General features: G+C 35.6%; 5 protein-coding genes across 7 annotated transcripts in view; 1 reads left to right on the top strand and 4 right to left on the bottom strand.

Annotated features, from left to right (window-relative positions):
- LOC125659626 (2'-deoxynucleoside 5'-phosphate N-hydrolase 1-like) overlaps nt 1-2,480 on the bottom strand; it is a 370,196-nt gene extending 367,716 nt beyond the window's left edge. The window contains exon 1 of the mRNA XM_056149645.1: nt 2,427-2,480. The gene's annotated coding sequence lies outside the window, so the exon portion shown is untranslated. The remainder of the gene's footprint in view (nt 1-2,426) is intronic.
- Nucleotides 2,481-19,432: 16,952 nt separating this feature from the next.
- Nucleotides 19,433-78,607, top strand: LOC125659073 (pleckstrin homology domain-containing family A member 1-like). 2 transcript variants are annotated; one of them, XM_048890614.2, is made up of 13 exons: nt 19,433-19,685; nt 25,823-25,972; nt 29,855-29,914; nt 30,002-30,050; nt 31,369-31,466; nt 35,744-35,836; nt 37,259-37,381; nt 42,964-43,032; nt 46,653-46,714; nt 51,106-51,169; nt 51,535-51,600; nt 58,308-58,388; nt 76,437-78,607. In XM_048890614.2, the coding sequence occupies exons 1-13, from the start codon at nt 19,641-19,643 to the stop codon at nt 76,746-76,748; spliced, it is 1,272 nt and encodes a 423-aa protein (XP_048746571.1). In that variant the 5' UTR covers nt 19,433-19,640; the 3' UTR covers nt 76,749-78,607. The 2 variants fall into 2 exon arrangements, with proteins under 2 accessions (XP_048746571.1, XP_048746574.1); XM_048890617.2 differs by lacking the exon at nt 76,437-78,607 and adding an exon at nt 61,337-66,217.
- Nucleotides 78,608-80,284: 1,677 nt separating this feature from the next.
- LOC125660057 (uncharacterized) lies at nt 80,285-91,169 on the bottom strand. Its single transcript, XM_048891901.2, has 9 exons — nt 89,678-91,169; nt 88,211-88,854; nt 85,758-85,979; nt 85,272-85,467; nt 81,921-82,043; nt 81,621-81,823; nt 81,346-81,514; nt 81,074-81,202; nt 80,285-80,973 (listed from the first exon to the last, which is right to left on the bottom strand). Exons 1-9 carry the CDS (start codon nt 91,167-91,169, stop codon nt 80,501-80,503), a joined length of 3,651 nt encoding a protein of 1,216 aa, XP_048747858.1. The 3' UTR covers nt 80,285-80,500.
- A 4,663-nt stretch (nt 91,170-95,832) lies between these two features.
- LOC125659071 (uncharacterized) lies at nt 95,833-111,571 on the bottom strand. 2 transcript variants are annotated; one of them, XM_048890612.2, is made up of 7 exons: nt 111,476-111,571; nt 109,851-111,033; nt 100,618-100,656; nt 99,885-100,155; nt 99,286-99,496; nt 98,878-99,063; nt 95,833-98,232 (listed from the first exon to the last, which is right to left on the bottom strand). In XM_048890612.2, exons 1-7 carry the CDS (start codon nt 111,503-111,505, stop codon nt 97,948-97,950), a joined length of 2,205 nt encoding a protein of 734 aa, XP_048746569.1. In that variant the 5' UTR covers nt 111,506-111,571; the 3' UTR covers nt 95,833-97,947. The 2 variants fall into 2 exon arrangements, with proteins under 2 accessions (XP_048746569.1, XP_048746568.1); XM_048890611.2 differs by lacking the exon at nt 100,618-100,656 and having other exon boundaries at nt 111,476-111,570.
- Nucleotides 111,572-140,148: 28,577 nt separating this feature from the next.
- LOC125659078 (homeobox protein Nkx-2.2a-like) lies at nt 140,149-142,888 on the bottom strand. Its single transcript, XM_048890625.2, has 2 exons — nt 142,459-142,888; nt 140,149-141,527 (listed from the first exon to the last, which is right to left on the bottom strand). Exons 1-2 carry the CDS (start codon nt 142,760-142,762, stop codon nt 141,124-141,126), a joined length of 708 nt encoding a protein of 235 aa, XP_048746582.2. The 5' UTR covers nt 142,763-142,888; the 3' UTR covers nt 140,149-141,123.
- Between the last annotated feature and the right edge of the window lie 1,291 nt (nt 142,889-144,179).

Here is a 144,179-nt window from a genome sequence, read left to right on the forward strand (position 1 = left end):
TTCTTTCAACCTTCTTCATCAACATACTCATCGAGTTATTCATCTTCTGTTGAAGCTGGGTTTCCTTATTTCTTGGGAAAAATCAGAGATAGTTCCCAGTCAGAGTTTCATTTTCCTAGGGGAACAATTTCGAACAGATCTTGGGATAGTTCTTCCTCCAGAGGAGAAATTTCTCAAGCTTCAGTATCTGTTGGATCAACTACTTTCAGCCAAACAGGCTTCAGCTCGCCAGTTTCTACAACTGATAGGTTTTCTGATTTCTCTGATGGACATAGTACCTTTAGGTCGTCTTCATATTCGCCCCATTCAGTGGTATCTTCTGGAATTTTGGGTACCAGCCTCACAACAGTGGGAAGCTGTTATTCCCATTCTTCCCAGATTGTATCCTCATCTTCTGTGGTGGTCAGTGAGAGAGAATGTTATGATAGGTTGCTCGCTAGACCCCCCAGTTCCTTCTATGACCCTGTTTACAGATGCTTCTCTGACAGGCTGGGGAGCTACCCTGGAAGGCAGAGAGGCATCAGGTATATGGTCCGGTCTCCAGTTGACAGAACACATCAATTTACTGGAGATGCGGGCTGTTCTTCTGGCATTGAAACACTTTTCCCAATTTGTTCAGGGTCAATCTCTGATGATAGCCACAGACAATACAACAGTAGTGGCTTATCTGCAGAATCAGGGCGGCACACATTCTCAGTCTCTTTACCTTCTGTGCAAAGAAATTCTGTTGTTTTGCCGTTCCCTGGGAATTCGCTTGTCAGTCAGGCATGTTCCTGGCAATCTGAATCTAGTAGCGGATGCTCTCTCAAGGTCACTGCACCCAGTGAATACAGAATGGGAGTTACATCCAGCAGTCTTTCAGGAGATCTGTCTCAAGTGGGATCGTCCTCATATAGACCTCTTTGCTACGCATCTGAATTGCAAACTGCCAACGTTTGTGTCTCCGATTCCAGACAACAAAGCTTTAGCAGTGGATGCAATGTCTTTCGATTGGAAGGGGATGTTTTCTTACATGTTTCCTCCTTTTCGCCTCCTTCCCAAGATTTTACACAAAATCAGGGTAGAAATTTGCAAGACCATTCTTATTGCTCCAGCATGGCCAAAACAATCTTGGTTTCCAGATCTTCTTCAACTGTGTTGTGCGAGACCAATTCTGCTTCCTCTCAGGAAAGATCTTTTGTCTCAATTCAAAGGCAGGAAAGTTCATCAGAATCTTTCCAACCTCCATCTACACGCATGGTTACTGTCAGGGAATCTCTCAGACAGGATGGCTTTTCTGACAGAGCAGCCAAACGTATCTCTAGTTCAGTCAGAAAATCTACAGGAGCAATTTATGACTCTAAGTGGAACATCTTCTGTTCTTGGTGTCGTTCAAAGGAAATTGATCCTCTCGCAGTTACTGTCCAACAGTTAGCTGAGTTTTTAGTCTATCTGTTTGAAGACAAAGGTTTCTCTCCCTCTACTATTAAGGGCTATCGTTCAGCTTTATCCAGAACTATAGCTTTGTCAGGAGGTCCTGATTTTGGGAAGAATGAGTTCTTGTCCCTCATGGTCAAGAATTTTTGTTTGGAACGACCTAGACAACGTAGGTTGGTTCCATCCTGGAATTTAGCTTTGGTTCTTAGGACTTTACAATTTCCTCCTTTCGAACCTTTATTTTTAGCTCCCTTTAAGTTTTTGACCTTGAAGTGCTGTTTTTTATTAGCTTTAGCTTCTGGTCGTAGAAGGAGTGAGATTCATGCTTTCTCCATTGCAGATTCTTGTCTCAGATTTTCTGCAGATAATTCTTCAGTTACTCTGTTGACAGATCCATCTTTCTTAGCCAAGAATCAGTTATCAGACAAAGGTTCTGGACCTATTGTTATTCCTGCTCTACCTAAATCATTAGGTAATCAGGATTTATGTCCAGTGCGTACACTTCAGAAATATATTTCTGTTTCGTCAACGCTCAGACCTTCTGGTTCTACTAGACTTTTCATTCCTATTAAGAAAGGTCTAAGTGATATTTCGGCTAAGACTATTTCTACTTGGCTTTGTCATACTGTTAAGATGGCTTACCAATCTTCATCTCCAGAAGCCTTGTCTCGTGTTCAAGTTCAGGCACATGAAATTAGAGCCTTGTCTTGCTCCTGGGCTATTTTCAATTCCTCCTCTATGTCGGAAATCATGTCAGCTGGTTATTGGAGGTCTGATAGTACCTTTTATAACCATTACCTTAGATCTATGCCCCTTCATAGTGACAGTTTGTTCTCGCTTGGACCTCTAGTTTCAGCTCAAAAAGTGGTTTTTCCTCCTAGTTGCCAATCTCAGGGGGATTCAGCTCTACTTTGAATTCTGCTTATCTAAATTTATAAAGGTAACGTATTTATTGTGATAAATTCTAAATTTTTAGTATTAAAATTTGTATTTGTTAAATAAATACTTACCTTTATAAATCAGAGGTCCCAACCCACCTCCCCTTCATCCCCCTTCTAATTTTTTGTTTTATGTCAAAGAATAGATGATACCGGATGTTGGTTTCTGAGCATGTCAGAGGTGGCGGGTGACGAAGGGTGCTTTTTTGTTTACATGGTTTTTTTTCCGATACAAGACTGCAAGCAGGTGAATATCCAAATTTATAAAGGTAAGTATTTATTTAACAAATACAAATTTTAATACTAAAAATTTAGATTTCAAAGATTCATGTTTGGTATTCCGAACCCGATCTCTTTATATGGGTATATAACCAATAACCAGTTGTATATAACCAATAAATAATAACTATAAAATATTTTTTCCTTTCTTATTTCATACTTAGTTTTCTTTTTTTTTTTTTTTTCAGTTGTGGTTCTTTTAGATACAATGCTTTTAAAAAGGTCCACCTAATATATTTATAGTATCTATAAAAGTGTGTCATACATAGAGCACATGCTCACCAAAAATTCTCAGATTCTGTATACTTATACAGAAGATACCCTCTGACTTTAGATGATCTTCAAATACTCAATGGTGTGTTTTACTGTAATATTATGTGGTAACTATATTTATTGTGAATAGTTATATACGTATATGTGCAAACATATATGTATTAATTATGCTGCACAAAAACTGTTGGTTTCCTATTTTCAAAATATCTTATATTTCAAAGTGCATAAATTTGACATAAACTGATAAATTTACAAACAATGAAATCTACATTTATAAATATGCAAGACATACACGTAAATTTATTTAAGAAATAAATTTCAGTTTTGAAAATACAAATAGGCCTACTGTTAGCGCTTCATGAAAAGTATGCCTGCGTGAAGCATTTTATACCCTCGTGTATTTTTACTAACCATTCAAGAGTTATGGCTAAAGCTAAAGATTTTCAAAAGTAGGTCAAATTTGAAAAGTGAAGAATTGCATGTAAAGAAAGGTCTTGTCACAAGGAGTACACATGTGAAATATGAAAACCCTATCAACATGCATTCAAAAGTTATGCCGAAGGTTCAAGTTTTTGCTGACAAACAGACGGATGGACCAAAAACTATATAAATGCGCCCCGAATATCCGATTACGGGGGTATAACATTTGCTTTTCAAAAGCATCATTCTTCTATTCAGAATCTTTCTGGAAAGGGGCGGGGGAGGGGTTGTTGACTAGAGTGCACATTAATTTTGTTTCGCTATCAACAACAATTATTCATCATGTTTCAATAATCATAATAAAATTTAAGAATATATTTTTTTTTTCCATTTCACTTATGAACATAATTTTTTAAAGTACTTCATACATCGTGCATTCTGGACTCATATCTTGCACGTATTATTCTAATATTTACATAGAGGCTTTTCTTCCCTGATTAAAACAATTAATATAACATCATAATTTAACAAATTAATGCGATTCTCACGATACACTCGTAAATGAGAGAGAGAGAGAGAGAGAGAGAGAGAGAGAGAGAGAGAGAGAATACATGTACATATACAGAGACCCGGTTCGGAATACACCAACATTGAATTTGAAAACTTTATCAGTCGTGTGGTCAGGTGTTTGACCTAAATGAAATATAAAAAAGACTTTGTAAATACTACATCCAACAGTAAATTACAAACAAATACACCAAGATAAGTACATATTATATCATTTCTCTTCCACACCCTTATCTTTTTATGAAAATGTATTGTAACGCGTTCATTTGGGAGAGAAAAATCACGTAGTTGAGTTCGATTTTGACATTAAAAAGGAAAATTGGAATAAAACACAAACATACAATAAATCAGAAACATACATGTGCATACAAAGGAATGTCATTGAATATAACACTCTTATCTTTTTCTCATAAAAAAGTAGATTTAAAGCGGCTATTTAGAAAAATAAAAAACATCGAGACCGGGACCGGCTTTTAGCACTGTTTTTACTTCTCGGTCCCACAGGTCCCGGAGTTTTCACATATTATTTTACGAAAGACGACAATAATATTATCAATCAACTATCAGAATGCAGGCATGATATGTCATATCTAAATTAACGAGAAATTGGGGCTAAAATATTCTGATGTATTCTGTTTTTATCGAATAAAAAAATCTGGGACCGAAGACCGGGTTTTAGTCACGGGACCGAGACCGAAGACCGGGACCGAGACCGGGTTAGTCAGTACCCAAAGCATTGCATCTTTCCTCGCCCATTATCGTGCGCAGATAGCTATTTAGGAATCGGAGTGAAGAACTGGCCAGCACGTTCCACAGAACTAGATGTGACGGAAGTCAAAAGCATCAAATGAAATAACTCCGTTTACCTGAACAGGATATAGGGCTCACGGCGGGTGTGACCGGTCGACAGGAGATGCTTACTCCTCCTAGGCACCTGATCCCACCTCTGGTGTGTTCAGGGGTCCGTGTTTGCCCAACTATCTATTTTGTATTGCTTGTAGGAGTTATGAGATTGATCACTGTTCGTTATCTTCACCTTTCATGAATAACTTTCGTTATGTAGTGTTGCAGACAAGGAGTTAGGGGTTCAATCTGGTGGCTCCACATTTGTTTCCAAAGGTAAATGAACATATGTCTGGCATGTCTGCTCCATACTTACATGTAGCTTTAATTTCACTTACTACCGCTTGATTTAGTTGGGACAGGTTAGAAGGTATGAGACACATTGCCTGCACACTCTGTCGAGCCAAACCTGAAAAACGCATATCCAACTGTTGAATTAAAGAATTCAAATATAGATGCTGCGTTTAAAGTACTCCTTTGGAGATGCTGCATGGACGTTAATCCTCCGGGTTTGTCTAGAACACAGTCTCGGAATGGTAATTGTACCACCAGACAATACAGCCATTTGAAATAGCAACAACCACGCTCGCTAGGTGGTGCGTCATGTTCTATTTTTATTTCTACAGGAAAAGTGGGACGAGGTTCCATCCTATTTTTTACGGGCTAGTATGGATAAACCTAGAGCCTACGAATGATGCGAAGTTGATCGTTCGGATCTAAAATAGCTATATTTAGCATATCTCACGTGATTAGGCACATTCCAGAAAATCCCTTCGAGGCAGAGCGAGTATATGTAAACATTTACTTAGTGAAATACGCAACAAAGAGTGAAATATTAATACATTTTATCACACTCACAGACCAGGTCCCCATACCCCTACCAGTGTCAATCTGTGACTGATAGCAGTGCGGTATTTAATTTGATATAGTCTAGAGGAAATTCGAAATATGGTAGTGACATTTCTTCCTCACTGAATTAGCTGGATTTTTAACGTTTAAAGAAAAGTGGGGTATGGACTGGGGGGGGGGGGGGGTTTAAAAATGCTATTTGCCAAATTTTCAACAATATTAATTACAAGGCAAGGCAAAAGGGGTCATAAGCTACAGATGATGCAATTTTCACAGTTTGCAAGTTGCACTGCCACTAGTTACACTTAATTAGTGACTTACTTACAGATAAATAAAGTAACTTACAAATATTTTATTTATTTATTTATCTATCATTTCATTTCATCTTTTTTTAAATATCATGGTTTGTACTTGAAGAGTCATCGCAATAAAGGGACATTAATTATTAGTGTTACAAAAAAATCTGATCATGCAGTTGTTTTAAATTTCTGAATCTTGAAAAAATAAAAATAAATAAATAATAGATTCTGATACCACTCAGCCCCCCGATTGGCCAGAGAGTTCTGCTTCTGTCAGTTCTGATGCAACTAGCTCAGCCCCCAGACTGGCCAGAGAGTCCACTGTTTCGGTAAATTCTGATAATGATGCAACTCAGCCCCCACAGCTCTACCAGAATTTCTCGGAAAAGACGTGCTGATGTTTAATAAATCAGTTTTCCTATTAATTTTACTTTTGCTCCTGTTCATTAGGCTATGGCCCAATCTGATTAAATTTAAGATCGTTGATCCGCTCCGTATTCCTCTTCCTTTCCTGTATCTGTGAAGTCCAGAGTTGAGATATATTCTTTCCAAAACAACTAAGAATGTTCATGGAACAATTTAGTATTAATTGTTTTCCTTTTATGTTGTATGCATTATTTCAAGAAATAACTTTCAGGTCACTTTTTAATGTGAAAAGGAACATTTTCAATTTTTGACAACCTGACGGTAGAGGTGTTTAAGACACTATACCTCATTTTCTGTAAGGAAGTGGAGTAAAAGGAATTCAGAATTGGATTCAGCATACTCAAAATTGGTCATTACACCTGCTTTTTATTGTTTTGGGTAACGGTGTTTCAAGAAATAAAGTTGGGTCACTTTTTGATGCGAAATGAAACATTTTCCGTTTTTGGCAACCTGAGAGTAGGGGTATACCTCATTTTCTATAAGAAATTGGAGTAAAAGGAATCCAGATTTGAAATCAGCATACTCAAAATTGGTAATTGCACCCGATTTTTATTGTTTTGGGTAATTTTTTAAAAAATGGGTGGTGGTTGCTATCATTTGCTCCATTTCCTCAAAAACTTTGTCGAATTCTGATTCATCTGATCTTTTCTACTAATGGTTTCACGGATATCGGAAATCATTCGATGTCCTTGCAAAATGTCCATAGAAGTATCCCCAAAAATTACGGATTGTTTAAAAAGAGGCTATAAATTGTGCATCTGTAATTTTCTGCATTAATCCATAGCCTCTACTACTGCCTTTGCATCTCAACCCCTCTCTCACCCTGATATTGCTTCTAGGCATTTCATTAAAGGTTCATACAGGTCGTGGAAAGTTTGCAGTGTATTGTGTTTTTCTACCCACCTAGTCTCTGAAAAAAACCTTAAACTTTTTTCTGGATTTTCTCTTCAGGCCTGTTTTCATTAACTTCATCGATAGCTCTTTCTAACCTTCTTGTCCGCTTTGGTGAATATTTGAAAAATATCCCCAGCTTTTACAATGTGTCGAGGCATATTTGTACTTCTTTAATGGAACAGCTTTTGCAGAGAGCAAGGTTTAGGTCGTGGCTGCTGCAGTAATGATAGACAGTCAGAGGATACTGTTCCATGAACCGTGCAGCAACTCCTGAATAGTTGCCCGCCATGTTCCCTGCGCCATCCAATGTTTGAGACCTACAGTAATTAGGATCAAGACCAGCTTCATTTAAATGAATGATAATTGAGTCGCATATGGCTTCGCCAGTAACCTCTTCACGATCTATGAATTCAAAAAGTCGTTCAGTAGGTTTACCATTTGTTACATAACGAATAACTAAGCCAAGTTGCCCCCATGCAGTTGCTAGCATCAGTAACTTCATCCCATTGAAATCCAAAATATGACTCTACTTGTTGATTTCATACTTCCTCTACAATTTTCTCCCGAATAAACAAAAGAGTAATTCATTCTGAGAGGTCTCTGATATATAAGATGCATTTTTCTTGCATGACACAAGGTGTTCTTTCAATAATTCATCTCCCGCAGAAGCTCGAAAATCAAGCAGTTCTTTAAAATTCCCCATGTTTGATGAACTGTATCTACCAGTGTCATCATCCCTGTGTCTTCTCCAGGAAATGCCTTGTCTACCACAAAAGATCAGTGTTTTTATTATGGATGGTAATTTTGTTCTATTTCCTTCCTTTCTTTCTTTTCCGGTTGTCCTGATCCTAACATCGATTCTACTATTTGGATCAGTGTACGTTTTCAAAAATGTATGAAGTTGTGTCATTGAAGACAAATGATAATCACAAACAGAATGTTGCTTCAGGTCTTCACGAGCATCCTTCCAATTAAAGTAAGGTTCAGATATTAATTTTGTTGGTCTTCTGTGAGAGGTGTTAGGAAATAGCGCACATCCAAGACCAAACAAAGCATCCTTTGACTCAGAGTATGTGATAAAGTCAAAGGTATTGAACAGCTCTATAGTACAACGGCGATCGTTTGTCCTTATACATGCGAGATGGGAAGTTGTAATTTACGTGCGGCATGCGATTCGTGATGAGTAAAAATTTGATTTCATGTGTGAGTTGTTGTTCGGGTTGATTATTGATATATCTGGCAATATCATTAGAGGGAACATTGCTCATGGAAGAGTTGGATATTTTGAATTGACTAGTACTGGCACTGATAGCAGTGGATATAGGATGTTAGTGATATTTTGAATTGACTAGTACTGACACTGATAGCAGTGGATATAGGATGTTAGTGATATTTGGAATTGACTAGTACTGGCACTGATAGCAGTTGATATAGGATGTTAGTGATGGAAGTAATGGGAGAAGGAAGATTTTCGCTAAAAGTGGAGATACTGGACGCAGAAGGAGATTTACATGTGGTAGATGTGCTAGATTCAAGAAGAGGTTCACCTGTGGTAGATTGCTAGATTCAAGAAGAGGTTCCCTTGTGGCAGATATGCTAGACTCAAAAGGAGGTTAGGTAGTGGCGGAAGCGCTGGACGCAGGAGCATGTTCACTTGAAGAAAGTGTTTCTTTGAAGGAAACACCAGTTATTTCAAATTGCAAGTCATTAGTAGATAATGACTGTCATTTCACGGACATAGATAATGAAATTTTCAGAGTTAGCTAACTATAGTACCACAGCTTTTCCGTCAAGAAAGCACATACCCTTATTTTCCTGCGGTGTGAATCCATAACTGAATTGCTTGTTTTCATACTTTACCCCTATTGTTGACCCCGGTAAATTTCCAACTTTTAAGAAAAAATTGGTCTCTTTTAAAACCTTGCTTACAACTGATTCTAATGTTAAGGTGAGTGCATCTTTATTGTCCTGTCTGTAAAACAGTCCAACTTTTAGGGTTCCCATTGTTGTTATGATCGTTCTGTGATGATTAACGGTCGGGCTCGGAAAAGTCGGGCTCGGGATGTATCTAGCTATTACGTAAACCGGGCTTTATTGCTGTGCATTACGAAAGCGTCCGAGGGTAGTTCGAGTGCACATCAGTACATAAGGCGGTGATGAGCGATATTTCGCCAGTTCATTGTCGGAGCTCAAAGGAGTAAGATCGCAGCAGAAGCGGTAAGGCGAGAATAAATTCAACCCTGGTTATTTTTAGTATACGGTGGCTAGTATACTGATTTTAGGGTGTTATACAGTGAATTAAAACTGTTTGTTATATTTAGATATAATTGTAGTTAAGTTCTGTCTGGGTATAAGACAGATCTGGAGATACATCCGAGACCCGTACTTGTATAGGATACATACCTGTCCCGAGGATACATACCTGCCCTGACACAGACCATATGCCTAATTAGATTTGTTTGCTCTTATATTAGGGTTAGATAATCCTAAGATTTATCTGTATATATTGACTCGTTCTTATTCACATCATCATTTTTCGTAATTATTGCTGATTGCCATTTTTCTATATATACAATCATTTATCGATCATTGTCTTGATCTATCCAAATTTACGGACCCAAACACGTTACATAAATTGGTGGCAGCTGCGAGATTTGGGTTAGGTCGTTTTGATAGGGTTATAATAAATTTGTTTCTATCACAATGTCTGGTCTACGGGCTGACATATCATACATAGATCGAGAAATAGAAAATCTCAGTAGGGAGATAGATGAATCTTTGCGACTTTTAGGTATGCAGGAAAGTATCTCTGGCAGCTCAAGGCCAAGACAAATAACAAGGACGAGTACACCGTTTATAGGTAGACCGGATAGGGCTCTTGGTGATGTTAGCCTGAATCACGGGGATGTAAACGGAGGACAGAACCCTGCACACAGCACAAGGATAGATGCAAACCAAAATCAGGCGAGATCAAAGCCAAGGAACTTTATTAAACCTGCTACTTATGACGGTTCAGGCATGTGGAACGACTATCTATCTCATTTTGAGTCTGTGTGTCTGCTAAACGAATGGACCGAGACAGAGAAGGGGTTATATTTAGCTTCATCTCTTAGAGGGCTAACTCAAGGTGTGTTGGGTAATCAGCCTAGGGATGAGAGACAAAACTACGCAAAACTGGTCAAGGCTTTGCAGGATAGGTTTGCTCCCTTAAACCAGACAGAGCTATATAGGACTCAGCTTAGAGAAAGGAGACAGAGACCTTCAGAGAGTTTACCGGAGATGGGCCAAGATATAAGGAGGCTTGTGAATCTAGCCTATCCTACGGCTCCAGACGATGTTCGTGAGATCCTTGCCACAGAACAGTTTCTAGATGGACTGCATAACGCGGAGATGCGTCTGAAAGTAAAACAGGCCAGACCTAACAGTCTAAACGACGCTATACAGAGAACCGTTGAACTTGAAGCATTTTACAGAGCCGAGAGCCGTCGCACTGAAAGTGTGAGAAGCGTAGATCAAGAGTCTGATCACGGTTCAAAGATTGATAAATTCATAGAGACGATGGAGAAAAATATGGGATATCTCCAAAGGGAAATGAAGGACATGAAACAATGGAAGTTTCAAATGCAAACAAAGGGACGCGATGCAAGGCAGGCCAAAGATAAAAGTAGGAATAATTATGGAAGCAGTGTACGAAAGTGTTACAGGTGCGGATCTGACAAACACTTAAAAAGAGATTGTCCCGAATTTAACCCGACCCATCAGTCAGGTTATAAACAGAAGAAAATGAATACAACTGGACATAAGCCAAGTGATCGGGCTCAAGGTAACGAACCCAAATCTGGAGAGGAACACTCGAGGACCATCCATTCTATCAAGGAGTCAGGAGTTTATGTGACTGCCAAAATAAATGAGATGGATGCGTACTTACTCATTGATACAGGTGCTACTGTTTCCTTGCTATCAAAGGTATGCTATGGGAACATACACGGGAAAGACATGTGCTCATTGAAAAAGGTTGACAGAAATGTACTGTCCGCCAATGGGTCCTCTGTAGGGATATATGGTAAAACATCGATCAGTCTTGTGCTGGATGGGAAAACTCTTCAACAAGAAATGATCGTGGCTGATATATCTGTGGACGGAATTCTTGGTTTAGATTTCCTCGTCAAGCATGAGGCCATTATAAACATGCGTACACACAAAGTTGCCATATCTGGGATAGAACACCCTATTCAGTTGGAAGGCACCGCACATGAGTACAAGATTGCACTAGTCAACAGGGTTGTAATACCCCCCCCCCCAGGTCTGAAGTAATGACTGAGGGCAAGATCTGTGCAGGGCCAGATGGGGGATTCCCTGTGAAAATTGGACTGGTGGAGCCATCTGAAAAGTTCTTAAAATCAGATTCTGCTATGTTGGCTAGGTCTTTGATACGACGCCAAGAAAGAGTACCACTCCACCTGATGAATCTGTCATCTTCTAACAAGACTTTTCAGCCAGGAACTGTGGTTGGTAAGTTGTCCCCAATCAGTGAGATGGTAGCAGTGTCATGTACGAAGAAAGCTGCAAATAGTACGCAGGAAATGCCAAAGCATATACAGGAGCTGTTTGATAGCAGCACTAAGAATCTTGGATGTCATGAAAAAGACATGGCCAGAGATTTACTTATCAGGTATTCAGATCTGTTTTCTGTGACTGATGAGGATGTTGGTCGAACCTCAATAGTTCAACACAAGATCGATACCGGGACTCAACCAGCTATCAAACAGGCACCAAGGCGCCTTCCATTTCATATGCAAAAAGAGGTCGAAGAACATGTGTCTGACATGTTGAAAAGAGGTATTATTGAACCTTCTCAGAGTGCCTGGTCATCAGCAATCGTCTTAGTAAAAAAGGACGGATCCAAAAGGTTCTGTGTAGACTATAGGCGGTTAAATAGTGTCACTACCAAAGACGCCTATCCCCTATCTCGTATCGATGAATCACTCAATCAGTTGAATGGTGCAAAGTGGTTCAGTACCCTCGACCTTAACGCTGGATACTGGCAGGTTGAGCTAGACCAAAACGACAAGCCTAAGACAGCATTTGTGACCCGGAAAGGTTTGTATGAGTTCAATGTAATGCCATTCTGGCTCTGCAATGCCCCGGCAACATTCGAACGTCTTATGGAGACGGTGTTGTCAGGTTTACAGTGGCAAGTATGCCTCATCTATTTAGATGATGTTATTGTGTATGGGAAAACCTATGAAGAAATGTTACAAAGCCTAGAATTGGTCTTTGAAAAGTTAAGAGAAGCTGGTTTGAAGATGAAGGCCAGGAAATGCACGCTGTTTGCAAAACACGTCAAATACCTGGGGCATGTTATATCTGAAAAGGGGGTCGAGACGGATGCGGAGAAGGTTGAAGCCGTTAAAAAATGGCCAGAGCCAGTGAACAAAACGCAAGTAAGGTCCTTCATTGGCCTCTGCAGCTATTATAGGAAATTCATAGCAAACTTTGCCGATATAGCTCGTCCATTACATCGATTGACTGAAGCATCGGTTGTTTTCAAATGGACAAATGAATGCCAGATAGCTTTTGATGCGTTGAAAGCAAAACTAACATCAGCACCTATCCTCACGCATCCCGATTTCAGCAAACCATTTATCCTTGATACGGATGCGAGCCAAAATGCGATCGGCTCAACCCTTTCACAGGTTCAAAATGGACAGGAGAGGGTAGTAGCGTATGCCAGTAAGGTTCTCAGCAAGTCTGAGAGAAGATACTGCGTGACGAGGAAGGAACTCTTTGCAGTAGTTACGTTTATAAAACGTTTCAGGCATTTCTTGTACGGACGCAAGTTTCTTGTGAGGACGGATCACAGTTCCCTTCGGTGGTTGCTTAGATTTAAGGACCCTGAAGGGCAGTTAGCTCGATGGCTTGAGGTGATTTCGGCATATGATATGGAAATCGAGCATCGAGCTGGGCGACTGCATGGAATTGCAAATGGGCTAAGTAGAATTCCCTGCACACAATGTGGATATTTTGACGACTGGGAGAAACCAGATGTGCATGAGGACTATACAAGAACATTGAACCAGGAGGCTAAAGACGTGGGTACTGCTGAATCAAGCAGTCTAGTAGAAATGCAGGATGAAAGTCGGGATATAAGACTTGTAAAGGATTGGATGGAGGAAGGGAAGCGTCCAGAGTACATTGAAGTTACTGCTGAAAGTTACATGGTCAAGTCACTGTGGACGCAGTGGAGTAGATTGGCGCTGAAGGATGAATTGCTGTGTCGCATGTGGGAAGTTGAAGGGAGCAACAATACGGCATATCAAATTGTTATGCCGCTCTCACAGCGAAGATTTATCTTGCAGCAGATGCACGATTCAAAGACATCTGGTCATCTAGAAGTGACCAAGACATTGAACAAGATTCGGCAGAATTATTACTGGCCGGGTCTGCAAAGTGATGTTAGAAGTTATGTTGCTGGATGCGACCAATGTGCACGAAGGAAAGCTCCACTTAAGACAAAGAGAGGTCCAATGCAACCTTTACAAGTTGGTTACCCAATGGAGAGAATAGCAACATATATCCTTGGGGAATTCCCAGTCACAGATAAAGGGAATCGCTACATACTGGTAGTGTCGGATTACTTCACCAAATGGACAGAGGCCTTTCCAATGCCTAACATGGAGGCTCAAACTGTAGCAAGACTAATTGTAGAGGAAGTAATATGTAGGTTTGGAGTCCCTGTCTCCATACATTCCGACCAAGGCCGCCAGTATGAGAGTCTTTTATTCCAGGAGGTATGCAAACATTTGCAAATCCGAAAAACAAGAACCACACCATACCATCCTCAGTCTGATGGTATGGTAGAACGGTTCAACAAGACCTTAACTACAATGCTAAGTAATTATGTCGATGATAATCATCGGGATTGGGATGAAAGCATACCCTTTGTAATGATGGCATACAGTGCATCGCAGCATGAATCAACGGGATTCACCCCAAACATGCTTATGTTGGGTAGGGAATCTACCACCCCGTTGGATATTATATATGATATGCCTTCATCCTGGAAACAGGTCCCAAAGCATATCTGGGTCTGGATTCTGCTCGATCGGATGGAACGGGTCCACCACTTGGTTAGACGACATTCAGAGGGAGCAATTCTTCGGCAAAAGCATTATCACGACATGAAGATGTCCTATGAGCAATTCATTGCTGGGGACTCGGTGTATGTATATTTCCCCCAAAGGAAAACCGGTTGCTCTCCCAAGTTGACATCGTATTGGCGAGGACCATTCCAGGTCCTGGCAAAAGTCTCCGAAGTCCTATACAAGGTCAACTGTGGACGCAACGGAAAGGAACAAGTAGTTCATTGCGAAAGGATGAAAGCTTGTAAGGCTCAAGTTCTCAGAGGCGAGGGTACCGAGCAAGGGTTCAGTGACCCTCCAAATATTGATATAGATATCGAAGAACAGGATCATGACTTTAGATCATCCAACAAAAATGTTGAAGTAACAGACGAGTTGGTTGCTGAGAACCGACCAAAACGCGAAAGGCGTACTCCTACTTGGCTACATGATTATGTTCAGGACTAGAACCTGAGTTTCATTTGTATATATGTATAAATTCTATATCCCAGAGTATGTCTATCCTATGATAGGACCAGTAGTCCTGCTATTGTTTGTTTGCATCAAGAAGGCTGAAATCATTTGTATAAGGTTGTTGTGTTTTACATATTTTTCAGAATGACAATGGTGAACACAAAGGTGACCCCCAAGAAACTGAAGGAGATTTGTCCAGTGTGCTTTAAGGAAGTGGAAGGGAAGGATGCCTGGACAGCCCATGTAGTAAAGTGTGCCAGCAGCATGTTAGTGTGCGAAAGATGTCATGTTCCTTTAAGAAGAAAGAATATCTAGCAAAACACATGAGGTTGAAGCATGCGGAGATCGATACGTCCAAAGAGACAGAGAAAGAGATTCCAGGACCCAGTTGTTCACCGCAGGATGATAGTGACAGTGGGAGTGACTGGGATGAAGATCCAGAGGTTCAATTGGAGTAGACGTCCAAAGAAAAAGAACCCCCAGCAGATAAGGCTGATACAATTGACCTGTTGACTGGACGTACGTACAGAAAACGAACTTCCCCTAGTCCTGTTCAAGCTCCTAGAAAAGTGGTCTGTAGAACCGCAGTGTATCCTGCCCAGGGTGGCGTGGCAGTTGCGACACAGACTGATGCTGGTGTCGGAAGTACAGTGGATAAAAGTACCCAGACAGCTGGCTACCGAAAGCGAGTTAAAGAGGTTACCATCACCAAGTACCATGAGAATGACAGAAGTGTCGAGAACATTGTAGAGAGAGAGGAGTTTTGTAATATGTAGTAAGATTGACTGTTGGAAGCTTAATGCGGTAATGTTCAGACAGATAGTCTTTGATTATAATGTTGACCTTAACTTCTTTATCATTAAGATATGTATGTATATCAAAAGTGTTCATAACTTGAATTGACAATTTCATTTGTTAAAGATATGTTCATCATTTCTTCATTGTTTCCATATCTCATGATTTCTTCTCATTAAATCATTTATCATTAGCCCTTTATAGTTTTATCATGCGAGGACGCATGAGGAATAGAGGCGTGGGTAATGTGATGATTAACGGTCGGGCTCGGAAAAGTCGGGCTCGGGATGTATCTAGCTATTACGTAAACCGGGCTTTATTGCTGTGCATTACGAAAGCGTCCGAGGGTAGTTCGAGTGCACATCAGTATATAAGGCGGTGATGAGCGATATTTCGCCAGTTCATTGTCGGAGCTCAAAGGAGTAAGATCGCAGAAGAAGCGGTAAGGCGAGAATAAATTCAACCCTGGTTATTTTTAGTATACAGTGGCTAGTATACTGATTTTAGGGTGTTATACAGTGAATTAAAACTGTTTGTTATATTTAGATATAATTGTAGTTAAGTTCTGTCTGGGTATAAGACAGATCTGGAGATACATCCGAGACCCGTACTTGTATAGGATACATACCTGTCCCGAGGATACATACCTGCCCTGACACAGACCATATGCCTAATTAGATTTGTTTGCTCTTATATTAGGGATAGATAATCCTAAGATTTATCTGTATATATTGACTCGTTCTTATTCACATCATTTTTCGTAATTATTGCTGATTGTCATTTTTCTATATATACAATCATTTATCGATCATTGTCTTGATCTATCCAAATTTACGGACCCAAACACGTTACAGTTCTACTCCTCCCTACAGTTCTGGGATAAGCATATAACCACCATGACGAGAGCGATGTCGATACCGAGAAGTTCCTAACTCTAAGAGACGATCGACATCGGCTGTATTTTGAGGTGTAATAGTACAAAAAGTTCACTTATTGGGCTTATATAACACCACTAAATACATCACATTCGCAGTGGCGGATTTAAGGGGGGGGGGGCGCCCCGCAAGCCCCGTCCACCCCAACCCACCACCCCTAAAATTTTCAAATTTAAGGTAAATCGTGGTATCTTGTTTAGAAAAATTTAAGAAACGATAAAAGAAGCAATAATTTCTAACACTCCCGGAAAAATAGATGACAAAATCTTTGATTTCTTGAATTACTTTATTGGGAGAACTTACGTTTTTCCAAAAAGCCTTAAAATTTACGTCAGTTTACTAATTTCACCTTATTAAAAATGATAGAAAATAGTACAAATAGGAGACATATTTCAAGCCCTATAAAATCTGTAAAATCCATGGGCTTACAGGGGCTTCGTCCTGGACCCACTGGGGCCCCCCAGACCCCCTGCCTCATAAAATGGCGCCCACCGTAACCGAAATTCCTGGACCCGCCCCTGATTCGTGTGTAATTACGTCCAACTAATCCAACTCCATCACCAGAGCCCTCTACAATATGGCAATATTTTTTTGTCCCCGTTTCTCAAACTTGTAAACAGAGAAAACAAATTTTAAGATTTGAAATTGTATTCTAAGAAAAGTGTCAACAACAGAAATAAATAACGATTTTTATTTACATGTGATAATGTCGCGCTAACACTATCTCCGACGTGTAGTGCATTAGGGCAATTCTAGACGAAAATTTGAATATTTTAGCCACCTTATCAAATATGGTATATCATCTTTAACCCTTGACATAGACCTTAAAAGTGGCTGTCAGGTGAAAATAAGCATGTTTGCGCTACAACGCATCCGAATCGAAGTGATAGCGCATGAAAGAGAAAGTGCTTACTGATTTCACATAAAATATGAGAGATATAATAAATAGATTACATATTAATTTATTGTTATTTGTTTTTGACATATTCTTGATGTTGAGCATGGAGAAAAAATAACGTCACAATCACATTCGTTTTTCCCGAAAGTGAGGGAGTTAGGGACTTTATGTATTTTGACATTCACGTTTTAGAATCAATTATTATAAATATGATTTGATTTTCCATCTTTTTATAGTACGCACTGATTTGTAACCTAAACCTGAACTTTGAAAATTTATGGGGGGGGGGGGGGGATGTGCCCTCTAAATCCGCCAGTATGCGCACACTCGCGAACAACCCCGTTACTGTATCCCTCTCACACTGAATTAAGAGGGATGTACATATATGTACCTGTAGCTCAATATATTTCAGTGCATCAATTACAGGGGGCTCTTATCCGCTCTGGCCTGGAGGTTATAAAACTTTTATGAGCACATTTTCATACTCAAACTCAAACTCCATGCTCTAAATCGTACTCATACTTAAAAAGTGAAAGTTGTAAATCTTTTATAAAATCATTCTCATACTCAAATGGAGTACATGCTCAATATTTTTGGAGTATGTTTCGAAGTTTGCTCAGAGTTCTGCTCAAAACAAAGATGGCTGAGTTTGATTGTGAGTATGGTAAAAGTGTTAAACCTCCAGGCCTGTCCTCTGTCACACATACATGTATTTATTGTGTGATAGAGAACAGAACGGATATTAGGCCTCTGTGCATTAGTACAGCAACTTAGTGGTAAGTAATATTGGTATGACTTCGAAAATTATTAGTCTAATCATGTATTTCCCCGTAATTTTGTGTCATACATGATTGTATACTTATATGGAGCGCCAAATTAACATAAACTCAAATAATTGAAGATATCTTCAATTATTTAAAGATATCATCAATTCATTTGATGCGCGCAACAATTGAATTAAAGATCTCTTCAAATAATTAATGATATCTTCAATTCCGAATTATTGCGCTCATTAATTGAATTGATGATAACATTAATTCTTCAGCTGAATTGATGCGCGCTTTAATTGAATTAATGATCTCTTCAAATGAATTAATGATATCAACAATTGAATTGATGCGCGCTACAATTCAATTGAAGAGAGCAATAATTGATATAATGCGCGCATTAAATCAATTGTTGAGAGCAATAATTGAATTGTTGCTCTCTTCAATTGAATTAATGGTATCTTTAATTGAATTGGTGCTCTCTTTAAAAGAATTGATGCGCGCATTAATTCCTTATACAAAAGCACTGTAAATGAATTAAAGATATATTCAATTGAATTAAAGAGATCATCAAATTATTTATACCGAGCTATCAATTAATTATTGCGAGCAATATTTCTACTAAATTGATGCTCTCATCAAATGAATTGAAGAGAGCAATAATTGAATTAATTCGCGCATCAAATCTATTATTGCTTTCATTAATTGAATTAATGCGCGCATCAATTGAATTGAAGAGAGCAATAATTGAGTTAATGCGCGCATTAATTCAATTGATGAGAGCAATAATTGAATTGAAGCGCGCATTATTTCATTTGATGAGAACAATAATTGATTTAATGCGCGCATTAATTCAATTAAAGAGAGCAATAATAGAATTGATGATATCTTCAAATAATTAAAGATATCTTATTTGAGTTTATGTTAATTTGGCGCTCCATATACATGTACTAACATATTTGGTGAAATCGAATAAATAGATTTTTCGAACTTTTTGTCTCGTTACCATGGTAACCACGTTATATTGCATTCAAAGGGTAATTTTATTCATAGTACGGAGTTGTATCACTGTGTAAATTGTTGATGAAATTGTTTTGTCATGAAGTTAATGATCCCTAAGTATTCATACTGATCAACGCACACATTTATAAACGTGTTGAGCAAACACAACTGAAGTTCCGTTCTGTAACACACTGAACCCTATCCAGTAACGATACCGTATAAGTACAATTTGTTTGTGAAATCTAGTCGATGAGGAAAATGTTTATTTCCGTGTTGAACTACAAGGTAAACACAAGGAAAATAAATTTATGTTGTGTCGAGAAAAAATTGTGCGTCCGTAAATTACACATCAAAACTGTATTCTGATTTTCAAGTAAGTTAAATTTGCTGTCAGCGAAACCACTCTCAAGATATCTGTTTTGTCAATCGTCCCCAAGGATCTATATGCAACAACAGGAAACCGACCAGCATGCTGCAAGGAAGATCATGGTAATTTTCAGATTTACAGTCACAGTTTACAAACGGAACTTGTAAAATATGTATGTCTTTGCTGAGTTTATCTTGATTTGGAACAAAAGTCTGTTCACATCTCTCTCTCTCTCTCTCTCTCTCTCTCTCTCTCTCTCTCTCTCTCTTGTAGTAATGAATGGGAATAATGTGAGCTTGAATTTATGAATATTGACCCCATGATGGGGCGGATCCAGAATTTTACTAGGAGGGGGGGGGGGTCTACCATTAATTTTGGTTTTCAAAAGGGGGGGGGGGGTCCACCCTCAAATGCGTTATTTCATACCTTTTTAAAGCAAAATTTTCTGGCGATGGGGTGGGGGGTTCTGACCCCCGGACCCCCCCTCCCCATCTGGATTTGCCACTGCCTTGTATTAAAGGTCAAGCGCCCACTCCTCCTCTCTCCTCCCTGCACGATATAAGATCGATCTTGAAGCCTGGGCAAGAAATATATTTTAGGTGAATAGGTAGGATGTTCCAACACTGGCCCTTCTCCTTCGTTTAGGAATTTGAAGTTTTGTGTAAAAAAATAAAAATAAAAAAATAATAATAATAAAATCATTTTTTTGGTTTTGTTTTATATTGCTTGTTAAAGAACTTTAAAAAAGTCATCTGCTCCTCCGACTGTCCCCAACCACAGGAATGTAAATTTGAATATCTTTGCCCTTTGAAAAACGATAGAGTATTTTTTTTCTTCTTCTGTTCGTTGATACTATGTACCTGTGACATAACATGTTATATTTAATTTGTTTAAAAAGTAATTAATTCTTTTACAATCTTATCTAAAGTGTATCCCCCCCCCCCTCTCTTGAACTCTTAAAATTAAAAGAGATTGGAAGTCGGTTAGCGAAACGGTTTCATACTTTACAGTGAACTTCCGGTTTTCATTAAAATGGCGACGAAGTTTGACTTCCTCGTTTCACGCTTCAGAGCAATTTCATCAGGCAAATAATTGGGATGGCATGTGGCTATAGTATGTGTTTTAAAGGTTGTGGTATATTTTTCGATTTGAGATTTTAAAGTATTTACCTAGATTTGACTGGTGTAAAATGTGGAGGAAATTCCAATTGTTTATTTGTTTACACTTCTTGTTTTAGGTGTCAAACCAAAAAACATTTCGGTATAAGTTTAGAGGGAAAAAAATTGAATCATAGAATAAATATTGTAAATCTTGATAAATATAGGCCTATGAGTTGGTGATTAAAACGCAATGCCTCTTATTGTTAAAGCAGGATATAAAGTGATAAACAGCTGATAAATGCATCATATGCAATGCAGTGTTGATAAATGGTAGCGAAAAGCTGTGCCAAGTTAAGACATTTGTTGAAATGATATTTTAGTGTGATTTATCATGTATTTATCACTGAAATAATACTGTTTACTTGGATATATTAGAATATCATAATAATATGTTTTACGGCGTGACCATGTTTGAGGGCGAAGCAAAAAAGTTTTCACATTAGTATCTATATCCAAAACAGGACAAAAACAACCCGAAGTTAGCACGCGGACGGAGCTGTATCAAAGCATCCTAATTTTTGGACATTTGATCCACCTATATATTGAACGCGGGAACTATAACGCAATTGATGTAAACAGTACATTGTGACGTCATATTCAGCGTCATTATTTAGCAAATTTACAAACAAAGCGTTTGAGCCACAACAAAAAACATGGCGTTAATCGTGGAGTGATTATATATGATTAAGAAAATAAGATTTACATGCTTTTACGGATTTTATGTGTAACATCTCAGAACGACGTGAACTAGGGTAGACGAGATTCAAAATGGAGGAATACATGTCCACGCGCTAATATTCGAATCGACGCCATTGGTACCAAACTTTTCAAGTTCCATAGGTATGGTTTAATTTTTCATTATTTTCCTTTTAAACATGTATATACGTGTTACCTATAGGGAGAGCTCCGCTCTCACGGCCCTTCGGGTCGTGAGAGGGCTTCGCCCTCTATTACTGAAATTAGTTTTGAAACACGCGTTGCAGACATGCTATTAAATAATTTTATCAACTTCGATTCTAATTATACGGTCCATGGAATTAGCTGAATACAATTAAATCACCCACAAGCAAGGTGTTCATTCATACTTATATATATGTATATTCCCAAAGTTTTGTTCGTATTGATAGAAAATTGAATGAAATATGGCTAATTTTCATCACCATGTGGAAATATGCTCCAAATGCTATTGTAGCTGTCAGAGGGGTTTGATCGCTGGTGGCCAGTTAGTTCAGGTGGTAGAGCACCTGATAGGAGATTCAGGGGACGTGGGTTCGAATCCTGGTCTGGTCTGCTCAATTTTCTCCCTTTCTGTTACATTTGATGGGGAACATAGATTTACCCCAAAACACCCAAGAATACCCAAAAACACCCCTAAACACCCAAAAATATCATAGAACAGCACAGTAAATAACCAATATCGTTCATATATTAAAGAAAAATTGATTTTTTTAGTAAAAATTTTAACCAATAAATAATTTAACCAATAGCATTTGGTGTAAAACAAACAATTTCAATATGAATATTTCGTTAAATGATCAAAACAGTAAATTATTTGATGCCGCCGATTGCACAATCATGAGTCTTCTTTACTTTCGAATTATGTTTATTTTACAATCTACTCATATCTGCTTTGCAATGGTCTCCAGTAATTAAAGTTTAATTGCTTTCCTTTGATGTAATAATTTAGCCTATAATATCAATCATTGATTAAATATGAATTTTCATTTATTTATTTTTTAAATATCAGTTAATATCTAATTTTTTTTTTATTTTTTTTTTTTAGATTTCATTTAAATATAAAATATACATTTATATGTCATGTGACTCTGATGAGCAGGGAAAATTAACCGAGTTATCGATCTTAAAATATTGATACCATTTCAAATAATATACAGCGAAATTGTTCAGTTTTCTGCGTAAATAACGTAGTTTTAACCAATATTTTATTTTAAATTGTGTTTTGGGTCTTTTCATTGTGTTTTGGGGTGTTCTTGGGTATTTTTGGGTGTTTTGGGGTAAATCTACGAGCCGCATTTGATGCCATAATATTAGACTTGCCCCTGGAATTGACAGGTGAAAATGCGAGCCAGAGGTTAAAGAGCCTCGGTTAATGTCTTCAAGTGTGAAGTGAAGACAGTTAAGGAGGGAGGAATGAAGCGATAAGCCTGGTTTGATTGCGGGTGGCCAATTATCTCAGTTGGTAGAGCACCTGACTGGAAATTCAGGGGGCCCGGGTTCGAATCCCTGTCTGGTCCGTTACATTTTCTCCCTTCCTGTTGCACTATTTATAGCAACTTTATTGGACATATCATATTTTGTTCTATAACTTCTATTTCAATCATAATTTTAGTGTAATGGTGAAATACACTTTTTTCTCATCTTCAATTTCTGGTTACAATGTGAATAAATTTTCTGAAATGATGTATAACATAACCGTCTAAAACAGCATTCTGCAAGGCCAACATGGCTGCCAATGACTTCGAGAAATGCAATCTGGGATATAAGATGTAAGACTTAGTCATAAATCATTCAATTTTCTATCAATATTAATAAAATTTTGGAAATGTATGTATTTTAGTATCATTTAACATCCTGTAGATGTTTTTTTCTTCTTTGTTGTTACATTGGTGTTTTCGGTACTTACCATGGTGTTTTCAGTAATTACCCAGTATTTTTGGTGCTTCTGCGAATTCCATGGACCCCAAATTATACAAACCATATACATTATGCAATGCATATTACTCCAGTCCATAACTTTTGCAGGCAAAGGACCTAGAAATCTTCCATAGGTTTCATGTTGTTTATCTAATATGACATCAGAATTTGCATTATTATTCCCAAATTCTTGAAGATGTAAAGAATATCCTTTGGTATCATAAGCACCTCAACCTCTAGTCTAATTTGTCTTGTTATAGGTTTAAAGAGCATTGATGGATCTTAATAGATTACCTATATAAACTTTTTAAATCATGGAATTGAGCAGTTTAGATATTACCTGTTGAATATCCATAACAATATCACAGTCTTTTACTCAATGGATAAAAATATGGTATGTATGGATAAAGTTAAGCTTTGCTTGCACAATTTAAATAGAAAATTCAACACCACTCCATATGTCATCACACTGCAAATTATCAGGGCCAAATTATGCCATTCATGAACCTACCTATTTAGTCTTTGCATGAAATTAAATCAGAATCAGTTTTTGTTATTTCATCTTACTTGTTAGGAATATGGGATCGAGCCCCAGGTACAAAATCTTGTTTGTGTGACTCTATAGTCTTGTCTAGGTACCCTGGCTGTGTGTGACTGCATAGTCTTGTCTAGGTACCCTGGCTGTGTGTGACTGCATATTCTCTCATATATACGTATGTAAGATACAGATATTCTATGAAAGAAAGGTATGTAAGATATTTCTATCTTTCATATCACGTGATGTTTATCTTACATATCCCGTGACGTCATAATCAATACACAACTAGCTTGTAACTTGCCTCGCCTCGATTGACAAACACTAGCGTCTGCAAAGCTCTTGTACAAAAAATGACAGATTGTAATGTCCGTGATCATCTCCTGGTGTATGTGACCGGACACAAATATACACATTCCTTGAACAATTACTGCACACTCAACAACAGTCACAAATTCCTCGTACACCTATGTCATCCGGTGCATTATGCCAGTTCACAGAAACCCAGCCCACACGGTCTATTAGTTCTAGGCCTACCTCCACATTCACTCTGTCAACGTCTACTGTCCGTGTCTCAGGTGAAATAAGTGCCTTCAATGTCCATGAGACTCGAGTCCTTGCACGCGTGGAAAACGAAAGTCTAGCCATGCCCATATCCACCAACAAAAACCACTTGGAATCTCTCTTCACACACTCGTCATTAAATAACTGCTCAATTAATATCAATATCAATGCTCCTCTAAGAAAAAAAAACCGTGCAGTTGTGGCTTCATATTCTGATTAGGTCTGTCAAAATGTTTCGCGCCGATGGACTGTCGAGTTACGTCACGCATCACCCTGATTATTGATTTATTCAAAGAGGAATAACTCTAATACAATTCACTTATACGCTCGTGGGCCGATTTTTTGTCGGCAACGTAGTTGCCAAAATGAGGGTCGTAGAATTCGATTCTGGTGTTATTTTTAATGTACAGCAAAAAATTAATTAATTGGAAAATTCTCAGAATGGCGTCGCTGGGCACAAAGAAAACGGAAAACTCTAGAAATATGAGAGAGAAATACTCTCTTATGAGTTGCCATGAAATATTAAGGTGATTCCACCCTCGGGGTTGCCAAAAAGCCGTAAAACCCTCGGCAAAGCCTCGGGTTTCACAGCTTTTTTGCAACCCTCGGGTGGAATCACTTTATATTTCATGGCTACTCATAAGAGAGTCTTATATTCTTGTCCAGGTACCCTGGCTGTGTGTGACTGCATAGTCTTGTATAGGTACCCTGGCTGTGTGTGACTGCATAGTCTTGTCCAGGTAACCTGACTGTGTGTCTTTGACTGCATAGTCTTGTCTAGGTAGTCTGGCTGTGTGATGGGTGAAAACGAGTTTAACAAGTGAAAACCTGGAAAAAATAGACGATAACTACGATTTTGTCAAAAGTTCAACTTGTCATCATAATGTAATAAGAAACCTAATTCACCAATATTTTCCAATCTATTCGGAATTATGCTTTGTTTCTGATGATTTACAATTATAAGTATGATATAGGCATATCAATTTTGACCCAAGTTTTCAAATATAATTGAAACAAATTTATGGCAAATCATAAAAGTTGCTTGAGAGCCATTTACTCTGATTTCATAGCATATCATATCATCTACGTTCAGTAGAATTTGTCTTAGCATAGTACATGTATATAAATCTTGTTACACACTCTACAAATTACATTCACCATGTTTATATGTCAAAAGATACATGTAAGCATGGGAATACTGGGGAATACTGGAACCCCACTCCTCTTGACACCTTGTGGAGTACTTATACACTCATCATGCAGAGCCATTCAGGTTGATAGTGTGAACTGGGAATTGTATTTATTTGAAAATCGTATGTTAAACCATTTTCCTTATTTTTTCAAGGATATTAACATGCCATACCAAGACAAACAGGGGAGAACGTGTGGATTTCTGAATATCCTAGAGAAGGAGTCCTCCACAAGCTCCAAACGGAGATACTTCATACTGGAGCCACATGAGGAGTCGCTCAAGTTCTACATCGACAATCCTAATGTAATAATCATTACTACCTCACAATCCTAATGTAATAATCATTACTACCTCACAATCCTAATGTAATAATCATTACTACCTCACAATCCTAATGTAATAATCATTACTACCTCACAATCCTAATGTAATAATTATTACTACCTCACAATCCTAATGTAATAATCATTACTACCTCACAATCCTAATGTAATAATCATAACTACATCACAATACTAATATAATAATCATTACTACCTCACAATCCTAATGTAATAATCATTACTACATCACAATCCTAATATAATAATCATTACTACATCACAATCCTAATATAATAATCATTACTACATCACAATCCTAATGTAATAATCATTACTACCTCACAATCCTAATGTATTAATTATTACTACCTCACAATCCTAATGTAATAATAATTACTACCTCACAATCCTAATGTAATAATCATTACTACCTCACAATCCTAATGTAATAATCATTACTACATCACAATGCTAATGTAATAATAATTACTACCTCACAATCCTAATGTAATAATAATTACTACCTCACAATCCTAATGTAATAATCATTACTACATCACAATCCTAATGTAATAATCATTACTACACAATCCAAATGTAATAATAATTACTACATCACAATCCTAATATAATAATCATTATTCATCACAATCCTAATGTAATAATCATTACTACATCACAATCCTAATGTAATAATCATTACTACATCACAATACTAATGTAATAATTATTACTACCTCACAATCCTAATGTAATAATCATTACTACCTCACAATCCTAATGTAATAATCATAACTACATCACAATACTAATATAATAATCATTACTACCTCACAATCCTAATGTAATAATCATTACAACATCACAATCCTAATATAATAATCATTACTACATCACAATCCTAATGTAATAATAATTACTACATCACAATCCTAATATAATAATAATTACTACCTCACAATCCTAATGTAATAATAATTACTACATCACAATCCTAATATAATAATAATTACTACATCACAATTCTTATGTAATAATAATTACTACATCACAATACTAATATAATAATCATTACTACATCACAATCCTAATGTAATAATAATTACTACCTCACAATCCTAATGTAATAATAATTACTACCTCACAATCCTAATGTAATAATCATTACTACATCACAATCCTAATGTAATAATCATTACTACACAATCCTAATGTAATAATAATTACTACATCACAATCCTAATATAATAATCATTATTCATCACAATCCTAATGTAATAATCATTACTACATCACAATCCTAATGTAATAATAATTACTACATCACAATCCTAATATAATAATAATTACTACCTCACAATCCTAATATAATAATAATTACTACCTCACAATCCTAATGTAATAATCAGTACTACATCACAATCCTAATGTAATAATCATTACTACATCACAATCCTAATATAATAATCATTACTACATCACAATCCTAACAGGGTTGGGCGGTCCCCCGGTTTTAACCAGTGGTTTTAACCGTCCCAGTCAATATTCCCCAAGTGGTCAATAATGGTCAATTGTGATTTAAACTGTCCATTTTTCTATTTTTGTACTTTTCTTGCAAATATAAAGATAAAGTAAGTCTTTTCATTATATGGATCAATTGTTGATTAATATTTTTCATTAGATAATCAAATGTAATTTCATAAGTTTAATATATTTGGTTTGCTGAAACTGACCAAAATATCTTCAGTACCTACCAGAGGGTCACAGTTCTAAAGCATAGCTTGACGATTGGAGACAGACCTCTTAATACAGGTTAAGAATAAAAGGTAGCTGGACATTACCTGAGCACAGGAAGCAGAGTTGACAGGTGTTAATAAGCATAGATGACCAGTGTGCCTGTTATTGTTATGAAAACATCACTAACCCACCCCCTCAAATGTTTATTCAACAGTTAAAATGAAGATTGATGAAACAATACTTATAGGTTGTTCTTGTTAAACTAAGTAATTTGAACAGAAACTTATACATCTTCCCCAATTCAACAGAGTCATCTGTACATTATTTATTTAATATTATGACTTATAAGTATATTATAAACTGATAGTGCATGCTATGAATTACAGTATTTACCATAATGGTCACTTAAACATTTAGAATAAATAACACAGACTATAATGACCAAATAATCTTCAATCGACCAGTATTGACCGGTTTTAACCAGTATTGACCACCGACCAGGTCAATACTCATATTGACCACTTTTTTGCCAACCCTGAATCCTATTGTAATAATCATTACTACATCACAATCCTAATGTAATAATCATTACTACATTGACAATCCTATAAATGTAATAATTATTACAACATCACAATCCTAATGTAATAATCATTACTACATTGACAATCCTATAAATGTAATAATTATTACAACATCACAATCCTAATGTAATAATCATTACTACATCACAATCCTAATGTAATAATCATTACTACATCACAATCCTAATGTAATAATCATTACTACATTGACAATCCTGATCTAATAATCATCACTACTACATTGACATTCCTAATGTAATGATCATTATTTTTTGTTCTGTACGTTTACCTTTTTATGCCCAGGAGATCAAAGATCAGGGTGGGTGGTGAAATACCCTAAAATCTTGAAAATTAGCTGGATTTGATATAAACAGGGCCTTGAATACTCATATTGATATGAAAGCATCCCCAGGTATTGCAGATTGAAGTTTCTTCAAATCATGCCCCCTGGGGATAGGATGGGGCCACAATAGGGATCAAAGGTTTACATTGGGATGGGGGGGGGTGTCTTCTCCAGAGCAGCAGAGCCATGATTACTGCTGAACGCTGATACACTACACACATCTCCAGGTAGTGCAGATTTAAGTTTGTTCCAATTGTGATACAGGAAATTAATTAAAACAAATTTTCTAAAAGAGTAGCAGGGTTACACTAAATCATATCAAAATGCAAACATTCTTAAGTTGTGTGGATTCAAGTTTTTATTTATTTCTCACATGCCCCATGAATAAAGTCGGGGAGAGAGGGGTATTGTTTTGTCCTGTCTGTCTGAATCTTGAACCTTACTAGAAAAGATCTTTGATCAGTTAGTGCTAGGTCTTTTATATTTCACATGACTGTGCATTCCTTGTGAGAAGACCTTTCTTTTGGTACTAAAGTTTTGACATTCTGACCTTGACCTATGAGTTTGATTTACTTTCAAGAAAACCCAACCTAGGCAACATCACCTGAAGAATTTAAAGTAGAGTATTAATATTTTGTATATAGGTTCCTTGTGGCAAGAAATGTCATTTGATAGGAGTTTGACTCAAATTTCAAACCTTGCTTGTAACTTTTAAATGGTGAATGTTTTAATGTAAAAATAATTGTTTTGATATTGGTTATCATGAATGAATCAAAAGTAAATTCAATAACAAGCACTATTACCCCTATTTTCCTTTTCAATTTTATGCCCCAGTAATCAGAGATTTAGGGGCATAGAGATTTTGGTCTTTCCGTTTGTCCACAACTTTTCAATGCTTAGTGATAGGGCTCTCATATTTTACTTATGCATTCCTTGCGACAAAACCAGAATTACTTTTTTTCATATAATATCCATGAATGTAGAGGTTCAAAATAGATATATTTGTAAAATAATTGTCAATTAAACACAAATAGATGTATGTAAGTATTGGGTTTCTTTTTTTTCAAAGAGAAAATGTGAATGTTTTTGTATGCATTACTTGATTTGCATGTTATACACTGAAAAAAACTCTATGTGGTTAGGATTATTTCATGTACAAGCAGGTTTAAAGAATTACGAAACTGATTTTTAATTCCAGAACTTACCCCCAGACCAACAAAGTCCTTGTGGTGAAATCAGTACTGCTGTTATATCAAAGGTAATGTCATTCATTATTTTTAAATGCAGGCTTAAAGCTAATAACAAAGTTGTCAGTACTAATACCTCAACACTTTTTCTGTTTTAGGTTAGTGAAGTCTCTAAGAAGCAGAAGCCTAAGCTCGATTCCCTCTTTGGTAAGTACAAAATACTCATTTAGAGATATTGCATGAAATATACATGTGCTGATCTTTTTTGCTTGTGTTAAAGAGTGTTTGTATGGGTATTACTGAAGATGTGCATGTGGCAAAAATTTTGATTTTCGACAATTTCGACAATTTTCTGATCACCTGTTGTCCATCATCCATCTGCCTGTCTGTAACTTTCACATTTTAGACTCCTTCTCTAGAACCACTGGGCCAATTTCAACCAAACTTGACAGAAAGCATCCTTAGGGCAGGGGGATTCCGGTTTGTTCAAATGAAGGGCAAGGTCCTTCTCTAAGGGGAGATAATAATGAAATTGTAAAAAATACTCAGAACATTTTTAAAGATCTTCTCCAGAACCAGCAATTAAATTTCAATTAAACTTGGTACAAATCATCCTTGGGTGAGGGAGATTCAAGTTTGTTCAAATGAAGGGTCATGCCTCCTTCAAAGGGAAGATAATCACAAAAATGCTAAAATAGGGTGGATTAATTTTAAAATCTTCCTCTCAAGAACCACACGACCAGAAAAGTTGAAATTTACATGGGAAGCTTCCTGATATAGTGTAAATTAAAAAATCAAGAGATTGGAGCCAGGTTTACATTTTCAATTCTCAATTTTAAGATTGACTGATAATTAAAAGTACTCGCCTCCTCTCTCCCCAGAAGATATTTCCTGTCATATTAAGACTCAGATAAATTTGTAAACAATGACACATTGATATGATAACTCATGAGAGACTTGATAGTAGCATTTATGAAACAGTGGATTGTATTTACCTCTGAATGCTGCACCTTCTAAAAGCAAATGTAAACAAACAAAAAAATGGTTTACTTTGAGAAATTATGAGAGAATGAGATTTGTCTCCTGCTTGATAGTAACATACTCTTAAAAAAAAGTGCATGTAAGGGGAGATTGATGTTGTTAGTGGCATTGAAATGAACAAGGTTTCATTAGTCTTTGCATACTTGTTCCCTATGGTTAGTTGTCAAAACCTATTGATTTTCAGAGTTAGGGATCAAAGGTCAAGGCCACTGGGTAGATTTATTTTCAATATCTTTGTGGGTTATAATGTCATTGATGTACTTAATTTTTAGTTTGTCAGTTTGACTGATCATGGTGGTGAGTAAATGCTCTGCTTGGCTGTGCTCTTTGGGTTTTATTGATTTTTAAACTAATTTTTTTTTACATGAGCTGAAAAATGCAGCATTATTAAGTTTTCATCCTTGACAGTTGTGTTACATACCTCATTGAACAACAGTTATTTAATGTGATAACAAAGAGTGAATAAATTTCTTTTGTTTTTCAGTAATAAATCATGCAGGGAAAGCATTTTATTTACAAGCAGAGAGTACAGAGGATATGCATGGATGGGTTTATGCATTAAATAACGTCAGTAAAATAACAGTGAGTGTCCACATTTCTTTCTGTTACCTTGTTCATTTAAGTTTTGAACTTGTCCAGCCTAGTATATATTCCAGTATTCACTCCTACATGTCATGTCTCCCATGATATATTGTGTCACACTAGAACTTGAAAATCCGTATATTTTTTTGTCCTTGGTTTCAAGGACCAGTTGCTATGAGGTATATCTGCTCTCATTTGATGTTGATACCTTGGTAATCACCGTCATGTGATCAAAGCAGCTGATTGATCAGACACACTCATGTATCTTATCTGAACTATAACTGTATAATTCTTACAGTAATGACTATTAATGTAACCTATCACAGTAATGAATATTGATTTAACTATCACAGTAATGAATATTGATGTAACTATCACAGTAATGAATATTTATTTAACTATCACAGTAATGAATATTGATGTAACTATCACAGTAATGGATATTGATATAATTATCACAGTAATGAATATTTATTTTACCATCACAGTAGTGACTATTTATGTAACTGTCACAGTAATGCATATTGATGTGGTTATCAGTATTGAATATTGATGTACATTGTAACTCTCACAGTAATGAATGTAACTATCACAGTAATGGATATTGATGTAACTATCTCAGTAATGAATATTGATGTGGTTATCAGTATTGAATATTGATGTACATTGTAACTCTCACAGTAATGAATGTAACTATCACAGTAATGGATATTGATGTGGTTATCAGTATTGAATATTGATATAACACAGTAATGAATATTGATATAACACAGTAATGAATATTGATGTAACTATCACAGTAATGAATGTAACTCTCACAGTAATGAATGTAACTATCACAGTAATGGATATTGATGTAACTATCACAGTAATGAATGTAACTATCACAGTAATGGATATTGATTTAACTATCACAGTAATGAATATTGATGTAACTATCTCAGTAATGAATATTGATGTAACTATCACAGTAATGAATGTAACTATCATAGTAATGGATATTGATATAATTATCACAGTAATGAATATTTATTTTACTATCACAGTAGTGACTATTTATGTAACTGTCACAGTAATGCATATTGATGTGGTTATCAGTATTGAATATTGATGTACACTGTAACTCTCACAGTAATGAATGTAACTATCTCAGTAATGAATATTGATGTGGTTATCAGTAATGAATATTGATATAACACAGTAATGAATATTGATATAACACAGTAATGAATATTGATATAACTATCATAGTAATGGATATTGATATAATTATCACAGTAATGAATATTTATTTTACTATCACAGTAGTGACTATTTATGTAACTGTCACAGTAATGAATATTGATTTGGTTATCAGTATTGAATATTGATGTACACTGTAACTCTCACAGTAATGAATGTAATTATCACAGTAGTGACTATTTATGTAACTGTCACAGTAATGAATATTGATGTAACTATCTCAGTAATGAATATTGATGTAACTATCTCAGTAATGAATATTGATGTGGTTATCAGTATTGAATATTGATGTACATTGTAACTCTCACAGTAATGAATGTAACTATCACAGTAATGGATATTGATGTGGTTATCAGTATTGAATATTGATATAACACAGTAATGAATATTGATATAACACAGTAATGAATATTGATGTAACTATCACAGTAATGAATGTAACTCTCACAGTAATGAATGTAACTATCACAGTAATGGATATTGATGTAACTATCACAGTAATGAATGTAACTATCACAGTAATGGATATTGATGTAACTATCTCAGTAATGAATATTGATGTAACTATCACAGTAATGAATGTAACTCTCACAGTAATGGATATTGATGTAACTATCACAGTAATGAATGTAACTATCATAGTAATGGATATTGATATAATTATCACAGTAATGAATATTTATTTTACTATCACAGTAGTGACTATTTATGTAACTGTCACAGTAATGCATATTGATGTGGTTATCAGTATTGAATATTGATGTACACTGTAACTCTCACAGTAATGAATGTAACTATCTCAGTAATGAATATTGATGTGGTTATCAGTAATGAATATTGATATAACACAGTAATGAATATTGATATAACACAGTAATGAATATTGATATAACTATCATAGTAATGGATATTGATATAATTATCACAGTAATGAATATTTATTTTACTATCACAGTAGTGACTATTTATGTAACTGTCTCAGTAATGAATATTGATGTGGTTATCAGTATTGAATATTGATGTACACTGTAACTCTCACAGTAATGAATGTAATTATCACAGTAGTGAATATTTATGTAACTGTCACAGGAATGAATATTGATGTAACTATCTCAGTAATGAATATTGATGTAACTATCTCAGTAATGAATATTGATGTGGTTATCAGTATTGAATATTGATGTACACTGTAACTTTCACAGTAATGAATGTAACTATCACAGTAATGAATATAACTTTCACAGTAATGAATATTGATGTACATCGTAACTATCACAGTGCTGACTTGTTAGCACTAATTACACATTTTACTAAATGTTTAGAATTAAATAGCTAGATATACTGTAAATTGGGAAATGATTGCGGTGGTTTTACTTTTGCTATGTTTGTGGTCGGGGATTTTTCCGCGAAATTAAAACAATCGCAATCATTTTGCAAGTGTGACACAATACGTTTTGAACAGTTACCACTAATCTGATAAAATTTGAATTCCGTGAAAATTAAACCACCACAATTAGACCAATATAAAAAACCGCGAACTTTTAGCACCGCAAAATCAAAACCACTTACAGTATACATTTGTGATACTCCTTTGTTATGGAAGCATGCCAATTCAATTTCGTTTCAATCTGCAATGAAGTGTTTTTAAGATCAAAGTAGCTCAGAAGGAAAGCTAGCAAAGTTTTATTGTAATAACAAATTCACAACATCCCAATTAGCTTAGCTTATTTATGAATCGAGAGTCAGCAACACATTTGAAATTGCTCAACCTGTTCACACAACGTTGATTTTGCATGCTGTTTGCCTTGTTCCAACTGACCATCTCAAAATCACTTCTAGATATGAACAAAGTCTCTCGGTGTGATGACCGAAAACCTGTTGTGAAAACTTATTTGTGAATACATATTTCATGATATCACACAAATTTGAATATTAGAAGCCCTCTTATTCTGTTTGTGAGTAATTGCGGCGATTGTCATAGTGTATGACTGGTGGTTAGTGTCATATTCTAAAATGACCTCCTCATATCAATTGCATGAGTGATAAATAACCGTTTTAAAGACTTTATGAAGTGGGGTGATTACAATATGATTTAATCCTGTTAAGCCACGCCTAAATAATATTAAATGGACAAAGACATTGTTTAGCACCAAATGGTTAAAATTCCAAATTTTACGTGAAATTCAACTCTATGTGGGTTTCTGAAAAACCATGAATTAAGAGCACTAGTAGAAACATCGATTACATCTTTACAGGATTTGTAATGTGGATTTAATCAATATGATTTAAACTAGCATACAAAGAGACAATTCAGTAAGAAGAAAGTTCAGGCTGACCATTGAGGAAGTCTATTTGATACATGTAATACCTTTCACAGACACTTCAGTATTTCTTGAGGATTTTATTACAACTGACTTCCCCAAATTATAATAATCATTTCAAAAAAAGTCTCATAATATGTAGATAATGTATAATGTCCATCAAAGGTGAATTCTTGTCTTTTAAAAGTGTTATTTATCACTGGTTGATCTTTGAAAATTATCACCTGTAGGTTCAGTGTTCATGCTACATGATGGGAACATCGTACAAAGCATTGGATGCATGGACTGGTCAAGATTTCTAGCTTAGTTTGAGTGCAAACATAATGTATAGTTTTAAAAAGGGAGAGGGTTAAACAGGCCATGCCTGCTGTCCGATCCCATTCACTTATTTGTGAATAAAATATTGTTTAAATAAAAAAATAGTTTTAAAAAATGTAGAAAACATAAACTATGTAAAAAAGATGAATAGCAAAATTGTGGTTATGTAAATTTTTCTCTGTAATACCAAAATTCTGTATAATTTTCCTTTATTGTTTCATTGGAATTCATTAGCTTTGCAAGTTAGAGACATTCATGGTGGGGATTATTCATGTAATGCAATCAAGCATGAATATTTAGTCAGTGTTAATTATTTCAGAAAAAAAGCTCTGTTTGTTGTGTATATGACTTTAATTTGGAATACTTTTACATCTGCATTACTTCAAAAAATTTCAGGTGCCAGAGGAGAAATCAAAGAATTTAAATGATCCTGAAGCTGGATACAAAACAGAGATTGCTGGAGGGGTACCTATCAAAATACCAATAAAGGTATACTCCTATTTTGTGTACAAAGTATCTTATCTCTCCTCTGACAGCATAAAGTTTGAAGTAGTAGATGTCACTGTGTTGTGCAGTGAATATGAATCTGTGGAATTGTAAATCATTTCGTTTCATGCCCCTGTATTAAGAAATTCAGGGGCATACAGTTTGTGGTCTGTTCACAAAAACTTTTTTTAACCTAGGCCATAACTTTCGAATGGATGGAGACTTTCATATATCACATGTGTATTCCTTTTGACATGACCTATGTATTGATATCAAAATTTTGGCTTTGTGACCTTCATCTTGGAGTTTGACCTTCTTTTGTAAAACTTTAACTTTGGCCATAACATTTTAAATGGACTTTCCTATTTCTCATGTGTATTCCTTTTGGCAAGACCTTTCTTTGGTACCAAAATGTTTGACCCCCTGACCTTGGAGTAATAAACTTTAACCTAAGCTATAACTTTTGAATGTTTAGTGACAGGACATATTTCAATGTGCATCGCTTTTGACATAAAAAGGAAATCTTTTAGTAGCAAAATTTATGGCCTAATGATTTTTACCTGGGAGTTTGACCTACTTTTGGAAAACTTTAACCTTGCCCATAACTTTTAAATGGTTAGCTATAAAGCTGTGAAATATGAAAGCCCTATAGCTAACCATTTACCTTTCATCCATAACCTCACAGCATTTGCCATTTAACCATATTACCTCACAGCAAAGTAATTATGGTACACATAGAAAAGTCTTTTCACAAGGGATACACATGTGTATTCCTTGTGAAAAGACTGGTCATAATTACTTTGCTGCCATATAAGGGCATCTGTTTCAGAAACACGTCTTCTTTTAAAGGATGCTTTATTATTGTTATTATACCCTTTGTAACGAAGTTGACGGGTGGGGAGGTTGATGTTGTTCTCAGTTTGTGTAGTGATGGTTTCCAGGGTTTATGACTTCCTTTCATTAGACTGAAGTTCACTCACAGACTTTACATTTGATGAGGATGATTTCTATTGATTTTGGAGTCCAAAGGTCTAGCAAACTGGAAATTGATATTGGAAAACAGTTTCTAGGCCATAAGAGAATTCCTTTTTATGTCACCCTTGAAAAAGGAGGCATATGGATTTGCACCTTTTGTTTGGTATGTTGGTCAGTCAGAAGACCAAGTGTGGTCTGCTCAGTATTATAAGAACTCTTTGCTTGACAGACATCAAACTTGTTATGCTGATTTCCTTAAAAGAGTAGACGGCCCTTATTGATTTTGAGGGTCAAAGGTTAGTTTACTATTGACATACAATATAGGAAGATATTGTCTGATCAATGGATCATATGACATTGATATAGAGTCTCAGTATTTTTAGTTATTTGTTGGGGATAGGGGCAATATGACATATGTACTTGCATGACATTTTTTCTTTGAATTGACAGAATGAAAATGCTAATGAATCGGGTGCCTCAAGTGACAGTGAGGAAAATGCTGAGAACCCGAAAACAACAGCAGCTTTGCAAGTGGCTCTTAAAAAGGGTTACTGCGTCAAACAGGGAGGAGTGGTTAGTGATCATTGTGTCGTTAATTTGTATTCAATGTCGTTAATTTGTATTCAATGTGTAGTTCATTAGTCCCCTACCAATGAAGTCAAATGGGACTTTAGGTTTGCGCTCCATCCCTCTGTCTGTCTGTCCGTCAGTCCTGCAAATCAGTTTTCCACACTTTTTTCGCTGTTCTTGCAGATATTTATTGGTATATTGCTTTGCCATAACAAATTACAGTTCAAGTTCAAATTTGGTTTCGGCCCATTGATTTTTCATTAAGTTATGGCCCTTGGACTTGGAAATAACATGAATTATCAGTTTTCCGCAATTTTTTGTTGTTGTTGTGCTTGCAGATATTCATTTAATATTTGATACATTGCTTTGCCATAACAAAATACAGATCAAATTCGAATTTGGTTTCGGTCTATTGATTTTTCACCAAGTTATGGCCTTTGGACTCAGAAAAATAGCATGAATGATCAGTTTCCCCTGACTTTTTAGCTTACCTGAGCCGAAGGCTCACGTGAGCTTTTCTAATAAAAAATTTTCCGTTGTCTGTTGTAAGTTTTAACCAAACTTCAAGCATCCTTAGGTGAAGGGCTTTCAAGTTAAAAGCCTCTTCACACACTGCAGATTCAAGTTTGTTCCAATCATGTCCCCCTGGGGTTAGGTTGGGGCCACAATAGGGGATAAAAATTTACATTGGAATAAATAGGGAAAATCTTTAAAAGTCTTCTTAAGAACCACTGAGCCAGAAGACCTGAGATTTACATGAAAGCTTCCTGACATATTGCAGATTCAAGTTTGTTCAAATCATGGCCCCCGGAGGGTAGGATGGGGCCATAATAGGGGATAAATTTTTACTTGCAAATATATAGAGAGAAGATCTTTAAAAATCTTCTTCTCAAGAACCACTGGACTAGGAAAGTACAAATTCACATGTAAGCTTTCTGACATAGTGCAGATTCAAGTTTGTTAAAATCATAGCCCCGGGGGTGTAATGGGGCCACAATAGGGGATCACAGTTTTACATAAAAATATATACGGAAAATCATTAAAAATCCTCTTCTCAAGAACCACTGGACTAGGAAAGTAGAAACTTACATGAAAACTTTCTGACATGGTGCAGATTCAAGATTGTTCAAATCATGGCCTCCGTGAGTAGGATGGGGCCACAATAGGGGATCAAAGTTTTACATACAAATATATAGGGAAAAATCATTAAAAATCTTTTTCTGAAGAATCACTGGGCCCGTAAAGTTTACATTTACATGAAAGCTTCCTGACATTGTGCAGATTCAAGTTTGTTCAAATCATGGCCCCCAGGGGTAGGATGGGCCCACAATAGGGGATAAAAATTTTACATAGTAATATTTAGAGAAAATCTTCAAAAATCTTCTTTTCACCAAAGAAGTTTACATTTACATGAAAGCTTCCTGACATAGTGCAGATTCAAGCTTGTAAAAATCATGGCCCCCAGGGATAGGTTGGGGCCACAATAGGGACCGAAATTTTACATGCAATTATATATGTAAAATCTTTAGATATAGACCAAAGTGACTCAGGTGAGCGATGTGGCCCATGGGCCTCTTGGTTTTTTTTGTTGGGGTGGGGGGGGGGGGGGTGTGCTTGCATGTATTCATTTGTTTTTCAGACTGTTTTTTTTTTTATTTTTTGTGCTTGCAGATGTTCTTTTGATAATTGGTACAGTTTAGTTTGCTTCTACAAAGTTGATAAGAACTAGTGGAGTCACATCCATACCAGCTTAAAGTTTACATCCAAGTTTCTTATTTTTGTAGATAAGAATACTACACTCATTAAAACTTCTAGCATAGTAATGCAACAATATAGCTAAATTATTCCTGATCACCTACATTTCACAGTTCATTGACTTGGTGAAAGACCCAAACCTAATTATAAATTTGTCTGTTTTACTGGTCTAGTCTTTGTAACTGAATAGTAGTTGATTTCCAACCATTCCTATCCCGGTTCCCCAGTTTTCCCCTTTACATAAGGAACTTGTTGTGGTCCAATAATTTTTGCAACTGGTAGGGGACTTTGTATTGCCTTGCAATACTCTCAGAATGCTTGTTTGTATTCAATGTGTAATTCGTTTGTGTGACAAGTAGTGATGTACCGATTGTCGCCAACTTTCGATTGTCGGTCGCTATAACTGAAACGATGTGAATAATCGATTGTCATTTTGAAAATCGAAAATCGTCGATGTTGGTATTTTAAAAAAAATAATACGAATATTCCTGCTGCGACTTATCTGAAATCAAAAATGGCTGACGAAGCTGAGGTGGCAGGGTACAGTTTCTTTGGTTCTGAAACATGTAGATGGGGGGTATACATCAAAGTCAGATTATGACAGACTAATGAAAAATCATATTTCCCTTTTATGTCAATACTTGTATTTCATATTGGTGTAGTTAATAAATTATGACCCTAAATATTACATGTAATCTATAAATACTGGTGCTGGTGCACAAAACATGCTCTGAGTAGGTTCCCCTTTTTTTGCTTTGATTTTCTCTCATTTGAGCTAATCCACACCACCCCCACACCATCATAGTACCAAACATGGGGATTTAGGCACTGTGCACAATCAAGAACCCGATCTGCCCTTCTCAAAAATCTACCTTTCATATGGGGCCATCCACCTTCCCTCTCAGCTACAGACCTTTTGCTGGACCATGCATGTTTTCACCGGAATATCTTCAGCAACTGACCACGTGTCTTAGTTTCGTATTTGCACCCATCTATATGCTAGGAATCATGGTGACACCTACATGTTGTACATTAACATTTTTATTAAGCACACAGCTACATTTGATATGCATCCTAAAATTATTGTATACATTTTTAGCTCTTCTGAGCCGAAGGCTCAAAGAGCTAATGCTATGGCCATTTGTGCGGTGTGCGTAAACTTTTTAGAAAAAGGGCTATAACTCAAGAACCCCTTGGCCAATTTTTTTCAAATTTGTTACAGGGTATCATTGGCCCAAGGGCTTTCATACATACTAAATAGAGGGATGTGACCCTTTAACAAGGGGAGATAATCAGGAAAATACAAACAAAAGTAGTGGTTGCTAAAAAATCTTCTTCTCAAGAACCACTGGGCAGATTATCACCAAACTTACACATGAGGATGAGGATATGTTGTAGATTAAAAATTGAACAAGGCATTACCCTGGGGCAAAGGGCGTGGTCTCAAGGTCACTTCGAAGTTGACCTAAATTTATCTTTCCTTAAATCTTTGATATTTTAGTCATTATAAGGACTAGGATCATCAAATTTTGACAGTTGATGCATCTTAGGACCTTGTGTCAAGTTGTCTCAAAAGTAGGTCACGGTGACCAACTTTTTGAATTTTGCAGGTATTTATTTTAAAATTAATTTTGATGCATATCTTGGACACTTTGAAGCCTATGATCATCAAAACTTGTCAGTTGGTGGATCATGGGACCTTGAAATGCGTCAACTGAAAAATAGGTCACCGTGACCTACTTTCTGAATTTTATGGCTTATCATTTATAGATATATTTTAAGTTGTTATTTCAAATACCGAGAGGTTTAGAATCATCAAATCTTGTAAGTTGATGCATCTTGAGGCCTTGAAACATATTTATAAAAAAAGTAGGTCACAGTGACCTACTTTTTGAATTTTGCAGATATTCAAATTTCACATTTTCAATTTTAGATGCATATTTTGGGCACTGTAAAACCTAGGATCATCAAACTTTGTCAGTTGATGCGTCTTCAGTCTTTGGTTTGTGTCGACCAAAAAGTAGGTCACCGTGACCTACTTTTGGTATTTGACAGCTAAATTACTATATTTCAGACACTATTTGACCTACAATCATCAAACTTTGTCATTTGATGCATCTTGAGTCTTCGGAGTGTATCGACCAAAAAGTAGGTCACTGTGACCTACTTTTGGCATTTGACAGTTATATTTATATATTTCAGTCACTAATTGACCTACAATCATCAAACTTTGACAGTTGATGCATCTTGAGTCTACGGAGTGTGTCGACCAAAAAGTAGGTCACCTTGACCTACTTTTGGAATTTGACGGCTATATTTATATATTTCAGATACTATTTGACCTACAGTCATCAAACTTTGTCAGTTGATGGGTCTTGCATGTTTGGAGTTCGCTGACCAAAAAGTAGGTCACCATGACCTACGATTGGAATTTGACAGCTATATTTCAATATTCAGATACTAATTGGCTTAAAATCATCAAACTTTGTCAGTTGATATTTCTTGGGTTCTCAAAATGTGTAAACCAAAAAGTAGGTCACATTGACCTACTTTTTTTTTAATTCTTAGGATTTAACTAAAGATTTAGAATACTAAGAGGCTAAGAATAGAAATAGTGGGGTTGTACAATTTATCAGAAGAGTGATTCTAGGCCCTTGGGCCTCTTGTTACACATGTAATATCACTTCAAATGTGGGGTATTTCCATTTTTTTTAAGAAGTTGACCAGGCCTATAGTGCGAAACTGTCCCCAGCTACCTGAATCATCCGATAAGATTGAATATTTTTTAACGTTTCTCTTGAGAATCTCTCACTCACATGGAGACTTTACCATTGCCGGTAAAGGCCTGCAAAATTTAGTCCTATGCTCGGTGCTTACAGTCTTTCAAAAGGGAGGGATGTTCATCGTGCCACACCTGTTGTGACATGGGGCCTCGGATTTTGCCTCTGACAACAAGCAAGGGGTTATGAGGCTCTATTCTAACCCGGATCCCATAAGAACAACAAAAGTTGAGAGATCTATCTCTATCCTGGGAAAATAAAATCGAAAGTATGGGATTAACTTCAAAGTTCTAATTATGATTTTGGACGTCTCCATTTAATGTATTTATGCCATAAATTTGAAATCATTTAAAATTCGATTATTTTTCGATTAATCAATCGAAAAGGTACATATCCGATCATCGATTAAATTTTTTTTTTTCGATTGCCCATCACTAGTGACAAGGTATAAAAATGATGGCAGCAAAGGAAAATTCAGTTATGCTGAAATTACTATATGCCCCCAATATTTTTTTTCTGTATCCCATAGTATACAAGGGAACTAAACTAGACACTCATTCCTAATACCATATGATGTAATTTAACTGGATTCTTTTTATAAGTACATCTGTACATGCATAGATTGAAAGGTCATTTGCATGTCAAATTTATTTGCCCTGTGTGCAGCATATTGCATGATTGTTTTTATTTTTAAAAATTCTATAAAATTAAAGAAAAGAAAAATGTTGACATAAAAATACACTTTAAAAATATTTCCTAGCAACTTTGCTCAGATAGGCAAACATACACACACATACATGTAAATACAATGTATTGAAGCATTCATTATCAAGTTCACTTTATGACCCACCCAACTCTGAGGAGGTAAAAATAAGAGAGAGAAAAACATTGAAAGTATTAGCCAGTAAGAATTCAGAATGACTTTGTAAAAATTTGCAATTCAGTCACATGTATTGTCTGGTTTCCATTGTTGATATTTCAGTTCAAAATTAGATATATATCCATGAGGAAATGGTAATATTTTCATTACTCTTTAAATTTCTTTCGTAGAGAAAAAACTGGAAGAGAAGATATTTTGTCGTAAACAACAGTGGCTTGGCCTACTATACCCATGATCAGGTAAGTACACAAATAAAGGTGCCTTTTGTAGAAATTGGGGAAAATGATTTCATATACATATTTGTACTATGCATGTACAGATTTTTTTAAAGATACTCTTATACTCCAGTTTATTACCCTTTGGTTAATTGATTAATTGCATGATTTATAGTTTGTCTGTCTTGCTGTCTGTACAGATTAAAACTTTTATAAAACTAACAAGATGTCACTCTGTTTATGATATACTCAGGTGATCAACGACAATGTGTTTTATACTCAGGTGATCAACGACAATGTGTTTTATACTGGGGTGATCTACGACAATGTGTTTTATACTCAGGTGATCTACGACAATGTGTTTTATACTCAGGTGACTTACGACAATGTGTTTTATACTCTGTTGATCTACGACAATGTGTTTTATACTCAGGTGACTTACGACAATGTGTTTTATACTCAGGTGACCTACGACAATGTGTTTTATACTCTGTTGATCTCTACAATGTGTTTTATACTCTGTTGATCTACAACAATGTGCTTTATACTCTGTTGATCTCTACAATGTGTTTTATACCCAGATGACCTACGACAATGTGTTTTATACTCTGTTGATCTACGACAATGTGCTTTATACTCTGTTGATCTCTACAATGTGTTTTATACCCAGATGACCTACGACAATGTGTTTTATACCCAGATGACCTACGACAGTGTGTTTTATACTCAGATGACCTACGACAATGTGTTTTATACTGGGGTGATCTACGACAATGTGTTTTATACTCAGGTGACTTACGACAATGTGTTTTATACTCAGGTGACTTACGACAATGTGCTTTATACTCTGTTGATCTACAACAATGTGCTTTATACTCTGTTGATCTCTACAATGTGTTTTATACTCTGTTGATCTACAACAATGTGCTTTATACTCTGTTGATCTCTACAATGTGTTTTATACTCAGGTGACCAACGACAATGTGTTTTATACTCTGTTGATCTACGACAATGTGCTTTATACTCTGTTGATCTCTACAATGTGTTTTATACCCAGATGACCTACGACAATGTGTTTTATACTCAGATGACCTACGACAATGTGTTTTATACTCTGTTGATCTACGACAATGTGTTTTATACTCTGTTGATCTACGACAATGTGTTTTATACTCAGATGACCTACGACAATGTGTTTTATACTCAGGTGACCTACAACAATGTGTTTTATACTCAGGTGATCTACGACAATGTGTTTTATACTCAAGTGACTTACGACAATGTGTTTTATACTCTGTTGATCTACGACAATGTGTTTTATACTCAGGTGACTTACGACAATGTGTTTTATACTCAGGTGACTTACGACAATGTGCTTTATACTCTGTTGATCTACAACAATGTGCTTTATACTCTGTTGATCTACAACAATGTGTTTTATACTCTGTTGATCTCTACAATGTGTTTTATACTCTGTTGATCTACAACAATGTGCTTTATACTCTGTTGATCTACAACAATGTGTTTTATACCCAGATGACCTACGACAGTGTGTTTTATACTCAGGTGACTTACGACAATGTGTTTTATACCCAGATGACCTACGACAGTGTGTTTTATACTCAGGTGACCAACGACAATGTGTTTTATACTCTGTTGATCTCACAATGTGTTTTATACCCAGATGACCTACGACAGTGTGTTTTATACTCAGATGACCTACGACAATGTGTTTTATACCCAGATGACCTACGACAGTGTGTTTTATACTCAGATGACCTACGACAATGTGTTTTATACTCTGTTGATCTCTACAATGTGTTTTATAATCAGGTAACCTACAGCTATGCATTTTATAATCAAGTGATCTGCGACAATGTGTTTTATACTCTGTTGATCTACGACAATGTGTTTTATACTCTGTTGATCTACAACAATGTTTTTTATACTCTGTTGATCTACAACAATGTGCTTTATACTCTGTTGATCTCTACAATGTGTTTTATACTCTGTTGATCTCTACAATGTGTTTTATACTCAGGTGACCAACGACAATGTGTTTTATACTCTGTTGATCTCACAATGTGTTTTATACCCAGATGACCTACGACAGTGTGTTTTATACTCAGATGACCTACGACAATGTGTTTTATACTCTGTTGATCTCACAATGTGTTTTATACCCAGATGACCTACGACAGTGTGTTTTATACTCAGATGACCTACGACAATGTGTTTTATACTCTGTTGATCTCTACAATGTGTTTTATAATCAGGTGACCTACAGCTATGCATTTTATAATCAAGTGATCTGTGACAATGTGTTTTATACTCTGTTGATCTACGACAATGTGTTTTATACTCTGTTGATCTACGACAATGTGTTTTATACTCTGTTGATCTACAACAATGTGCTTTATACTCTGTTGATCTACGACATTGTGCTTTATACTCTGTTGATCTCTAGCCATGTGTTTTAATGCATTGTCATGCATAGCTGCAGAACTGTAGCTCTCTGAAAAAATATTTTGACATAACAGAGAGCTACAGATCACCCCTTATAAAAACCTTCGATTTATGGCACACAAAAAGCTGCGCACAGTTGAGGCCTTATGTCGTTGTATTCTTGAGTTGATGTCTCATAAATTTAATATAAAAAAATCTTAACATATTTTACTACTATACTTGTGTCCAAACATACCTTCAAATATTCATTAAAGCCCCATATGACCCGAAAACTCCCAGCTTTAAATGATTTCGTTTGTTGACGTAGCCATGTTAGGTAGCCGGTCAATTCAAATCCCGGTTAATTTCCATACTTAAACGTCTAGATGTGAACTAAAATCTCCATAAATATTTTAGTTAAATATTTTAAATAATATATCATCCCAGTGCCTTTAAATAATTATAAATGACCATTTGGCAAAGACATGGGGTTTTGTTATAATGAGCATGGATTATTTGATAAAATCTTTGCCCAGCCAAAATCTATTATACATACATGTAATTGATAAGTCCTAGTAAAACTTTTTTCCTCAACATCTAGCAGACGATTTGGATGCATATCAGCAAGGAAGCCACTATCCCAGTAATTCTGAAATTCGTGACCCCATTGTGAAAAGTTTAAAATCTTTGCTCTTTAATTTTAACAGGTTTATTTTGTAGATATTTATAATGACTATTGAGCACTGGGACTGCTGCTACTAAAACTGTGAAATTCATTATTTCTGTTTGTAGATATCTATAATGACTATTGAACATTGGGTCTGCTGCTACTAAAACTAAAATCCATTATTTCTGGGTCAAGGGGTCAGGCCCCAAATAGAGTATATCATGGATCATACAATCATGTAGATTTTTTAAAAAAAACTTTCATTCCCTGTGAATATCTACAGTGTACTTATATTTACATTTTCTCTTATATTTCTTAATAGAATTGACGGTGCTTTCATCAAAGACAATGAATTAATGTTTGTTGCAAACTAGTTCGATCCGGTTCTTTAGTACCACCTGTCCACATAATCATTACCAAATATGGAGCATCATCATAAGTCAAAATTGCCTGTTAAAAATAAGCTTTAAAAAATCACTATTAATGATTGAGTCTATTTTGTCTGTTTCATGTAGTTTTAATTTTCTTTCAGTCAGAAGAACCCTTGAGGCTTGTGCCCAGAAGTGATATCACAGACGTCAGAAAGGCACCTGTGTAAGTGTGTTCAGAAAGGCACTTGTGTTAGTGTGTTCAGAAAGGCACCTGTGTTAGTGTGTTCAGAAAGGCACCTGTGTTAGTGTGTTCAGAAAGGCACCTGTGTTAGTGTGTTCAGAAAGGCACCTGTGTTAGTGTGTTCAGAAAGGCACCTGTGCTAGTGTGGAAACAGGTTGTGCTTACCAGTTACTCCAAAGTATTCACTGTACAAATAGCATCTTCACAAGTCAAGGGTTATTGATTCGTTTCATCGCAATAACCCTTGACATCAGTCGCTATATAAAATTTGGGCTCATTAGACCATTACGCAATCCACTAAAAATAAAACATCCAATGAAATCACTGCATCTTGTTATGGTGTACATGGATACAAATGACGCGATCGCATACTGCTGTAATGAAAAACACGCGCAGGTGCCACTAATTACGTTTATTGATAGTAGATCAAGTTTGGAAATCTTTTTGCTTAAGACAATATTGCTTAAATGATTGAAATAGCCATAACTGTAGGTATCAATACACATCACGTGTTTTTATTTTTAATCTCTTGCTTCGTGTTGTTATAAATAAAACTGCATTCTCATTGGTTCCCACTCTTTTGTTGAAAGAATCGGAACGAGCCCAACTTTTTGATAGTCACTGATGTCAAGGGTTAGTGCGAGGTAACGAATCGATAACCCTTGACTTGTGAAGATGTACAAATACATCAAAATGTTTAAGCAATGAGTTTGGTATCTTAAATCCATGCATTATTTTTAAAAAGACTATAATTAGAAAGGACTAGTCTCAGGTTTTTTAATCAGCTGAGCTTTCAAGTTAGCTTTTATGATCGCCAGTTGTCCGTCGTCTGTCTGTTTGTCCATCTGTAAACTTTTTACATTTTCGACTTCTTCTCAAGAACCACTGGGCCAATTTCAACTAAACTTGGCCAAAAGCATCCTTGGGTGAAGGGCTTTCAAGTTTGTTCAAATGAAGGGCCATGTCCCTTTCAAAAGGGAGATAATCACAAAAATGCAAAAATAGGGTGGGGTCATTTAAAAATTTTCATCTGAAGAACCACTGGACCAGAAGAGCTGAAATTTACATGAAAGCTTCCTGACATAGTGCAGATTCAAATTTCTTAAATCATGGCCCCCGGGGGTTGGATGGGGCCACAATAGGGGATCAAAGTTTTACTTACAAATAATAAGGAAAAATCTTTAAAAATCTTCTTCTCAAGAACCACTGAGCCAGAAAAGCTGATATTGACATGAAAGCTTCCTGACATAATGCAGATTCAAGTTTGTTAAAATCATGGCCCACGGGGGTATGATGGGGCCACAGTAGGGGATCAAAGTTTTTCATACAAATATATAGGGAAAATCTTTAAACATCTTCTCAAAAACCACTGAGCCAGAAAAGCTGATATTTACATGAAAGCTTTCTGACATAGTGCAGATCCAAGTTTGTTCAAATCATGGCCCCCCGGGGGTAGGATGGGGCCACAGTAGGGGATCAAAGTTTTTCATACAAATATATAGGGAAAATCTTTAAACATCTTCTCAAGAACCACTGAGCCAGAAAAGCTGATATTTACATGAAAGCTTTCTGACATAGTGCAGATCCAAGTTTGTTCAAATCATGGCCCCCCGGGGGTAGGATGGGGCCACAATGGGGGATCAAAGTTTTACATACAAATATAGGGAAAATTTTTAAAAATCTTCTTAAGAACCAATGAGCCAGAAGAGCTGATATTTACATGAAAGCTTCCTGACATATTGCAGCAAGTTTGTTCAAAGTATGGCCCCCAGGGTTAGGTTGGAGTCACAATAGGGGATGAAAGCTTTACATACAAATATGTAGGGAAAACCTTTAGGTTGTAAAAACCATGGCCCACAGGGGTAGGTTGGGTCCACAATAGGGACTAACTTAAAGGTTTTACATGCAATTATATATGGAAAGTCTTCAGATATGGGCCAAGGTGACTTAGGTGAGTGATGTGGCCCATGGGCCTCTTAAGTTTGTTCAAATGAAGGGTCATGCCCTCTTCAAAGGGGAGACAATAACACAAATGCAAAAATAGGGTGGGGTCATTTAAAAATCTCAAGAACCACTTGGCCAGAGAAGTGTACATTTACGTGAAAGCTTCTTGACATAGTGCACATTCAAGTTTGTTGAAACCATGACCCACAGGGGTAGATTAGGGCCACAATAGGGGATCAATGTTTTACATGTGAATATATAGGGAGAATCTTTGAAAATCTACTTCTCAAGAACCACTAGGCCAGGAATGTACAAATTTACATGAAAGCTTCCTGACTTGGTGCAGAATCAAGTTTGTTAAAATCATGGTCCCCTGGGTGCAAGGTGGGACCTCAATAGGGGATCAAAGTTTTACATACAATGTACAAATATGTAGGGGGAAATCATTAAAAATCTTCTGAAGAATAACTGGGCCAGAAAAGTTTACATTTGCATGAAAGCTTCCTGACATAGTGCAGATTGAAGTTTGTTAAAATCATGACCCCTGGGGGGAGGGTGGGGCCATAATAGGGGATCAAAATTTTACATTCAAATATATAGAGAAAATCTTTAAATATCTTCTTCTCAAGAACCATTGGGCCAGAGAAGTTTACATTTACATGAAATCTTCCTGTGATAGTGCAGATTCAAGTTTGTAAAAATCATGGCCCCAGGGGTAGGTTGGGGCCACAATAGGGATCAAAGTTTTATATGTGAATATAGAGGGAAAATCTTTAACTATGGGCCGAGGTGACTCAGGTGAGTGATGTGGCCCATGGGCCTCTTGTTCAACAAACAAGAAACACTTTATCTAATGTGTTGTTTCCTGGTTTTTTTTTTTGTTATATGCCTAAACAATAACCTAATCTATTGTTTCCTGGTTTTCTGTTATATTCTTAACTAGCTGCAGAACTGTAGCTCTGAGAAAACATTATGACAGATCAGAGAGCTACAGATCTATCCCTTATAAAAACCTTAGATTTACGGCGCACAAATAGCTGTGCACGGTTGAGGTCTGATGTCGTTGTATTATTGTGTTGCTGTCACATAAATTTGATATTAAAAAATTCTAAAAATATTTTCCTATTATACTTGTGTCCAAAACTCACAGCTTCAAATGATTTCGTTGATGTAGCCATTTTAGGTAGCCGGTCAATTCAAACCCTGTTGCTATTGGTAGCTATTCATATCATTCGTTATAAGTTATGTATTCGCTCTTCATTTATTATTAACACGAATAATTAATAGAAATTGAAAAATATAGTTTATATAAGTAAACGGTAAAATAAGCTCTTGATTCTTGAAAATGCTACAAAAGCCTATTGTGGTCCATAACACTAGTGTGACAGGGATGGAGACCGGACCAGACTAATACACAATTTCCGAGTTGCCCAATAGTTCTTTCCCTTTGTGGAACTCTTACGCACAGTGAGACGCAAAACATACTATCGTCCACACGCGGTGGGTACAAATGCTTATCGCTGCCTTCATATATTGCCTAAAGGCCGAATATCAGACATTATGTAACCACCCAAACTGCAGGGACACACAATATTAGTAAATTTATTAGTATCTAATAATTAATTAGCTCTAACAAAAATCAATAATCACCATTTTTCTTTGATTAAAATATCACTCGTGCAGAGGAGGAAATAAAAAATAATTTCATATTTAATTTGATGACCTAATTCAAACAAATATTGTTCTTGATATGGTCATTTTAATGTATTACAACGGCTGATATAAACAAAATTTACACTTTCATTACTTTTATCCATATTTACATAGCTAGTCTATAGTATATGTACAATTTATACATCTTGTACCCACTCAAGCGTTCAACAGAACACTGAACATACCTCCATCACAGAAGAGCTGATATCTCGGAAGTTGCCTATTAAAGTCACATTGCTGTGTGTTTATCTATTTGAATAATTATTATTTTACTGAACTGGGATGATAGATTATTTAGAATATTTAACTAAAATATTGTGGGGATATTAGTTCACATCTAAATGTTATTGTGCAAGTATGGAAATGAACCTGGATGACTGGCTACCTAACATGGCTATGTCAACGAAGGAAATCATGAAAAGTTGTAAGTTTTCGGGTTGCATAGGGACTAAAATGAATATTTGAAGGTATGTTTAGACACAAGTATAGTAGGAAAATATATTAGGAATTTTTTGATATAGATTTATGAGACAACAACACAAAAATACAACGATATCAGGCCTCAACCGTGCGCAGCTTTTTGTGCGCCGTAAATCGAAGGTTTTTATAAGGGGTGGATCTATAGCTCTTTGATCTGTCCCAGTATTTTCTCAGAGAGCTCAACTCTGCAGCTAATGCTTAACCTAATATGTTGGTCCCCTGGTTTTTTGTAATAGGTCTCCAGGAGTGAGGGACAATTTATTTGAAGTGGCCACAACAAAAAGAACTTTCTATATACAGGTGAGATGCAGTTCATCATTAGTAGAGAAATGTTACATTATTTACCAGAAGCCCTGATTTTGAATCATTTCAGTGTTTAAAATTGTGGATACCTGTAAACTATTGCTTGAATAGATACTATGTTCAGTGACAGAAGAGCTCCTCTGTGCTTAATTATTTTCCAGGCTTGGATATCTAAAAATCTCAGAATTAAGTCCAAGTTTTGACTTAGTTTCTTTAGAGAAATCCAGATCTATTAAGTCGTTAATTAATATGTTACTGAATCAAAGAGGCTCTGAATGTCAGAAATAATGTTCATATAATTATAGGTTTTTAGAATTGGGTCGAAACAACTGTGTAAATTGATTTATTATTTGACTTTACAGTGTGATACTCCAGAAGATGTTCAGGAATGGGTGTTAGCGATAGAAAAACTTATAAATAACCAGGCAGTGAGTATATATCTGTATTTATAAGAATTGAGAGTTAGCGATAGAAAAACTTATAAATAACCAGGCAGTGAGTATATATCTGTATTTATAAGAATTGAGAGTTAGCGATAGAAAAACTTATAAATAACCAGGCAGTGAGTATATATCTGTATTTATAAGAATTGAGAGTTAGCGATAGAAAAACTTATAAATAACCAGGCAGTGAGTATATATCTGTATTTATAAGAATTGAGAGTTAGCGATAGAAAAACTTATAAATAACCAGGCAGTGAGTATATATCTGTATTTATAAGAATTGAGAGTTAGCGATAGAAAAACTTATAAATAACCAGGTAGTGAGTAATTATCTGTATTTATAAGAATCGGGTGTTAGCAATAGAAAAACTTACATTGAACACTAAAATGGGGTCTTAGGAACTTGAAATATAGGGGACTATATTTTTGAAGAATTAATGGCGTAGTAAAATAAAAACTTGATATTGGAAAAATCATTGGGGGAATTGAAAATGGATGTTGGTCAGGAGTAGCTGTTGGTTCAGTCAGGTGCCAAGACAGTTTTGACTTTTTTATACTATTCATGTTTTCCTTTTGGCCATTCAAATGACGCTTGCCAGAGATCGGTATAACCCAAGCATGTCGCAGACTGGAGTATAGTCATTATTTCTTATAAGGAATTCTCTGTATCATAAAATCAATTTACTTTGTGCATCAGTTATCTGCAAATAAACATTCATAACTTCCTTGTCATTTTCAACACACAATGATTCAGAAATATAATAACCACAATTACCTATGTAACTATTTGTGCATTAAACGGTAATGCAATACGAGTGAAAGTAATTAAACAGTCATATGACATAATTAATTTTCACAAAATCTTTAATTGATACATCTGTAGATAGGTATATTTTGGTTGGAATTTTATTCAATGGTACAATAAAAAATCTGGTAAACTATTTAATAAAACTGAAAAAAGGGTATATTTACTATGAATGGTCAAGGGCAATAACTCCTATGATGGTATATTCTCTATTGAATGTTTTCCCTGATATCCACAATTTCTAATGAAGTAGCAGTTTTTTTAAACGAAAGTTTTGTCATTTTAACCTGTTTATATGTAGTATTATACTATGATATGGTGTGTAATGAATATGTGTGATTTTCTGATGTTGACATTCTGGTTATGTATGTTATTGACAAACATTTTAAAAATGTTTAAACACTCCCATAATAGTGGGAGTATGGAGTTACCTTAGGAGATTAAAACAGTTAAGATCACCACATAAAATCTATGTAATTTAAACATTCAAGAATGCCAATTTTTTTCCCATTTTAAAATCAAACTCTCTGTTTGAAATCTGTGGAAGTTTCTATTTGTGACAAAACAGGAATTTTGACCCTGTGGAAATAGGTACATCTCCAGTATGTAACATAATATCCCAAGTTGTTTCATTGAAACTATATATAGATTACCATATGTATGTATATTATATGATTTAGGAAAAGTAATTATGTAACTTGATATAAAGTTAAAACAGGACCTGAGATGATTTTGTAAATTCTTGTATGTGTAACAGTATATACACATTATAGTACAGATTGAATGACTTAAATTGATTGGTCTCTTATCTTTTTTGCATGTGTTTGTCTGAAACCTACTTGCATGTTTTGCAGGATCCTACGACAACAGTTCGGTTACATATGTATGAGACAATGATTTGAACACAAAACGAGGTTGATCATTGGTGTGAAGTGAAGCACTCATCACCTTAGTCATTGCAAATCTGTAATCCATCATAATCTCATCCTGTATTGACATCTGCATACACTCTGTAAAGGGGAGACAATCTCTGGTATTTCAGATACATTTTTGAATGAAACATTGAAAAAACCTTTATTGATAAGAAATTTGACTTCTTTATCATGTTTATATCAGTTTCGCCTGTGGTGAGGCAATATAGTTTGAAAGATTATTACTTTGGCAATTTGAAAGATGATCAAGTGACGGTAACCCCTTTACGGTAAAACCTGTAGTAGGAATTTTATTTGACCTAATCTAATCACTAGAAGAAACACCTATTGGTTGATCACAGAATTTAGTTCACTGTTGGTGCTGTCATGTGATATGAGAAACGCTGATGTATTTGGCATGTATATGTGGTTCTGTGGTTTCATTAACATCATGTAGTGTGAACTTTAGACAAGGATGGAATTTAAGACTAATTTTTGTTAGCTGTACTGACCTGTAAGTTTGAACTTTTCTATATTGTTCTGCTGAAAAATGATTGGTTCATTGAAAGGTATCAATAATTCAGTCACCAGATGAACTCTAAATGACAGTATTCTGGAAAGATATCAAACTTGGATTTCTTATAGTTGATCTATGTAGCTATGTAGGGACAGTACAACCAATCTCACAGTTATGTAGCTATTTAGGGACAGTACATCCAATCTCACAGTTATGTAGCTACATGTATGTAGGGGCAGTACCACCAATCTTACAGTTATGTACATTGTAGCTACATGTATGTAGGGGCAGTACAACCAATCTCACAGTTATGTAGCTATGTAGGGACAGTACAACCGATCTCACAGTTATGTAGCTACATGTATGTAGGGGCAGTACAACCAATCTTACAGTTATGTAGCTACATGTATGTAGGGACAGTACAACCAATCTCACAGTTACATGTATATAGCTATGTAGGGGCAGTACAACCAATCTCACAGTTATGTAACTATGTAGGGACAGTACAACCGATCTCACAGTTATGTAGCTACATGTATGTAGGGACAGTACAACCAATCTCACCGTCACCGGCTCTAGAATGAAGATATATAATGTTTAAGAAATAGAACAGTTTCTGGATACTATCATCCAATGACATGCTCTGACTGGTACACTTTTGTATGGATACTATCATCCAGTGACACACCCTGATTGGTCAGTTTCTGAAAACTATCATCTAATGACACACTCTGACTGGTACACTATTGTATGGAAACTATCATCCAATGACACGCTCTGATTGGTCAGTTTCTGGATACTATCATCCAATGACACGCTCTGACTGGTACACTATTGTATGGATACTATCATACAATGTCACACTCTGACTGGTACACTATTGTATGGATACTATCATCCAATGACATGCTCTGATTGGTCAGTTTCTGGATACTATCATCCAATGACACGCTCTGACTGGTACACTATTGTATGGATACTATCATACAATGTCACACTCTGACTGGTACACTATTGTATGGATACTATCATCCAATGACACGCTCTGATTGGTCAGTTTCTGGATACTATCATCCAATGACACGCTCTGACTGGTACACTATTGTATGGATACTATCATCCAATGACATGCTCTGACTGGTACACTATTGTATGGATACTATCATCCAATGACATGCTCTGACTGGTACACTATTGTATGGATACTATCATACAATGTCACACTCTGACTGGTACACTATTGTATGGATACTATCATCCAATGACACGCTTTGATTGGTCAGTTTCTGGATACTATCATCCAATGACATGCTCTGATTGGTCAGTTTCTGGATACTATCATCCAATGACACGCTCTGACTGGTACACTATTGTATGGATACTATCATCCAATGACACGCTCTGATTGGTCAGTTTCTGGATACTATCATACAATGACATGCTCTGACTGGTACACTATTGTATGGATACTATCATACAATGTCACACTCTGACTGGTACACTATTGTATGGATACTATCATCCAATGACATGCTCTGACTGGTACACTATTGTATGGATACTATCATACAATGACATGCTCTGATTGGTCAGTTTCTGGATACTATCATCCAATGACATGCTCTGACTGGTACACTATTGTATGGATACTATCATACAATGTCACACTCTGACTGGTACACTATTGTATGGATACTGTCATCCAATGACACGCTCTGATTGGTCAGTTTCTGGATACTATCATCCAATGACACACTTTGATTGGTCAGTTTCTGGATACTATCATCCAATGACACGCTCTGATTGGTCAGTTTCTGGATACTATCATTCAATGACATGCTCTGACTGGTACACTATTGTATGGATACTATCATCCAATGACATGCTCTGATTGGTCAGTTTCTGGATACTATCATTCAATGACATGCTCTGACTGGTACACTATTGTATGGATACTATCATACAATGTCACACTCTGACTGGTACACTATTGTATGGATACTATCATCCAATGACACGCTCTGATTGGTCAGTTTCTGGATACTATCATCCAATGACATGCTCTGATTGGTCAGTTTCTGGATACTATCATTCAATGACATGCTCTGACTGGTACACTGTTGTATGGATACTATCATACAATGTCACACTCTGACTGGTACACTATTGTATGGATACTATCATCCAATGACACGCTCTGATTGGTCAGTTTCTGGATACTATCATCCAATGACATGCTCTGATTGGTCAGTTTCTGGATACTATCATTCAATGACATGCTCTGACTGGTACACTGTTGTATGGATACTATCATACAATGACATGCTCTGACTGGTACACTATTGTATGGATACTATCATACAATGACATGCTCTGACTGGTACACTGTTGTATGGGAAATCAGAATACCAAGTCATGGTTATAGCAGCTCCCTTTTTTTTTTTTTTTTTTAAAGGAGGTCTGAAAAATATTGGTTTGGTGGGGGATGTCTGAAAATCTTACATCCACTGAAATCAGAACTGGATGCATTTATAAACACATAGAGAGATAAAGATCCCAGTTGTGCTCAGATTTAGGAATTAAAACTGTGTACTGGTATTTGGGTTTAGTGTACTAATGTTGTGAGGAAATTAATTGTGTGTTTAAAGTTTTTGAAGATAAGTTTTGGAGTGAAATAAAGTTTTAAAATCCATGATAATTTCAGAATTCATTTCAAAATTCATGAACACACTTTTATACATGAAAGGAAATCAATTCTGTTAACATTAAATTAGCAAATCATGGAAGCATCTTCATTTTCACTCCGCTTATAACAATATACCTGGATCACGCTTTTATGTAATCAGTATAGTATGATCAATATATACACACATATTTTTTGGCTAGCCACTGTAGTTTTCCATTACCTAAACAATATATATATATATATATATATATATATATATATATATATATATTCATATATTCATATACACACACGTTCAACTTCAGTACATACATGTGTACATACACCTATACATGTACACATTAAATACGTTCAACTTCAGTACATACACTGATACATATACCTAAACATACACCTACATATATATACGTACACATACATATACATATACACCTACACATATATGTACACATACACTTACATGTACACCTATATATACACCTACATATACACCTACACATATATGTACACCTACATATACACCTACACATATATGTACACATACACCTACATATACATATACACATATATGTACACATAGACGTACACATTCATGTACACATACATGTATATATAAACATACACATTCACGTAAATGTACACATACATCTACACATATATGTACACATACACTTACACCTACACTTACACATCATACACATACACATATACATACATGTACACATACACCTACACATATACATACACTTACACAAACACATATGTACACATTAAATACATTCAACTTCAGTACATACATGTACATGTACACACATACATACACATACACACACACACTAACACATATACATACATGTACACATACATGCACACATGAAAAAGATTAAAGTAAATTTCATGCAAGGCATTTGAGACTTTGATACATATTGGGTTTTGTATTTTTTAGACAGGGAATATGAGTAAATATTCTAAGCTCATCATGCTGAAGAACATAGCCCTGCATGACCCATCCTACCCACCCTTATAACAGAAAGATTGACATCTATCAACCCTAATGTACCAACATGTATAATAAATAGTATACATAAAATTTATATTCATTAATTGATGTATTAATTTTAGTACCCTCAGATAAGCCTGTAAGCTTTAATTACAGAGTATACTTTGTTTTTATGACAGTATCACAAGAACTTGCATTCCATTCTGAAATAAAGTGAAGTGACCCTGAAGATTTAACAGATTTATGACATATAGTACATAAACTGGATAGTCATTAAGGCAGTGATGTTTGTAATTTTTATCTCTTTCAAAGTGGCACCAGCTCTGTGTGGATGCTTTTGATTTATGGCATCGTGTTTGATTATTGTTGAACATTTTTATGGCTGGTGTTTGCCTATTGACCTGTTTTCGATTACTGCCCAGTTTATCAGGTGTATCCATTGAGAAAACTTACCATAATTCAAACCATGCAGGAAAAGCAAATTTATAAACATGATTCCCAATAGAGATAGATTCTCTTTTAATAATTTCGCTGAAAATTACTGACATCTACTGCTCTTAAACTTAAAGAAGTAGAAATACTTCATTCCTTAATATATTACACTGTATCAAATTGTCATCATTTGAAAATCAGTGTGTGTGTGCGTATTTATAATTTTCTTAAATCCAGTTTGTTTGATTTCTTTACATTGTAGAGTGTATTTAAGTATATATAATACACAGATATTTTGTGAACTTTATTTCCAGTGTTTAATGATGATATGTAATTTTCAGTCACAAAGAAGAAGTGGAGGTAACATAGACCCCAACGAAGTTGACCTCTCAGTGACCAAGGTCTTCCCTCAGAACAAATGGGTATGACTAAATACAGCATGGACCGCTTGTCTCCTTTCGCATGAAAAAAAAATGCGCTCTCTGTTCAGCATGAGTGAAAATGTATCAACCTACAACCATCATAGAGTACTATTCTATAGACATTGGAAAGAGTACCTCATTGTTAAGAAGTTGTCCTCATCACATGTTAGTTGAATGTTTTTGTATGAATGGAATCCATTTTTTGATGCATGGGAAAATGCTGAAGCAATTGTTAAGTGTCTAATGATCATTCTTGTTTGACCTTGAGGTATAATGTATTTAAGGACACAAAATTGTTAGTCATATATTCTTAACAAAACAAATTATATTACCAGATCCTCACAGAAATACTCACCTAAACTAGCTGTGTGTACAATAGAAAGAATGTTCAATTTGACATAAAACAATTTTTTTGTCTTGCCAAATACTCAACATTTGGAATACATGTATTTGAAATTGTCATCCCCTTTAATGCCCCATCTTGTCATTTTTCTTCTTCTGTAACATGGCACTTTTCAGTGTGAGTATATATTTTTTCATATTTTGCAATGAAACACAATTAATGATTAACTCCAGAGTCACATGCAGATACATGTATGCTATTACATATGTTAGTTTAACATATACTGATTAACCATGACTAATCGATAAAATGCTGTTGTTCTAGCAAATTGCTGCATTTAAAGTAAATTAAACAAAATTAACTTTGGTAGTAATATTTAACTCTAAATGAGAATGTTTGGCAAATCTACATACCCTAACAATGCAATGAGATACACTGGAATCTCACCATGTCTGTCTGTCTGTCTGTGAGTACTTTTAAAGTTGAATTGTAGGTTTATTTCCTTGCTTTGATATCACAAATGATACACAAATCAGACTGCCATATGGCACCTGTGGATGCTATTTTTAATGCATGGTTCGGATGCTGCATCTGTCACTCGTTTTATGCCTCAGTGATTGTGGTGGGGAAAGGCAGAAAAGTGGCATCCTACTTCCTCACGACAGAAAATATACTATCCAAACTTGGTCTAATTTAAAAACACTTCATTCTATAGATTGGAATGCTGGGTCTGGATATCATTTTGGGTTTTTATATGGTGACTGGAGAGCACTGAGACATGTTTCAAGCATGTTATCATGAAAGTCGTAATGTTATCATGAAAGTCGTAAAGTCCCTGAAATGTTCTACTTTACCACTTGAACCATGTGAGCGAACGATGAGTGAATGGTGAATGAATGCTGAATTAAGACAGAACCAATAACATCATTGAAGGTCAATATTTCTATATATTAATGTATTGAATTTATTCTAACTTGTCCAAAATTATTTTTTGAGTGTGACATTTGATTTTTGAATTGACTATTAAGACCAGTAGATGTATATTTCCATCATGTTAGAGAAATAGATAATAAGAATTACAATCTTATGATTAGATCGATGATTTTATGTTGAATATAAGTTCAGACTTATCTCTTTTAAGTTGTTATAAGTTTAGACTTTTTTTTTGTAGAAATAATTAACAAATTAATACTTATGTATTTAATATCCATGAACTCTTTCCACCCTTATATTTACATTTTTCATTTTCGGAGCTCCTTCAAGTGACAAAGAAAATGAAAACTAAATAATGTGTGAATAGTGAGTGCATGGTGAGTGAATTCTAAAAGCTTTGTGAATGTTGAACGCGAAGAGTTGGTGAATGGTGAACAGAGAGTGCCTGCTGAATGCAGTGAACAAATGGCAAGTGGACAGTGAACAAACGAAAAAATAGAAAAGTAGAACATATCAGAGACTTTCAATATACAAAATTGGCAGAATTTGTATAGTGCATCCTTGAATGTTGTGTCTGACCTATGTTTATGCATCAGTGACTTTGGTTAAGAATAGCATCTAGATACATGTATGCTTCCAGTTGATGAATATTGATGTGTGGATACGTGGATATTTTCTTTGATTCATGCCTCAAACACTGCCTCTAACTGAATTTTGTAGTTTTCCTGTAAAGTACATAAAGCTACATGTCTATGGACCAATCTTGCATCATTTATTCTCATTGGCAAATTAACTGTACTTTGAATGCTGCATTCAAGCAATATTTTTATGTCCCTATATTGAAGATTGGTGGCATATTGTTTTTATCCTGTCTGTCTTTCTGTCTGAAACTTTAACCTTCCTCATAATATTTGAATGGTGAGTGATATTGTTTTCATTTTCCTTTTGCCAAGACATATTTCTTTTGGTACCAAAGTTTTGACCTTGTGATGTTGATCTTGGAGTTTGACCTACATTTATGAAAAGAAAACCTAAGTGATATCTTCTGAACTATTTAAGGTAGAGCTTTCATATCTTATCTATGGATTCCTTATGACAAGGCCTTCATTTGGTACTATGATTTTGTGACCTTTAAGTTTGACCCAAATTTCAAAACTTTAACCCAAACTCATAACTTTTGCGTGATTAGTGATAGGGTTCCCATATTTCATATGTGTATTCCTTATGACAAAATCTTTCTATTGCTTTCAAATTTTTTACCCTGTGGCATTGGCCTTGGAGCATTCTTTTGTTGCCACCAGGGGCATAATGTTTAGCAAACACATCTTGTTCCAAATGAGTGATTGTAAGAGAAGATTGGGCTTCAGGTTCAATCTTGATTGTGGGAGGTATTTAGTCCCATCTGGACAGCTCTAAATTTTAATTGCTCTCTAACTTCTCAAAATATTTGACTTAGTCTTTATGTTTTAGACCATATATAATGCTCCTTTTGGAGTAAAGAAATTTGAGAAGAAGTTAAACTCTTGATATTGAAATTTTCAAGGATACATGTAGTTAACTGGTGATTCAATGTCTTTTACATAAACAGCATGTGGGCTGTATAGTAAATCAATTATGTTTAATGTCAAAATCTTTCCCGTTGAAACCTGAAACTTTTTGGCTATTTTCGTAGAAAGATACACCTGTCAAATATGATGTGAACAGTCAGGAGGTTGCGATTGTTTCCCCACCTCCAGAACAAAGTGAATCAGGGCTTAAAAGACAGGGCAGTAGATTAAAGAGGAAATTACAGCGGGTCCGCAACAAATGAAATATTCAGCAGCATATAAACAGTAATTAACGCAAAGGTCACTCATCTAGTCTAACAAACAATATAACTTGTTCATGTATCTAAAAATGTTTTTTACAGTTTGAATTTGATAGATCTGTGCATATAAACTGCATATACTGGTATTAATAGAAAACGGTTATAATGTAGAAAAATATGCGTCCATTATTCATTTATTATAAAGCTTTACAGAACTATGATCAGTCAGGAACGTGTAGACAACAAGTGTTGAATTTGTATTGAATAATTGCAACAAATAGTCAATAGTGTTTGTGTATGCAGTATTAACAGAATCTATACAATATTTGCCACTGAGTCAAAACAAGTATAAATGTAGCCATTTATTGATCTCATTTGCCTATTCTGTTTTGAAATTTCGTATTCAACTGCTCTCTTGCAAGAACTAGTGATGGTCAGTTGTTTTGATAAAGATATCACATATCGTACTTGATCATTTACATCAGACATCGGTAATTTACAGGTTTTTTGAAATGTAAATTACCATATATCCATTTTTTTCCTGCTGACTGACTTCTTTAATTTGTAAGCCAGGGCATTTTCTTTCTCAATCCCTAATCGCAAAAATTGTTGCAACATTAGAGAATCCATAGAGAGTACTGAAGAATGATTAATGATTACAATATTTGCCATTTCTAATCCATCTAATCCTAAAACTGTACTGTACGTTAAGATAGATATGACCCAAAACTTACAAACTAAACACACACTGTTTAGATATTTTGCTATTTATTAAAATTAGCCACTAATCCATAAATTGTGCATGGAAAAACCCCAATGGATGTATTGACACTTAAAGTGGGGGTCTAATCTATTGCTACGTGCATAGTTAGAAAATCTAAGGGAGTAAAATTTGTCTGTTTTATTGGTATTATTTTAGATAGGTGCAGAACTGTAGCTCTCTTGGGAAAAATGGGATAGTACTCTGGAAATTTTCCATGCAGAGATCCATTTTTAGAGAGAGAGAGCTAAAGTTCTACAGCTTTTAGAGGTTGGTGGTCGTGATGGTAAAAATAAATTTCCAGAGCAATTTTGTTTTTCTGTTCTGAATAATGTTATCATTAGATTAAATATAGAATGTAGTATAATTCTTTTGATTAGTGAAACGAAAATATGAAAAGGTACCATGAGAAAGAGCAGGTTAAAAACTTCAGTGCATTAGGAACATCCAAAAGAGGATGTGTAGATTTAGTATGAACACGGTTCATTATACATGTAGAACCTAGCTGTTTAGCATCATGCAAGATAATCAGTTCAAATCTTTTTGGGTTGGGGAATAATCTCTTTAAAATCATGTTATTCAAAACAAATTTAATTTAAATTCATTAATTTTAATGAATGTTCTTTAACCCTCCATGGAACAAAGCCCTTTTGGACTATTTATGGCCCTTTTGCTGTTTTATGAATGATAATGATCGAATATCCTAAATACCATGAAAGATCCTTGATTAGGGTTTTCATCTCCTTGAATTGAAGGTCATACATAGTTTTTTATGCAATTTTTTCAATCTTTCATACAAATTTAACATTTGCAATGTTGATTTCACGTCTAAAGTCATAGATTTCTCCTTCATAAAACACTACATTTTATTATTCTAGAAAATATTATCACACAACTTGAAACATTCCTTTACTTTTTTAAAACATTGAGACGGTGGAAAGATCTCTAATTAGGATTAGCTGATTTAGATACATTACTTTAATTAATTTTCTCTTTAGTGATGTAATTTAAAAGCATTTTAAAACTCATCCTGTTGACAAGGAAAGAAATCTGAACCATCTTGACTAAATATTTCACCAATGATTTCATAATAAGATTAAGTCTGGTATGCCTTAGATGATGATATCAAAACAAATTATTTTGACATTACAAACTTTAAAAGGCATGCATCTACCATACCATTTTCAAATAGTGAATAATTTAGCCATTACTTTCCTTAAATATCTGGGTTCTCTTCTTGCTACAAGGTGATGACATAAACTAGCAGAAATGCATGCATCAAATTGTTTATGTTTAATTTTGAAAATCAAACACACAGAACAGCAGTATGGTTGATTTCTAACGGCAATACATGTATACGACACAAATTCTCTTGAATAAAACACACTTTAAGTCATAACATCCTTTGTTAAACAAGAGATTGTAGACATTGATTTACAGACAAGATAATATCTCCTAGTACAGTTTTATCTACAAATTGAATGCTTTAAACCACATGTTGTGTATTTGCTGTATGAATTTGACATGAGAAGTACAGCATTTAACTTTTTATAGTATATATGAAATATATATGAAATGTGATGTATGTTTATATTGTGTATAAGAATGTAGGAAGGTGTTTTTATCTTCAGTCTAGTGCTTGCTACAAGAAATTTTGTTGAATTAATTTATAATAATTTTGCTCTTTTATCCATTATGCATGAAGATAATTCTCTTTTACATGTTTAGTGAACAGTGTTTATGATTTTTATTACTGTACATGCAGCATCATATATATGTATATCTATAGAACAAGTTTTAAGATGTGGTATACAGAAAAAAAACCTTTTTACTATCTTCATTTTACATTCCATTCACTCAGTATTTAAAGTGTGAGGTAAATTATCTCATCTACCAAGAAGAGAGATATTCATGTTACTATAAATAGTGTGATGCAATTTCACATTTTTGGACCATTATCAGGTGAAAGGAATTTTTCTGTATACGTCATTATATATGAGATTCAATGTACCCAGCATGAACTTTCTCCAAAATATCAGTTTTGTGTGCTCCGTAGACAGTCAGGGCTCTCACTAAAACATGTAATGTAACTGATTTAAGTCATTTTCTGAAATCCATATATCTGGTTATTCATTTCCAAAGTGGAGAAAATGCAGAAAGGGGTGAAAAATGCACAAAAATAAATAACACTGTATGATTGAGTTAAGCATTATTTTGTTGAGTTTTTTTCTAGTAAAGTCATAAAAGATGTTCTAGGCACCACTTTGGTGAGTTTGCCCCTTAAACCAGTAATATTTAAGTATTGAATAATTTTTTGTTGTTGACATCTTTTGTACTTGTAACATGGAACAACGTCCAGACTAATTGAGAAACATGTGTTATGATCATTTGTTTGCATAGCATTTCTTGTAATATGTACAAAAAATCGTTAATGCTTATGTTGACATTATATTTTCAATAAGATACTTTGAAATTTACTTATTACTCCATACATGTCTGAAATTAACAAACAGCCACACACTCGATACTGGTTTTATCTAGTTCTACAACACAAAGACCTCCATGAGTACAGTTTTAAGTCCTGATTTGCTTGGGCCAGGACAGGCTCTCAAAGCTTGCGATGTAGTTGAATGGGGGGGGGGGGGGGGGGGTTATATTGGAATGTACAGTAATGTAAAACTTATACGGTACCAATTTTGATGCACCAGATGCGCATTTTGACAAATGATGTCTCTTCAGTGATGCTCAACTGAAATGTTTGAAATCCGAAATAACAATGAAGTTTTAAAGCTATTATAGGGAAAAACAGTGTGCCAAAAAAAGTGGAGTCAAATTCATCTAAGGATAAGAGCTATGCGTGAGGGAGATAATCCTTAATTTTGAAATGAATTTCTAAATTTTATAACAGCAATTAAATATACCTCCGTAATTTCAAGCTAGTAACAAAGTACATTTACTTAGCTATTGGGCTGTAGAGACCCTCGGGGACAAACTGTCCACCAGCAGAGGCCTGGACCCAGGGGTCATAATATAAGTGTACTCTATTGTACTCAGTAATTAGTTACATTAAAAGATAGCTTGTTTGAGTGAGGTCCTTGACTGGTAAACCTGAATATAGTTTCTTGTTTGAGTGAGGTCCTTGACTGGTAAACCTGAATATAGTTTCTTGTTTGAGTGAGGTCCTTGACTGGTAAACCTGAATATAGTTTCTTGTTTGAGTGAGGTCCTTGAATATAGTTTCTATGAGTTCCTACTGCTGAATGTACTGTATTAAGCAATTCTGTGTAGTACGTATATTTACAAATTTACAAAGTATTTGTATGTATGTGTTGTTTGCTGATATCTTAAGCTTTTTATTGAATGTGATTTACATGTTTGTGGATTAGGTTTTTCTGTAATTAGAATAACCAATTGATGTCAGCATTGTGATTTTTATACAATGTCATTAGTGTAGAGTTACAAGGTGCCCATTTTTCAGAATTTTGAAATATTAATTTTTTATCATAAAATGTAGCGAAAATCTTTTCTATAATAAGGATTTTAGTTTACAAAAATTAAATGAAGTTTACTCAAGTTTTCTTTTAAATGCATAAATGGACAGAGAAATCATTTACAAAAATATCTGTTGTGAATAAGAATTCTTTAAATGCATATTTAACAAAAGATGAATTGGTGGATAGACATATTTTGATATTAGACGTACTACACATGCAGTAGCAATTTACTTCAATCATTGAAACATACGCGTATGTATATTGTACTAGAAACACACATGTATATTGTACTACAAACGTACGCGTATGTATATTGTACTACAAACATACACGTATGTATATTGTACAAAGAATTGCAGACAAATACAAGGAAAGTATTGTGTCATCAGCTACAAAAGACCTATCTTTCTGGATGAAATCATTTTTGTTTTGTTCCAAAGTGAAATTTGAAGGTTGCACATTTCATCAAATAAAGACTTTTTAAAAATCTTATATTGATGATTGAACTTCTTCCTCATTCAGTTAATTTAGTAAGTGGTTCCAGACTTTCAAAGGAGGCAGTGTTGTAGTTACCGGTGATGCCAGTATTTATGAACCACACATTGTCTGTCAAACACTGAAAGGATGTGATTCATAACCACAACAATTCCATTCCACGTTAGGGTATCCGTGACTGTAGTCTCATTAGAGCTGACCACATCCCATTTTGGACAGATTTGACGAAATTTCTTCTCAGATGATTCATTGGTTGAATTTAAACTTATTCAGCTTTAATGGGCAGGAGCAGACTAATTCATTATGTTGGTGCAATCTGAGTTAATTCAATAAATTGGCCTAATCTCTCCTACATGTTCTGCCCAGTTGCCCACCCTCTGTAACATATTTCAAATATCATATGTTATACGTAAAAATGTTTGGTCTTGATTTCAACACAAATAGGGGGGTCTTGGAGCTGTCTTTAAGCCCGCAGTGGGTCCAGGGCAGGCCCAGTGGGCGAAGCCTCTTAAAGCTACTGAATTCTGACAAATTAAGACGCACATTTGCTGTTGTATTTTTGGAGATGTTTCTGTATTTAAATGAAGTTTGTGAGGAAGGCGCGGTCCTGGATCCGCCACTAACGCTTAAGTTACAGAATGGCTACTGATCAATAAGTGAAAAATCAATCATATCCTATACCGAATCCCACACCCTGCATTTAATGATCAATCTCGGGGGGGGGGGGGGGGGGGTTACCTGGTATCCGAACATCCCACATAGTTGTCAAAAATATATGTTCGTCTATTTTTAGGTAGTTTTAGTAATGAAATGTCTTATGTTGTGCCCTTACTAAAGGTTCCTCGCCCCTTGTAAAGACTTACAAGGGGGATTTCTGGTAATGCGCATGCTTATAGACTAGCGATCAGGTTTTCTGGATATGTTAAAATGGCGAAAAAAATCCATACTGACAACTTTTGATATTTTTAATTTTAAGAGATACGATGTTATGAGTTGTAGGTGAAATTGGATGAAAATTGTCTCGCAAAAACTTGCTTACAATTATTTTATTGTTTTTGCTGAAAAGGGATAAAATGAATTGGACTTTAATCTTTCAGTGCTGTTTTATTGATATCATGCACATGTATACAAAGATCAGTACCCCTTGCTTGTTGTACAAGGCGACTGAATTGGGCGGTCCTTCGGACGAGACCGCAAAAACCGAGGCCCCGTGTCACAGCAGGTGTGGCACGATAAAGATCCCTCCCTGCTCAAAGGCCGTAAGTGCCGAGCATAGGCCTAAATTTTGCAGCCTTTCACCGATAATGGTGACGTCTCCATATGAGTGAAAAATTCTCGAGCGGGACGTTAAACTATATACAGTGAAAGGAAATGAAAATTAAAAACAATGTTTGATTACATTTAATTAATGTATTTTGAAGCATATCGCCTCAGATCAATGAGGGTGGAAACGTTAGATGATTTGCTAAATTCTGAAATGATAGTTTAGCCATAAACACTCTAGATTAATGAAAAATATGTATATTGTTTATACAGTAACTGTTTTTGCGTACCGTTGAACTCCTATGATTTGCAAGTTGGGCTGCAGGCAAATTTGTTGTTGAGTTCTCGAGATATTCGAATTTTTACTAATAATGTTTTTAAACAGCATTGTTGTAAGATAAAATTATTTGTTCGCCCAAGAGTTGTGTCGTGTATCAAATTAATAAAAGTGTAATGTTTTGAAAACAATTTTTAGAAGTTTGTAAGTATTTTGGAAAATTTCTTGAGTTATAGTCCCACATGAGTTGTAATATTTCCCATCGTAACGTTTGACTAAACCAATTTCAGATCAATATGAAGGTAGTTTACCTCGTGTACTTCTTTCCATATTTATTTTAGACATTCTGCTTTGGTGTATTATAATCAACTCAAATTATCCCTGTTCTATTCTGTGAAGTATATTATACAATGACTTATTTTTTCAGAGTTACTAATAATTAATTATATGAATAGTGAAAATGCATTGAAAGATATACTTTGGTATGTACAATACTGTCCAATGGAGTATATGACAGAAGTTTTATAGATATCGAATTATACGTAATTTTTAGCTCACCTGAGCCAAATACTCGGTGATAGGTAAAGGTTTTGGAATAAGGGTTATATTAAATTAGAACAAATGTGTCAAGGGCTCAATATCGTGTGCTAAAATTAAGGGTTACATCAAATTGGACCAAAAGTGTCAAGGACTCTATATCGTGTGCTAAAATTAAGGGTTACATCAAATTGGACCAAAAGTGTCGAGGGCTCTATATCGTGCTAAAATTAAGGGGTTAGTTGTTTGTTTTACACCACGTCGATATAATCTTTCACTTGTATTAAAACGTCATCAGTTGTAGCTGAAGTACAACAAATTAACCTATGTCAATGCCTGCCGCGACACGGGACCTCCGTTTCCGAAAGACCTAAGGAGATTTGAACCACTACCTGTTTGGCGCGGTCATTGCACGAGCGGGGCTCGAAATCACGACCTTCTGGTTACGAAGCAAACGCTCTACCACTAAGCTTCCTTCATAAGAACTACTAGTCAAATTTTTACCAAACTTGCACGAAGACAACGCAATATGTATGATAATGATGCATCGCCCTTGGGTAAAGAGCATGACAGCATTTTCAGAAACATGGACTATGCAAATGGTAGCATGTTTTGAATTGTATAAAAGTTTCACCTTTTATTAGAATCCACATGATTAGACTTTCTATGCATTTTTCTGCTACTGATCAATGATCATGTGACATTTGTCTTTCTTTTTAAAGTTTTTTTAAAAAGTCATTTATGCTAGCAACCTTTGAGGCAGAGGTTAAATAATTTCAGCTGTGTATTATATATAACGGCATTTTAAGAATTATCCTATCCCAGACGAGTAAATAATGAAGGATTGATTTTCAGTTGAATTAATTTCACATTTTATCTACAGTTTAGTGCATTAATTCAGGATCTTTGAGGAGATTTTAAAAAAGCAGAATGCTTTTTTATAATAAGAATTATTTGAACTTAAGTGTAAAAACTATTTAGACAGCCAATAAGAATATACCCAAGGCTGTCCCTCAGAAAGCATATCAAATCGAAGAAAACAGTACAAACTATCTTACTTCTACACATACATTTTAACGTAAATCATAGAAAATACATGACGTCATAATAAATGGCGTTGTAGCATTGTTAGACAGAAAAATCTCATATGTCTGTCTCACACTGGTAATGTCGGCCTCACACTGGTGATAATGTAAGAAGAATATATTATTTTTGAGTCAAAAGGTCATGGGTCAGCGATTGATATTAATATGGTGTTGCTTGGTAATATTCTTGGTTCATTCTCTTCATTGAGCACAAAAACTTTATTATTCTCCATGAATTTATAATGGATATTTTCTTCAAAATAGCTGCATATGCTTGTCTTGCTTTCAATCATGCAATGTACTTAAAGGAAACTTTTCAGAGAACTATACATGTACTACTTTCATCATATGATGCATTTATATATTGACGCAGTTTGGTTTAAGAATTTCGACAGGTTTTTAAAAACTTTTAAAACACAAGAGATAAAGCACGTCAGCCCTGTATACTATTTCAACTACAAGTTCCATTCATTTTTGATTTCTTATTGGAAAATAAAATTTAAAGATATCTGCTTAAAATTAGCTTATATGATACGGAAATTTCCGAATTTGATTGACAGCACAATGCACCAGCAAAGAGCATCCCTCTATCAAACGCATTTCAGCCCTTGCTGATTACTTTGTAAACAGAGAAACACAAAATACAGTAGTCAATTCCATTCTTAGATTATACAGTACAGTGTAACAGTGTACTTAGTAACTGTAAAATCTAATATAGTCAAATATACCGTGAAACCGTGAGAACTGACAAACTACAGGACGTTCCAGTAGAACTGACTACCCCTATAGTACGTTCCAGTGGAACTGACAGCCCCTATAGGACGTTCAAGTAGAATTAACATCCCCTATAGGACGTTCAAGTAGACATGACAACCCCTATAGAACATTCCAGTAGAACTGACAGCCCCTATAGGACGTTCCAATAGAACTGACAACCCCTATAGGACGTTCCAGTAGAACTGACAGCCCTTACAGGACATTCCAGTAGAATTGACAGCCCCTATAGGACGTTCCAGTAGAACTGACAGCCCCTATAGGACGTTCAATTAGAACTAATAGACCCTACAGGACGTTCCAGTAGAAATGACAATCCCTATAGGACGTTCCTGTAGAACTGATAACCCCTACAGGACGTTCCAGTAGAACTAACTACCCCTATAGGACGATCCAGTAGAACTGACTACACCTATAGGACGTTCCAGGAAAACTGACTACCCCTATAGGACGTTCCAGGAAAACTGACTACCCCTATATGACGTTCCAGTAAAACTGACTACCCCTATAGGACGATGCATTGGAAATTGTCAGTGGCTTTAGGCATCGCGCACTAAATCTCCAAGGCACTGAAACCTTTAGGTTCATTGTAATCCTTTTGAAACTTTGCATGCAAGGGAATCGAGAATTACAGGAAGAATACACACTGTTTATACAGTGTGAGGTAGAGTATACACACATTCTATCCAATGTGAGGTAGATATAAACAGTCTATCCAGTGTGAGGTAGATATACACAGTCTATCCAGTGTGAGGTAGATATACACAGTCTATCCAGTGTGAGGTAGATATACACAGTCTATCCAGTGTGAGGTAGATATACACAGTCTATCCAGTGTGAGGTAGATATACACAGTCTATCCAGTGTGAGGTATATACACACAGTCTATCCAGTGTGAGGTAGATATACACAGTCTATCCAGTGTGAGGTAGATATACACAGTCTATCCAGTGTGAGGTAGATATATTCAGTCTATCCAGAGTGAGGTATATATACACAGTCTATCCAGTGTGAGGTAGATATACACAGTCTATCCAGTGTGAGGTAGATATACACAGTCTATCCAGTGTGAGGTAGATATATACAGTCTATCCAGTGTGAGGTAGATATACACAGTCTATCCAGAGTGAGGTATATATATTCAGTCTATCCAGTGTGAGGTATATATACACAGTCTATCCAGTGTGAGGTAGATATACACAGTCTATCCAGTGTGAGGTAGATATATTCAGTCTATCCAATGTGAGGTATATATACACAGTCTATCCAGAGTGAGGTATATATATTCAGTCTATCCAGTGTGAGGTATATATACACAGTCTATCCAGTGTGAGGTAGATATACACAGTCTATCCAGTGTGAGGTAGATACTCACAGTCTATCCAGTGTGAGGTAGATATATTCAGTCTATCCAGTGTGAGGTATATATACACAGTCTATCCAGTGTGAGGTATATATACACAGTCTATCCAGTGTGAGGTAGATACAGTCTATCCAGTGTGAGGTAGATATATTCAGTCTATCCAGAGTGAGGTAGATATACACAGTCTATCCAGTGTGAGGTATATATACACAGTCTATCCAGTGTGAGGTAGATACAGTCTATCCAGTGTGAGGTATATATACACAGTCTATCCAGTGTGAGGTAGATATACACAGTCTATCTAGTGTGAGGTATATATACACAGTCTATCCAGTGTGAGGTAGATATATACAGTCTATCCAGTGTGAGGTAGATATACACAGTCTATCCAGTGTGAGGTAGATATACACAGTCTATCCAGTGTGAGGTATATATACACAGTCTATCCAGAGTGAGGTATATATACACAGTCTATCCAGTGTGAGGTAGATATACACAGTCTATCCAGTGTGAGGTATATATACACAGTCTATCCAGTGTGAGGTAGATATACACAGTCTATCCAGTGTGAGGTAGATATACACAGTCTATCCAGTGTGAGGTAGATATACACAGTCTATCCAGTGTGAGGTAGATATACACAGTCTATCCAGAGTGAGGTATATATACACAGTCTATCCAGTGTGAGGTAGATATACACAGTCTATCCAGTGTGAGGTAGATATACACAGTCTATCCAGTGTGAGGTAGATATATACAGTCTATCCAGTGTGAGGTAGATATACACAGTCTATCCAGAGTGAGGTATATATATTCAGTCTATCCAGTGTGAGGTATATATACACAGTCTATCCAGTGTGAGGTAGATATACACAGTCTATCCAGTGTGAGGTAGATACTCACAGTCTATCCAGTGTGAGGTAGATATATTCAGTCTATCCAATGTGAGGTATATATACACAGTCTATCCAGAGTGAGGTATATATATTCAGTCTATCCAGTGTGAGGTATATATACACAGTCTATCCAGTGTGAGGTAGATATACACAGTCTATCCAGTGTGAGGTAGATACTCACAGTCTATCCAGTGTGAGGTAGATATATTCAGTCTATCCAGTGTGAGGTATATATACACAGTCTATCCAGTGTGAGGTATATATACACAGTCTATCCAGTGTGAGGTAGATACAGTCTATCCAGTGTGAGGTAGATATATTCAGTCTATCCAGAGTGAGGTAGATATACACAGTCTATCCAGTGTGAGGTATATATACACAGTCTATCCAGTGTGAGGTAGATACAGTCTATCCAGTGTGAGGTATATATACACAGTCTATCCAGTGTGAGGTAGATATACACAGTCTATCCAGTGTGAGGTATATATACACAGTCTATCCAGTGTGAGGTAGATATATACAGTCTATCCAGTGTGAGGTAGATATACACAGTCTATCCAGAGTGAGGTAGATATACACAGTCTATCCAGTGTGAGGTATATATACACAGTCTATCCAGAGTGAGGTATATATACACAGTCTATCCAGTGTGAGGTAGATATACACAGTCTATCCAGTGTGAGGTATATATACACAGTCTATCCAGTGTGAGGTAGATATACACAGTCTATCCAGTGTGAGGTAGATATACACAGTCTATCCAGTGTGAGGTATATATACACAGTCTATCCAGTGTGAGGTAGATATATACAGTCTATCCAGTGTGAGGTAGATATACACAGTCTATCCAGTGTGAGGTAGATATACACAGTCTATCCAGTGTGAGGTAGATATACACAGTCTATCCAGTGTGAGGTAGATATACACAGTCTATCCAGTGTGAGGTATATATACACAGTCTATCCAGTGTGAGGTAGATATACATAGTCTATCCAGTGTGAGGTAGATACTCACAGTCTATCCAGTGTGAGGTATATATACACAGTCTATCCAGTGTGAGGTATATATACACAGTCTATCCAGTGTGAGGTAGATATACACAGTCTATCCAGTGTGAGGTAGATACAGTCTATCCAGTGTGAGGTAGATATACACAGTCTATCCAGTGTGAGGTAGATACACACAGTCTATCCAGTGTGAGGTAGATATACACAGTCTATCCAGTGTGAGGTATATATATTCAGTCTATTCAGTGTGAGGTAGATATACACAGTCTATCCAGTGTGATGTAGATATACACAGTCTATCCAGTGTGAGGTAAATTCAATAGGTATCACTGTTGATGAAGTATTCAATGAATTACTATAAAATCATTAAATTTTGCGGAGATTAAACTGAATTTTTAAAAAATAGCAGCACGTTAAGGATGCCTTTAATTTCCAACGAAAAGAAATATACATGTATGTACTGCATGAACAACGCGATAACTACATGTATGAATTTAATTTCCTACGAACATGACATTAATCTTCCCATGAGGATGAAATTAAATCCTCGCGGACATGCTTCCCCCTTAAACTACGATTTTTTCACGCCATTGAAATAAATCATTCCTTAGTACATCATTTTGAAATTCAAAGAAAGTGCGAAAAGTTGTGTAATCTACAAAGAAGTTACAAGTTGTGCATCTTTGTCTTGTACAAATGTATCTATTTAAGAAATGGTTTTCATTTCTGAAAACATTTGAGGGTATAAACTGTGACGTTTTACGTCAGTTACTAACGCGCTTCATGAAAAGTAGGCCGGAGTGAAGCGTTGCAGATCATATCCTCATGTATTTTCCAAAATGAATAATCATTTCTTATATTTACATGCTGCTTTCTTTCTGTCGGAGTTTCCAGATAGATGTACTATCTTTATCAAGAATTTCTTAAGAAAGATCGGGTTTATATGGTTGTTACCCTGGTCCGTCTGTCACACTTTCATCTTCCAGCTCCTCTGGGGTTAAATTGGGGTTGAAAACAACGTTTTTCTATAGAAAAGACTGGTTTCCAGAACCTCTCTTACAATTTACGCAGTAGCCAAATTATCTTTTGGAAGATGATTGGTGGTGTCCTGTAGATGTGCAATAAGGTTTCGAAATTTTCATTTTCACCCTGGGGGCCAAATTTGGGTCGAAAAACGACGGGGTTTTTTTCTTTTAAAAAAATTATTTTTAAAAACATGGTTCCCAGAATTCCTCTTACAATTTACGCAATAGCCAAATCATCTTTTGAGAGATGATTGGTGGTGTCCTGTAGATGTGCAATAAGGTTTCGAAATTTTCATTTTCACCCTGGGGGCCAAATTTGGGTCGAAAAACGACGGGGTTTTTTTCTTTTAAAAAAATTATTTTTAAAAACATGGTTCCCAGAATTCTTCTTACAATTTACGCAATAGCCAAATCATCTTTTGAGAGATGATTGGTGGCGTCCTTTAGTTGTGTAAGAAGTTTTCAGAATTTTCTTTTTCGCCTTGAGGGGCAAATGGGGTGAGAAAACGACCAAAACGTCTTATGGTGTTCTGTAGATATGCAATAAAGTTTCGGAATATTCATTTTCACTGTGGGGCTAAGATGGTGGTCGAAAAATGACATTTTTGGACCAAGAAAACCTTGTTCCCAGAATTCCCCTTACATTTTACATTGTAGCCAAATCACCGTGTGGAATGTAAGTGTTTGTGTCCTATAGCTGTAGAATAAGGTTTCACGATTTTTATTTTCACCCTGGGAGCCACAACTAGGGGTTGAAAAACGACGTTTTACATTTTGTGCAGTAGCCAAATCATCTTTTGGGTGTCCTTCAGATGTATAAGAAGTTTTCGGAATTTTCTTTCGCCATTGGTTTCCGTATGTCGTTGTGCGTTAACAATTTTACATTTTTAACGTGCTCTTAAAATCATAAGGCCAATTATCAACATTTTTGTGTGAAGCATCTTTAAAATAAGAGGAATATGAATAGTGAAATTTATGTCTTACCACTTCTGGGACCTCATGGGTGGGGCAAAATATACAATCTTCTCTATTCTTACGCACGTGGGAGAAAAACCAAATGCATAGTTATGTTGTCCATGAATCCCTTTATCAACCTTGTGAAATTCATGGCCCCTGGGTCAGGGGTTCAGGCCCAAGGGTGGGGCCAATATGGTGAAAATGTATTAAATCTTAGAAAATCTTCTCTACTCTCATATATATTTGAAAAAATAAAATAAATGCATGATTATGGTAGCTCTTTACCTAAATTGTGAAATTCAGGGCTCTTGGGTCAGGGGTTCAGACCCTTGGACAGGGCCAATAATATGGTCACATAATGAAAATGCATTTTTAAAATAATATGGAATGTTAAAATGATTTATATGCTTCAAACTTCCATTTTTCCTTCTTCTGAATTGAATTGGAATTGTATGTATTTTGAAAGTTCCTCTCTCCATCACCCGTGGGTCCTTTCATTCCTACTCGCTCGTTCTCATGAATAATTAATGAGGCAATTTGATTGGGCGCTCAACGTATACCCTGAGCGAATTTGTCCAATCAACAAGACGCTTTCAGCCCAATTTCGGTATACAATTCTTGTGATAGCAAAGTTAAATTGATGCTACCTTTAAAGACAGAAGAGTTCCGTTACTATAACGATTACTTTGATTGGACGATATTTTTAAATATTTATTCATGAAAACGAGCGGGTAGGAATGAAAGGACCCACGGGTGATGGAGAGAGGAACGAAGCGTAATAAATCGTGGGTTTCCGACGATACTAGCTACCTAAACAATAAATATCAAAGACAAAAACATTGGAAATGTAAATTATTTAACCAACAGCTTCTTGGAGCCCGTTGGCTACATGCCTTAATTGGTCATATCCGACGTGTCGTTCTCCTCTCTGTTGACAATAATTAAAGCCACACGTCAACATACTATACGAAGACCTATACTATACGGAGACCTATACTTGATGTCTTTAAAATTCAACACTTTCTTCTGCAGGAGGATCGATTAAGCAAGTCCATGTTTGTTAAGAAATCAGAAGCGGTTAACAGGGACAGACAGTCAGACTTGTCAAGTCCTTATGTTGTACACAGTCAAAGCGTAAGGGGAGCGAGAATGGGGATCTATTACCCTTCCAAGGAATATCCCGTCTCTCAACGACAACCCCACAACTCTTCCCGTGAAGGCATGCCTAGCGAAGATATCATTGCTGGGACGCTGCAGGATAACGACCAGCACGGGAAAGTCGACAAACCGAACCCTAAACCAAAGGCTCCGCTTAAAAAGCAACGAAGCTGGTTTCTCTGGTAGAGGCAACTTACTGTATTACAAAGAACAACTATTGAAATTTGCTCATTTATGAAGATGCTTTCTATTTACTCCAAATAACTTACAGGGTTCATTCGTTCCTATTTGTTTTTAAACTGATCCTTCAATGTAAAAGATTTATTTATTTATAGCAAACATTAATTTTACTGATAGATATATGTATTATTGAATTCAAGAATATATATTGTTAGTATCGTTCAAAACGTGTTTTTAGCTTAGGATTATACAATGAAATTAGTCATTAGATTAATCAGGGTATAAGAAAAGAGCACAATTTACAGTCTTCCTAACCCAGAGCAAATTCGCACGTGTACTCCACGATTGATGTCATGTTTTGTTGTAAAGCGATGACAGATGATATAACAGTTTATATAACTAATGTCGTGTTTGTTACTTCGTTGTACACGATTCATGTCTCCACTTACAGCCCGGGTTAATGTTGTCGCTTTCATTGTTTCTTTTCTCTGTATCATGTACTCATCCCCATCAAACCCAGTATTAATAAATTAATCGCGCGGCATTGCTGAATGCTGTAGTGTTAGGCGAAACTTAAAATGCTTGTTTCCCCACTTGCGACTCATTATTTTGACCTATGGTAAGGTAGGAAAAGTATATATTTGGAATAGATTTTTTCAAGTAAGCAAATCACTCTCACCAAGTTTGAACACATTTCAACGGGAAAAGGCATGCACTTTGAAATAATAAAAAAGAATTCGGGAAGAACTTGCATTTCTTTCAATCGTGCGAATTTCTCAAGGTCGGTGAGCAAGGGGAAATAATCACACTTTAATTTATCGGGCTTGGGTCATTTTCGGCCTTGGGTCGTATCGCTATAATTTACCAGCCTTGGGTCGTGTTGTTATAATTCATTGGCCTTGGGTCGTGTCGCTATAATTTGTCAGTCTTGGGTCGTGTCGCTATAATTTATCGGCCTTGGGTCGTGTCGCTATAATTTATCGGCCTTGGGTTATGTCGCTATAATTTATTAGTCTTGGGTCGTGTCGCTATAATTCATCGACCTTGGGTCATGTCGCTATAATTTATCGGCCTTGGGTCGTGTCGCTATAATTTATCAGCCTTGGGTCATGTCGCTTTAATTTATCGGCCTTTGCACTTGTTTCGGCCTCGATCAGATTTGAAACTTACAAAATCTTATAGTAGAAATTTTAATGTTTGGCAGACATGTTTCAACCAAAGATTCATGTTAAAATTTCTTTGAGACGCTGTAGTGCTCATTGAGAGATTTACAATGTATTATGTAATTAGATTTGAAAATTATACGTTCAGTTTTAAAGTTAACCTTTCTAAAAAGTACGAAGTATGTTCGAGTGCAAGTATTACCTATCCAAAGCCACCCTCTGTTCGAAAGATAACACAGTAGGTCCTGTGTCAAAGCTAAATGTAACAAACAAATAATAACGCAATAATTGCGATTTATTACACTACATTTTGTTCAGTATTAGTACATTTCGCATTCTCTCTCTCTCTCTCTCTCTCTCTCTCTCTCTCTCTCTCATACATCAAACTTAATCAGATAGAAAACAAAATTGTAAGTAATTACTGATTTATTTTCAGAAATGTATATCATATCCATAGTAACAATATTTCAAAGCGTTAATAAACTCATGATTGTGCCATTTTGATTGTTCCTATTGTGCATATGCATTGTACATTGTGATAAAGACCTGTAGATGTTGATTAGCTTGAAATATACAAATCTTTGACATAATATATTTCGTGTTATCTTCCACGTTGCTTATGATGTATTATACATGTTTATTTTTTATGGATCCAAATGTATTACCAAATTAAATTTGAAAATAAATGTTTTAACAACTTGATATTGCATACCTTTCTTCTAATTGCCATCACGAGACTGAGTGGTCAAGTTAGAGTACAGTCCATCATATTTTTAATTAACAGACAGAAATCCTTTACAAAACAAAGAATTAATTCAGCTAAACCATTCATCAACATGAAACAGTGGCGGATCTAGAGGGGGTTTACAGGTAATTTTTAGCCACTTTGGGGTTTTCAACCTTCCCTCTCGCCTGAAAATTTTCTGGATCAGCCTCTGTGACGGTATATGTATGTAACCATTTATTGCCCCCCCCCCCCCCACCCACCCAATGAATAAATAAATAAAATCTAAAAGTATACATATGATTAATATTCTATTGATTCTATCAATGACGTACATTCTGCTAGATGATAAAAAAATTAGATCTAGGAATAATTTCAAAAATCAGAATGACGGTCACCCCACAACCCTCCATCCCTTTGTATATTTGCGGTATACGATTGGATATCGATACAAGTTATATCGATACGAATAACAATAATTACAGGTACTCCACACCTTGTCATTATACTAATGCTTAGATGTCCATGTATGTTAAAGTTTTCACCTTAACGTATCATTACATTAATTGTAAGCGTGGACGAAGGAAGTTTCTTATAGCGATACAAAACGAATCGGAAGATGTGGAAAGTATAATAGAGCTAAATGTAAGAAATGATGTTTTAGTGCTTTGTTTTAATGCATTAACTTGCTCCATAATTATTTCTTTAGTTTTTGTAATTTGATTACATTTCAGTGCATATTTTATTTTATTTCATTTGGTCAAAAGCCTTTTGTTCTACTGTGACCCCCTTTTATACATTGTTACATTGCAAAAGGGAGTGATCTGATAAGGTTTTTAAAAAATAAAAGATATACCTATAATACTAAGTTTGTGGGAAATGCCCGTTACACGTGATAATTTGTAGAATAAGATAATAAATGTACATATTGATACCCAAGCAATTTTAATTTGGCTGAAATGTTCTACATTGACAACAGGCGTGTGGATCAACTCGTAATTCATGTACACACCATACGTTTTCACAGAAACATTTTGCATGATTAACTCTGTACTTATATATCGGAAGCGGAAATCAAAAGTTTCGACAGAGAAAACACGAATATGCACCCCGTGCTCAGAAGGTACGAAGAAGTTTGAAGCAGTGGACAGATATAGACCAGAAAGAAATTGAATATATGGTGATCGCACCCCAATCTTTGGTGTCGGGTGCATAACAATAGATATGATAATGAATAATATATACTTACATGTAAAAAATAATTTTCGACGATCAGTAACGAGAGTAATTTTAGCCACCTTTACAGTTTCTTGTTGGTTATTCATACACAATGCAGTATATACATGTACAGGTAAGTTAAGATATATATATATATATATATATATATATATATATATATATATATATATATATATATATATGAAATACGGATTACAAAAGAATCAACAGTCGAATTACAAATAAAGCGTGTTGAGTATTAATATCATTATAAAGTAGTTTTGTGGAGAATATACTGCATATTATAACCAGTCAACACGCTATCGTATTACCGGTAGTATCGTTATACAGTAGTACTGTGGAGATACTGTACATTATAACCAGTCAACACGCTATCGTATTACCGGTAGTATCGTTATACAGTAGTACTGTGGAGATACTGTACATTATAACCAGTCAACACGCTATCGTATTACCGGTAGTATCGTTATACAGTAGTACTGTGGAGATACTGTACATTATAACCAGTCAACACGCTATCGTATTACCGGTAGTATCGTTATACAGTAGTACTGTGGAGATACTGTACATTATAACCAGTCTACGCTCTATCCAGTTTGTTGGTTAGTTTCCTCTACGTCAGACATCAGAACTCAGTTACTCAGGAAGTCGATAAAAGCTTGAACACGTCGACCGGTGCTCACATCAAGGGCGCTAACTCGAATCTCAGTCTCTCCAAAAACCATTCTAGTTTGAATTTCCCGCCTTGATATCTTTGAAGAAGTTCCCTCCAAATCCAGGGATAGAGCACCGCATTTCTGAACGCCATTATCTGTGATGAATTTAGAGTCTGGATTGTCCGTGAAGTATATGTTAATTCGTATTTCCTTCTGATTTTCATTGGCTGGTTTATAACTTCGGAAGATCACGTCACCCAAAGCCACCGGCTGATTTTTGACGACATACTTATCTAAGACATCAGTGCACCACGTGGTGTCTCCTCTGACGATTTTCTTTTCTACTGGATGCATTTCTGGTCGGAATTTGTTCAGAACACCAACCCCATACGTCAGTCTAGATTTTCGCACATGAACAATTGTAGGATCTAATCCAAATAGTACAGAACCTATGAAGATCATTGAAATTGTGTCAAATCACACACCAGACGACAATACAGGTAAATGTTCATAGTATAACTAGTAAGTACAACTCCAGAAATCCCTTACCTTTCAGTATTGCAAGACCCACTCCTTGTGGAATAATCACTTTAAAAAATGAGCCAAATTCTTTCAAGATTTCTTGTTGCAAAATTGCCGATTCAGCAAACCCTCCTACTAAGAACATGTACTGTAAATCTAAAATAGGAAATCCATTAGTTATGTGTGAGTTAATTTTTATATGTCACCTTCTGCATGATATTAACATGGGTTGACTTTTTGTAAGTTGAGATTATAACCTTATGTTATATAATTATGATAGCTAGCAAATGAACACTTACCTCTGGTTCCTCTGTCGTTTAGCACGTCTCCAATAGCTTGTTTGATTCTATCCATTGTAGGAATGAATAGTCGCATCATTGCTTCCGGTGTAAATCGGAGCATGCCCAGACGTGACCATTGTATGTCTTTATCACCATATTTCTTGATGGCGTGTTCTATGGTCCCACTCTATTTTAATAATACAAGCGTACCTTAAATTTGCGTTTAAATATATGTTAGAATAAATGTTAGAATAATATTCTATAAAACAGTGATTAGATATTATAGACCTAACCTTGTGTTTCTTGCAGTAATCGATAAAAGAGAACGGCAGGGATACGTTTAGAGGAGTTGGCTTGTGGGGATTTGCAGAGCGTTTCCTGGATTCGAACGCGATCATCAAATCCACCCATCCAATGGGACATTTTTCTCGATAGTGTTTCACCAAGTCCTTTCCGAATATCCCATCAAGAACATGCTCAAAATCCAAATCGATCCCTTCAAAGAAATTTCGCGACTACATATCAGAATAATGTGCACACTTTATGAACTGTGGATTCAGAGTTTAGAGTAAATAGTAATGACGTCATCTTACCTACAGATCCGTACGGCCCACCCGACGCCCTGTACAGTTCTATCAGCTTCTCTCCTTTATCCACTTGGTGTACTGTTATATCTACAGTCCCGCCACCACAATCCACCACCATATAACGGCTGCCTAAAAACATCAAGCCACACAAGGCATTTCTGTTCCAGGAGGATACACAAACTTATCATCAACATTTAATTTTAACCAACAAACCTTGTATTACTAATTTCAAAATAGATAAATCAATTGATGTACATATGTATTATGTTCAAAGATCCTTTAACCCTGTCATTCTTTTTAAACAAAATATTGACGTTTGTTACAGTTTAAGGGGAATGTCTTTATGAGGGAAGGGGTTCACAAGACTATCCAACAATTCCACGATTATCGGTTTTATATACAATAGCCCATGCAAGAAAACAACACCCATATACATTGTACAAGGAACATGGCGAAAAAACAAGGAAAATGGATTAATTTGGATTCCGGTAATTACTCTATCACTTTAGGTTGTTAGGCTCTGTCACTTTAGGTTGTTAGGCTCTGTTACTTTAGGTTGTTAGCCTCTGTTACTTTAGGTTGTTAGGCTCTGTCACTTTAGGTTGTTAGGTTCTGTCACTTTAGGTTGTTAGGCTCTGTCACTTTAGGTTGTTAGGTTCTGTCACTTTAGGTTGTTAGCCTCTGTCACTTTAGGTTGTTAGGTTCTGTTACTTTAGGTTGTTAGGTTCTGTCACTTTAGGTTGTTAGGCTCTGTCACTTTAGGTTGTTAGGTTCTGTCACTTTAGGTTGTTAGGTTCTGTCACTTTAGGTTGTTAAGTTCTGTCACTTTAGGTTGTTAAGTTCTGTCACTTTAGGTTGTTAGGTTCTGTCACTTTAGGTTGTTAGGCTCTGTCACTTTAGGTTGTTAGGCTCTGTCACTTTAGGTTGTTAGGTTCTGTTACTTTAGGTTGTTAGGTTCTGTCACTTTAGGTTGTTAGGTTCTGTCACTTTAGGTTGTTAGGTTCTGTTACTTTAGGTTGTTAGGTTCTGTCACTTTAGGTTGTTAGGTTCTGTTACTTTAGGTTGTTAGGTTCTGTCACTTTAGGTTGTTAGGTTCTGTCACTTTAGGTTGTTAAGTTCTGTTACTTTAGGTTGTTAGGTTCTGTTACTTTAGGTTGTTAAGTTCTGTCACTTTAGGTTGTTAGGTTCTGTTACTTTAGGTTGTTAGGCTCTGTCACTTTAGGTTGTTAGGTTCTGTTACTTTAGGTTGTTAGGTTCTGTCACTTTAGGTTGTTAGGCTCTGTCACTTTAGGTTGTTAGGTTCTGTTACTTTAGGTTGTTAGGCTCTGTTACTTTAGGTTGTTAGGTTCTGTCACTTTAGGTTGTAAGGTTCTGTTACTTTAGGTTGTTAGGTTCTGTTACTTTAGGTTGTTAGGCTCTGTCACTTTAGGTTGTTAGCCTCTGTCACTTTAGGTTGTTAGGCTCTGTCACTTTAGGTTGTTAGGCTCTGTTACTTTAGGTTGTTAGGTTCTGTCACTTTAGGTTGTTAGGCTCTGTTACTTTAGGTTGTTAGGTTCTGTCACTTTAGGTTGTTAAGTTCTGTTACTTTAGGTTGTTAGGTTCTGTTACTTTAGGTTGTTAGGTTCTGTCACTTTAGGTTGTTAGGCTCTGTTACTTTAGGTTGTTAGGTTCTGTCACTTTAGGTTGTTAAGTTCTGTTACTTTAGGTGGTTAGGTTCTGTTACTTTAGGTTGTTAGGCTCTGTCACTTTAGGTTGTTAGGTTCTGTCACTTTAGGTTGTTAGGTTCTGTTACTTTAGGTTGTTAGGTTCTGTCACTTTAGGTTGTTAGGCTCTGTTACTTTAGGTTGTTAGGTTCTGTCACTTTAGGTTGTTAAGTTCTGTTACTTTAGGTTGTTAGGTTCTGTTACTTTAGGTTGTTAGGTTCTGTCACTTTAGGTGGTTAGGTTCTGTCACTTTAGGTTGTTAGGTTCTGTTACTTTAGGTTGTTAGGTTCTGTCACTTTAGGTTGTTAAGTTCTGTTACTTTAGGTTGTTAGGTTCTGTTACTTTAGGTTGTTAGGTTCTGTCACTTTAGGTGGTTAGGTTCTGTCACTTTAGGTTGTTAGGTTCTGTCACTTTAGGTTGTTAGGTTCTGTTACTTTAGGTTGTTAGGTTCTGTCACTTTAGGTTGTTAAGTTCTGTTACTTTAGGTGGTTAGGTTCTGTTACTTTAGGTTGTTAGGCTCTGTCACTTTAGGTTGTTAGGTTCTGTCACTTTAGGTTGTTAGGTTCTGTTACTTTAGGTTGTTAGGCTCTGTCACTTTAGGTTGTTAGGTTCTGTCACTTTAGGTTGTTAGGCTCTGTCACTTTAGGTTGTTAGGTTAGTAGTACTGACTCCGGTGCCATAAAACTTGAGATCTCAATTTTTATCTCCCAGTCTCACTTTTCTCATGCAGTTCATCTTAGTTTCATGGTTCCGGAAAGTAGTCAAAATCCTAACCATGCCGCTAACACTTCTTCATTCCAGAAATGTCTACAGGAAAGTGCATAGCTAAGAAGGTTTGGGTACTTTTGGATGGAATTACCTTCAACGAGTTCATCTACATTCACATTTGATATACCTGGATGATGATACAAAAGATGCCCATAATATAAGCCACAACGCTCACCTGAATCAGTAAGATATGACCCCTACCCTGACTGTCGCCCCACTTTAAATCACGTCCTGTTTCTGGACAGTCATATATATATATATATATATATATATATATATATATATATATATTACATGGTGATTTTAATATCATTACCCTTAGTTTTCCATTTAATGTTAGCACATGGATATATTCAGCTTCAACATTTCTTACCCTCTGGTTCTTGAGGACACGATTTCTATGTCATTTCACCCATCTTGTTTTCACTATATTTCTTAATCATCTCCCCTTCAGGGAGTGCGAGGATATTCATATGAGTAAACTATAGCTCCTTTTTCTTAAGGATACTTTGTATCAAGTTCGATTGATATTGAATTAGAAGTTTTGCAAGAAAACGTTGGAAACAGACTGACAAGCAACACAGTCAGATTCGATCTTTAAAAACCTCTTTTGAGTTTGAGTTTCTAAATTCTGCAGAAGCTTCCATATGTGTGTTGATTTGTTGTTGATTCCTGATTTTTCCAGTGTAGATTTTCTTTCTCGTTATTAAATCAATACTCTATAATTCACATTTTAGCATAATAATATATTCTACTATATTATTGTATATTTTAATCAGTTTATTTTCCACTCTCCGAAAAATACTTAAATGCAAAATGAATTTCAGACTCGAAATAAATAAAGATCAAAACCTCATGCAAGCTTTAAAGTTTGGAAAATACTGACCTTCCTTCAAATCTTCACAGGCGGGGTTCATATTCATCGGTTTTACAGGGTTAGACCCGGGTAATTGAAGAGGGCGCTCAACGATTACTTCCGGAACAAGCTGGTACATTTTTAGTTTTCTACAGTATATCGATGCTGCTTCAGGTTCTAAAGCAATAACCAGCTGGTCCGGGTATTTTGGAGACACCAAGCCACCCTACAATGATTAAACTTCGATCAATGTACGTGATTAACATGATGTCTTGGAAGAGATATGACAACTGTAAGTGCAACAAACGTATACTGTTCACTTGGAATAAATATACGAAAGACTCGTGATTTTTTTTTTTCGCGACTATTTGCCTTATCTACCCTATAACTTTGTTTACGTGTTATGTTATGTAGATGTTTGAATCACTTGCAAATTTTTTTCGATGCTAACTGGTCTCTTATCGCAAATGACAGCGAGTATATCGCATGCTAGTAATGTAGTAAGTATACTGAAACCTCGTATGCAGCCTGCCGTATAAACTGTTTTGCCGAAGCTCTCCATATGGCTGGTACGCTAATGACCCATCTTATATCTTCGTTCAGAATTTTCATCCCTGACTGGTCGCTTAGCTCCTGTAAAGCATGGTCTCTGAAGTACTTCAGGGCCAGGGCGAACACAGTCAACGCCGGGAAAAGCCTACCACTGCTGGATCCAAGTAACGTGTCCTTACTTAAGTCCTACAAATGTAATTGTGCATACAGCGATTTTTTAAATCCAAGTCGAACTAAAATCATCTCAAGTAGAAAGTTTTCCAAAGTGGGTGTGACCGGTCGACAGGGAATGATTACTCCTCCTAGGCACCTGATCCCACCTTTCGTATGCCCAGAGGTCCGTGTTTGCCCAACTCTTTATTTATATTGCTTACAAGAGTTATGAGATTGATCACTGTTCGTTATTTTCGCCTTTCATACAAACTAAACTGAAAATGACTATTGGATGAAAAGGTAGGAAGCAAGTAATAGTATATTTGAAAACAAAAATGTTTTAAATCAATCGTGTAAATGAATTTTTGGACAATATTTGAAAAATCAAACTTTATTAGCACATGTTTAATTTCTTTCAATCCTGACATGAAATGTACATCACATGTAACTGTGTTTTTTGTTTAGGGAGTACAATAGATCTTGTGATTGACATGTAAATGAAAAGATGGAGATAACGATCAGTGATTAATCTCATAACTCATACAAGATTAAGAGTTGAAAAAACATGGACCCCTGGATATACCAAAGGTGGAATCAGGTGCCAAGGAGGAGTAAGGATCCCCTGTAGACCGTTCCCACCCGCCATGAGCAATGTATTTTGATCAGGTAAACGGATCAATCCGTAGTCAAAATCAATGCCTAACAATTGTCATGAAACATGCCAGACAGCATTTGACCCAATGACAGGTTTTATTGGACAACTAGATCGTTATAACGACCATAGAATTTGTGAAATGCTGGCTTTAAACGAGACTGTTCAAACCCCTGTAACATCAACTTGTTTGTAAGTAGCCTGCCTCGATTTGAAAATTTAACATAAACAGAACAAGCTCTTGTATAATGAATTAGTTGAAATACATAAACAGGTGTACACAGTTCTTATGTGGTCCCCATTGTAAATTCTCTCTCGTCGTCATTTGGATCTGGAATTTACCCCATTTCTGATGGGGAAAAAAGTATCTTAAAACTGGGTTTGTTGTCAGGTGTTCAATGTTGATAAGCATCATCGTCCATATAATTACATAATTTCCTATAGTTCCTGCAAGGGTGTTCAGAAACAACTTCGTCATAATATATTCAAATTTCATCGGCAATAGATGATGCTTGTCTTTGAAGTGAAGGCTAATTCCAACCCACACCATCAAAGATTCTCCATCTACCAGCTCAGAATCACAGCAACAAGTATACCATTTAACTTTCACAGCAACCAGTGTGCCATTTACCTTTCGTTCACCAAATAAATCTTCAAACTTAATTTGTGTTTACACAAAATCGAGCATTGTCTGTAAAAAGTACTGGGCAACTGGATGGTTGTTGTATTTTTTTTTACTGTGCTACATTTTACAGTGTTCTAATCAGAAGGACGGTGGACTTAAACCACCTGAAGTGTGTTCCTTAATGGTTGACCAGTTGTCCTTTGAAAGTCTGCATGACACTGAAGTCTTCGTGGTCAACCTACATAGAACAAACATTGATACTATGTACTCTCATCGTCCTTGGATATTCTATCTACAGGGAGCAACTCCAGATTTTTAAGTGACAGACGCATAGGAGATCCAGATTACTTTTCAGGATGAATGGCAGGATTAACAACAAACGAACATTGTACAGCTGAAAACAAGCAGAGACAGCCAGCATACGGCCATTTTGAATTCTCTGGGAGATTATTAACACACGTGTTTCTAAAATTAACTTTCAATTTCCAATGTGTCTTGTACTCCCATTAATAAAACACTTTTTTACAAGGGGTGCACACGAATTCTTTTTTACATCATGCTAAAATGAACGGAAAACAAGAGTTGTCAAAGCTTGTCATCAATCTGTAAAAACGAAATCAATATTAATAAAGGTCACATAGTTTCTTGGTCCCCTAACCTTCTTTTTCAATATATGTTAACATCTTTAAGCTTAAAATATGCTTAAAAATTTCTAATGTAGATGTCAAATTTTTTGTGAAAACAGAGGGAAACATTTCCATGAGGCAAAAAATTACGGTTTTAAAAGAAAAGCATGTGAAGTTCTTGCGAATGACATAAAAATTCAAGTAATTTAGTAACCGATAAAATAAGAATAAGAATGTATTTTCACAAAACAATATAAGATGTAAAGGCTAGCTTATAAAAGAAGATTAAGAGCGTGTCTCATTTCTTACCGGTGTGTTGTTTAGAATCATAAGAAGATTAAGAGCATGTCTCATTTCTTACCGGTGTGTTGTGTAGAATCATCTTGAATTTATCGAAATACATCCATGTCTTCGCTTCCTCCTTATCAAGGTCATGATAATTATCTCTAGCACTGTATCCAAAGGAGTGGAACTGGCCGTCAGGAGTCAGGAGGATGCTTGTGGGGGTCTTTTCGTTAATCACCCCTGGATCTCCACCTTCCCACTTCCTCATCATGTACACATTCGACGGATCTCTTGTAAAACTGAAGGCATACCCGCTGTAGGTGGTGCCAAAATCTATAGCCACCACAACAAGGTGGCCCCTGTGTTTAATTTCAGGCTCTATATCAGTTGTATCAGCGGACACCTCCATTATGACGTTGTCTAAAGTTTCAAGTGCCTGATGAACATCCTCATTGATAGCTAAACATTGTTTATGGTCTGATCCTACTAGGATATTTTTATTTACAGACTCTGGTTCAGAAACAAATCGATGTGGGGTCTGCAGCTCATCAGTCAAGTCCATCTTCTCCAATATTTCATCTTCAATAGAATTACCTATTTGCTTTTCTGCAAAATATTTGGAATTAGGCTTTGGGTGGTTTTCGAAACCAGTGGAGGGTTCATGTTTTGGTATGGCAGATATACTCGACGTACTGGTGGAATCCGAGTCCGACTCTGTTTCTGAAAACCATGAAAATGAAACAACTGCCCAACCGTAACAGGATAACTAGACTATTCGTCAAAATGAAAAAAATTGCCTAACTGTAACATATGAACTAGACTAACAACTGCCTAACTGTTAACAGAATAACTACACTAACAAATAGTCAACTGCAACATAATAACAAGACTATACGTCAAAATGAAGATGAAACAAATACCTAACTATGCTATAACAGGATAGCTAGACTATTTCTCAGAATGAAAATGGATTGTTGACCTCACAATATTTTCTGATGTCATTGTAGTCATTCTGTCACTATCACCACTAATAAACTGCATGAAATCATATCTAATACCTCAAACGCAAGAACATTATACTGACTCCGGCTGCACGTTTTCCATGCCAAATGAAAGGTGAAGATAACGAACAGTAATCAATCCCATAACTCCTATAAGCAATACAAAATAGAGAGCTGGGCAAACACGGACCCCCGGACACACCAGAGGTGGGATCAGGTGCCTAGGAGGATTAAGCATCCCCTGTCGACCGGTCACACCCGAAAATGTGTGATTCATCTTTTTGAGTTTGCATTTTAGAACAGATCAAATTGTAGATGCATTTGATTTGCAATCAGTTGAAATGGTTCGTACTAGGACGAGGGTCTACATCAGTCAAAAATGTGTGTAATAAAAAGTCGCTAATTCGGTAATTTATACTCATTATCACTCAGATACTAGTATGTTAAAAGTGGGTACATGCATCACTATAATCTGTCTATATAAGTATTATTGCAGTCTACATTTATTCCTCTCATGAGCTAATCATTATTGCAAGGAATACCTTCCTTCCCACTGTTTTCCCATGAACTTTGGTTGGATTGTTGAGGTAGAATAAGAGTATTGTTGCTAGCATAGATAGGTCCATAATAGGTTATTGCTGTTCCTGGAAAATTAGGATTTTCATCAGTTCTCACAAAACTCCCAGAATCTATCTTGATGTCACACTTTACAGACTTCGGTGAATCCGCTGGCCCTGTTAATGAAGTTAAACTGTCACATTCGTTTCCTACATAGTTGTTTAGACTGATGTTTTCAATGACATCTGGAATTTTACTGAGCGGTAGGGGAGGGGGTACGGATTCCACGGAAAATGACCTGTCCAGTTTGATTTGGCTTTCCATATCTTTATAAGTCTGAGGATCGATGTCTGTCTCAATCTCTATGTTGTGTTGAGAAGAAGAATGCACTGGCAGGGAATTCATTGTTTTAAGTGGCCCACTTCTCGTTCGTGATACATGTAGTATGTCTGTGTATCTTCCTTCTTTGTATAAAGGTTCTAGATCTAGTGACTCGGGTATTTCAACGTTACCAGTAAATATGGAGTCACCCATCGGCTGAAAATGATCACTTGAGTCGAACACTTGTGTCGCGTTTTTTGGCGAGCATGAGCCCCCAGACTCTGAGGATAATGACCTATTTAGCGATGCTCTACTGAATGGAACACTTTCAGCTGTACACATATCCTGGATATTTATTTCAGAATCGAAAATATGATTGGCATCTTGCTGCAAAGGCGAAAACGATTTTCTTTCGACAGTTTCTGCATAATTTTTTTCCAGAAATTCTTGATTAACAGGTTCCGGAAACACTTCTTTGAAGGAAAGTCTCTTCTGTAAAGCCGTACGGGATTTGAAAGATTTGTTACAATCGCTCTCAGATTTACTGACAATGCCAAGTCCTCGCTCAATGTCTTCTATTTCGTATCCTTGGTCCACAGTGGATTCGGAATTGGATGGTGTGTGACTTGATGACGAGGTAGAGGATTTCCGGGAAGTTTGGAATTTCTGGGCAGATTTCTTGCTTCCAACAGAAGAAGCCTTATCGGAAGTGCCACCGATTTCGGTACAGGAAGAATCTAGGTCTGCTAAGGAAATTATATCTTTTTCTGGAACAAAACTGAATGCAGATTGTTCAAATTTAGGTTTATTCCCGAGAGTCCCAGAACTATTCAAATCACCGTTCGCATTCACAAAGTACTCTGAATCCAAGGAAAAATTGATGGGTAAATTCAATGAATTTCGTAACCGCGCTTTCTTCAAATTGCTCAAACTTTGTCCCCCACTAACTTGTCCCTTGTTCAAGGTGTCTCTGAAAGAACTAGAGGCTAAAATGTGACTAAGTGGCCGCTGTCTCGCCTCAAATTGTTGATGCCTCAGCTGATTTTCTGTGGGCCATGGATTTTCAAGTTTTCGGTAGATACCATTGGTCTCCTCTCTGTACATACGGCGACTAGCGTCGGACACACTGTACTTAAGCCTCCTCTGTGTTGTCATCTTCTCCTGCGTTTATTCTCCTCACGATTTCTTATGTCATTTAAATCAGAACAGCTCTGGCGCTAATCAAAGCTTGTGGAACATACCATTCTTATAAATGAATTCATTCTCATGAAGCACACCCATCCGTTGTGAACAAGCGCCAGGTAAAAACTGACTCGTCACTGCTAATTCATACACCTTCATATCGTGCTAATAACATTTCCAATGGGGCTGGGGGAATGTCAGATGAAGGAGTTCCGAAGAAACATTATTGGCTCAGATTTAATACTAAACCGGTGTCAATTTCAAGAAGCAATAATTATATCTGGTTTATGATCTTGTTTTCCTTTCAGTTAATAAATCTCTTGAAAGTGTATTACACAGCCTCTTCAGATCCACGGGTCGGCAGTAAAACAAGCTGTATCTATCTATTTCTAATTATCTCGTTAACATATTTGCGATACGGTCAGTTTAGAACGTCAAAGCGACCATTTGACTATAAATGTCATTGTAGTTTTACAACAAATTCAAATAGCTTAAGAAGCAGTATCTAGAGGTGATGAACATTTCACATTACACAAAATGTAGTCCAACCTTAGTACTTAGTGCATTTTATTGTAATATTAGCACCGATTATGTGTAGTAACATTTTATTGTAATATTAGCACCGATTATGTGTAGTAACATTTTATTGTAATATTAGCACCGATTATGTGTAGTAACATTTTATTGTAATATTAGCACCGATTGTGTGTAGTAACATTTTATTGTAATATTAGCACCGATTCACCGATTATGTGTAGTAACTTTTTATTGTACATGTAGTATTAACATTTGATTATGAGTGGTAACACTCTCAATATTTGACCATTGGGTATGGCAAAACCTATATAATGATTAGCATGCAGGAAAGCAAGAACAATCTGGTCAAATCTGATTACAATGAATAATTTATTCTGAGACACGTACAAATTCTTATTTCATTAACAAGAGGTTGTGCCAGTTTTCATTTTAGGTTAATTCTCCAGTGATGGAAGGAAAGTTCTTGCACGAAGGAATCATAAAAAAAAATCTATATACAGTTCGATATATATATTAATTTCAGTACCTAGTTAGTGCTTTATATATTAATTAATTGATTATCACATGTATCGTTTAGATCCTAGGGGTAAACGTAAGGTTGGGTGTTATAATTGTTCGTTTGTGCTTTATATTAAATATTCTATACAACTGCATCGAGAGATCCACTCTCCTTATAAAATATCTTAAACACTGAATGACACAGCGACTGTGTGAGATTGCATCAGTGTGTATAAGTAGCGCTTTAGGAGCATAACAAAACTTCCTTTTTAGGGAAGTCGTTGTGGCCGAGTGGACTTACGCACTGGTTTGACAATCTTGCTAGGCGGTGGGTGCCGCAGGTCGCTGGTTCGACCCCGGGCTGGGGTGAAAATTTTCAGTACCTAGTCGTGATTATTTAGTGCTTTATATATTGATTATCACATGTATCGTTTAGATCCTAGGGGTAAACGTAAGGTTGGGTGTTATAATTGTTTGTTTGTGCTTTATATATATATATATATTAATATATATATGTTAATTCTAATATATGTTAATTCTACAAAGTCTCTTTCATCAGGGTAAAATAAAAAAAAAAACTTTTTTTTTTTTTACTTCTTTTGACCGTATTACCATTCTTCTTCAGTCGTGTTTATATAAATAAATACGATTGAAGAAAACGATACCACGGTTGCAAAATTTCAAAAAAGTGTTTAGAGATTTTATAATATTTATTTGAAATAATTTCCAAACACATTGAAAACAAACTATTTTGAAACTTTGACCTTTGACCTTTTGTAATGGCGAAACTAAAGGTTTTGCGATTCATATTACGTAAAATGTATTCACCTGGGTCAGTAATCTACATTGTATTTACGTGTAGATAGTAACATACATTGTATTTACGTGTAGATAGTAACACACAATGTATTTACGTGTAGATAGTAAAATACAATGTATTTACGTGTAGATAGTAAAATACAATGTATTTACGTGTAGATAGTAACACACAATGTATTTACATGTAGATAGTAACATACAATGTATTTATACGTGTAGATAATAACATACATATACAGTATATTTACACGTGTAAATGATAATATACAATATATTTACATGTGGATAGTAACACACAAGGTATTTACATGTAGATAGAAACATACATTGTATTTACGTGCAGATAATAATCTACAATGTATTTACGTGTAGATAGTAACATACAATGTATTTACGTGTAGATAATAACATACAATATATTTACGTGTAGAAAGTAACACACGATGTATTTACATGTAGATAGTAACACACATTGTATTTATATGTGTAGATAGTAACATACAATGTATTTACGTGCAGATAGTTATCTACAATGTATTTACGTGTAGATAGTAACATACAATGTATTTACGTGTAAATAGTAACATACAATGTATTTACGTGTAGAAAGTAACACACAATGTATTTACGTGTAGATAGTAACATACAATGTATTTACGTGTAGATAGTAACATACAATGTATTTACGTGTAGATAGTAACATACAATGTATTTACGTGTAGATAGTAACATAAAATGTATTTACGTGTAGATAGTAACATACAACGTATTTACGTGTAGATAGTAACATACAATGTATTTACGTGTAGATAGTAACACACAATGTATTTACATGTAGATAGTAACATACAATGTATTTACGTGTAGAAAGTAACACAATGTATTTATACATGTAAATAGTAACCTAGAATGTATTTACGTGTAGATAGTAAAATACAATGTATTTACGTGTAGATAGTAAAAATGCTGGCACGTAGAATCATTTTTCAAAGTAAGGGGGGGGGGGGCAGCCAAGGAAAACGCTGACTTGACATATGTCTAAAATACTAGACACAGACACATTGTCTACGGATTACTTCGTTTAACTGATCACAAGTAGAGCTCATGACGGGTGTGACAGATTGACAGGGGATGCTTACTCCTACTAGGCACCAGATCCCACCTCTGTTATATCCAGGGGTCCGTGTTTGTCCGACACTCTATTTCGTATTCCTTATAGAACATTAATCAATGTTAACGAAATACATCTCGATCAAAAGATTGTATAACTATTTATACCCAAAGTATAACAGTGATTTCTTATCTGCCCAAACTATAACAGTGATTTCTTATCTACCCAAACTATAACAGTGATTTCTTATCTACCCAAAGTATAAAGTGATTTCTTATCTACCCAAAGTATAACAGTGATTTCTTATCTACCCAAAGTATAATAGTGATTTCTTATCTACCCAAAGTATAACAGTGATTTCTTATCTACCCAAACTATAACAGTGATTTTTTATCTACCCAAAGTATAATAGTGATTTCTTATCAACTCAAAGTATAACAGTGATTTCTTATCTAACCAAAGTTTAACAGTAATTTCTTATCTACCCAAAGTATAATAGTGATTTCTTATCAACTCAAAGTTTAACAGTAATTTCTTATCTAACCAAAGTATAACAGTGATTTCTTATCGACCCAAAGTATAACAGTGATTTCTTATCTAACCAAAGTATAACAGTGATTTCTTATCTACCCAAAGTGAAATAGTGATTTCTTATCTACCCAACGTATAACAGTGATTTCTTATCGACCCAAAGTATAACAGTGATTTCTTATCTATCCAAAGTATAACAGTGATTTCTTATCGATCCAAAGTATAACAGTGATTTCTTATCTACCCAAAGTATAACAGTGATTTCTTATCTAACCAAAGTATAACAGTAATTTCTTATCAACTCAAAGTATAACAGTAATTTCTTATCGACCCAAAGTATAACAGTGATTTCTTATCTATCCAAAGTATAATAGTGATTTCTTATCTACCCAAAGTATAACAGTGATTTCTTACCTGCGTACTATTCACATTGTTCGTTTTGTCCAGTGTGTATATAAATGTGTTGAATATATTTCTGGAAACAAAACACGTATACTTTTGATTTTATGTTCTTTAAACTTGACAAGAAATTGTAACCTGAGATTAATGTATCTAGACACTGCTGTGTAAAGTCTTGTTTTGGCTATTACAATGTATTAGATTTTGTCAATTTTCACTGTGCGTCAACAACAATCATAATTTTTTTTTAAAAGATCAAATAATCTTATAGTCTTGTCATTATCATTCTATAAAATGAACATAAAACCTTATTTAAACAAGAAACCGTAAAAATAAACACACACACATTTAACTACAATTCAAACTTTAAAAAAAACTACAAAAAAACCCAAAACACGATTTTAATATTAAAAATCCCCACTATAATCGAGTGCAATTTCAGATGAACATCAACAAACGCACATAAGTTGCCTTTATTTTAAATGTATTCATCTAACTTTCAAATCATTTAAATTTCTAATTATTTGAATTAGGGAAGCTTGCATCTGACCTGGATTTCTCGTGGTGGTGGTGGTGGGGGGGGGGGGGTGAGGAGTAGGGGGTTAAGTTGAAAATTTGACTGAAGTCCGAGATTTTACTCAAATTTTGACTGTTCATATAAAAGAAAACTCAAACTTAAGTTTGAGATTTGTTCTCGAAATCCAAGCCGGGATATGTTGTTCGGAGATAGGAAAACTAAGGATGTTTTTACAAGTATTTTTTATTTCAAAAATACATAATCAATTCTTAAACAGTTTACACATATATATATATAAATAAATGCACAGAAGATGGTGGAATGGATAACAAGAATACGCCGGTTTCGCGATTGGTCCGAGTTATTTCCCTTTGGAAAACTCTCGTGCATAGAAAGGCGCGAAACAATTTGTACACATACGGGAGTGAGACAAATAAGTGATTGTTTTCATTAAGTTTCTTGTACGCAGTTTTATCACACGAATTTGACTGATACACAAACTAAGTAAGTGATAGGTATACGGTAATTAAATACATTGGAATTCTTATCTTAATCACATTATTTCGTTGGTCATACGCAGGGGCAGATCCAGGAATTGCGGTTAGGGGGGGGGGGGGGGGGGGGCGCAACTTTATGAGGCACTGAGTCTGGAGGCCGCCTTGAGGTCCCCAGTGGATCCAGGGCGAAGCCCTGGTGGGGCCGAGGGGGCGAAGCTCCTGGATGTTACAGATTTTATAGGGCTTGAAATACAATGTACAGATGTCTCCTGTGTAGTCATTTTTACTATTTTCTGTCATTTTTAATAGGGTGAAATTAATAAAATGACGCAAAAAGGGGCATGGACACGATTTGAGCTGAAAATTTTCAAATTTTATTATTCCATTTTTATTGTTTACAATGCTTAACGAAAGTATTAATTCTAATGGTCAACTAAAATTTGAATATCCGTGGTTGATTGTAAGTGAGATACAGCACTCGCAATTCTTTGCTATGTAAACAGGCTCGTGCTATGTTTTTGCTTACATTAGATTGTTTAATAGAAAATAGCATGTTTAAAACAAAATGAGATGAAAAAACACTAGAAAATATTTAATTTGTGTTAAGAATTCAATTATAAATTGAAAAAAATGTGCTTTAAATGAATTTTTTACTAGTTTATTTAACCTATGTAAATAAAAACATCGCACGAGCCTTGTTTACATAACAAGGATTTGTTACCTCTGTATCTCCCATGCACCTTGAATACTGGCATTCAAATTTTCCTGATCATTATTAATACCTTATCTAAGCATTCTAAACACTAAAAATCAAAAAGTAAAATTTGAATATTTTCAGCTCAAATCGTGTCCATGTCCCTTTTAGGGTTTTTGGAAGACATGTTAGTTCTCCCAACAAAAGTCATTCACAAATTAAAAGATCTCCGAGAGTGGAAGAAATTTTTGCTTCTTTTATCGTTTACATTTGTTTTTATGATTTAACTTAAATTCGAAAATTTTAGGGGGGAGGGTGACGGCCACGCCCCCTTAAATCCACTACTGGTACGTATCATATCCAGGATATTACTTGCAAATATGACATTGTTTTTATGTCTCAACTTTAGTGAAACATTTCTTTCTATAGTGTATTTCCTACATTTAAAAATTTAAATAGAAGCCGCTTTTAATGCAAATTTTCGTCTTCCTCGCTGCCTGAAGGTATCCCGTGGGGATCCGGGTTAGAAAAGGTCCTCAGTACTCCCCTTGCTTGTCGTAAGAGGCGACTAAATGGAGCGGTCCTTCGGATGAGACCGCAAAAACCAAGGTCCCGTGTCACAGCAGTTGTGGCACGATTAAGACCCCTCCCTGCTCAATGGCCATAAGCGCCGAGCATAGGTCTAAATTTTGCAGCCCTTCACCGGTAATGTTGACGTCTCCATATTAGTGAAATATTCTCGAGAGGGACGTAAAACAATATTCAATCAATCAATCTGACTGTAGGTCCACTCTGTACCACTTAGGCATTCGAAGTTTCAGTAAATGCACCTCCTACACACAAGAGCTCTTATCTTCAAACTTCATATTTTCATGATTTAACAATTCGAGTAAAGTTATATCTGCAATTTAACTATTGTCCTCTAACATGGTATTGCAATATTCTCCTCACTTTCGAAGACAATATAAGATAAATGGATGATAATCAATTGAGGCATGGAATGGGATGAATATACAAGTGTTGACTGCTAAATGAATATTCATAAGCATTTTGACAATATTTACACACAATCTCATTTGCATGTCTGTTGCACTGTTGTTGGCCATAATACTGGATTTGGTGTTTACGCACGGGAAGATATCTGAAGGTCACGTGATCACAACTCCCTTGTAAACACAAGGGCCGCCATATCCTTCTGTCAGAGCAGGCCACAAGAAGTTCTTGATTTCCTCTGACTCTGGATTTGACGAATGAAATCGGGTATGCATTTCTGGATGAAACTGACGAGCATCATACATGATAAGGTATGGAGGGTTTTGCACAGAGAGTCCCCATGCCACCTGAACACAGGCTGTGACGTACATCTTTAAACCTTGACAGTCTTTCAGTACTGGGTAGTCGTACAACGTTGCGTAGATTTGTGAACAAACCTCCTGAAATCAAAATATTAGAATACTCTCAATGTATATACAACCTAGACTGGGATCTTAACATAGCTACGTGTACGCCAAACAAACCAGGACCGACTGTCGTTTCTTTAACAATCGTGGGACCTTCCCCTTCTCTACAATTGTTGAGAGACAATAAACTATGATTCAGAGGCTTTCGAATGATCCAGATATCGTATGAAATTTTTATGTCTCTCCAAACTCGTGGGTGGGACGCCTTAAGCCCATGTCACGCCTGTTCGTAAGATTGTCGAATCAGGCACAGTACAACCACCCTAGGAAATAGACCTCAAGAAATATATACCTTTAACTCTGATCAAAATATCTGAAAATGCTCAAAAGTCTATTTCCTATAAAAATGGATAAAAAAACAAAACCAGAACGAATTTCGTACGATATATATTCCCAATCTTCTTCGTTAACCTGATGTAGACATGTGTGTAACACAGGTTTTAGATGATTATTTGTGCGTGCATTTTGTTGTAAACGTGGACGTAATGTTACAAATGTACTAAAATAAAGTCAATATGTTTAAAACTTAAACATGTTTGTATTTACAATATTTATTTTAAAATCGTGCGACTAAACTATTAAAGATAGATTGGCAGTAAAGCACTTGAAAACAATTACTTCAATTGTAGCGGACACATCGAAGATTCCAACAGTCTTGCACAGATATTGAGCAACCTGCGCCTCCATGTGATTCGAGAGCGGATCAAAATGGTTCCTGTGCGCATCCGGATGTGGAAGGTTAAGTAAATGCCGAACCTTTCCTCTAAGTTCGTGGACTGCCTGCTGGGCTCCTCGGAAAGACAACTGTAAGATAAAATCATTTATAACGTTCTGTGTGTCAATCAAATTCCTCGCTGGTATTTTTAACAACCTTCTTCAGTCAAAGGTTATAAACACTAATTTAGAAAATATACGAAAAAATCTGACAGGTTAAAAACAAAGTCATCAAAATACAGCGATGATACAAAAGTTCAAATAGGAACTGTTGAAAACTTTGATTGTAGCTATGGGTGTATGTTCACCTACCACAACGACTGAAAAAAGAATTTTTTCTTTAAGAACTGAGAGGTCATCGAGTTGACCTATTCCATCTAAAGCATCCAAAGCGCTCATCCGAGAGCTGGCGTAAAGATCGCCATATTGCCGTGTAAGTTCTGAGGTACGACTTGCCAGCGACAGGTCCTCAAAATGACTGTTATAACCTCCATTAAAACTACTGTGTGGCTCTGTTGAGAGTCTGAAAAAATATCATAATTTGATCCTACAAGATGTTGACTGGATCTGCACTTTGAACAACACTTTACAGAATGCAAAGGCTTGGGATATCTACATATAATATACATGTTTAAACAACTTTCAAAATAAGAAGAAAATTCATAGAGGCTTTCCTCTTTTACCAATATTTGGCTTGGAAAGGCTTTTGAATATAAAGCTTTGTATCTCTCTCTCTCTCTCTCTCTCTCTCTCTCTCTCTATATATATATATATATATGCGTGTGTGTGTGTGTGTTATCTCTCTCTCTCTCTCTCTCTCTCTCTCTCTCTCTCTCTCTCTCTCTCTGTGTGTGTGTGTGTGTGTGTGTGTATGTAAAGGCATAGATGTAATGATTGCTAGATATACGTACTTTTCCTGTAGTTGCTTCTCTCGTTCTTGAAGGTTTTTAATGGCCTCTTGACTTTTCTGTAACTCAGACCTTAACGTGTGTACTTCCTCTTTCAGTTTCTCTATGGTTTCAGTATGCCCATTGCTATAGCGACTGCCATTGGTTAGGAAGACAGATGTTAGGGAAGACAAATTGGAAGGAACAACTGTAGCGTGACCATTCATCAAGCCGTTAGAGGGCGCCGTCACTGGTTTACATGGGAATGGTCCAGAAATTATTGATGGACGAAGTCCTAGACGAGAATATAAGGTATGATATAACAAACTTTAAATAAATAAAATTTCCTTATATTTAGTATTTTACTTCCATCACTTCCAGAGTACAAAATACTTTGATAAATTTCAACATCACAGTAAGCGTCGTACATCTCCCTTCATAATTCGTTTACAACACATGGAAATTTATTTCATTTCTTTGAAAACATCTAAGCACATAAGACAGAAATAATGTTCCTTCCACCCAACGAGACAAACAGGTTGAAATAGATGAAATTAATGATTTTCTATTCTAAAGTAAATTCGGTTATATTACCCCAGTGAATAAGTTCGAAGCAACGCCATGTTTTAATTCACAGAACTTTTAATATGATTAAAAACAAATTAGTATATCTGATAACACACCATGCCCACAGTTAATTTGGTTTTATATGTAACACGCGCTGTCCCCTCACACAAATACCAATTCATGAACTTACGTCCACGCATGCCCGGAAGTTTACGCCCAATGCTGCCCCCTACACAGAGGTATACATATAGATTAAGATTTTCATCATTATTAGTAGTAGTAATATCATCATTATCAATATACTGGTTTACCTTTATAATTACACAATAGGCAGATATTCAAATTGTATTTCATTATTCAACTGATTACTTAATTCATAGGTAAAATATTTCTCAAGAACCTTAACTCTACCACATACATCTGAGGGTTATTAAAATGAAGTTATCGTTCGTTCGTCCAAATAAACATCATAAAACACCTGTTCAGTTAAAACATAATATAAACAAGAAAACTAAATAATACCATGGTCTTTCCCAGTGTGTACAAATGATATTATTCTAGATCTGAATAGTGTGTTCCCTGTGCTGCCAAAAACTACCTTAAGTCGCACGAGTACAAATCTAACACCAAAACAACGGCGAGGTACACTGACCTTTATATAGGTACATTACCAGAGTAGCACCACACACACACACACACACACACACACACACACACATTTGTTGATTTTTTTTTGATTTTCCACTTTGAATTAGTAAAGGAAACCTGCAGACTACTGAAGGAAACCTACACACAAGTATTTATCTGAAATGACGACATTCCAGCAGTGATATTGTACTGTTTAGAATTTTTAATGAGATCCTGGGGGAGGGGATTGGTACTGAGATTAAATCACTTTTAAAAGTTCATTGTATATAGCAAGCCAACCATCTATTGTAATATGGTGGCTGAAATGAGATATGGGACTTTTTGAAAATTCAGACGCTATTATGAGATATACTTTCCCCTACAAGGTCAATCTGACCTTGCTGAAAACTGAAATGGTGAAGTTCTTATCTATGCAGTGTTCCATGAAACGTGTGATATTTGCTGGTTTAAGAAAATGAGAGTTTTTTCTAAATATTTTCTGAATTATAGATTAAAACCAAGTTGAATTACTTTTAAACTTTTGTTTTAAAACATGAACTATCTAGAGTATGCGGATGTTTTATTGATACTCACTGCTCTTTTTATGATGTCCATGTTTAGGATTAGAACAAAGTTTTGAACAGAGCGCCATTGACAGTTTCTCAGAACACACAGAAGGCAACGTATGATAATCACTCTTCTTCATAATGACAAAAATTCCCAGGTTCAAAAATCCAAATGGTCCAAAAATCCCTGTTTTTTTAACAGTAAAACGTCTTATATCCTAATCAAACTTCCGAGGTCAAATAAATTTCTCATGGGCCCTCACTGAATCAGTCATCACTGAGATGAACAATGCTAGCAACAGCTACAGATGTGGCATTTCACGACAACAAAACATAAAAAAAAACATCCTCACGCGATCACTGACCAATGGAGGTTTACATCCACACAGATATCAATCAACAGCCAGCATTGAACATTGTACTAGGTCTGTGCTCGGGCTGGGGGACCCAAAACATGCGATGAGAAATACCAGCAATCAATATGGTACTGTTTTCAATGTCATAATGCTTTGTACCAAATGACATTGAGATTTCCCCGTCCATTCGCGTTTCTTTTCAAAAATATGATATCCCGCATCGAGTTCTAACAACACAAAACATATTTGCATATGAAATATCAACAATAAGACTGGAATTTGGATTCAGGGCTGTGAGATTAAGAGGCCGATAAACTTCTTCATCCTTCCTTTTTTTTTTTTTTAAATTAGTTTGAAGACCGTTGCTTTCTATATTTCATATGTTTTATTAAGCACATTTTTACAGAAACACTTATTTTCGAGTGGTATTGTTTACGCTAAATCTATTGTAAGAAATCTCAGCTGTAAAGGGAAGCGAAGATATATAAAAATTCTACATGTATATAGGTAAACCCAGCATGGTGTTACTTGCTATAGAATAATGGGGGATTCTAGTACTGAAATTAAAGTGTACAAGCTAGAGAAAGTACGTGTATGTATATTTCATAATATGGATTGCATCACCGAATAATCGAGAGAATATTCGTGGTATTTATTCATCATTACAACATCTAGTTTTGGCAGTTTTATCACACAATACTTCAGATTTCTCTTGCGCTGCACTCGAGTTTGAACACGCTGACAATATTCCGTAAGGTATAACAATACATGAACACACTGAACATGTTCGGTAAGGCATGACAATACATCTTTAAACAAGTTGCTAAAGTGTGAAATAGATAAGAAGCCCGGGTGGACGACCTTGGTGACAGTAGCGTCTTCCGGTCGACTGTTGTTTTTGCTCAGCCTGCGTGAAAGCAGGTTCTGACAAAGAAGTTCATTAACAGAACAACCTGTGTGGATTCGGTCAGAGACATTTAATGGAGGTTTTGTTGTTACTCATTGACTTAAGATTAATAAACTGACAGTGCTTGCCAAAACTGAATATGATGTATATTAAATCAGATTTGACCATGCCATGTGTAGAATGACTTGCAATCGAACTACTTCGCGGTGGATATAGAAGGGAATCTATCATGTTGGTAACAATAAATACAGGTTTCATTTTGTTAAGTTCGACACTTTAAAATTTAATCTCTGCACATAAAACATGCTTTATTTGCCAATTTACAGACATGACAGTCTATAAATTAGGACCTTTGACGTGAGTTAAAACGTTTTCAGAGTGGTTATATAATATAACTTTTTATACCCGTTATTTAAGAAGTTTCTATTCACCACCTGGGGAGACCCCAAAAAAGGAAACATCTCGGCTGAAGTGGCAGATAAACTCCAGGTGAAAACAAAAGCATTGGTTGCCATGTATAGACACTCTAGTTTTGCAGCAATTGTCTATCTCCAGAACTGAAGAGGATATAATATGTGCACCACTAACATCATAAAAAACAGGACCGAAGTACAAATACAGATTCCTTATCTATTTTTCGCATTTAAAACAAGGTATTTTATTTTCCGATGTACGACAATCCATATCTAACTACACGTAGTTTTAGTGATCTCTTAACTACATGTAAATGACATTGTGGGACGTAGTTTTAGTCACCTCTAACTACATGTAAATGACATTGTGGGACGTAGTTTTAGTCACCTCTAACTACATGTAAATGACATTGTGGGACGTAGTTTTAGTCACCTCTAACTACATGTAAATGACATTGTGGGACGTAGTTTTAGTCACCTCTAACTACATGTAAATGACATTGTGGGACGTAGTGTTAGTCATATCTCCCTTAGCTACAGCCCAGTAACTTTCAGGGGGTGCGGGTGTTGCGATAGACCCATCTTCGGTTACCCATGGGTGCTTCTAATCGATTTTCTCCATCATCATTTTAGGGGCCGTGTGTGGACTCAAAACCGTGGTTTGCGACGATGTGATAGACCATGTTTGTCCATATCCTTTCTGGAGAGCTACAGGTCTGGAGCTAAGCCTCCCTGACATATAATTTATTTTGCAAGTCTTCATGCATTGCTCAATGAAGGAAGCTGACATGTTCATGATTCATCGTTCAGTTAACTCTGTGTATCCTACGTTTCGTAACTCTTGCAATCCTATCAGAAATCACGAGTTCTTCTTCTGAGAATCCTCTTCTTTATCTAAGACAATTTTACAGCTTAACCAGGCTCCACCTTCATTAAATAGGAGAATCTTTCTACTGGCTCGGTGAGCAAAAAGAATTCTAAAAACATCAATTTGAATCCATAGTTTTGTTTCGATTGTCATGGGGAATTGAAACTCATGGAACACTATCTTTGTGCTGCTCTTCTTGGATTCAACTTTGATAGTTGTACCAAAAGTTTCCCTGAATTCTATAAACACCATTGTTTCATTTGGGGTAGACACTGTTTCCTACCCATTCCAATAGCTGTTGATGGAGAAGTCCAATTCACGTCACTAAATTACCCACAAAAACAACGTTGTTATGGACTGGGCAAAAAACGTTAATAATTAATATTCTTAAAAGGGGAACCGTCCCATCTAATTTCACGTAACGAAGGAAGTATGCTACATCGTCATAATGGCTGACTTCCTTGTAAAACAGCCGAGCAAAGGTCTAAATTTGAAGCCCTTCACCGGTCTTGGTGACGTCTCCATATGAGTGAAAAATTCTCGAGCGAGACGTTGAGCAAGATACAATCAATCAATCCTCGTAAAACATGGATGAAAATACAAATATCAACAATATTTGTATATTTCTTTTAAATTTGATTGACCAGCAGGGTAGCTAGTCCACGACTGCTGATCTGTGGATTGAGTCCAGCCGAGATTATCCCTGCTCAAAGCCCGTAAGCGTCGAGCCTAGGCCTAAAATTTGCAGCCCATCACCAGCAATGGTGACGTCTCCATGAGTGAAAAAATCGTTAAACAATATAAAAAGTCTGATGTTTTGAATTCATTTCTAAAGGTACTGATGACAGAGAATTTATAAGGAGATAGTTTTCAAAATACATGTAGTCCGGTTTTATAATTACGAGGTTAAAATATCAAACCTTAATAATGGCAAATAATTTGTCAAGACCATTGCAGTGATACAAAGTTACTTCGGAAATAACGCAGGTAGTGGAGAAAAATCCGAAAGCTACAAACAAAAACTACTCAGTCTCTTATGAAAATAAAAAGATGTGGATGCTTATCATAATAACAAGTACTTCTTTTAGTATAGCCCTGAACTATTATGTAAAATGAATGGTGGTGGCGGTGGTCTAGACCTGGGGCTACCTATCAGTATAATGGTATATAACGTATTAAATCTTACTGATATTGAATAGTGGCTGTATATAAGTCCCATAATTATAAATGACTCCTATGTCTGTAAAAATAAATGTCATGTCTGTAAATAAATCCCATGTCTTAAACGAGTCCCTCTGTAACTGAGTCCCATGTATGTAATTAAATCCCATAAACGAGTCACTAAATCTAATATTTGTAATTAAGCTCCAATTCTATAAATAAGCCCCATGTCTGTAAATAAATCCCATGTCTGTAAATAAGTCCCATGTCTGTAAATAAGTCCCATGTCTGTAAATAAATACCATGTCTGTAAATAAATCCCATGTCTGTAAATAAGTCCCATGTCTGTAAATAAGTCCCATGTCTGTAAATAAATACCATGTCTGTAAATAAGTCCCATGTCTGTAAATAAATACCATGTCTGAAAATAAGTCCCATGTCTGTAAATAAGTCCCATGTCTGTAAATAAGTACCACGTCTGTAAATAAGTCCCATGTTTGTAAATAAACCCCATGTCTGTAACTAAATCTAATATTTGTAATTAAGTTCCAATTCTATAAATAAACCCCATGTCTGTAAATAAACCCCATGTCTGTAAATAAATACCATGTCTGTAAATAAGTCCCATGTCTGTAAATAAGTACCATGTCTGTAAATAAGTCCCATGTCTACATATTGATCAATATAGGTACATTGTACACACTCCTCGACTGAGCTATCATATTTCGTACAAACGCTTTAAACTGTACCCAGTATGTCGCTAAACCTAGTAGAAAATAGTTCACGTCATGTACACATCTAACAGTTTAAAACCCAAAGCCTGCCCAATTAATTGCTGTCAAATCATCCATAATTCATTGGTAAAATGATATTCACTTTAAAAATAAACACTTTAAACAATTCATTAACCTGTCTTGTCTTGGATATTCAGTTTAACACACAATCAATTATTAATGTTTCTCACCATTAATGGTGTGTGTCGTTATTCAGAGGATGAATGCAATCCATATAAAGCATGTGCTAGTAATATATAATAATTCTACTATACTAACATTGAAAGGTTTTCTCATAATTCATGACAAGTTGGGAAAAAACGCTAGTTGTTTCAGAAACACCCCCGCGCCCCTGTGCAGGTACCTTTGAAGGTCCTGATTGTTCCTTTTGATAAGCTACAACGACATCTTATTAACATATAGAAATGGGAATTTAGAAACTTCGACAGAGAAGTTTTGAAATCAATTGTTATATCTAATCATTTTAAAACCTGCTAATTTGAAATGGTACTCGTATATTTCCTTTAATGTAAATGACCGTTGGTGATATGTTTTAAACAAAGATCGAAATTCTCGAACACTCAACGGTATGTCAAAATAATTTTTCTATTTCTGAAACCTTTAAATGACAGAGAGCAACTACACTTTCATCTAAGAAAGAAAACATCCAGAAGTGTATCAGTTTTGGGATCTTTCTACTGACCCTTTGGCCTGAGTTTTGGGGTCTTTCTACTGAGCCTTTGGCCTGAGTTTTGGAATCTTTCTACTGACCCTTTGGCCTGAGTTTTGGCATCTTTCTTCTGACCCTTTGACCTGAGTTTTGGGATACAATTATATATAATTTCTAACTCCAACAACTTAGAATTGAAATAGAACAAGATTAGTTCGGTTGGGAAAATGCGTTTCCTATCTGGCTTCACGACACGTATAGTGAACTTCCATACCCCAAAAGACCATTATCATTGCTCACACCAAAGAATGGTAAATAGTCTGGGATTTAAAATTCCTTTCTGGAAATGCAGAAAATTTGTAAGGAAAGAATTCCATGTACGTGTTCTAACTTCAGTTTTTTTAGTTACGAGTTTTGCAACCTTTGCAAATGTAATGACACAGTTATTCTGGAAAAGATAAGAATTTGTATTTTTCACAGCAAGTTAACACTACTTTCAGGAAATGTACAGCACTGGTTTCACGCAGACACTAGTTTTTAAATTGATGTCCCGTATGAACATATGAGATGTAACGTATCATCCGAAATGCCCGTGACTCGTTGAGATTGAGTTGTGACTTGAGGTTACATTAATACAGTATTGGCATGTTGTGTCTGAACAGCGAGCATTTTATAAGCAACGAAGAATAAAATCGCGTAAATCGAATAAAAAAGCATGGTTTAACAAATTTTGGAAATGAACGCATGCTACACGTTATGCATGAAACATTTGATTAATCTTTTTAACTCCGAATCTGTCCAATAACTCCTGTTAAATCATCCATAATTCATTGGTAAAATGACACTAACTGTGAAAATAAACAACTTGTAAGCCTGATTTTTCTCCGTTAAAAATAAATCTACAGCATTCAACTACGGTACACACGCAATCGGGTACATTATCTGGACTGAATTTCGCATGGTCATGTTTTCGCATTAGTGGCATTGCATGCCATCATCTAGAATTTAATTTAAGTACTAATCAGTTAATCTTTTTAGATACAATTTGAAGGCTGAAAATAAAGATGTCTGCGCAGATGTAACGTAATTTAGAAATCTGTATTATTGCTCTGAGAGTTTGAGTAAACCATTGTGTACAACTGATTTAAAGGTTCTGATCTTTCTCAAGCTCTGTGATCTGCAGCAAAAAGAAAATTATACAATGTTTGAACATAATAACCACAGCCTCCTCTATTGTTCAGATATATTGAAATCGGTTGTTACTTATAATTAAAATCTGTTAATTTAAACTGCTAGTATATTTCTTTTCATTCACGTGACCGTGCATGACATCAATATGAATATTCTCAGAATACTCAACGTGAAACGAAAATTCTTTCTTTTCTTTTTTTCTTTCTTTTGTTAATTCAAAATAAATCTTTTGAAAGGCAGGAATCTGCTCTTTAATGTTTGAAGAAAAATATTTTGAGTTTTATTTGAACTATTTGATTTAATTTAATCTTTTTTTTTTATTTGAGCTTACTCAATTGAAGCCATTGCATAGATATATGTTACTGTAAAATATCATTATATTTAAAGCGAAAGAAGATTGAGAAGATTGAATAAGCAGTCGCTGTACACTGCATGAGAAATATTGTCTGTCAATAACTACCGTGTATTGTGTTGGACATGTATATACATTTAAGCGAATAGACACATTTCGTTATGTGTTCTTTAAAGCTTAGATAAACCAATTCAGTGCCCAGTAGTACTGTATTTTACAACTCAGTGCCCGGTAGTACTGTAGCTTTACAACTCAGTGCCCGGTAGTACTGTAGCTTTACAACTCAGTGTCCGGTAGTACTGTAGCTTTACAACTCAGTGCCCGGTAGTACAGTAGCTTTACAACTCAGTGCCCGGTAGTACTGTAGCTTTACAACTCAGTGCCCGGTAGTACTGTAGTTTTACAACTCAGTGCCCAGTAGTACTGTAGCTTTACAACTCAGTGCCCGGTAGTACTGTAGCTTTACAACTCAGTGCCCGGTAGTACTGTAGTTTTACAACTCAGTGCCCAGTAGTACTGTAGCTTTACAACTCAGTGCCCGGTAGTACAGTAGCTTTACAACTCAGTGCCCGGTAGTACTGTAGCTTTACAACTCAGTGCCCGGTAGTATTGTAGCTTTACAACTCAGTGCCCGGTAGTACTGTATTTTACAACTCAGTGCCCGGTAGTACTGTATTTTACAACTCGGTGCCCGGTAGTACTGTATTTTACAACTCATTGCTCGGTAGTACTGTATTTTTACAACTCAGTGCCCGGTAGTACTGTAGTTTACAACTCAGTGTCCGGTAGTACTGTAGCTTTACAACTCAGTGCCCGGTAGTACTGTATTTTACAACTCAGTGCCCTGTAGTACTGTATATTACAACTCACTGCCCTGTAGTACTGTATTTAAATCATACACACAATTAAGATTATTTTATTACTTTTGAGAAAAACTTAGGACTGAAAGATACTTTTTTTTTTATCAGAAACGTCAAACAATGCTTTGATTTATGAAAGACAATGCAATAAGCATAGTATTCAGAAAAAAATATAAACAGTCTCTGTTTACACATTGTTCTTTGATTGCTAGTTTGACTTGAGTGCTCAGACTGCTTACACAATAGGAAATGCTGGGAGTGTGGTGTCAGGAAAGGCTGTACCAGAGGGGTTCTGTACCTGGGATGACATAGTTTCTTTCTAATCATATTGTTTTAAAGACAACACCACATAAAAATGGTATATGAATGTTTTCACAAGCCATATAAAAATGGAATTCAAAGGGGATAATTTTTTTTATCGTTCATTGTACATGTACAAAACATGTCTGAAGAAAAATTAAATTTCATGATTGAACGTATGCTTTGTTATAAAGAATAGCAATAACGCTCTAGTTCTCCATTTTGTTTTCAAAGAGATCGGAGATAATGCTGTAACAAACAGGCTGCTCATAAAGATTTAGATTTTGTACTTGTGGTGTAGTCGTCCAAAAGTGCTAAAAATCAGCATGGATAGGATAGGTAAAATAATCTCTTACAGATATGTTCCTAAAACACTCACCATTTGTTTTATGTGGTAAGACGTGGGTGAATCCATTAAATGTCTTGGATCTGTCCATTCGAGTGATTGGTGTCATTATGTCCTCATCACTGGAGATCATACCTGCGTCATCATCCTCTGAAGTGACCTCGTCAAGTTCGGACACCTCCTTCAAAAGCTGCAGCACTATGCTATAACCTTGACAAAACTGCTTCATTACCACAGACATGTACGCTTCATCGGAAATATTATCACAATGCTTGCGAAGCTCGGTGTCGTGAAATAGAGCTAATTTGTCGTATTCTATCCGTTTTTCCAAAATATGAAATAATTTTTTCAGACACTGATTTGTCACCGCGGGTTCCACAATGTTGAACAAGGTTTTGTTTTTTATTATCCTGCTCTGAACATCCGCTCGCGTTATTTGCATGAGTCTCTGGTGGCTGACTCCGGAAGGCGCTTTACCTGAGGTGACAGAGCTACTGGTCGGATGCTTTGCCGACAGACTGAGCTCGTCAAGTTTCTGTAATGCGTTCCTGTACTGAAAGACAATTTTATCGAATTCCAATTTTAAAGCATCATGAAGATTCATAAGGCTTCCACATGATGATTCGACAAGACCATGCTGTCCCATGTGTTTTAGGCATCTCTCTAAAGCCTTTTTCTTCTGTTTAAGGTGTTGCTTTACATTTGGATCCACGTATGAAACAACACGTAAAATGTTCCTACAGGAAGGGTAATAGCTGTTACAGTTTTTCTCAGCTCTGTTGCCAGATTGAGACATTCTGGCGAAACAAGCCACCATTTTTCTGATAAGAAGGTCCATATGCAAATTTTCCTTTGGAAAGGTCTCCAGTGTGGTTTCAAAAAGTTTAACGTAGAGAGCCTCTAAGATAGACAGACTAAAAGGCATAGAATCTAAAAGCACCTCCATTGGAACTTCTTGTAGAATATTTCCAAAAGTAACACAGTTTAACCGCCGGATAAGAGTAGCACATTCGTCGTACTTTTTGGTCTCGAAAAGCAACACAATCTTCCTTAAGGCAAAGTTTGGAGTTAATTCTACAGATTCCATGGTAAGGGATTCGTCAGGGAATGTTTCGGCCCAGCGAACGTTACGCCAGACAGACTGCACCTTTTGCCGTGGAGTTTTCTCCGGACGTATTCGCTCCATCCTCCCGGACCCGGAACTGGAGCTCTCCGTCTATAAAAAAAAATCTCTAAGTTAAGATCATACCTTAAAATCCTTTCAAGAAGCCAATCATCTCAAGGTTAAAAAAAGAAAATCTGTTTTGTATATATACAAACAAATTTAGTCTCCATCTCACGACTGCGAGTTGTCGAGATTTGTGGAAACTGTATTTTACAAGCTAAAATTGATGTGTATCTAAAAATTAAATACACAATGAAAAAATCAATAAATGTTTTAGAATACATGACCTGAATAACAACATCCAATATGTTTCAGTCAGGTAGCTGCGTTCATGATTTCATCAAATTGATCAGAAAATATGTCAAAGACTTGTACGGAGCCTTACTCCGCAAAACTACCCGGTATCCGATTATATAATCATCGCGTCAAGTTTCTGGTGAGAAAAAAATCAATTCATGATCTTTTTCCTCAAGACCAAGTACATGTATCTTACCGGCACAAACTTGTATTTAAAGGAATGCATCCCATCTACAGATCTGAAGGTCTTATTGTATATGCACCAACTACAACCGCTTTTGTCGTTTAAATAGCCACATTTGATATTACGTCAATTTCAATCGCAGAAACTTATCTTTACCCCCTTTCGGCATTTAATTCGGGGTCTTTGATATAATCAAACTAAATTCTGCATGATGACTTTGCCGTATATCCAGTATACTTTAAAATGAAATGATCGTAATTGTGTTTTCCTTTCCAAATTGGTCACATGGCGGTATAAAGACTTTCTCCAATTTCAAAACTGCCTTTAAATCAAAACATTCCTTTGTTTGGTTAATTTTACGATGTTTTAAACTTTAATATTTAAACAGCGATTCAACCCCATTATCTATTGTCCCTAAGTCTAATTGTTATCGACTAAACACCGCATGTTTCTTAGTGGCGAAATGCAGTTAACGTAATTCATTCAAGCACAATAAAACGTCAATACAATAAAGCCTTAACTTTTAATGACCGTCCTACAAAAGGGAAGACTCTTGAAGCACACTTTTCCGACTACATGTACAAGTAAATACTATACATAAGGAATGGAAAAAGTACTGGTTGGAATAAATCTCAATTTCGTAGCCATTGGACCAGACTGTTAATGTATAGATATTGTTCTTTTTCTACTAACATCTACCAATATTACGTAAACTTAGACATTGTGTAAAACGTTGGACAGTCCAGTATTAAACTTCCAAGTTTGATATACCTTAACTTCAATAATGATTAGTCCTCCTTAAGTTTGATATACCTTAACTTCAATAATGATTAGTCCTCCTTAAGTTTGATATACCTTAACTTCAATAATGATTAGTCCTCCTTAAGTTTGATATACCTTAACTTCAATAATGATTAGTCCTCCTTAAGTTTGATATACCTTAACTTCAATAATGATTAGTCCTCCTTAAGTTTGATATACCTTAACTTCAATAATGATTAGTCCTCCTTAAGTTTGATATACCTTAACTTCGATAATGATTAGTCCTCCTTAAGTTTGATATACCTTAACTTCAATAATGATTAGTCCTCCTTAAGTTTGATATACCTTAACTTCGATAATGATTAGTCCTCCTTAAGTTTGATATACCTTAACTTCAGATTCTTGAGATTCTTGTGGAATTTATGTACGAAATATCCAATGACTGAATTAATAGTTTTATGACCCAATATATCGTAATGTTGTAAACTCAGTCTTCAGTGTATAAACTGAATACATGTATAATATGTGTTCTATTGCAGAAGTAGACTTCGGAGATTAACAACTATATTTACTCCGATTCAAAACAATAGCTTTAAATCTTTTAAATACATTCTAATATTGGGTGTATATATTCTAATTTCTCAACATGTGTAAATAGTCTTGATCAACTTTAAAACAGTGTGTAATAATTCTTTAGTAATAAAAGGTCCCAAAATGCTAGAGAATTTTAGCGTGCAATACCTGGGCCATTATTGAATGCCAACTTTTCATGAAATACTAGGATCCGCACCGAAACGTTCTGAGTACACGTTACAATGTACCTTTATCGCACTCTCGCTTTACACAAACATTTCGACCCTACTTTACGGTTAAGGACCACCAAATATTGTTCTTCACAATTTGAAACACTTTTTCTTTATTGATGTCAAGTGGATGAACGGTTGAAAAGGGGCGTAACTGTGATATTGCACACAATCATGCCAGTTTCTAAGCATGACGTGAAAATAAATTATCAATGAAATATAGTTTGACTATGATATAATAAAGATGTTATTGAACTTTATTGGCGAATATTCGCACTCGTTGGGTATAAAACTTCGCTTACAAGTTCGAGAATTCTGAAACTCAAATCGGCCAATATTCAATAGTCCTATAATATTTCCTGTATTTCCTAGGCATTTGAACAGGATTTTCAAAGAGAACAAAGATGGTTCTTCAGCTCATTGAGTCTAATGACCCAAGCAATTTACCTCTGCCTTTCTATCTTTCCTTACTATTACCTCTATCTTTCCTAATCCTTACCTCAGTCTTTCCTAATCCTTACCTCAGTGTTTCCTAATTCTTACCTCAGTCTTTCCTAATCCTTACCTCAGTGTTTCCTAATTCTTACCTCAGTCTTTACTAATTCTTATCTCAGTCTTTCCTAATTCTTATCTCAGTGTTTCCTTATCATCACCTCAGTGTTTCCTAATTCTTACCTCAGTGTTTCCTAATTCTTACCTCAGTGTTTCCTAATTCTTATCTCAGTCTTTCCTAATTCTTATCTCAGTCTTTCCTAATTCTTACCTCAGTCTTTCCTAATTCTTACCTCATTCTTTCCTAATTCTTACCCAAGTCTTTCCTGATTCTTATCTCTTTCTTTCCTAATTCTTACCTCATCTTTCTTAATTCTTACCTCAGTCTTTCCTAATTCTTATCTCTTTCTTTCCTAATTCTTATCTCAGTCTTTCTTAATTCTTACCTCAGTCTTTCCTAATTCTTATCTCTTTCTTTCCTAATTCTTACCTCAGTCTTTCTTAATTCTTACCTCACCTTTCCTAATTCTTACCTCAGTCTTTCTCTTTCTTTCCTAAAATCTTACCTCTGTCTTATCTGAACTTAAACTTCCAGACCTCGAATCCTTACTATTAAGTCCCATTTCTACTACAGCACCCAGACTATCAACACACTTTCCCTCCGTTCTTGGATGTTTTTCGCATAAAAAAATCTGAGTTTGGTCAGTTTCTGCTGGCTTGTCCCTAACCTACTCAGAAATGACTTAAACTTCGGTGTAACCCTTACATGAGTCTGGAACTAATGCATGTATAATGTGGCGGAGGGTTTGTGTAATTTACGCAGTCCTTCCGATTAATGACTTTGGAAATTTAAATGGATTAAATATCCTAAAGCAGGCGATGTGTACATCTAGAAGATCGTGGGCATTTTTGGTGAAAACTCGGGCTAATCTGTGGTCTTTTGTGTCTATTATAACTTGTTGTCTAAGTGACCACAGGTCAATGCTTTAAAGCAGGCGATTATTTAAAAACTCTGATAATACATCGAACAGAACAAAACTCTTACAGATAAGACATAGATATTGGGTTGGGTGATTCACTTCCTTTGTTAAAAGTGATCTGATATGACTATTAAATCCAAACGTCTTTAGAGTGCTTTTATCATAATTAAACGCTGTTCTTCTCGACTGCTTTCATTTCTACACTGAATGTAATTTAAAAGCATTGTCAAGATATAAATATGTGACTGGTATTTCTACCAAGGTCCTTTCTCTGAATTTGTTGATACCAGGTCCGTCGTTAAGAATACGCATGCGGTGAAGTAGAACGCTTTTTAGTGTACAAATATTATAGTTTACTATTCACCGTTTACTTTTTATTGCTTCACTGTTATGCTTTTACAGTAATGTGTGTGGTCTTTGAACATCAAACAAATTACACAAACCCCTTTCACTTAGTTAGTTTCTACATGTAAAATTCAATAAAATAATGTATATCTACTCTTGAATTTACACCTTGCAATTAAAATTGTTTACCTGCACCTGTTTCCACAACATCTAATAAAATACCTTGTTCCTCTGCTGAGCTTAAATACTCTTGTCATATCTCTGTGTATGTTGCTGAGCTTTGTAGTGAAATTCGTGTGAAAACTTAGACATGCATTGTACTGATTAGATGTTTTGTGCTCCTGTCAATGGTTAAAAAACGAACCGTCCACTTTATGAAGTTTCGTGAATAATAAACTATTATGCTTTACGAGTAATTCAGATTCTTATCTTTTGTGTTTATTTAAAATAACCTAGATTTTGGAAAAAGCACAATCAAATATCTTAAAGAAACGCTGACCATTGTAAGGATTAGACAGGATGTTATTCTAAAAATCCTATCGTGGGGGAACACTTACGTGATTAATGACAATATCCATCTCTATACTCTGTAAATTGCTTCAAAATTCCTTTCTTGTAATTAGTAATGACATTTAACCTTGAAAGTGTTGTTTGCTTTATCACCATCTAGGTAAATCAATGTAGGGGGCCGAAATAATTTTAATATCCAGGAAGTGTGTAATTTCCAAACTGCAACGAAATCTACAGATACAATGGACTGTGAACGGAATATAACTGCATTTAAATGAATTAAACATAGCGTGGTCAAATGTCCTAGATATAAATAAATTAAACATAGCGTGGTCACATGTCCTACATATAAATAAATTAAACATAGCGTGGTCACATGTCCTACATATAAATAAATTAAACATAGCGTGGTCACATGTCCTACATATAAATAAATTAAACATAGCGTGGTCACATGTCCTACATATAAATAAATTAAACATAGTGTGGTCACATGTCCTACATATAAATAAATTAAACATAGCGTGGTCACATGTCCTACATATAAATAAATTAAACATAGCGTGGTCACATGTCCTACATATAAATAAATTAAACATAGTGTGGTCACATGTCCTACATATAAATGAATTAAACATAGCGTGGTCACATGTCCTACTTATAAATGAATTAAACATAGCGTGGTCACATGTCCTACATATAAATGAATTAAACATAGCGTGGTCACATGTCCTACATATAAATAAATTAAACATAGTGTGGTCACATGTCCTACATATAAATAAATTAAACATAGTGTGGTCACATGTCCTACATATAAATAAATTAAACATAGCGTGGTCACATGTCCTACATATAAATAAATTAAACATAGTGTGGTCACATGTCCTACATATAAATAAATTAAACATAGTGTGGTCACATGTCCTACATATAAATGAATTAAACATAGCGTGGTCACATGTCCTACATATAAATAAATTAAACATAGCGTGGTCACATGTCCTACATATAAATAAATTAAACATAGCGTGGTCACATGTCCTACATATAAATGAATTAAACATAGCGTGGTCACATGTCCTACATATAAATGAATTAAACATAGCGTGGTCACATGTCCTACATATAAATAAATTAAACATAGCGTGGTCACATGTCCTACATATAAATAAATTAAACATAGCGTGGTCACATGTCCTACATATAAATAAATTAAACATAGCGTGGTCACATGTCCTACATATAAATAAATTAAACATAGTGTGGTCACATGTCCTACATATAAATAAATTAAACATAGCGTGGTCACATGTCCTACATATAAATAAATTAAACATAGCGTGGTCACATGTCCTACATATAAATAAATTAAACATAGTGTGGTCACAGTGCATGCCCTACACTTAAGTACATGTATTAAATGTAGGCTGCTCATTGATTATTTTTTTCATATGAAAATTTTTCATATGAAATGCTGTTTTCACACAATATCACACGACAAATAAGGAATATGAATATCATCGAAAGGCTTGCGCTGATCAAAAAGTTTCTCCCAACGGGATTGTCTACCCTATGTAGTTTTTCGAAGAGGTCCCATCCATACTGGACACTAGCATTTTTTTCTTTACAACGGAAAAAGAAAATATATGTATTTTAACCAATCTCGGGAAGAAGAGGTTTCCCTCTGTATCTTGAAAAGTGATCAAGTAAATGTAAGGTTATACAACATCAAATCTACCGAGTGACATGCAGATGTCACGTGACGATACCTTTCGATCGATAATGAAATGTATCCGATGCACCATGCATAAAAAATCTCGAAGCACGGACAACGAGTCTATGATTTTGATTTTTTTTTTTTAAATACTTTCCAATGTTACGAGGGGAGGAAATGTGACTAGATTTTAAACTTCATTTAATACATTCTTTTGCAACTATGTAAAATATCAAATAATGAAAAGTATACAAATGTATTATGTAAGAGCATGCGCAGTTATTAATTGAAGTGACAATCAAATTTACAGACAAGGTGCGCGATATCGTTCTACGTGTGACGGGTAACAATGAACAGGCATGTAAGTGTCAATTGAAGAAAAAGAAAATGCACGAGAACAGGAAGATACTGAAATGCTGTCTGACGAGTCTGATTTGTCGTTATAATCAGGTATATGTATTTTTAAAGTTGTAAGTTGTCCAATGGGATTCGTTTGGTCTGATGGATTAAGAACGCTAAGAAGATACACAAGAACCTTGACAAGCTAATCAAGTGCATTTCGCTCTTATTGTGTCAGAGGAAAAAAACAGAAAAGCATGTCATTAACTATTTAAAAAACTTCATGCCCCGCTCAAAAATTCTGGACCCCACAGATAAGCTACTTAACACATACTTAAATAGAATTATAGCACGGTTTAAATCCAATATACCAGCTTATACAAAAACTGACTTTTGTCTAAAACACAAAAAAATTTAAAGTCTCTGTTTTCTTTGCTACTTAGAAAATGACTTGCTGCTTGATTCGGTGCCAGAGTCCATGCTTTTGGACCATGCACTTTGACAGAAATCGACACTCTTGCTCTTATTCCATTTTGAACAAAATTCTTTGTATAGATACATGTAGTTGTATATAATGTTTTGAAAAAAAATTCATGCGGTGATCTTCTGTGAGATTTGCTTTTCATCCCCCCTCTCAAATCTGAAGTCTTAAAATGAATTTAATAATTACTAAATGCAAAGTACATAAATTGTTTGAAAAGAGCCTGTCTTTTTTTTTTATGATTTCCCTCTTCGATACAAGACAACACTGGTATGTCAAACTTCAGATTGCAGTCAAATTCATGATTAATATATTAACGAAAATACATCGAAATAAATCATAAGTGATCAATAACCTTTAAAATATTCTCATTCTCTGTTATACAGGAAACTTCAAAATTTCAATAAATTTGTAAAATTACATGAACATTTATAATTGGTTTGATGAAACTATGACTATCAAGATTTTTTATATTTGAAAATATATGTATCAGGACCTACCAGCTCATACTGTAGACAAGTCTCCTTCATTTTGGATCTGGCTTATTCAAGAACAGATTGGTAATTGCCTAATTATGGCACAACCTTGGCCAAAGTCTCAGGGGAAAACATTTCGAGTTTGCAGAGAACCCACTGACTTTAAATGTTGAACAAAATGAATGAAATGTTTGTAGTTTTACCACACGATAACATTGTTGAGGCTGAGAAAGGACGGGATTGTAACTTAAGATTCTCGGACGAGCAGAAAGAAAAGAAAAGGTAGACATCGAGATAAGTATAAGAATAAATCGGTTTACTGTGTAAGACTTCAAAGAAACGTTACAAATAGTTCAAAACTGACTGCGAGTTTAATTGCATTTTAAAGAAAAGGACTAAACCCGAGGAAAATCCAAACTGATGGGATACCCCGTGTGCAATTGAAAAACGCAAGAGAAAAATATTTCCTTGACAAAATAAGGAAAAACTTACTTCAGAGGAATTGTAACTCGGCATCCTAGTTCCAGGGTTTAAAAAAACCGTAGAGGAGGTGTTACATATCGAAATCACCAGCTAACCCGTATATGTCGAAGATTTCGATTGTATCAATACTTAACATGACCAAGGTTTGGATAGTCCGTTATGAATATAATGCCATTGTCATCCACGTCATTTCAGCTGCTATTAAATGTCTTCACAATCAAGCGTATCAGACTTTAAATTCAACTTCGAAGAGAAACACAATTCATTAAAAAGTATTAACTCAAAATAAACATATTATCCAGTTTTAATGTGTGAAAACACTTGAATTTCCTTTCCTCACAATTTGTTATTATAATAGTCAATTTCACGCACAAATTTAAGAAATTAAAAGCACTAAACAGAATAGCTTCAAGCCCGTACCCGGTGAACGCAGTCAGAAAGCTTAAAATCACATAATTCATGAAAACCAAAGGAAGACGATCGACCCTTCCAGTGGAAACAATATTCTGATCTTTATCTTCCACCAGCAGGAAATTATCACCACAAAATAAATAAACATTTTGAGGTTATGTGTAGTTTTTAAACCTTGGATTCATTATTTCTTCAATATCTTAGTACATGTATTGTAGATCTTTTCCCAGTATTAAGCAGGATCCATTTCATACCAAAAGCTAACAGGCCTTATTATAAAGACCAAGTTTCATGTCAACATTAAAATTTGTTGTTCACAGTAATAAAACATCAAACAATCTCACCAATTTCTTTTTTCGTCATTAACATACAAGCGTTTCCTTTTACAAACCCCACCGTCGCCTGGTATTTGAACAGTTTACAACTCAAACGTGTCAAAGAATGCTTTTGATGCCGGGGTGGGTTTGTTATCCCATTAGATTGCTGATGACCCATGTTTCAAATATTAACATAAATGTCCTCTTAACAGCAAATTATTTGATATTGTTTGGTGTAGAACAATCTTTTTCTTGTAAAACAATTTCAAAATATTTAATAGTGCTCTATGGTTCATTTCTGGAGAAACAGTTTGTTTCTAGCAAGGAAAGGGGGTCTACTGGCTGTATTTAGTGTCACTGTTACTCGTTCTCAGCGTTTAAAGACAGTTTGTTTTAAATCTACATCAGTAGCGACTGTCCGATAGCGTTAATTCAGGGTGAACACATCAATTTCAATGACACAGAGGTCGCAACTGCAGAGACGAGCGCTGTCTTGTTCAGGTACAGTAACACCAAACTCGGACAGGCAGTAAGTCTGGTGTCTAATTCTGCATTGTATATCAAGTACAGTAACACCAAACTCGGGCAGGCAGTAAGTCTGGTGTCTAATTCTGCATTGTATATCAGGTACAGTAACACCAAACTCGGACAGGCAGTAAGTCTGGTGTCTAATTCTGCATTGTATATCGGGTACAGTAACATCAAATTCGGGCAGGCAGTAAGTCTGGTGTCTAATTCTGCATTGTATAGTGTAATACAAATTCTAATAGGTTCAAATCAAAGAACATATACAGGAAAGAACATTGCAGACAACACTTTGAAGGATTCTAAAATGTATTTAGTATTGATATCGTTCCTTCCATTAGCGAGTTGTAATTTACACCGGACCACCGTGTTGACAGATTTTAATTGGACAGCATTTCATTCATTTATATTCATAAAAACAAGACATGCACAGATAGGATTAGGCAGGAGGCGCAGTGTCTATACAAAATCATTAATTTACAAAATGAGTACACACAATGGTTATAAGTCTAAGATAGATAACTCGCATGATATTCTTTACTTAGTTCGATATATGCAGGTACACAACAATTATATATATAGCGTTAATTATTATATATATATATATATATATATATATATATATATATATATACACGCCAAAGTGCGATGGTCTGAACCAAAGTGCGATGGTTTGTTAACGTTACGGACCCCAAAGTGCGATGGTCACGCCAAAGTCCGATGTTGCGGAGTTCAGTAACGTTTGTGACGTCACCTGATTGTGACGTCATCCTTAAAGGTCTTTCAAAATAAAACCGAAGAAATGCAACATGCACGACAACAACGGCAAGGTTTACACTGTTGAGGATAGTGAGAACGGCAAAGTACCAGGGCCGTAAATTACATGGAGGCGGAGGAGGCAGCTGCCTCCTCCAACTTTTGAGCCAAAAAAAATATTAAAATTTAAAGTTCATTAGAATTTATGTTGTTTCCAATAACTAAGAACATGATACCTCCCTTAAAAAGCATTCCAAATCTTTCTTTTAGAATGAGTTAGTCAAGTAACATCTTAGAAGGCCCTAGAATCAAGGATTTTGCACGAAACGTGTTCAGTGTGCACAAAATGTGCTCAGCGTCTGGGGGCCTGGGCGGCCCCCAGACCCCCGCCTAATTTCCTGCCTCCTCCAAATTGAAGGTTAATTTACGGCCCTGAGTACATTAATATTTGTTAATTGTCGAACTATCTACTTCGCCCAAACATTCTATAATTCATGATCATTTATTACTTTGACGTACACGTATTAAATTCCTGGGGGTATGTTATGATACAAAACATTCTATACGATTTTGCGTTGGGAAATGTTGTGTTTAATAACACGACAACTAAATGGTAATACAATAAGTTCTTGTTCTTATGTCTGTGCATTGATTTTGCACTGATATTTTGGTGAAACAACACACGGTTAGTTCGGTCTATACCAAAACACTGTATCATTTACAAACCAATGGATTTCGGCGTGTCAGACCATCGCACTTTGGCGCATGAGTGTGGACCGTCGCACTTTGGCTTGTCACACCATCGGGGTTTGGCGCAGACCATCGCACTTTGGCGTGACCATATATATATATATTTATGTTAGAAGTTGATTCGGCACAGTTGTAAATACATATTGAAAATCAGAATGACACATTCCATAAAAAACAATCATTTACTGCTAGCGCTTTCTCCATGTCTGCATGGTTCATCAGGCAGTTCAAATATGTATACAAAAATTGTTTAGTAACGTCTTTGTTATGACGTCAATTAAACGAGTCCTTTATGACGTCATAATAACGTTAACCGGTAGCGTTTGGTAATTGTCTATTTTGTAAAAATATTATGCTAAATTGTAGTTCAATTATTCAAATAATTATTTTCTATTAAGACTTGGATTGAAAAGTTTAATAAAATAGTCCTCTTTGGCTTTGCGAGTTATTTCATTTTCAGTCCACATTTTAAAGAACGGGAACACTTTAAATTTACCACCCCCGCATTCCGCAAAATGTTCACTACATGGGGTGTTCCGCACACTAGGATCTTTTACTTGTTGTTTGTGCACCCTTACTCGCGCATTAAGTTTGTTCGTTTGTCTTATGTAGTTTTCTCCACAAGTTGGGCAAGTGGCACAGTAAATAAGGTTCTCGGATTTACAGTTCACGTTGGCATTGACTTTCAATATTTTCCCGGATTTAAAAGTAATGGAATCACCCTCTTTTATGTATTCACACGTCCCGCAGCGTGGGTCACCACATTTTTTGACGTATTTGACCTTATTCAGGGAGAAATTGGCTCGAGTTAGTAGTTTTTTTAGGCATGGTGCCTGACGTCGGCTGTTAATAATTTGAGATGAATTCACCACATTTTTCATATTGTTGGATTGTTCCAAAATTGGAAAAAAACGTTTAGCTGTATTTAAGATAATGTGATTCCTTGGATTGTGTGTGACGACGAAAGGCACATTATTGTTCTGTTTGGTATCTTTTTGGCAGGTTTTCCGAAGTTCTGAAATAGGTATTTTTTCTGCTTGTTAGATTCCAGTATCAATAAGGTTTTCTGGGTAATGCTGTCGTATCAAATGTATGTTTAATTCTTCTAAGCGTTTTTTACGTAATGTTGAATTTGGAATTATGGTGCATATTGTATGGGATATTACGTTTAGTGTGTGACGGGTGACACGATCTAAAATCTAGATATTGATGAGTATCCGTTTCTTTGCTGTATAAATCAGTGGTAATGTGATTGCCCTCTTTTATGATAAATAAATCCAGAAATGGTAGATTTTTAGTGCTCGCTTCCATTGTGAATTGGATTGATTCATGTAAATTATTTAAAATTGAATGAAATCTTTGTAAATCCTCATTGCTTCTCGTCCAGAAAATGAAGCAGTCGTCTAAGTAACGTTTCCAGTTTTCATGTATGTACTTTCCAAATTCTGCATCAAATATTTCCGGTAGTGTATAATAAATCCTTTCCTCTAAATATCCCATAAAGAGAGTAGCATAAGTAGGAGCTACTTTGGTACCCATTGCAGTTCCCTTAGTCTGGAGGTAAAATTGGTCGTCAAATTGGAAATGGTTATTTTCTAGTATAATTTTTAGACCTTTAATGATAAAGTCCTTTGAGAATCTTTCATTAATTTCTGTAGGGTATTTCTCAATCCAGTACTTTACTGCTTCTATGCCTAAATCGTGTGGAATATTTGTGTATAAACTGGAAACATCGAAACTGACAAGAATGGTTTCTGGTTGCACTGTTTTCGGGATGTAGTTCAAGAAATCCATATCATCCCGAACATAGCTCGGCACTTTCTTACATAGAGGTTTTAAAATAATGTCTAGAAGATTGCTCAGTCTATGTGTGCTACAAGAGGGTCCTGCTATTATCGGGCGTAACTTGGGATCAGTAGGTCTTGGAATTTTGATATACGTTTCTTTACAGTTTTTGATATTTTCTTGGATTTCTGTGGATTTATGAACTTTTGGTAAACCATAGAAGTTGCTGGTTTTAATTTCAAAATTGGTCAGATAGTCTAATTCATTTTTGGTGAAGTTATCATCGAATTTTTTCGTAAGTTTCTCAATCTTTGAGATAGTTCGGTGATCTTCATTTTGTTGAAGTTTCTTGTAGGACTGGTCATTTTGGAGCTGATCTAACACCATTTCTTTGTAATGTTCAATGTCCATGATTATGATAGCTCCTCCTTTATCCGCTTCTTTAATAACAATTGATTGATCCTCTCTCAAACTTTGTATTGATTTTTGTTGATTGACAGAAATATTGGATTTCACATTTTTATCAACTACATTAGAATTGGCCGAATTTTGGAGACATGCAATATAATCCTCCAAGTGTTTATCTCGATTTAATGGTGGTTTAAAACCTTTTCTATTTTTCAATAGAGATTCATCATCATTGGATTCATTTTTGAAAAATTCTCTAAGGCGTAATTTTCGGCAAAATTCCTCTGTGTCTTTGATTAGATCCACTTTGTCCGACCTTGGCGTCGGAGTAAATTTTAAACCATGTTCCAGTAATTCAATTTCATCGTTGTTTAAATCCCTTTGAGAAATATTAATGATTTTTAGTTCGTTTAATTTTCTTTCCACCTTTTCTGGTAAGTCGTTCCCCTTTTCTTTCTCTTTTTCTGTGTCCAGCCTTGGCCTAAAAAATGATCCAAAGGCATTTTTTGTGTTCCCGATTGTGAAGGGATGCTATTAAAAGGTGTTGAATTGAATTTTCTGTATCTCCCATAAGATACTCTATTTTCGGAAACTGGGGGTTCCCTGCGTTTCACTTTACGTGGACCATTTGTTCGATTATTCATTGCGGTTCCCTGTTTTACAATTTCTGTTGTTTTCTGTGGGGAGTTTCTGATCTAGACCTAGATGAGGGTCGTGTTTTAAAACGGAGATCAAAGTGGTTTTGTCCGTTCTGTGATCTTGTATTTGTTTTCCGGAAAGGTCTTTGAATTCTCTTTGGTTTTGTTTGTTCGTTGCCGTAATTGTTTTCATATTGTTGTAGCCAAATGTTTTTAGTTTCCAATATTCTCTTGGATTTTTCCTCTTCGCGGGCAACATCGTGTGTCCAGAGTTCAATGAGTTTTTCGCAGATTTTTCCGGTACTTCGACCGTTAATTTCATCCAACATTGTTTGATCACACTTTTCAAATTTGGCTTTGTATTTTGAAACTCGTAAGCGAAGAAGTGTAATTTCTGTTTCAAATTTCTGTATAGCCAAATTAATCCTTATTTGTGTTTCCTCATTGGATTCCGCATCAATTTGTTTGATTCTAAATTTTCTTGGGAAAATGATGCTTTCCTTAGTTTTCCACGTTTCATAAGTGTCAGCTAAGTTTTCGCTTTTTAAGGCATTCCTTAAATTAATTCTTTAAAATGTGGACTGAAAATGAAATAACTCGCAAAGCCAAAGAGGACTATTTTATTAACTTTTCAATCCAAGTCTTAATAGAAAATAATTATTTGAATAATTGAACTACAATTTAGCATAATATTTTTACAAAATAGACAATTACCAAACGCTACCGGTTAACGTTATTATGACGTCATAAAGGACTCGTTTAATTGACGTCATAACAAAGACGTTACTAAACAATTTTTGTATACATATTTGAACTGCCTGATGAACCATGCAGACATGGAGAAAGCGCTAGCAGTAAATGATTGTTTTTTATGGAATGTGTCATTCAGATTTTCAATATTTATATATATATATATATATATATATATATATATATATATATATATATATACACACACACTGAAAAGGCCTGTCTGTGACTGTTCGATTTACTACGAAAAAACGACAAATATCAATAATCTAAATAGTTAACAAGAATGATACACTGATGTACTGAATTGAGAAGAATGGTTGTTTTCGTTGCAGACGTGTCTACAGACGATAGTGTAGAGAGTTTGTACCATCTTCAGGTCGGGATGAGAATAGAAATTCTTTTCTTTTTTATCAAATTTATAGAAATTAAACAAATTTAGGGAGAAAACATCCAAAACAACGTAAGTTTGAAATAAAATGATGGGAAGATTTGGAGTGATTGAGTTTTTTTTTTAAAAAAAATGGTTATTAAACAGTGCTGATAACGAAAAATAATATTACTGCAAGAACACGATTAAAATACAAAATCATCACAACCAATTAATAAACAAATGAATGGCGCGACACCAGTGCAACAGATGAGTGGGAGAGAAGTCTAAGGAAGAGACACTGTACTAGTTTTCAAGGTCAATACCTTTTTTTAAGGTCAAACAAATTTAAGCCATAATCCTGAAATTCTAATATCAAAACACAGAAAGCTATATGAATCTGCACTTATAAATATTTCTGATGATGAAGTCTAAAGATGATATACTTGTTTTCAAGGTCAATATATTTTTTCTTTATTTTTCCTTTTCAAAGTCAAACAAATTAATGAGACCATCGTCAGAAACCCACAGTTGATTACGTTTCGTTCCTCTTTCCTTCGTGATGGAACGAAGCGTCATCAACCGTGGGTTTCCAACGATGTTTGAGACCAGAATATGAAAAACAGAGAGCTATACAAATCCGTACTTGTAATGTGGGTGGGTACGTGCATGTGTGTGCTTAAAAACTAATTCAATCTACATGTAAATTTAAGGAGAATTTCATACATGTACGGGGCTAGACGATTAGTGAAATACAGTGAATATAGAATAACTTAGGTCGTAAATACCTCTCTGGGTCCTTCATTATCTTAAATTCTCCGAAAGTAATATTAAATGACTAGGCATAAAGTAGATTTTGTGGAGGGAGAACCTACTGAGGGGTCTACTCTGTAAAACCAGGGGCCTCACTATAAAGGGGAAAGTCTGGCAGAAGGCTAATCTTCCAGGGGTGAAGTCTCACTATATAGCCAGTCTTCCGGGGGGAAGTCTCACGATATAGCCAGTCTTCCGGCGGAAGTCTCACTATTGACACGGGGGGGGGGGGGGTGTCTCACTATACATGTACATGTATAACACAGCTTTCATGGAAAGCGGTTGTTTACTAATAAATTCTGAATGCACTGTTTATTAATTGTAGTTACTACCTTCAAGATTTCTGCACTTTCTGTAAAATGATTGCCCGATTTAGTCAGAGACTGTTTTTGCCGGGGTTGTGTCAAAAGTCAATCTAGAGATCGTGTTTCCTATCGTATGGCTCTCGCTTTAAGCCCCGCCTGTATCTCTGATACAACATAGAAAACTTGTACTCTATTAATTTTACATCCATAAATAGAAATTACAATGACAAAGACATGTTTATTTCTGTAAAACTATTTCTTACTCCGTTAAAATTTTGTTTTGCTCACGCAAGCATTATTTTACACCATCGAAAAATAAAACAAAATAAAGTTAGGTAACAATTTATAGTTTTCCGGTAACATTATTTTTCTTCGTTTGGATATTGAGCATTACTTACAATCAATATTCTTGTTGTGGCAAAAATCACCTAATCAAATGCAGTATTTGATAGGTTCTAAATTTTTGTTCACATTATTTCTGAAAACCAATAGGAATGAAGATATTTATACAAAATACAATTCCTGCTAATTCAACAATATTTGGATAAAAAAGATAATCCAATAAAAATCAAGCATTTCTCCGAATGACCTTGTTCACTTTTTATCTTGAGAACGAATAGAAACCAAAGTCATTAGATGCAGCTTAAATCCGAATCAACGAAGTCTTTAAGGATTGAGCTTTGGGCGGAATTAAACCTTTTACGTTTTTTGAAAGAGAGTTGGGACTCATTTTCTTACCAATAGTTCAACACCCCACCCTCTGGGGAAAAACCAATAACACTGGATCAGCGAATGTAATGATAATAATAATACCTTTATATAGCACCCTTTTCATACACTATGTACGCTCAAAGGTGTAATGTTCGTGGTGTACACAAAACGTCACTGAGAGACGGAACATGGCATAGTTCTGAACAAACAGCTCATTGTGTCTTTATATCAGACACGTCATAATCGAAGCTCGTGATTTATTGAATCGTGTGTCATTATTGCTATTCATGACAATACATATACCGGTATATAGAAGTGCATGTAGGAGGTCCTCACACAAATCAACAACTTCTCAGGCAAGCTGCTGTCTCACAATGATTAGAACAGGTTTCACACCTCCAACGTTAAACTTATCTCTCGCCACTCGCTACGCTCGGCACCAACTCTCTTGGTACTCGAGAAAAGTTTACCAACATATACTTATCTATGTACAGACCAACCGATCATGGTGTTTAAAAATAACGGTTGTCATAGGTGACTCTCAAATGACAGGAGAGAAAAAATCTATGAGAAAATGAATTCACCCAATCTGATTAAAACCAGATCCTGAGATCCGATCACTTAGATCGCTACACTAGTGTAGCGATCTAAGTGAGCGGATCTCAGGATCTGGTTTTAATCAGATTGTGAATTCTACAGGCCGTATTGATCACCTGAGTTAAAGCGCCAAAGGCTATGAAATCTATGATAATTTTCATATTCTGCATATTTAAACTGAATTCTAATATTCAGTAGCAGTATAGGACAATATGTGTTCTTAAAACACAAATGCCCCCGAAAGTACCCATACCGATGAAAGATTTTATATAATATATGCTATATTAACACTATATGACTAGTTTGGACCAGTCCAAGTGACCCTTACCCCAGGGATCCTCAAATTTTTTAATTAAGTTTTAATGCTACAAAACGGCATCGTCTGTCTTCAAACCGCCAACTCGTATGGTATGACCTGTATGTTTCCCCAAACAATCGTACCTTTAACACTAAAGAGTTAGCAAAGGGTGATAATAAAATGGTCAATCTTAGATTTTAAAAAATTGTAACTAATTTGTATAAAACATGTTTCCAAATGATGTTTGTTATTTCTTTTACTGTCCATACTATTGACTTTATGTATCTTTTAATCTTTAATGACAGAGTGCCCGATAATTAATTTTTATGATCATTTTTATTAGTGCTCTTTATAAAGAAAACAACGGGGAAATAGTTTTGAAACCGAATATCATTTCAGCCGATTAAAAATCTTAAGAAGCATCCAAGGTGAAATTTTTTATTGGATCAAGTTCAAAACATGATTTTCTTCAAAATTAGCAATTTTCAAGAGAGTTTAAATTCATAGCTGTGCCACTTAGTATTCACTCTGCATGGTTCTTACGTGGATTGCTACTTTAAAAACGTTTGTATCAGAATTCACAAAGCGTTTTAGAAGAATTTTGAAATTTTGGCATTGACAGAGGTGTTAGCGAGCAGTGACATTGAAAAGAACACACATGGTTTATATACCCCCCCCCCCCCCGTGACAAAACGTCATTAACGCACATGTACATGTATTTACACATTTACCATGTATGTGTGTGCTTACAACAGGAAGTGTGATATTTATATAACAACGATAACTCATGATCTTATTAAGTCAACAAGTTAAACACCTTGTGTTTGATGTATTATTTTTTTTACCGCAGCACTCCAATTCTAATAGGGAGGACTTCTGGTAGTTCTTTGCTAAACTAAATACTTGTATATCTTAACATTTAGATTAAAAATGAGATGACTTTTAATTCCATTCAAGCATGAATTCTATGTTAGCCTTTTAGCCATTTCATATATTATGAAATAAATCTGTTGATTCCTCTTACTATGGGTCGTAAACTTCACCCTAGTTTACATTGATTCTGTTTCAATCTTTCTTTCCGCTGTATCTCTTGAGTTTTTACACTAATTCGCATGATATTGATAAATTACGAACTTTCACATAGATTCATTCCAAATGAGGCAAACCTTTTTTTTCCACACCGGACTCATTCGCTTTGAAATTTGATGTGATACATAAAATTAATGTATATTGTACCAGGTGTAGAACTAAATTCAAATTCAGTTATCTTAAACATATCTGTTTGATTAAAAGCACGTTCGATTTAAAAAGGCTATGTTTTGGGCGAAATTGTTCAAAAAATTATTTCATCTTTTACAATGTTGTTTTCGGGGGTGGGGGGTGGGGGATCTTTTATTCATTGGGTATGCTCATAAAATCTTTTCTTAGGGTAGCAGCCAGAATTAAGTAATATAATTTGAAAGGGGTTCAATCATGATTCAAGTCTTTTTCAGTATGTTTATCTTATTTTTTCTTCTTCATTTGAGAAACAACAAACTGTCACAATTTGGGAGGGGGGGGGGGGTGACAAAGCCGGGAAAAGGGATGGTACCAACAGGCGCTTGCTAAATAATTTTATTAAAACTTACTATGCCAAATATTAAGCAAGCACCTGTGTGTTAGTACATTCATCCACAAAATCCACCGTTTTTAAATACAGATGTACATAATAATGTATTAGTATGAGGTATCCCAACAGCTACAATATATTGAATTGTTGACTCCACAGCAACTATTAAGGCAAGCTTGCAAGTCATTCAAATTGAAATATGAACAAATGTATGGATATATGCAATAATATAACATATTTTGAATATTTAAATACATTTAGAAATTAAGCTTTAGAAATGACGTACACGTATAAAGCTATCAATTTATTAGTTGTATCCTAAGCCTGTATCCAAAAATAGAGAGAGTTATCTTTCTTGGCATAAGAAATAACAAACAAATACAAAAAAAAAAAAAAAAAAAAAAAAAAAAGAAGAAAAAAAAAAAGAAGAGATAATAATGATAATAAACACACACACCCAAAAGTTTCGACCTTTTTCTTTAATTCGGTTTTTCAACAAAAATTTTGTAAGATTATCAATTAAATGATTTATTTATCACAACCTTATAACATTAATTTTGCATCATTTGGGGTTTCATTGTGTTAACTTGGTGTTGTAGCATAAAATTCCTCCCGCGTTCTACCCCCCCCCCCCTCCCCTCTTAGAGATGGGCCCGGGTTAAACTTACCCTCCTGGAAGTTAAATCTTCCATCCTAGTAAAAATAAACTCTTGTCCAATTTTCCTCCTAGGGAAAATCACCCTAAGTCCAATTTTCCTCCAAGATAAATCACCCCTCCACCAGCATAGAGCCTCCCTAAATGTAAGTATGCCTCCACCCCCATACACCTTGATATTATCAAGTTTAGGCTCAGTTATTAAACTCTTTCTACAAGATGGATAATGTACAACTCAATTCAAATTTTTTCACTCACACCATGTTAAATGGTGCGTGAGGTACACACACACTATTTACAACATAAACAACAGGTCGTCATAGGTTTATATGCATGTAAATGGTAAACATACAACATAGTAAGACAGAGGCAATAGTACATCAGGAATGCATGTGAAAATAAACAAACAGATGTTACTATTCTTGGTTTTGGACTATGTTATATCAAATGTGTAAGGTTCCGACGAGCTCTACCCTAATTATCAAATAATTAGACGGTATGTTACATGTGTATATATATATATATATATATATATATATATATATATATATATATATATATACATACTTTCTTTTCTTCAAACGTCTGAAGGGTTTGCTCGTTATGATTTTTCACATGAACCCACGGTTAAATTGCATTTTGAAAACATGTTATAAAACATTATGTGATGTTAATGAAAAGGATGGAAATCATGTGGTGAATTGGGCTACTCGTATAAAAGACAAATTATTTGATATAGGTCTAGGACACATTTGGTGTAATCAAGAAATTACTGGCGTATATTGTAATACTTTTTTCCAATAATTAAGCAAAGAATCACTGATATCTTTATGCAGAATATTGTTGAACAAATCAACTCCTCACCAAAGTGTCCTTACTTCAGTGAATTGCATAGGAGATATATCACGGTGAATTACTGGGAAAAAAACTGTTTTTGAAATTATGCAATTATTAAGTGTAAAAATGTAATTTGGGGATATATCTTCACTGTGCCTTTAATTTATGTAGCACTATTCTAATATAGCATTCTCTGTCTATATAATCACCAATGATATGTACCGTGCTATACTATTGCTTACCTGTACTTTAATCGTATACATGTATGCCATAAGACTTATGTCTTGAGCAATAAAGAATAATAAGGTATATTAAGGTAAGTCTTGAAAAGCAAAAATGGCCTTTTGCCTCCCCCCTCCCCATCGCGACCCTTATGTCATTATTGTGGGTCAAAAAAGGGCAACTAATTATATTTAGAAATGTTGGACGTATTTTGATATAATTTATTTGTGATCAATCGATTTACTCAGCTTCAAAAGTCTGATACATGTATACAGTGTATATTACATGTATTAATTTATACATACACAATGAATTCTTTCTTCTGATAAAGATTATGAACTTTGTTAGAAGTGCCTATAGGTTTGTCTTTTACGTATTCTCAAAGGGTTTTTTCATATGAATATCGGAACTCATAATGTTGACCATGAAATACACAGACAGGAAATCTAATATGCATGAAACCGTTACTTATCAATAGAAGGCGTTTTTTTTAATAAGAGCACAGCGCCAGGCTACTACTTTCTACCTCGTTCTGCCTGTGTACTCGGGTATCCGAAATCTAGCTAGTATATCATTGGCCATATCATTGATTTCAAAGCTAGCATCCCGACTGGCCAACATTACATGCTTGATGAAAATCCGGAAACGAGAAGGGTGGATTATAACTTCAGGTGGTTTTTCTGTTATAGGGAAATAATACCACGACTTCATGGACTTATGAATGAGGGAAAATCAATACCACGACACATTTTCTCCTCTTGAGGAAAAGTCTGATCTGGGCCCGGTTTTTCCCCAGGGAAAATACTATGCGAGACGATATTCTATGCTGTAACACTGTCATTCCAGAGTCCGAATGTATCAACATATTTGGCGATATTCCACTTCCTGTATGAACATTTGCTTGACTCGGACAAGCGTGTACAAGTGGAAAAATTTCAATACTTACAATTTATTTCAGGTTCCATTTTTCGTAGAATCACTAAAACTCGAAGTAGTACCAGGTAGTTAAATCAGTGCATTCTCGTTGTCATCAGAAGTGGGAAAAGCTGTAGCTGTTGTTGTGGTTGAGGTATGCGATGACAGGTGCGCGCTTGAGTAAACAAGGACAAGTAAATATATGCCGATACACCGACATTTTGGGGTTAATACGTGCTGTTTAAACAATAAATGCATTTAAAACTAGTTAATCGAAAGGATTCAAAATGAAAACACAATACACACCGACCATTTAATGTTCAACATTCACGCGCATTGTATTTTGTATTGAAATATATTCGTATGTATACTTTAGATGTAAGGCTTGGCGCTGATAATGGTAAGTAATTTCCCATCACAGCCCGTGCCCTGGGGATAATATCTAATATCGATGTACATGTATTACAAGAGAAATAGAAGTAATTTGTTGTTTTACACCCCATTCCAAAATTTTCACTCATATAGAGATGTAATAATCTATATATATATATATATATATATATATATATATATATATATATATATATATATATATAATGATAAAATGTATAGCTCTACAAGGGTAAGAAGAGGAATGAAACGATAAAACACAATTAAATGACAGTATGGGATAAGATCTTATATCTGTAAAATTATCGAAATAAAATAATATGATTAGCCCTAAGATCAAGTGCTTAAGTTTTTTTTAGAAGGGGAGGATGTCGAGCACTATGCAAAGTATTAGAAATCAAAAAAGAAAAACAAAAAAGAAAATTTTAGAAAGCATTTAAACGGTCATGTAGGTAAAATGCCACACACTTTGGCTTGATGCACATTGCTGAAGGCCAAAGCCAGTGACGGATCCAAAACATTTTGATCGGGGGAGGGAGCAGTAAAGGTCAAGAGGCTGCATGCCTTGAAGTCCCGAGTGGGGGGGGGGGGGGGGCAAATGCCCCTGAATTTAAGCTACGGATTTCTGACAAAATAAGACGTATATATTCATTCTTTTTGGACATATTTGTAAGAAAAAAGGATCCTAGCTGTGCTGGTATCTAATCTCGATTAGTACACATTATTTAGGGAGCACACCAGCACTGAATCCGCCAAAGGTAACAGTGAGGTTTTTTTTTTATCGTACCAACGCCTACAAAGAAAGAAAAACTCAGTTTTTGAGACCATATCCGAAAGACCCAGTTACTACATGTATGTTAAACGTTTCTGGTTCGCTGCGGTGCTGGGATCGATAGTCGAACCCTTGATCCCTTATTTCCCTTTGATATCGTTACAAATTGTAGTGATAGACATTTCCTCATTAACCCACTGCTGTTGTAAACAATGTGTGTATGAATTTTGATGAATATAGTATTTCAATTTTAACGACTGGGAATTCGAACAGAAATGAAGTAGATCTAGAATGTAAATATAAGAAAGAAATTTCAATTTTGAAAACACATGAGGTTATGAACTGCAACGCTTCACTACGGCATACTTGATAATTATCTTTTTCTCTCTCTCTCTCTCAAAATTTTGAATGAATTAACGTCATATAGTTTGCCGTATTGCAGTAATTCGTATACCATAAAACGAAATTCAAATAGTCTAGATATTATTGTACATTCTTACTAAATCCTATTCAATGTGTAATAATTTGTAATTACAGACAAACACAAGAAAGTAGAAATGGTACTATAAAAATTGGCAACTGTTTAAAGATTGAACGTTAGTATAAAGTCATATACTAGTATCTTTTATCGTGCTTATCGTCGTTTACCTGTTAACACTTAAATATTTAGTAGTTATATTCTGTAACTTTATCTCCCCGGACCTTGTTTGATGAAGCTATTAAGCAGACTCACGCTGGTAAAAAGATATCATTGCGGCGAGCAGTTCCTAGGAAACAGAAATTCTCTGAAAATTCTCGCAAGCTCGGACTTGTTTCATCATACTTTACAGTAATGACCCTTCTTTACGGAAGCAAGTATTTTTACGACATGCCATCAATCAAGCTGTGCCTTTTCTAAGAGCCACTTTGTGGCCAATTTGTTTAACATCCATAATTAATAGGTGATAACTGCTGGGAACCGAGACGCATGACTCTGACGTTATGGAAATACAGAGCCCTCGTTCTGGCTTGCGGAAAGCCTTTCGATACCCTTATCTGAAGGAGTTTGGTATCAAACTTCATATTGCTCTTTGTTTGATATTCTTCTTTCAGATAAGCAAATATGTTAGCATGTTGCGACATTCTCATGATTCTTTCATTATTGGGTATATGCAAGATAAAGGTGCATTTCTCCATATTTGAGTTTCTACATGGCATTTACACAATGTTAACTACCAAGAAGATCTCATCAACACATTGAAAGTCCCCCGTATTTCTGAATTGCTCTGTTTTGAGAGAGAGAAGAAATATCCAAGAAAAGCACATAAATCAAAATATGCGGGTTTTATTTTAACTTATTCAAAGCTGGATATTTTGTGTGCAATATTTGTTCCAAAAAGCGATAGATACATGTATCTAATTTACTGATTAAGAAATCGAAGTAGAAAACACAAACAAGAGCACTTCACGGCAAACTTATTGCTGAAGACTGGAAAATACTATCCTTTTTCTAGATACAATTAATGTATGTATATATTTACAAAAGTGTTTGAAAAATTCGTTCATTTTCAAGTTAGCTACATTTTTATTCATTTGTACATGTATTATAAGTTGTTTGGGTTTATTCTTCCAGTACTTGTTTGTAAATGGTTAATGAAGTTAGCATTACATTTTATGACGCTAAGATGTGTTTGAAAGGTCATGGTAAAGACCAAAGGGTTCAAACAAGAATTAAAACCGGTTCCCCCACTCATTCTAGCCACACGCACTCGAACTTTTCATAATACGACGAGAAAAGGTTACAGAATTCCTGTTTGGAAAATGGTTTTGAGTGATCATTATAGAATCCCACACAAAGATTCACCGAAGGATGGGGACGTGTACCCTTATAAAATTGCGGATAAAAGTTATATATCCGGTTGGCAAGGGTCCCTTTCCAACCGAAGTCACGGCACTTCAATGGCTCTCTAAGAAACAGGGATTTCAAATATTGATTTCAAATAGCAAACGGGGACTCGGGACTCTGACTTATTTTTACAGAGTCGCACATTGAAGAAGTAAACACGTAAAAAGAAAATAGTTATACTGAAAAAGACTTGAATTTTCAAATATCCAATGAATAACCCCCCCCCCCCCCCCGAAAACAACATTGTAAATGATAAAATAATTTTTTTAACGATTTTCCCCAAACATAGCCTTCTTAAATCGAACTTGCTTTTAATACATGTATGCATTTATATATCACATTAAATTTTAAAGCGAACGAGTCCGGTGTGTATAAAAAGGTTTGCCTTATTTGGGATGAATTTATGTGAAAGTTCGTACATTGACCCTACCGATATCCTGTGGATTAGTGTTGAAACCGGAGAGATACAGCGGGAAAGAAAGATTGAAACAGAACAAATGAAAACTAAGGTGAAGTTATGATCCATAGTAAAAGCACATCTTTTTAGACTTGCATATTAGTATTATAGGTGGTTAAGTCTTTATGGTTTCTTTACCATTATTTTAACATGACTTTTTCAAGTGTATAATTGTATTTTTATTTCAACTATTGTATTTTATATCATTTGATTGTATGGCGTGGAACTTTCTTCATGCACATCATGTTTTAGATTTTAGTAATTTTACTTCACATTTTTGATGTTTTGCTAGCATTGTTTTGATATTATCTGTCTTAATGCTATCATAATTTCCTTTTACTACTTTTATAACATGCTGTATCATTTTTATTGTGTGCAGCGCTTTAGAATGACTATTTATAGTCATATAGGGCGCTATACAAATAAATATATTATTATTATGAGGAATTAACAGATATGAAATAGCTAAAAGACTGACAGACAATTTATGTTGCTCTCTAACACATCTGTCAATGCTGACATTTCAAAATTCTTGTAAAACGCTTTTTAAATTCTTATACAAACGTTTAACTTCGCTTAATCAATTTATGATGCAAAATTTTAAGATAAAATGTTTTACCGCTGGTAAGCAAATTCCCAAAAATTTTATTTTAATCATGTGAAAGTATTTTCTTCCGATTTTTTGTGTTATCTTAACTACGTTAATCATTCTATTTCTTAAATTATGTTTCGTTTTCCGTTCCGCATTTTAGCAACACCCGTGTTACCGGTGTGAGGGAGGGGTATACAACCTTGCTAAGTAGTGATATGAAGGAGGTTATGATCACAAGACTAACTTTATTTTTTCTCATTAAGAGTTGAATCAGGACAGGCTGCTGACAATAAGTTGATGTTGCATGGGTTTCAACACTCTTGTTTGAAGTCAACATTTTGCAAATTCAATTGTCGTTATAATGATCTTATTTGCAATTACAACCTATTGGCATCCCATGAGGATCCGGATTAGAATAGGTCCTCAGTACCCCTTGCTTGTCGTAAAAGGCGACGAAATGGGGCGATCCGCAAAAACCACCAGGGTCCCGTGTCATAGCAGGTGTGGCACGATAAAGATCCCCCCCCCCCCTGCTCAAAGCTGTTAGCGGCGAGTGTAGGCCTAAATTGTGTGGCCCTTCACCGGCAATGGTAACGTCTCCATATGATTGATTGAATATTGTTTAACGTCCCTCTCGAGAATATTTCACTCATATGGAGACGTCACCACTGCCGGTGAAGGGCTGCAAAACTTAGGCCTATGCTCGGCGCTTATGACCTTTGAGCAGGGAGAGATCTTTATCGAGCCACACCTGCTGTGACACGGGACCTCGGTTTTTGCGGTCTCATCCGAAGGACCGCCCCATTTAGTCACCTTCTACGACAAACAAGGGGTACTGAGGACCTATTCTAACCCGGATCCCCACGGAATGTCTCCACATGAGTGAATGATTCTCGAGAGGGACGTTAAACAGTATAAACAATCAATCAGCCTGTCGGCAGGTTGAATGCTGTCTGGTGTGTTTCATACCAATTGATAGCTGTTCTTTATATTATACTAATTTCAGCAGGATTTCTCCGTTTACCTGATGAAGATAGAGGGCTCACAGCGGGTGTGACCAGTCAACAGGGGATGCCTTCTCCTCCAAGGCACCCGATCCCACCTCTGGTGTGTCCAGGGGTCCGTGTTTACCCTGCTCTTAATTCTATATTCTTTTTTGGACTATAAGATTGATCACTGTTCGTTATCGTCACTTTCATCCGATGGAGGTGAGTTGCAATTTATTGATTTTACACATTTGCCTACATTAGGCGATATGAAGATATTAAAGAGATGCCCTTGGATCGCTAATTCACAACGATTACCTGCGTCACATTGTAGATACATATCAGTGGCGGATTTAGAGGGGGGCGCAGCCGTCGCCCCCCTCCCCCTAAAATTTTCAAATTTAAGGTAAATCGCGGTATCTTGTTTCGGAAAATGTACTAAACGATAAAAGAAGCAATAATTTCTTCCACTCCCGGAGAAATAAATGACAAAATCTTTTGATTTCTTGAATTACTTTATTGGGAGAACTTAATTTTCCCCAAAAAACCTTTAAAATTTTGGTCATTTTATTAATTTCACCTTATTAAAATGATAGAAATAGTACAAATGACTAAATAGGAGAAAATTTCCAAGCCCCATAAAATCTGTAAAACCCACTGCCTCATAAAGTGACACCCCCCGTAACCACAATTCCTGGATCCGCCCCTGCATATACATCTGTACCCATAATATTAAAGCCCCAGATGTGGCCACATTCTACCCCCCCCTTACCCCCCCCCCCCCCCGAGTCATGGTTAAAACAAAATGGAATCTAAACTATATGAGAATATTTGTATATTGATTTGAATGACTGTAGTTCTTGAGATAAAGATTTTCTTCTATATATTCTTACGTAGAGTTTATAGTCCCAATTGTGGCTTCGCCCTGACCTCGGGAATCATAAACTTGAGGCGCGGGTCCTAAACATCTATCGTCTTGAGGCGAGGGTCCTAAACATCTATTGTCTTGAGGCGAGGGTCCTAAACATCTAATGTCCCGAGGAACGAGTCCTAAATATCTAACGTCCTGAGGCGCTGGTCCTAAACATCTAACATCTAGCGTCTTCTAAACACCTAGCGTCTTAAGACGCGGGTCCTGAACATTTATCGTCTTGAGGCGCTGATCCTAAACATCTAGATTATCGAGGTGTGGGTCCTAAATATCTAACTACTCCTATAATAGCTTGTGTTAAAAATTGAGCAGTTTTTATTTCTACCCGGTAGATGGTCACCTTTACAATTCTTTTAAAATATAGTATGAAGCATCTTTGCAACAAGGGTGATATAAATTGTTAATTTGAAGACTCCTGCACCCTCGCGGCCCGTGTTAAAGACCGTCAAACATTAACCAATTTTCAAAAATCATGTTCTCTTGAATTGCATATCTATAAGAAAAACAAGATACATCATCATTAGAACAAAAAGGCCTTTACCGAAAGTGTAAATTTCAGGATCTTCGGTATAGGATTCTCACCCTAGGGCGGGGTAAAGATTGGCATATAAAATTTATGTGTAATACATTTTCTTTAATGCTATTGATACTGAATTGAAACTAAATGGATATCTAGAATTCTAACCATCCAGCATCTTGACGCGCGACTTTATCCAGCATCTTGACGCGCGACTTTATCCAGCATCTTGACGCGCGACTTTATCCAGCATCTTGACGCGCGACTTTAGCCGATTGAATACCGCGACTACTGGAAGTCTGTCCCCTTCTCTCTTCCAAGGAAGTATTTTCCGCTAGAAAATTACAGCAAATTTCTGGAGGTGGTCCTAAATATGTTATTATAGTTTATACATGTACATAGTACATTTAAGATATTCTAGTACATTTACATTTCGAATGTTTTTACGTTTGATATCTTTGCCTATTGAAATGGTAGCCATTTCCTCCATGAATGTGAACAATATGCGTATGAATCTTGATAAATATAGTACGACTATTTGAAAGGCTGAAAACATTGCGACAAAAATGAAAGTAAAATGTAAATATAAAATATAAATTTCATTTTTGAAAATACATGAAGGTATGAACAGCAACTCACTTTCCATGAAGCACTAACGCGCTAAATGAAGTGTGCAGACGTTAAGCATAGCAGTTCATGCCCTCATGCATTTTCAAAAATGAAATTCATTTCTAGAATAATTTTTCCAATATACTTTGAATCAATCAAGTTTTAAAATTAAATCAATCAAGAAAAATTTGAAGACGTGACTGAAATTTACAAATGTAGCGTTGATCATCAATCGGATAAACAAAAATCAAAAAAGAGTAAACCCGATTTAATGATTTAATTTTATAAGAAAATTTACAACATCAAGAGCTAATTATAAAATGTCTTAATTTAAAAAAACCTAGTCATTTATGTTTTTAATAGTTATTATTTTCAGAAACAGTCTTATTCCAGTATCATGGATAATTATGAGAATAAAGTTTTAATATTGCAATGTTATCAAAAATCATTTCGCAATGTATTTCAGAACTCGCTAAAACGTCATTGTTTTTCAAATTATATAACTGTTTTAATACATACAGGTGAATTACAACAAACTAATACATGTATAATAACATATATTTATATATTTTGAGAAAAAAATCCCTGCCTGTCTGCCTGCGAATTATAACCTAATATCTCCTTAGTAACAATAAACGAAATGCCAGATGGTGTGAAACAAATTCTTATTGCCTTACAAATGGCTAGGTGAGAAAAGCACTAGAGTGTTATCTGCAGACTTTCAATTTTCTTTATTTTCTGATCCTAACATAAATCTTTCATTCACAACTCAGTTGTTATATTTTCCATAATCATGAAGATTCTTGTCGCGCCTCACTGCAAGTAACACGTCAAGTGGACAATAATTCAGACAGGTTTTAAATGCTTTTAATGCTGAAAGTGTTCATTGTATTTAAAATATGAAACTCTAAACCATCATCGTATAATATAGATAAATATTTATCACTCAATATGATATGACGTCAAAGAAATAAAATCTTCTTGTTGATTTTATACATATACACATTCAATGCACACAAAATCATAAAACAACAAATACTATTACAGGTGTATTGCAAGGTACATGACAAATTCACAGGCGTGTTTGCAAAATGTTCTTATTAATTAGCAGAAGGGATTTATTTTTATCGAATATTGTATAAAAAAGGTGACAAAGTGTGGACAATGTCCGTAGTTTCGTGTGGTACTAATTTAATTTCCGAGATTTCACTTAACTTATTACGGAATTAAGAAGGCCATTCTGTAATCTCATAAAATACGTGTTTCATTTCCGGAAGAGTATTCAAAGAGCCAGACAGTACTTCATTGTGAAGATCCCCGACTTCAGACAAAACACCCCAGTACACATGCATTTAAAATTTCCCTTCGCTAATTGCAAAGAATGCGATTGTCAATTTGTAGCACGTGGAACTACACGTGCTATAAAGACAGAATAGTACATCACAGGAGAGATAAATAAAATCATTGCACAAAGTAAAAATAACGGTAGTCTAAGTGGCTGGCTAATGGCACTGAAGGGAAAATCATTCGCTGAGTTTCTCCGTTAGAATGAATTCTTTTGCCATCCTTAATAAGCAGTGTCACATCCGCCTTTTTGGCAGCGTTTAAACACGATTGTTCTTGGATTTGTCGCCGTTTTGTCTTGTATCGTCTATTTTGAAACCATATTTTGATTTGTGTCTCAGTAAGTTTTAAGGTGTTGGCCAAGTCGGCCCTTTCCGGTCCTGACAAGTAGCGCTGGTGTCGGAAACGGCGCTCCAATTCAAAAACTTGCGCATGCGAGAAAGCCGCTCTTGATCTCTTCTTCCTTGGTTTACAAGGTGTCAGCTGTTCGATTTGTACATTGTCTTTTCCTTCATTTTTCTCTGAATTAAAAATGTGATTGTAGTAATATTCAGGAAAGAGACAAACGTAAAATGTGATTGTAGTAATATTCAGGAGACAAACGTAAAATGTGATTGTAGTAATATTCAGGAAAGAGACAAACGTAAAATATGATTGTAGTAATATTCAGGAAAGAGACAAACGTAAAATGTGATTGTAGTAATATTCAGGAAAGAGACAAACGTAAAATGTGATTGTAGTAATATTCAGGAAAGAGACAAACGTAAAATGTGATTGTAGTAATATTCAGGAGACAAACGTAAAATGTTAGTGTAGTAATATTCAGGAAAGAGACAAACGTAAAATGTGATTGTAGTAATATTCAGGAAAGAGACAAACGTTATTACATTTATGAGACAGCATTTTTTCATAATACATTCTAAGTATAGATATCTAGATGTCAGGCATGCTAGATTGATATAATAATTGAACATGTTCTGGCATAAGTATAAAAAGCATTCCGTATTTATAAGATTCTCTTTAAGTGGTTTATTTATAGTCTCGTGCTAACTACAAATCAACTCTGATAAAACATTTCAGGTCTTGAAATAAACATTTAACTAAAATTAACTGTTGATGCATGTACTTGGTTGCAGTTTTTGCAGTGAATTCGAAGGGAACACGTAATCAGTGACGCCATTCTTACAGAAATTAAAAGTATTCGTACATATGTTCACCCCGTGTTAATACACTGTGAATACAGCAAATTAACATTTTATGTGTATTGAGAAAAGTGCTCTCATAGCCTATTGTTTCTGTATATGTAGATATATTTGAATAAAAGCCGTATAGATAATTGTACTTCCTATTTATAGTTTTCATACATGAACACTTATCAGTAAAACAGCCAATCGGAACAAAAATCGTAGTGTAAATCGTGATTAATAGATTTCAAATACATTTCATACATACGATTTTGTAAGAATTCCCGGTCTGATTGCGTGGAATTGAAACTACGATTTGATAGACTTGATTCAACATCTGACGACCACACAGGGACCACATGTGACGTACTGGACACTTCAGAATCTGAATCCGAACCTTCGACATCAACGCTGTCCTCCTCTACCGGACTGACAGAACTAACGCTCAGGTCGACACCTTTAATAGAAGTACTGTCCTCCTCACATTTCGTCTCCTTCTTACCACGTTTAGAAAATAAACTTCCACTTAAAATATTGTCAATTGTAAAGGGAGTATTTTGATGTCCCTGCATATTACAGATAGTCCGATTTGGTAAAAAAATTTCACAAGGATCGTAAATATTTTAAATATTGTCCCAAGATATTTTAGAAGCATATTGTGTATTGCATATTTATTTTCAGCAAATGGCTTTAACCACGCCCCCTTGCTTTATCTGTGTCCCGATTGGCTCCATGATTCACTAAAAGGCTTTTACACAACGTTTGAGATAAGATGGAAAGTGATCAAAATCCAGAAGGGTGAAAAAGTTTCTAAACGTCGAGATTTTAGTTTTTTCCTTCCCAGACCATTTGGGATCGGGTCTGCTGTGGCCAAAAAGTAAAATAAATATAAATCATTTGAAGATCGTGGGATGAAAGTTAGTCAGCAGACAAACTGGGTCTATAATGAGAGGGTATAATTCAAAAGTAGGAGTTGTAATGGATTAGTAAGTGTTGATTAAAGCTCTAATCCTGCGAAGGTTAATTTGTTTACAATGTGAAGAGTTTGTTCGACAACAGGCACAGCATGTGATATAAACAATTTATCTTGGAAACAATTTACAGAATTTCTCTGTGTATATTTCTAACTTGCAATAATGAATATATCTGGACAAACTTTCAATCCCATTCCTCTTAGCGTTGTTTGGACAAATTAGCAGCTGTCGGTTTTCCTGTTTTCAAAACTTCTACGAGAAATAAAAATTTGATGGTTATCTGGTTTTTGAAGGGGTGAGGATATTGTAAGACTTATATCTACATGTGTCACTTTGATGGACGTCTAAACGCATTAATTCCAAACGGCGAGTGCCGTGTCGCTGTGTCAATAGATTATCATCTAGTGTCAGGTCATTCTGCGGTCCCGACCCATTCCGACGAATCCCGAACTCTAAGACACGAGGGATCGTAGATTGTCCTGTGGGGTCAGATAAGAGCTACACTGCTTCTATAATAGGCACTTCTGGCTTTATTTTAAGTGATTATTTTTATCAATGAGAATCCACATTTGAACCAGCCCATAAAATGCACTTATATAAATACATGTGTACTGTATATATATGTAATTGTGTGTGTGTGGGCCCATTTGAATTATCGGGTTCTTTCAACCATCCATATTAACTTAATTGATATGCTTTGTCTAGGATGTTATTAAAATCATTGTTTAAAGAATGAATATTTCAATAGAAATATAGATACCTCCCAGTGTATACAAAGACCAAATAGACGACACGGGTTATGTAATATATTAATCCGTCCCAAGATATCAGAACATTTTCAATACTCAAGTAGCTTGTGTCCTTTTTAATGACATTTTGTGATAACTTTACCTGAATAAATTAAACGGTGCAGAATTCTTTTGTGGCTGTGTTCTGTGGGTGGGTTATAGTAGTATAGTATACCCATACTGCAGTGTGTGAGTGTGTTCTGTGAGTGGGTTATAGTAGTAGAATA

Source organism: Ostrea edulis, chromosome 9 (genome assembly GCF_947568905.1).
Source record: "Ostrea edulis chromosome 9, xbOstEdul1.1, whole genome shotgun sequence".
NCBI lineage: Eukaryota > Metazoa > Mollusca > Bivalvia > Ostreida > Ostreidae > Ostrea > Ostrea edulis.

Excerpts from the sequence above, each read along its gene's own strand:
- LOC125659071 (XM_048890612.2), bottom strand. The coding sequence starts at position 111,505 with ATGCATTCCTTTAAATACAAGTTTGTGCCG. Across the intron at positions 100,657-109,850 it reads CTTACCACATAAAACAAATG|GGGGCAGCATTGGGCGTAAA; the intron begins GTGAGTGTTTTA and ends ACCTCTGTGTAG. Across the intron at positions 98,233-98,877 it reads ATGTGTCCGCTACAATTGAA|GAGGTTTGTTCACAAATCTA; the intron begins GTAATTGTTTTC and ends TTTTGATTTCAG.
- LOC125660057 (XM_048891901.2), bottom strand. The coding sequence starts at position 91,169 with ATGACAACACAGAGGAGGCTTAAGTACAGTGTGTCCGACGCTAGTCGC. Across the intron at positions 88,855-89,677 it reads GGAAAACAGTGGGAAGGAAG|AAACAGAGTCGGACTCGGAT; the intron begins GTATTCCTTGCA and ends CATGGTTTTCAG. Across the intron at positions 82,044-85,271 it reads CTGTGAAGATTTGAAGGAAG|GCAGCCGTTATATGGTGGTG; the intron begins GTCAGTATTTTC and ends TGATGTTTTTAG.
- LOC125659078 (XM_048890625.2), bottom strand. The coding sequence starts at position 142,762 with ATGCAGGGACATCAAAATACTCCCTTTACAATTGACAATATTTTAAGT. Across the intron at positions 141,528-142,458 it reads CCGGGAATTCTTACAAAATC|AGAAAAATGAAGGAAAAGAC; the intron begins GTATGTATGAAA and ends TTTTTAATTCAG.
- LOC125659073 (XM_048890614.2), top strand. The coding sequence starts at position 19,641 with ATGCAACAACAGGAAACCGACCAGCATGCTGCAAGGAAGATCATG. Across the intron at positions 43,033-46,652 it reads CCTACTATACCCATGATCAG|TCAGAAGAACCCTTGAGGCT; the intron begins GTAAGTACACAA and ends ATTTTCTTTCAG. Across the intron at positions 51,170-51,534 it reads AAAGAACTTTCTATATACAG|TGTGATACTCCAGAAGATGT; the intron begins GTGAGATGCAGT and ends TTGACTTTACAG.